General features: G+C 40.1%; 3 protein-coding genes, 1 long non-coding RNA gene and 1 other non-coding gene across 6 annotated transcripts; 2 read left to right on the forward strand and 3 right to left on the reverse strand.

Moving 5' to 3' along the window:
- Nucleotides 1-9,283: 9,283 nt before the first annotated feature.
- Nucleotides 9,284-64,498, reverse strand: msraa (methionine sulfoxide reductase Aa). 2 transcript variants are annotated; one of them, XM_084952293.1, is made up of 6 exons: nt 64,281-64,498; nt 41,923-41,991; nt 39,986-40,105; nt 29,205-29,309; nt 25,765-25,871; nt 9,284-10,069 (listed from the first exon to the last, which is right to left on the reverse strand). In XM_084952293.1, exons 1-6 carry the CDS (start codon nt 64,414-64,416, stop codon nt 9,899-9,901), a joined length of 708 nt encoding a protein of 235 aa, XP_084808419.1. In that variant the 5' UTR covers nt 64,417-64,498; the 3' UTR covers nt 9,284-9,898. The 2 variants fall into 2 exon arrangements, with proteins under 2 accessions (XP_084808419.1, XP_084808418.1); XM_084952292.1 differs by lacking the exon at nt 64,281-64,498 and adding an exon at nt 60,411-61,039.
- Nucleotides 64,499-69,347: 4,849 nt separating this feature from the next.
- Nucleotides 69,348-75,326, forward strand: LOC146372085 (uncharacterized). The gene is made up of 2 exons (XR_014802764.1): nt 69,348-69,981; nt 71,257-75,326. It is a non-coding gene; the product is annotated as an uncharacterized LOC146372085 (long non-coding RNA).
- Nucleotides 75,327-79,963: 4,637 nt separating this feature from the next.
- On the forward strand, nt 79,964-82,132 carry LOC146372086 (nuclear factor 7, ovary-like). The gene has a single exon (XM_084953093.1). It carries the CDS (start codon nt 80,409-80,411, stop codon nt 81,792-81,794), a length of 1,386 nt encoding a protein of 461 aa, XP_084809219.1. The 5' UTR covers nt 79,964-80,408; the 3' UTR covers nt 81,795-82,132.
- Nucleotides 82,133-82,178: 46 nt separating this feature from the next.
- On the reverse strand, nt 82,179-136,484 carry ift172 (intraflagellar transport 172). Its single transcript, XM_084953092.1, has 48 exons — nt 136,308-136,484; nt 135,575-135,718; nt 135,002-135,114; nt 134,868-134,907; nt 133,944-134,009; nt 133,397-133,476; nt 132,961-133,048; nt 131,517-131,731; nt 131,306-131,429; nt 130,917-131,012; nt 129,909-130,070; nt 129,376-129,429; nt 129,043-129,146; nt 128,000-128,085; nt 126,358-126,470; nt 122,672-122,839; nt 120,964-121,100; nt 118,624-118,731; nt 117,457-117,541; nt 116,954-117,046; nt 115,864-115,941; nt 114,830-115,078; nt 113,341-113,419; nt 113,076-113,196; nt 112,438-112,582; nt 108,569-108,658; nt 108,310-108,407; nt 107,980-108,115; nt 106,330-106,446; nt 105,738-105,880; nt 105,145-105,238; nt 104,710-104,774; nt 103,347-103,527; nt 101,666-101,775; nt 98,425-98,554; nt 94,494-94,592; nt 94,250-94,359; nt 93,969-94,032; nt 93,410-93,496; nt 91,845-91,961; nt 90,661-90,771; nt 90,424-90,543; nt 89,205-89,300; nt 87,346-87,405; nt 87,049-87,147; nt 86,219-86,372; nt 85,055-85,146; nt 82,179-83,662 (listed from the first exon to the last, which is right to left on the reverse strand). Exons 1-48 carry the CDS (start codon nt 136,344-136,346, stop codon nt 83,573-83,575), a joined length of 5,250 nt encoding a protein of 1,749 aa, XP_084809218.1. The 5' UTR covers nt 136,347-136,484; the 3' UTR covers nt 82,179-83,572.
- Nucleotides 136,485-136,873: 389 nt separating this feature from the next.
- trnaa-ugc (transfer RNA alanine (anticodon UGC)) lies at nt 136,874-136,945 on the reverse strand. The gene has a single exon. It is a non-coding gene; the product is annotated as a tRNA-Ala (tRNA).
- Between the last annotated feature and the right edge of the window lie 7,234 nt (nt 136,946-144,179).

Raw genomic sequence — 144,179 nt, forward strand, 5'->3', positions numbered from 1 at the left:
GAAATTCACAGGAAAGTTTTTGCTTCCTCCCGGGACAACATTGTGTGGGAATGAGAACCTCAGGTACCGGAACACCTTTTGTTCCTCCTTGAATTAAATCTCAATCACAGAAAATGCGGCGCTCCGACATAAAACTTATACTATTAGTTCATCCTTTTCACTCTGTACCACTGCTCCTCATCAGGCTGTGTGAAGCACAGTAAACAATTCAGTCAAGGCCTTGAGCCATAAACAGACATCACGCACTGACATTGTTTTCATAACCAAACTGTTTTAGACCTTGTTCCTTAAATCTACATAAATGCCCTCTGGGTGACATAAAACGCATTTAACCAATAAGTAATCAATGGCTTCTTATAACAAATTCTGTATTTTGATGTTTGTGTGCAGCATTTTGCATATCAGCATAAGCATTTGTTAGCAAAGCATTCTTCATTGCATCAGCGTGTGTGTGTGTGCGTCACTCCTCATTGCACAAGCGTGTGCATGCGTATGTGTGTGGATCACTTCTCAGTGAATCAGCATTTCGATTTAGGTATGTCTGTCATTTCTCACTCAATCAACGAGTGCACATGTGTTCAGGTGTGTGTTTCACGTCAAGCTGAATCAGTGTGTGTGTAGACGTGTGTGTGTGTGTTCATCACTTTCCTGTTCTGGTGCTTTGGGTAAACCACGGCCTGAAGCGTGCCCTGGGGTCCTGCCCTCCTCCTCTTCAGTCTGTTTGCGACCATTGCTGCTGCTGCTGTTCAAAGTTCAGTCCGTCCTGGTTCTAACCCCCATTGGGGCAGTCCTTTCTCCAGTGTCCATGCTCACTGCAGGTGAAACCTGCATCTTCTTCTGTGTTTTGTCCGTTCTGAGGTGCCTTTTGAACTCAGTTGCTCCTCCTGAAGCTGTCTGGGAATTTTCCCCCGTGTAGTGAAACCGGCCTTAGGTTTAGCGCTTTCCGTCTCCGCTGCATGAGATCCTTTCCTGCAGCACTGTTGACATTTTCAGGTTGTTGTTGTGGGTCCAGCTGCTGCAGCAGCAGCACGTCAAAGATGGTAGAGGGGAGAGCAGGAGTCCAGGTCAGCCTCGGCTTTCAGGGCCGGCAAAGCAGCCTGTAATTAAACATAAAGAGAAAAAACAAAAAACAAAACAAAAACAGACGAACAGGAAAATGATGTTGTTTTGGCTGTGTTACAAAGAGAGGGGAGAAACACCGGGCCAGGCCCTGTGTCAGCCTTCTCTCCCCTTTTCTTTTGTTTTTTTCTCACGATATAATCAACTCATAGCCCACCAAGTTGACAGTACAACACAGGTAGATATTTAAATTCTTAAGATCATGTTTAAACTCACAAAAGAGAATTTTCCTTCCTTCAGTAACTCACTTGTGTTGTTCAATCAGCAGAAAACCCTCACAATTTGACTCTTAACCACTAAATTTGTTGTTTCATCACTGGTTGGTCATACCAGTCTCTTTCTTTTCTTTCTTCTTTGAAGTTAAGTTATTGTCCTGCAACCCAGAGAGTTTATTTGTTAGCAGTGGATAAACTTCACCATTTAACAACAGGTGTATTTTAAGTTTCCCTTCTTTAACTTTGCTGAAAAATCTTCACGTGTTCATGAGTGAAAGCTGCTCTTCATTGCGTGTGTGTGCATTTGTAGGCAGGTTAATTTTATGTGTGTTCAGTAGAGCTGCAGATCCAGCAAAGTCTCTCTCTGCCTTAGCTTTTTTTTTTTTTCAAACAAGGAGTTTCCTTAAAAGGAGCCTTTCTCTCACATTTCTCTGCTTGTGTGTGTTTTTGTTTCACCGTTTATTGCGATGCTCCGGACGCCTTCCCAACCTCCACAAGTCCATTGGCCCCAAATTTCAACCCAATTTTATGTGTTACAGCTTCTCTTAGGTTCTCCTCTAATTCCCTCCTCGCTGCTGTCGGTTCCACAGCTGCTGATTCTTGCTGATTGTGGTTCCCATTACTATCATTTAGCTTCGGCCGCTGTGCTTGTGGTGGGCGGTTGGTCCAGGTCCGTAGCCACCTGTATTAACACACTAAGAGATCTATTTAATATCATTTTCATCACTGTTAAATAAACAAGCAGGCAACACGCCCAGCTTTACAGCGCAAACTGCCTGCCAGTCTCACAACACATTCCTCTCTCTGCTTCTCAATAATTCTCCACTCTCGCTTTATTTCTCCATTCTCTACGTCAGATTTAAAACCCAACATATTTCACACCACTACTCACCTCTTACTGCTTTGACTCCTCTTTTTTCTTTAAACCACAGAGAATGTCACCCAATTAAGCCCGTCTATCTCTATGTGACTCCAAATTACACTCTTTTCTCTCTTTCTTATTTAAGTTTACACACTCGTCAGGGGACAGGCACAAAGCAATCAACAATTTCTACCACTGAAATGAGTAATTCAACCTTTTTTACCTAATATAGAACTCAACCTTTGATGTCAAAATATCCTCTCGTTCGATTCCAGAATAAATGTAAACCCGTGATTACACAGCGGTTTCAGTGTTATTCTGTAGCTAATGCGGGAGCCCTCAGTTCCCAAGTCGCCACCTCAGCTAACCAAACGCCATTGGACCGGCCTGTGCGTCCACAGACAGGGGGGTTGCCACACCATGAACAAAATCAATTTCCACAGGCCCACTGTCACCATGTTCATATTTCACACACTGAAGCACACAGAGCATGTCTCACACACAGAAACCTCTGAGCTCAACTTGAAAATTACAGTTTCTTGCCACAAAAGCCAGTCATAGACAAAGTTAAATATGGAATTTAATGTGGGCTGCAACTCTAGTCTCAACGTAGAATGTTTTTAGTTTCTTGCTAGAGCCAGTTCCTATGTCACACTGGAATTCAGCCTCAACTTATGATGCTAGTATCTCGCGCCAAAAACCAGACACCGACAAAATTTAATGTGAAAATACACGTAACTCAGCGAACAGATTAATTTAGAATTTGGTACATTTGTAGTTCTATTTTGAAATGCATTACTGGCTATGCCATTGGCTGACATGTTTTTTTTTGTTGTTTTTTTTTTTAAAGGGAGATGTTTTATTGTTTGCATATAGTGGCAGGGGGGCGGGTATGATTACAGAATTGGAGGTGTGTCATTATTTCTCCAGAACGTGTGGCAACAAAGGAAATGGTGGCTCACGCGTCGGAGAGTTGGAGCGTTGGGAGTTGGAAGTTTTTTTCAAAGTGTGCAGCATAGTTGTTGTAGTTAGTGTGGGTTTGGGTGTAAGGTGTGTTTGGTTGGTGGTTTGGTGTATGAGTGAGCTAAGTAGGAGAGCCGGCCGAAGGCCTGTACAGGTCCGGTAATGGTCTCCTGCAGACTTCTTCTCATAGACCAGGGTTGGCACAGTTGGAGGGCGGAAGCAGTGAGTGGAATAGTATGGATGGTAGTGAAGAGGAAGAGATTGGCGGTCAGGGTGAAGAGAATGAGTGGGAAAAAGTTGGAAAGGGGGGAAGAGGCGCAGAGCTAGTGAAAGGAAGAGGAAAAAGAGAAGTGAGGGTAGTACGGAAGGAACTGATAGTGAAGGTAATGAAGAGGGAACGAGTCCAAGTATGAATGTAATTGTCAGGTTTGAGGAAGAGGGTGTGAAGAAAATAGATCCACTTAAGCTAACAAGAGCACTTAAGGCACAAGTTGGGGAAATCAAATATGCTAAGATACTCAGAGATAGAAATTTACTCTTTGGTTGTAACACAGAAGTGCAGATGGAAAAAGCACGGAAACTTGTGGGGGTGTGCAAAGTCAAAGTGAAGAATACTGTAAGAGTAGGGGAAAAGGGCAAAAGGGCAAAAGTCAGAAGTACAATAAGAAGAACAAAGAGAACATACTGTAGAGATTTCTGCAATACAGTTCGTAGGAATACTCAAATAGGGGACGTGTGTGGGATGATGAGGGGAAATGGGGGGAGACAGAAAAGAATGGAGTTATTCAATACTTGATAAGAATAATCAAGTAGCTGTAACTGATAGGGAAAAAGCTGATTTCTTGGCAAGTACTTTTGTTGATATACATAGTGGGAGAAATTTATCAGAGGAAAGTAAATGAGGAAGAGAGGGGACTAAAGGAAGAAATCTTGAAGCTTTAGGGAGGAAGGAGAGTACTGAAGATGTAATGAGTTGTCCCTTTTCTATTGGAGAACTGAAAAGAGCTCTGGGTAGTACCAGGAATAATGCTCCAGCGAAGGATGAGGTAAGTTATGTTATGTTGAAACATCTAAGTGACAAAGCGTTGAACATGTGCTTATTAGTTGCAGGAAGTATCTATGTCACAGGAGGGTGATGAGGTGGTGGAATGGAACTGTGGTTAATCAGTTAAGTCATGGTGAAGGGAAAGGGGCGGTTCTTCGTTTTTTGAGAAATACTGGTCTCATCAAGAGGATCTCAGGATTCGGAAGTGAAGTAAGAATAAAAGCCAGGAGATGGCAGTAGTGCAACATCTTTGGATCTAAGCTGCCGTTAAACATGAAAGAAGAAGAAGCGGTTTAAGAAGATGTTCTTTATAAGAGTAAGAACAGAATGTTACAGTAGAGTCATACATGGTGCTATCAGCAGATGAGGTGGAGGAAAGCCCAACATTAAGGAAAGAAGATGACAGCACAGACGAGGACACCAAAGCTTCCGAGGAGCATCAGAAGGGTCAAAAGGAAGGTAAGCTAGTCTCAAGTTGTGGGATCTGTTTTTCAACTGTCATACAGGACACCGGCCTCTGACCTTTCTTTCCATGGCCTCGGCAGATTGAGACAGCCTCTCCGTTTTAGTGATCTCCAGATCATTTGTGACTCTGGTGGACCTCCCAATCTTGAATAATCATTATCAACTTATTGTATACTATATATACTATAACTGGGAGCCAGTAACATCAAATCTGAGATTACCTGAATCATGGCATCAGCACAGCAGGACTCTCACAGGTTACACAAATGGAGCTTGACATAGAGGTCTCAGACCGCAACAAAGGACAAAAATTAATTTGGGGCTGGCCTAAATTTACTAGGCCACCTGTCAGAAAACATAATGTCCTGCAGACGTAGGAGGCAAAATTGGATCTTAACAAAAAGTGAGCCATTTTATTGCAGCTGAATGAAGATACAAAACAAAGGCAAAAGGACGTCAAGACAACTAACCAAACTGAGTGAAACTAAACACTGAACACATGGAGCATGATGCAAGATACATAAGAAACATGAAAGACCTGGACCATGGAGGGAGACAGACAATTTACAAAATTCATGGATAATAACAATAATTACATTTTAGCATTCACATTTTAATTTTGATTAAAGACTTTGTGCATACTGATGGATTAACCATTACAGAAACATAAACAATGATTATGCTCATTTGAATATTGAAAATTTTGGGCAGCTGTGGCATAAACTTTACACTGGCTGGTGTTAGTAAATTTGTAAAACACCATGCATGTTTCACATCAAATATTATATTAATGCACATTAAATGCTCTTGCTCTTAATCTCGGGCTCTCTTCCACACCTGTCTTCCTTCTCTCACCCCAACGGGTCGTGACAGATGGCCCCGCCCCTCCCTGAGCCTGTTTCTGCTGGAGGTTTCTTCCTGTTAAATGGCAGGTTTTTCCTCCCCACTGACACCAAAGTGCTTGCTCATGGTGGGGTCATATGAGTGTTGGGTTTTTCTCTGTATGTATTATTGTAGGGTCTACTTTACAATATAAAGCACCTTGAGGCGACTGTTGTTGTGATTTGGTGCTGTATAAATAAAATCTAATTGAACTGAATTTAATTGAATTGTGCTTATCATAGACCTGAAACAGTTTATTTTTTTATGGACTGCTTATTATGGACAATGGACTGCTTATGGATTATGGATTATGGACGGCTTACTCTTCCTTAACTTTATAAATTATTTGATTTAAAAGAAAGGACACGTGAGACATTGTTTTCTAATTCTTCATTCAATACAATAAATCATCTATAATTGCATTTTTTCATTGTATTTGCCATGTTGTACGCATATGGTAGGAGGAAGGAGCACAATAAAAATCACCATAACTCACCTAATTTATAACTAATTTTCAAATAATTTGTTTTGATATTTATCTCTGATGTCATATTCTGATTTACTGGCTTTTGATCTCATCCTATTAAAAAAAAAAAGTCTGGATAAATCTCCTGTGATCTTTTATATGAAGTTTCTGTCAAATTGGACCAAATATGGGGTTTGACCGCTGTGCTTGATTCGTGTGCTACACTGAACACGCCACAGGATGACAGCATAGTCCAACAACCTAACCAGGAACATATTCTGTGGCAGAGTGTGAGCAATGGCGATTATATAAATGAAAATGATGTGTGCCAGTTCATGTAGAATATGAGATAATAATATGCTTTTTTCCCCTGTGAGATTTGAGTCACTATCAAGTCACTCACTGGATATATATATATATATATATGTCCAATCTCCAATGTTGGTCAATAATAGTATGTCTAATATTAGTGAAAGTCTTACAGTTCACTTAGGGTCACATGGCTATCTCAGGTACCATGGGGCAGGGTAAACCCTGGATAGGTGTCTATCACAGCCTTTCACTACTACCATGGAATCAATTAACCTAAAATTAAGGAACAGCCAGTGTAAGGCACAGGGAGAAGATGCAAAGTATTTTTAAAAACGCCCCACCCTGGATTCAAGACATTACCTTCCTGCCGTGAGGCAACAGTGCTTACTACTGTATCAATGTAGCAACCCAGTTAAGAAAGCCAGCTTAAAAAATTGCAGTAAGTGCACAGACCAGGAGCAGAATGGGTTAAATGCTGTAGGTCTCCAGAAACGTCTGTGGCTATCATTTCTCACATCCTGGAGATCTGAATGTTACCAAATAATTTTAAGAAACATATTCCTCATAATTACAAGAAAGTATGTCCAATTTTTAAAATAAAGGTTAATTGCTTCTTGAAAGCAAACATGATACTTTGAGTTTGTTCTTCATCAAAAAGAAACAAAGCTTTTCTTTAAAACAGTAATACGTTTAGCAGGTGATGCATTTTGTTTTGATTGGCTTTTTAAAGGTGAATATATTAACCAATCAGATTAAAAAACAAGCTCTTTCAGTAGTTTTTAAACACCTCTGAGAATCTTTTTAAAAAATCTTTGATAAGAATTGAAGGCATACGCATGAATACACATTTTAGGTCTTACTGGACCTAATTAAACATGGTGCACATTTGAACAAAATTTCATATGATAAACTCCTCCATTCCAAAAATAGTGGTCAGATTTGGCTTTAAAAGCCGGTCGAGCTGTGGTCCTGAAGCACCATGGAGGTGATCCAACACAGCACAGATCCTCAGAGGTGGCGCTCTGCCATTTCCAAAGAGACTCATCTCTTCCATCTCTTTTGCTTTGTGATGGTGATGCCAAGTTTTGGAGGGCCTGGCACCAAAATGCATCCTCCTCCTCCTGCTGGTGTGTGTGTGTGTGTCTGTGTCCAAGCTTTACCATCAAAACACACACATTCACTGTACAAACACAAATGGTTGGAGATTAACAGTGATGACAGACGAGTCACGGTTTGCAACATCGCTTCAAGCAAAGATCAGAGTAAGGAGGTCATCCATAATGCCAAACCCGAAACACAGCAGTCACAAGCCAAACAAAAGAGCAAACCAAAGTGTTCCAATGCATTTAAAAGCATGATATCTGCTGTTTGTCTCTTATAGGTTGCTGCACATTTAAGTGAGAATTTGTTTTTTTGTTTTTTTAATTAAACTAAGGTCAGGCACTCGTGGTGAAAAAAATCCTCCAATCTGTGTGAACCTGTAACATTAAACACTGTCTTTGTTTCTCTCTTTCTTTTTGCAGAATCCATCAAAGTGACTGGACAATACATCTGGTTTTGATAAGGTTCTAAAATGATTTAATTGCAACCTCAGATAGCAACACATATTGCAGCCGGACTTGTATAACAAAAATTTAGACAAAATGCAAAAGCATTGTAAAAATGGTAAGTACTGTACACCCCATCATTCACCTTTAGCAGGAATTAAGTAATCATGTCCTGAATGACTTTATCAGTCCCTCACATCCTTGTGGACACATTTTGGTCTATGATTCTTTACAGTGCTTTAATGCGTTGATGCTTACAAGCATTAATTTATGCACAACACTCTAAAGGTTCTGATATAGAATTTCAATCAGTTTGAGGTCTGGACTTTAAGTGGGTCATTGCAACACCTTGATTCTTTTCTTTTTCAGTCATTCTGTTATAAATCTGTCAGTGTTTTTGGAATCACTGTCCTCTTCCATGGCCTACTTTCAACTTAGTTTTGGCTAGCAGACATATTTGACTCTAGAATACTTTGGTATACTGAGGACTTCATGTAGCACTCAGTGACTGCAAGGTGCACAGATCCTGTGGCAGCAAAACAAGCCCAAATCACCAGCCCTTCCTTCACCACTGCGCTTGTGACAGTTGGTGTGAGGTGTTTGTGTTGGTATGCTGTGTTTGGTGGCACTGCGCATTATGGCCAAACATCTCCAATTTGTTTCCAAAGGACAAAGTCTTGTCGTTTGTTCAGATTCAGCTTTGGAAACCTAAACTATGTTGCTGTATTTTTATTTTTTTGAGAAGGAAGAGACTTTCTGATAGCAGCTCTTCCAAACAAGCCATACTAGTTCAGCGTCCTTCTCATTTTACTGTCATGAACTTTAACATTTAACTGAGACTCAGAGTTTGCTGAGATGTAGCTCTTGGGTTTCTCTGACCTCAACTCCTGACAAGAATGGCAACTATCTTGAATGTTTTACACGTACAGTATGAATAATCTTTCTCACTGCAGAATGGTCGACTAAATTGTTTGAAAATGACCTTATACCGTAACCCTTCTCAGACTGATGGTTAGCAACAGTCGCTTCTCTAAGGTCACTGACGTCCATCCTCTGTGGCATTGTGTTAACACACAACTGAATCCTCCAGACCAGCAAACTGTCAAAGCTTTGGCTTTTATAGAGGTGCTCACAATTAGCAGCAAATACTTACACTGTTAGCTTCTATGGAAGCAACAAAGTGTATTTAGTTTTTCACACGCTCCTGTATTCTTGGGTTAATTTCTGTTAAATAAAAGATGACACTCTGTAATATGTTATGTGTTGTTCAGATCTGTTAAGTTTCTTTCAGCTGTGGAATGGTGAGATTTCTTTACCTGTAAAGAATTACTCTTATCTTAAAAAAAAAAAAGCATGTGTAGTATACACACGGGGCAGTGTAAAAGTCATAAAACACAAAAGACGCAGCAAGTTCTCAAGCTGTTTTATTCATTTTAGTCTTTAGACAGCAGCCCACTCTTAAATATGTTTTTAAAGGAACTTAAGCAACAAACGTATAATTTTCCCAAAGCAGTTGCAAATTATAAGAGCTGATTAAACAAACTACTACAGTGAAAAAGCACTCCACACACTAACAATTCTTAATGCTGTGCAGGATTTCACTGCTCTCTGACCAGATTTCATTTTAAACACCACCTTTTCAGGATGCATGAAATTACTCAGCATTTCATCATCGATTATGTGTCGCAGAACTTTTTTTGGACTACACCTTTTTTAAAAGATTTTTTTAAAAGACTGTGAAGAGTCTTTACTGGCTTTCAAAGTTTATGTTGTGTCAGAGGGTGACATCTGGCAGTTACTGATCCTTAAAAAAAAACTGAGCTGAAGCTCCAAATTTTTTGAGCATCGGATAAATGTGGACTATAATCCGATGTAAAAAAAGTCCATAAAATATGTCAAATGGTAGGAATTTAACCATCTGAAACACAAAACTTTTTGCATTAGTGAATATTCTCTTTCAAATCGATCCACTGCGGCATCCTTGCAGACAGATCGGAGATATTTCTCGCTGTTTTTGGCTGTCTAGGCCTTCAACTTGATTCCTATCGGACACGCGACACCTGTGCCTCCCAGTCCACAGTATCCATCGGGGTTTTTGCTCAGGTACTGTTGATGGTACTCCTCAGCATAGTAGAACTGCTTGGCCTCAGCAATTTCTGTGGTGATGGAACCGTGACCTGCCTGTGTTAGTACCTAAAAGACAGAGGAAAAAAAGAAAAGAAAAAAGAAAAAAATCACAAATTACTGGACAGGTCATTATGAAATGAAAAACATGAATATATGAGCAGTCCAAGGCTAATCCACATCCTGCACAAACTGATGTGCAGTTTGTGATCGTTTCTTGAAAACAGCAAAGTGATCTCTGCCAGTTTTCTTTCTTTTTTTTAAAAAAAAATTATCTTAAGTTGATTTGTATTTTTGATGATATGACAATAAATGTAGTATTTAGCCACAGTTGTGTAAAATCTTTCGAAAAATGACTGGATTCAGATCTAGCCTGACCCCAAAATTAAACACCGCTAAGTTGTGGAACCACTTGTACAACTGAGTGGTTTCCAAATCTTCCACCTTGAGGCAGGTCCACACATGCTTTTATCTCACCCAAACACTTACTTTAAATCATTACTTTTTGGTTAATTTATTTTAAATAGTATATCTATAAATCATATGTTCTTACTGACACTCCTTCAGACAGACTGGGGATGTTAACTCGGCCTTCAAACTTGGTGCACCCTTTGTTGGGTGGCGTTAAACGACACTAACATGGTACTAGGGGAGCTAAAGAGGCACTTAGAAACCAAAAGTCCTTTCTGAAAGAAACTTTGCCTGCTTCAAAAGAGCAGTGAAGACAAACAACAGGCAGAGAGACGAGGTGATGGACAACATCCTGCAAAGGAAAAAAAAAGTTTGTAATGCTCAAAAGTGCCTTTATCTGACCATGCAAACAAAAAAGCATATCTTTCTAGCTGCTCAAGAGATTATTTTCTGCAGATATGAAAACTTGTGTACTCAGAGACTTTGGTTTGCCCTTTTGTGTGACATGGAAACAAAAAGGTTGAAATTCACTGAAATAATCTCATGTTAGCAGTGCAAATCATATACAGTACATTACCCCAGAGACACAATTCAGTTCAGCAAAAACAGATATGGTGACAATCACACACTGACTCTAATAAATTTGACTGGATTTATAAAATAAGTTAGAGTCATCAGGTTCCTCAAACTCAGGAGGGATGATGCTGAGACTGAGTTTCCCACCATTCATCAATAAAAATATGCTTGTTAGTCTGCACCGAACCAATTTAACTGCAAGAATGATTTGACTTTGAGCAGAACTCATCTTATCAAGGTTGTTTTCTGCAGGTACTTATTTGCATCTTGTCTCTCTCGAATGTGTTTATTCAGCTCCAGGTGGGGCGGTACCTACAAAACAGACAATGCGCTCACACGTATTCAGTGTGTAATCATTTGATGATGACACCCTCTCCTCCTTGTGATAAAAATTACTCAACCAGATGGCGTGTGGGTTAAATAAAAGACAGAGAAACGGTAGGCATGAATACGATGAAACTTTTGCTTCTGATGGAGGGATGTGTGTGTGTTTTTAGCATGTGCACAGACATCATGAGGCTTTTTATTGGATCGCACCCTACAGTAGATGTTGGGAGACATAAATTTGGCAGAACATTTACAGGTTTAGCCTTTTATCTGCAGAGCTGCTGTTATTCTTCCTGACATGAAAGCTGCTAAAAGGAATACAAACCCAGAGCCCCTGTAGCCACTGCACTAGGTTTATGCTAATTAACCTAAATAATCATAAAACAGAGCAATTTTTCATGGTTCAACTCGGGATCTTCACGAAGGCTGGATTTGGTTTATTTATGTCAAACTCCCTCCATGTTTATTTGGTTAAAATTTTATTTGAAAGCCACACGATGAGGTTAATTATTTAAGCACTCAGTGCTTCAGAACATTCTGAGCAGCTACTCCAATGGAAACATACTATAATTCACAGCTTGACTATATGCTCCTTATCCTGTGATTTTATGGCTTATGTGGCTTTTTCTACTTGATAATGTTATAAACACAGTGAAATAAAAACACAAATCTTTTAAAAGACTTGAGTGGAAGGAGTATAGTATTTGCTGTAAGAAAATTAGGAAAATCTGTATTTTCTGACATTCGTAATTAATGATATTCAATGAAAATATGCGACAGTAAAATGTTTTACTCTTGATCATTTTATTGCTAATATAACATCTAGTCCTTTTACTGAATATTATATATCTTATTTAAGCACCATGAGCTTCACAGACATATTGATACTTATTGGAAAATAAAGCACTTTGATTCAACATCATGTAACTACACGCTTCATCTGTGTTTAGTTTGCCGACTGCATCTATCGTCCTTCCCTGCTTTTATTCCCCCATGCAGTGTTTTTGTCATTAGCCAAAGACCCAAAGGCCTCAAAGAGGTGACCTGGACCTGAAGCACAGCAGGGTCCTCCTGCTCTGGTCTGAATGCAGTTTCATTGATACTGGGCAACAGCAAGCAACAGCCAGAGTGTAATGGTACAAGATTGGTTTAAATGATTGGGTCACAGTTCCTGAAAGCCATCATTTTATTCTGATTCAGGTTAGTTTGGGCCTTTAAAACCAGGAATTAGAAAGAAAAAAAAACTCATCCCAAAGAAATTCCCAGTGACATTTGTGTTTGATAAATTGAAGTCTAGCCTTTAACATTTTGTCATGCGTCTCTTTTTATGTGCTTAGATGAGGAGGGTAGGTTTTCATTAGCCTTGACCCTTTACTGCCAAGTGTATTACATTTGCATACATTTTTAACCTCTTAGCTGTAAAAGGCTGGTGGAGTATTGTTGTCACCCGGCTGGTGGGTGGGCAGGAAGTGTGGACACCCAAATTTGTGAATGCAATAACTCAGGAATGAGGTGAAGGGATGTCACCTGGAATTTTCAAATTCATGTGTCCATCTAGTAGGTTGCTGAGGGGTAGCCCTCAGGAATTTATACTGTTAGTACCATACAAACAAGCAATACTGCAGGTAGTAATTAATGGCTATCTCCAAGACCATCTTACAGGGTTCTTCGGGACGATTTTCAAAGCAGCTGCCAGTTTTATATCACTTGGTAGGAGTCCTGTTCCATGTTTTTGAATATGGTTCAGTAAAAAGGTTGTCCATCAACTTGATTTTCATTTTTGGGAAGAAAAAGCAAAACAGGGATAAACTGGCACTCGTGTAGCTCTTTTCTAGGCCACATCAACAGCGAGAATACCAGTATACCCAACAAGCATGTCTTTGGGAGGAATCACCACACAGGCACAGGCAAAGCATGCAAATTCCACACTGAACTTTCCAAATCAGGGTTTAAACTCGGAATCTTCTTGCTGGAAGGCAACAGTACTACTCAGTAGCCCATCATCACACCCAAATGAAAACCAGGTCCAGGTGGTAAGCAGACATTGTGTTGGTATAGCAAAACAAAAGCTTCTACTATTTAATGTACTACGTGGCGGTATATGTATTATAGGTATTAAAATACTTCTCCTTTCAAGTTTCTCCCTGCAGGATGCATTCACGGTGCATTCAATTCCATGAATGCTGGAAAAACCAGCATGCTCACAGACTCTACAGCTTGAGATCTCTCATCACGACCACATGACCTTCAGGTTTGTTTGTGCAAGTGGTCAGAAAGGGATTGGCTTAATTTGAATGTGAAATCAGCCAAATTCAAATCAGGTAAGGTTTATGATTTTATGGACATAGTGTCATGACTTTTTTTTTTATCATATCTCTTATATGAGAGAAAATAAAGAAAAACATAATAGTTCATTTAATAGGTCCTTAAGGACTATTCTTTCTAGCAGCTTCTGTTTGAATGGATATATTGGTGCGCTGACATCTACCAGTCGATTACTTTGATGATATGGCAAATAGGTATAATGTGAAGCCCCTGTTTGGACTGCACTTCCAGTTTGAACACAAAGAACTCTTTTGGGAAATACTAAAAAGTTCTCACTTTATTTTTAGTACAAAAACAATCAAACTAAAGCTGCAATTTCACACATTGGTGCCTCTAATACTTAGTGAGAGGTAATTGTTTGCAAACCATTTTAACTTCATTGACGTCAGCACTCGGCAGTTGTTGAAGAAAATGTCAGCAAACATACCCAGAGGGTTTAAGCAGCTTTTATAGCAAAAGACAAAAAAACTAAACAAAAACAAAGACACAAAAGATGTGACACCGGCAAGTTCTGCTCTTAATGCAGTTTGCTCACTGCTGTTTGATTCATTGCTTCCTGTGAAGATTCCCCACCATGACTGCACTGACACCACAATTTAATTTGAGTAAGAAGGGTGGAGGTATAGCACAGCAGCAGTTAGTCAGAACGGGATTCTCTTTTCTGCTGTAGCTTGTCATTCGTGATTCAGGCTGGTGAGTTGGATTCACAAGTACAGTAGGCAGGTTTATTTTTAGAAGCTTGTAATTATCTTTTGAGTGTTTATAGTTATGTCATATCAAACATAACATAAGATATATAGGGGTGGGATTCACCACACGATATCGACAGATTGTCTCTGACTGTTTGCTGTCTGATGCTCTCCAGTTTATTTTCTTGCTGTGACTTTCTTCTTTTTTACAGCAAGCTAGTTCAGTTTTCTTCACATTACTGTCACTCATGTGATAAGAGCCACCACAAGGAGTCATGACACAGTCACTCTGGTCAGTTAAACTGGTGAGATACAAACTAAAAATATCAGTATTTACTGTGAGTGAATCCAGAGTTTTATGGATAGATTCTACATCAGTATATGCCCCAAAATACGCTTTCATTGACTCCTTTGAAAATCATTTATTTCCCAAGTAATTTGTGATAAAATAACTAGCTGCCTCTCTATCCTGTCATTCATACGAACTCAAACTCCACCATCTTGAACTGCAATAAGCACTGGTAGTCCTTGTTCTGCCCTGCATGAACCAGATCTCCACCTGCTCCCGGTTCTTCCAGTTTGGAGCAGACCTCTAAAGCAGAACAAGGACTACCATTGCCAGATGAAGTCCCAGATGGTGGAGTTGGAGTACATCTGACTGCAGGACGAGAACCTCTCTGGGAGAGCAGCTGAATAAAACTGAGCAATCTGCCCAGTGAACCAGCCAGCAGAGAAAAAAACAGAAAGGAAGTGTTATCAGCATCAGAACTTTCAAAATAAGACTACTAAATGAATCGTGAATGGTGTTATTCTTTCACACAGAAGGGGAAAAAAGACTAAAAGAATAATATTAAGTAAGCTATCAAGTATACTTGGTGGGGAAAGATAGGCTCAAGTAAAACCATATTTTGTCACACCTGTACTTACATATATGGATGCATCAAGCTGCAGATTCGGGAAAGTCTGGTTCTTTTACAGTAACCCCAAATATCCTGATTTTAAATCTCAGCCACATTCAGAAATAAAGGAATCACCTTGAATCAGCAAGTGGAGATCTTGGTTTTGTTATTTTACTTACCGAGTGTGAGATTGTGTCTCGGCACCTACAGTAGAATTACAAACACCAAGTGGATTAAAAGCTCTGGCAGCTATCAGCCTCTCAAACTATGTTTTGTTTCTAACACTGCTTCTGTTCTCCACAGGAACAATGTGCACATCAATATTCATGAGTGACTTGCATTGACCATTGGTTGTGGGAGTGTAGTGGGCGGACTATGTGTGAACATTTTGAAGTTGATTGTGATCTGTAAAGGGAGCTGTGTGCTCAAAGTTCCATAAATTAGATTTTTTTTTTTAGGTTCTGACATTTTTTTCAGGAATTCTTACCATGACTTGGCCGTGAGACATGACTGACTGCTGACCGATCACAGTCTGACGTCTTTCGTGACCTTTGTTAAGTGATTGGGAAAGTGTTGCCAGGACAAATGATTCTGTATATGAATATGCAGAATCTGTAGGCAAGAGGCAAATGTTTTGTTCCAGAAGCTTTAAGGGTTGTGTTTGTAGTGGAAGTACTATTGACCAGTTGCCTTTGAGCAGGCTTTGGTCGACTGCTGGCAAACAATCTGTGTTTAGAGAACAAGACAGATGGCATTTGCCAAAATGCATCTGACAACTATTGGCTATCGAATGACAATGATTTAGCTTTTAATTATTTATCTGCATTTGTAAACAATGACCAGTGGGTGGAAATGGAAATCTTGGCCCAGATATCTGCTGGCTACACCGGAAACTCTGAAAAATTGGCTTCAGCCGAGGGTGACCAGGTGTCCCACTTTATATACAGCATTTTTATTCTTTATCCAACTGCCGAAGGTAAACAAACGCCTCATTAGAAATGTGTGGCTCAAAAAGAGAAGTGTTGATATATGTGGGGATGATGAATGCATCCCTGCTGAAACCCAAACAGAACAGCACGACAAATAACAGATAACAACGTTAACAGTTACTGTGATAGAAAAAGGGATGAACAAATGTAAAAGGACAACACGACCACGTTTACCCTGAGGTTTCATTCATTCTTGAACACGTTAGGAAATTTGCAATCAGATAACTGTTGAATGGAATTGATGCAAAAGACTTTTAAGCATCAAGTTTTAGTAATCCTCCAACATTTTTTTTTTTTTCTTTTTTTTTTTTTCTTTTTTTGTGTCCCGTTTGGATCTTTAGCCATCAGAATTGTTGTCTTAAGGCCAAGAAAGATGCCAAGCGGATTTATTTTACCAAGTGGATCATCATGGCCTTGCCATATTGGTCCATTTGATTGACCTTTATTATAATTATGTATTTATTTTATTTTCGGTTGCTACAAACGGGACAGACGTGACTGGGGGATAGGACAGGGAGAAAGAATGAAAGAAAGAGAGGGAGAGAAAGAAAACCAAAGGGGAGAAGAGACGGTGAGAAGGGGGGGAAGAAAGGAAAAAACAAACAAACAAACAGACAAACAAACAAACAAACAAACAAAACGCCTGGATCACCTGTATGGAGAAAAAAAACAGAAGAGAAAGCAAACAACAAAGAGCAACATAATAAAAACAGCACCATCACAATAAACTAGCTAGCAGTAGATAACAGTAGATACTAAATAATAAACGATATTGTGCAGCACGCAAGATAGACAGCGCACAATGTGCTTTGAGGCAGCAGCCAAGAAAGGTGTAGTCCGCGTCTGTGAACACCCGTGTGTACACCTGTGTGCATACCTGTGTGGATCAGCATGCTTGTATTCCAAAGGTTTCTCCATGTAACGATCTGCTAGGGAGTGTGGGGAGCCATAGCCCCGTCCACCAGGGTATGAAGCAGGTATGGAGGAGATCCAGGCCCCAGATATCCAGAGGCCCCAGAGTACAAGGACCCGAGGAGGACCATCAAAGGGGGGGGGAACCGTGCCACCCTCCTGGGAAGAGCTGAGTAGAGCCCCAAACGAGAGGTCACCCCGCAGCTACGGAGCAGAGGCCAGAGGGGGTTGCAGTGGCGTGCCCGCGGGAATCCTCCAACATTTTACCATAATAAAAATATACTATTTGACAATATCTCAGCCAGCAGCACGGCCCCCCAGAGTGGGCAAGATAAACTACATGAAACAGGAGGAAAACACGGTGGGTGACAGACGGAGCATAATCCCGGCTACTTTCCAGACTTAGTTAAATGGTAACTAAGTCTGGAAAGTTCATTTTTAAGGTGCTTTTCAGAGACATGTAGTCACAAAGCACTGTGCAACAAAACAAACAAACTTCATTAAAGAACCAGAAACAGATACAAGAAAATGAAAACCACCCTGGGTTCCAGTTGGTTCATGTCCTTGCTTTTTGTTGATGTTGTTATATTAATGTTATATATTATTAATTTTGATTTTTGAACTGACACTGTGATACACTACACACTGCAAAACAATTAGCGTTTGTCTTTGGTTTTGTTTATTTGCCTTAATCTGGCATACACACACGTTCACATTTAACTCACATGGTAACAATGGTGCTTATGCCTCTTTTTCTGAGCTGGTGTAAGAGCTGTCATTCATACTCTGCTATGGAGACCAGTTGAAAAGGAGAGTCGCTGTTTGTTGTGCGAAAGCGCGGATCAACTACGGGGTTACAAGACAATCCTCTCGTGTGATCTCTGTGGTGAATTTGAACTGTTTGCGATGCAATCTAATCAATAAGTGTGTATATATTTATGTATGCATATATTTATGTGAAATCTTTTTGTAACCATGGTAACATGGTAACCATGAGTTTCAGCACGTCACAACCAGACAGTCAAAAACAGTCAAAGCTGGAGTCTGCTGTGTCTGAATTCTGCACTCTGAAAAAGGCACCAAACTGCTTTACATCATCTCCCTGGTATTATTATAACCTGTGGTTTATGTGGGGTCAAATAATACTAATAGAGCTCACAGTGAATCATTTCTGTATGAGTTATTTGCAAAACCAAATACATTAGGGGCTTTAAAGTGCAACGAAACCTGAAGCCAATAACCAGATTTTCATTTCTCCACATCAGGTCCTAATGATGCTCGATGACAAACTGTCTAATCAGTGCTACCTGTAAGGCTGTGTGGCTTCATGTTTACCTCTTGCCTGCTTTGTTAAAATTAAAAATGTTTCCACACATGCACTGCAACCCTGAACTATGCAAGACATTTTCTGAAGGCGCTGTATGTCAATCTGAATCATTTTAGAATCACATTGAAAGACTTATGTGTCTCATTACCATGAGCAGAGTAGGAATGTAGTCAGCTGAAATAGTGAGAATTATGGGGGGGAAATGACTTGATCTTTAAGTAAATATAAAATGATAAGATAAGACAAATCTTTATTAACACTGTACAAATTTCAAAAAGCTACTATTTCCAGCACAGTCAATCATCAAACTATCAAAGTGAACATTGACAGATTTATATGTTTATATAATTTTGTGATAACAGACCTTATCAGCTACTGAAGAATGTATGTTAAAAACATCTTCTGGAATTGTCCATCATGTTTTCAACAAATGAGGCAACAGACAGCTGCATTTTTAGACTTTTTACAGGTTTTGATTACAGTAAAACACCTTTCAGTGAATATTAAGGATGCACGGCACCATGAGCTACTTTACAACTTCTGCCAGTTTCAGATGACGAATGACGAAATGAGCATCTGTGGAGAATTTCGAGCAGATAGAAGTCACCATCAACCACCACAACCAGCTGTTTCGGAAGTTTCTGTTGTGGTTTAACTACACTTCAAACATCTGTTTTCGTTTTCATTCGGAAATGGGTGCTATTGAGGGAATTGTAAATATCATAACTGATCAATCAGCATGCATTAGGCAGAATGCTGGTGTTTTATACGCAAAGCTGGCTTCACTGTAAGAAAAACTAAATGGGCATGAGGTTGTTTTATTTCAAATCAGAAACACTTATATTGTGATTATGAAAACTCAAATAAAATATGGGCTGTTTTCTGTAGAAACATGTAAATAATTACTTTAGCCATTTAGCTCCATTTACTCCTACTCATTGAGCACGGGCTCTATAGCCCTATAGCACCCCCTGCTGAACCCCAAATGGGATTAATGGAAGTGTAATGGCTCTCCTAGAATGGCTCTGGTTAGACAAAGCAATCACCATCAGGTAGGATGAGGTCAACATGTCCTGCTTCCTGCACACCTCACGTAAACCATGGACAATATCCTTTTTCCATGTGAGGAAGATTAACCTCATAAAGACCTAAATCTCCTTCTATCATGACTCATTGTGATATGTTCTTTTCATGATCTGCTGGTTGAATTTTTTTAGTCGCTTTTCAAGCCAACTGTGATTATTTAACACGCACACGCACAAAAAAGGCAAGCTTTCATCTGAGATAATAAACACTGGTTACAGGACAAAAATATGCATGCTAACAATAACTCGAGGAGGAAACCTGTAATACCCAAAATGGCTGCATTCTCCATTATGCTGCTGTAGTGGCATCTTTAACTGTGTTTCCTACCTTTGCCAGTGTTTCATTGCATTTGTTTGTGCTGGTCCTGCTGCTGTGTTAGCAGCCTGCTATAAATGCATAATTCACATCCATTAATTTGCATGTCAGAGAAGTAGATTGCTCATTTGGAATGCAAATACCTTGACTGCTCTGGTAAAGCAGGAAAACGTGAACAACACTGATAAGCACCCATGAGACAGAGAGAGGAATGAAAAAAGGTGAAGCTGGCATGTTAAAAGAACTAGAAAGGGATTTCATAGACAAAGAAGAAATGGAAAGAAAAGGAAATAGGAATGGGAAAACAGCTATTCTGTGTTCAGAAGTGGATATATGAATGTTCATGAAAAGAAAATGTAGCCAGAGAGGTGCATCAAGAGAGAAAGAGGTGCCAGAACAATGAGTACAAACTGCTTTAGCACCCATGCTTGCACCCACAGTCCGAGCACACATTATTACATAAAGCGAGCATGCAAGTGTGCGCGGGCACACACACACACACACACACACACACACACACACACACACACACACACACACGCTTACCACTTCCACCTGCCATTTTAGACGCAGTGCACACCCTAATGATGGGTAGGAGGCAAGAAAAGAAAGGGGAGGCTCCTTTCATGCTTTCAACCACCAGCCGCCTGCAAGGTAATTTACTGCAGTGCTGTTGTACCTTACACACACATATATACACACCAAATTCCCCAATCACTCTCTGTGTGAACAATACAATCAAGCCAGGCGGCGAAGCGAAAGTAGTCAATACCCTGACACCAAATTAACCAGACTCTTTCTTCTCTTTTAACCCTCTCATCTCTCTTTATCACCAGTCCTGGCCTAAACTTTATCTCCGCATTGCTCTTCCCTCTACATTTTTTATACTTGCACGTGTAGAATAAGGCAATAAACACTCAGTTTGTGTCTGAAAGGGAAAAGTCCTGGGAAATTCCTCAGTGCTGTGATGCAGTTTGCATTCTCGCTTTGTTTGAAAGAAGAGAGAAAAAGTAGGCGGTTGGCGTGAGCATGCACAGGCACTGTGGATGCAGAGACAAAGACTTTAACGAGATTTTTTTTTTGGTGGGGGGGGCGGCATAAATTCATAAATATTTTAAAGACAGCACTGTGCCATTGCGTGCCAATTTAATGCACAGAGGTAAACACTGGAATACGATGCATCTACTATCTCAAAATGAGGAGGGGGAAAAAGACACAAAATAATTCAAATTTAGCCTGATTTTTGGCAGGGGAATCCTTAAACTTAAAACTGTTGCAGCTTTATGTAAAACATTACATATGGAGGACTGCAGACCCAATACCTAACCTTGTATACGTGTATGTATACGTGTGTGTGCGTTATTTTGCAACTAAAGCGATTTTCGTGGAGGACAGATTTAAGACCCAGATGGTTTGGCATGGAGTCTGTTTGCTATAGGCCAACTGCTTGCACACACACGTGCATGCATGCACAAACACACACACACACACACACACACACACACAGATGGGAGAGGTGGGGTGGCCAATCTGGTGAGAAAAAAAATGAGAGAGGAAACAAAACCTAAAAGAGATTTTTATAGAGGAATCTATCCATCCATCAAATATCTCTGTAATTACTCGACAATGTAAATGGAGGGAGGAAGTAAAAAATAATATAAAAATGCTATTAATAAGACATATTATTAAAACAGGGCTTTTTGAGAGCCTAAGAAATACTTCACATAATGAAATAAAATACAGGAAACAATAACCTGAAACATATATTACAGGGCAGGTGAAGTTTAAGTTTAATATCAACATTGAGCACAGTCTTGGATGTGTAAGGAGTTCTGAAGGAATTGGGGAAAGCCATGATGAAAAGTCACAACAGGTCTTGTGCTTAGTGCTGCAGCAGAGAGAAATTTCCCACCCAGCAAAAGTGTGTCTAAAAAGGACAACTTTGTTAACATCTGGTTCAAACTAAAGGGTGAAAAAACATCGTCTCCCAATGACACATATGAAATATCTGCCTCCTCAACACTTCTGCAAAATCATGTGACAGCCAGCACGACCTAACGCACATTCTTGTTGCTGTGAAGTAACAGTGCTAACCACTGCACCACCATGCCACCTCAGCATCTGAGAACAAGAGCTTTTCAGTGTCACAGAGGCTCAAACAGGTAAGTTCACCATGCAAGACACAGAAACGTAACCCTATGAGAAACATCATTTATATCTATATATATGTAAATGGTGAAAACAAATGTTTTCTTAAAAATATATTCCTGGCTGGGATGTTGTGTGTCTGTCTGATTTTAACCATTTCACAGTCAAATAAAATGTCAATCCAAATTGTTAATTTTTTAAATCCAAAGATGTCTAAAACACATTTACATTTTTGGAAGAAGCGGGTGCTGAGAAAAAGGTCACACAGCAACAGATAAGAAAGAGCTTCTGGACATAAGTGGAGTGCGTAACACATTAATGCCGTGGCAGACGGCTACATTTTGATATATCTGTGTATTAGTGGAAATGTTGGCATCGAGGTTTTTGTTTCCCGCCTTGCCAGGTGGGGGTTGTATTTATTCACACACAAGTTTGCAAACCTATGTTTTTAGCATTTGAAACAAAGAAGTTAGTTCCGCTTGGGAATAAAACAAGGAGACCTCACCATAGTTTTATCTCTTTTAACAAGGACATGCCCATTGTATTAGATCTGCAAATAAAAATGCATCATATACATATTATCTTGAATGCAATTGTGTAATATCGAAGAGGGAGTCACACTAAAACCACAGCCAACTGCATTTTTCTACTGGTTCTGCATCCCTCTGGAATCCATAAAATATTAGGATCTAAAACTTGTGTTTATAACATCTGGCATACAACAAATCTTACATGTGTGAAATATCCATAAGCTGCTCTAGTGATTCTGTTTGACTCGAGTGAATATTTGCAATAATGTGCTAAAAGCCTGCAGGCAAACAATTCACCATCTAAATGTTTGTCACTCACCTACAATGTCTGTCCATTGTTAAAAATGGTGACTCAATTTCCACAAAATAAATAAATAAAAAGTGGGCTGGCTGGGTCTTCAGCCCATAATAAGATTTTTTTTTCTCTAGTGGAAAACCACTTGACAAAAACTTCATTTCATTTTGTTATGTGCCTCCAGCCTCACTCCAGCAAATGTTTTGATGAAAGTTGAACCATTTTCCACTCATATTTGGATCAATTTGCATCCTGCCCAGTAAAATCCTCATTTAACTGAATCTTTGCAACGACTCTGTTATCTTATTCAACACACACTGACTGTACAGAATGGTAAGGAAATACATAGTGATCACATTTTGATTAATTATTCAAATGGACACAAAAATGTTTTTATTGCACCGTTGTGTAAAAACAACACTAATTTCTGCTTTTGAAAAACTATACAGCCGGTAAGTTCACTATGTTCCTGAAGCCTTTGTTACTCACCATGTTTATTGTATACATAACTTTGGTGACTGGTTAGTGATTTCAATGTGTCCTTGGTTAACCTCGCTGGCCATAAAGCCAAAGCATTTCCAAACAACTGATGACGATCTGCTTTGAGGGACAAGCTCGCCGCCTCTTGTCGTTCCAGACATTTGAGTTTTGTTGTATATCCGTTGTTTGATGTCGTGTTCCCGATTGCGAAACCTTATGCTGCAGGATGCAGGGAACCACTGTGGTTAACACGTTAGATCTGCAGTCTATTGGCAGAGCATGCATTTTGAATATTGCTCGATCGTGTTCACTTAATTGTGGAAAGCCAAAGTCTTGATCAAGATTCAAATTCAATTAATCGTACGGCCCAAGTGTGCCTGTCTCTTACAGCCCTGTCTCGTCTTGTCCAGCTGCATTTTATCAGCCTGCTACACAAAAATCTAATGTCAGTTATTAATTTATATGCAATTATTTTTTCTTTCTTATAGATCCCGTGTTTTTCAACTAAGTGTCTGAAGATATGTGACAGCAATACTGTCAATTCTGCCCTTTTATCAGCCCTTACAGACATTAAATAGGTTTACTTTACTTTGTTATGACCTCGTATTCCAGCGTTCACCTAATGGGACTCAACTCTTAATATTTAAACTCAGCGCTCTGTGAAACAAAACATTAATTTAAAAGAAAAAAATCTACCAGTTGACAACCTCTTACATTTGTTTTCAGCTCAGCAAGCTTCAACTATTACTCCAGTTAATGCTAGCTAAATGTCCAGTAAATATAACACAAGATACATTTTATGATTATCTTCAACTCAAGATGCTTTTGGGGAAAAGCTGCCTAAGAAAACTGGTACAAACACAATTTCTGACATGAAACAATAAAGACAATGAAATTGGCCTTCTCTGTGTATGGACGGAGCTTAACTTCGGGACAATTTAGTATCATTACATGTCCATTAGTTGATGTTTTTCAGTTGTTATGGTAAGAGCAGGGTTCATCCCCCACCTCTCACCATGTTCCCAATCCACTCTGATGTCTTAGGCTCTCTACTGGGTTGTTGTTAATTAATGCTCCCACATTATTACTTCCCCCTTCTGCTGGACGAGCTGTTTTTGATATTCACGTTACACGCACAAAGCCACAGCATAACCAGAACCATTATGAAACCCCAATGACTGCACTCCATTCAGCCCATTCAAGTGCTTGATTCTGAGACAAATTCTGCTGAGAGAAAAAAAATGGTTTCCGAAAGAAAAGGAAGGGCAAACAGGGTGAAAAAAGGCCTTTAATGAAGACCAGACTACACTAGAATAGAATAGAGTAGAATAAAGTAACCTCTTCTTCGTCAGTTTCCATGGCAACAAGCCCTTTGGTGGGATGGTGGTGGAGAAGCCTCAGCAGGAGCGTTTGAGAGAGGCAGCGTGTGAACATCTTCTGTGTGCGCAGACTTTAAAAGCATATGGAAATATATGGAGAATGCTGCATGTACGCACCGACAGGTCCATTATGTTTCAGTATTCACACACTGTAGTCAAAAGTCTCTGATACAGACGGCAAGAAAGAGGACTGAGAAGCAGAGGGGGATGCTGGTAAATGGAAGTTAGTAACAAGGAGGAAGAAAAAAGAATCCAAATGGAGGACGAGGAGACAAAGGGTGCGCTCACATGGATGCAGGGCTTTACTGGCTTTACATCATATGCTGGAGGGTTTCTTTTAATGAATGCATAAAAAATTGAAATGTTTCTGTTTCTTCATATCTGTGCAGGACTACGAATATAAATGGTTAATCTGACTAGTTTGTGTTGATCTCAGCCACAATCCCGGCAGATCAGCTCATTTCAGTGCAAGCACACACCAGCTGACAACTCATGGCTGATACGCTTCTACACATCCAGTTATCAAATCTCACATATAGCATGTTGCTTAAGCTGTTACTACAGTTATTATGCATCTGCAATCCTCTTTGCAACCCACTTCAACAAACATTCTGACATAATCAGTGTTATAGCCATTGATCTGCTCTGTCTGCCTTTGGCTTTCCGTGGAAGCACATGGAAGGAGAACAAGCTAACAGAGACTTGAGACTTGAGCATTGTGGGCATGAGAAGTAGAGTAGTTTTTATATAGACTTCTTTTTGCAACCAGAGGAGTCACCACCTGCTGACCATAAGACCATTTAAGACTTTTACTTTTAGTTCCAGATATGCTTGAAATAAAGTCTGTTGTTTCACTTTACATATTGGGAAACGGGCCTCTTGTCACTATCTCTATCCCATATTTATGGGATGTCTCTCCGTGCAGCCTTTTTTAATCATTTAGCATATTTGGGTTTTTTTCAAATCCAGAATAAAGGCTTCTGAAATCAGCATATGATGTTTAAAGGCAAAGAGACAAAAACAAGGCATTTAAAATCACCCAGTCATAAAAACAAATGACAGATATATTCGTGTACCTTCTGGTATTGCTCTTTGGAGGCCAGAGCTTCCTCAAGCTGCTGCTTTGTGTAGGTGTAGATGGCAGAGCGGTATGTCGTCCCAATATCGTTCCCCTGACGCATCCCTGCACAAAAACAGACACGCAAAAAAACAGACCAAAAAAATAAATACAAAAATCAAGATTTGACGATTTCAGCTGACGCGAGGTGCCGTTGTCCTCAGTTCTTGGCAGAGGGAACATCACATCATCTGAAAACAACAGCTGACAACATTTCCAAAAATATGACTTGTCTGTCTTGGTGGAACTGAATGCTGTTTTTGACTGATTTGATCATCTCGCCGTGCATCCTTTCATCATTTAACTGTCATCTTGTCAGCCTGTCGACAACCGCGTCTGGTTAACTCAAAGGTTTCTAATGATGGCAATGTGTGTGGGTCAATCTGTGACGCACACGCAGGTGCAGACATTTATGTTCCAATGTGACTGAAGATATTTCATCCACCTACTGACAGCAAATATCATCAGCTTTACCTGCACCTGCGCTGCTGACATTGGCATGCACAACAAATCTAAATCAGTACATTAAATGTGTTTATCAGGAAGTTTTATGGGAAGGGATTGCCTAAACATGTTATGCCTCTCATTCAAAGCAACAGCAGACAAAAAATGACATGTTTCAAACTAATTCAAACTAATGCTGGAGCAGCTTTTTCAGGACCCTGTGGCTCTGAAGGGTCTCGTTTATTTAGACGTGACTCACAGTTGCAGCCAGTACAAAGATAACAGATGCATTCAAAAATATATTATAGAAATTATAGAGTTACAGAAATATAAAGGAACAAGCCTGTATACATGGAAATGTGACTCCTAAAGTGCATTTACATGAGTTATTTTAACATTTAGACCCTTCTGCCAAAACGACAGGATAAAGTTAATAGTAAATAATTAAATGTGATGATCATAACAAAAAAAAACAAGAGGGATGTTAGATTATCAAGGAGGCTGCTGTGTCTCTATAAACAGCAACACTGAGGACCACATAAAGCAAGCATGGAAAAACACCAGCTGCAGCAGCTCCCATTTTTCTCTCAATAAGACGAGGATCATTACAGAATTATGACCTTTTACACGCTTCATTACTTTTCAGTATGCTGACATATTATAATATCTTTTTGTTGTAATCTATGTTAAATAAAATAACATTTAACCTATATGGGAATGAATGAAAACCTGTTTCTGAAAATTGTAATTTTTTTGATACTGTGGGAAGAATTTACACTATTTTGTGGTGGGGTGATAAAAAGGGAGGACAAAAGCACTGAGCTTGCTACACATTATATCTAAAGGAGTTGCAGGGCCATGGAATACATGCCACGAAATTCATGGTGCACGATTTTCTGCTGATATTGTAACAACCGTAATTACAACATAGCACCACTAGGGAACTTCCCTTTATTATAGGAGGGGAGACCCCTAGAGTTGTGCGTGGCCCGAAGCATTACCGACAGCCAATCACATTCATCTCTTCACTGTTGTTGTAATGGACTAACAGACTCCAGGACCTGTATGACCGTAGAGTCGACAGCTATGGATTAGTGGTCTACCTACCTGACTAGCCACTAAGTTATCTGGTTAACTTCCAGACTGCACACCCGCTAGACCTGCTAGCTGCTCCTCCCTCCCCAGATTTCCATTACAATGTTAACACCAGAGTAACCGGAGTTACCGCAGTCAGCAAAGCATTGTCGACTTTTACACACTATGCATCTTAGCACTCGGTGACCCAGCTGGTGGTTCCTAGACGCTTTCATTTTCAGTTGATAGTGGAATATCTAGGAGGGAAGAAATATCCTGAACTGGCTTGGTGCAGCTGTGGCATCCTATTACAGTACCACACATGACCCAATATTTCACAAATGTTTGTAAAGGCAGACTACACGTTTAGGTTCTTGATTTTATACACGTGTGGAAATGGGACCGAAAACAGCTGAATTCAAAGATTAAGATGTGTGCCCCAATTCTTTTGTTCGGTAGTGCAGGGTGATGTCATGTGTTGCAGAACTGAAGTGGTTCTATTGATTTGCTTTGCTTGCACTGAAAAGTCAAGAACAGTTCAAGCATCAGCCAATCACTTTCTTTCTCTTAGCCAAGTCAGTGTCACGGTTGGGGGGTTGGGATCTATCCCAGCTGCCACAGGGCAAGCAGTGGGATACACCCTGGACAGGTTGCCAGTCTGTCTCCGGGCTAACACACAAAATCACCAATTAATCTAACTCCACAAACTATATTTCTTGGGACTTTGTGAGGAAGATAGAGCACCCAGGGAATTCACAGAGAGAACATGCAAACCGGCCCAATGCTGGATTCGAAACCAGGCCCTTGTTGCAGTGAGGCAACAGTGCTAACCACTGCACTACCACAAAGGTAACCAGAACCAGAGATAGCTGCTTCTGCAATTCACCATCAGAAAGAAGGAGAAGCCAATCACTGAAGTGAGTAATCATACTTTACTACATGAAAAGATTAGCACGTGGCAGTGAGCCTGTGTCATGTTATTTGCTCATGTAAGCTTAGTTAGGTTTCATTGTGAGTGATTGGTTGCTGTCTCTATAGTGAAAACCAAGTCCCAAGTTCGGTTAAATGGGAAGGGCATCTGGTGTAAAATCTTTGTCAAATTAAACATGTGGATGATCTTTAATTGGAAACAGACATTTTGAAGATGACACTGACACTGGAGATGAGGAGAAAGACTTTATGAAATAAACTAGTATTCCTACTTTACACTTACTCAGAGGTGAATGTAAAGTAGGTTAAACCAGCTAAATGCAAAAGGGCGGATAATTTTTGGTAATGCAAATGTACTCTGTTACATTTCTCAGGAGGTAGCTGAAAATGTAATATATTATTTATACTAGAAGTAATGTAATGCAATGTAACAAGTTACTTTAAAAAATAACATTAAAACTAAGCTTTAAGAAGTTGGCTAATAGCAGCTAACAGCTGAGCCAAGCCTGAAAAAAGTCTGTAATTTTGAAACAATGAGCCTAAAACATGCTTTTGTTTCAAAAGGCTTTATTAGCAGTTTTTTTTCTGTTGCCATCTTTAAACCAAACACTTTTCTTTCTTTTTTTCCCTTCAGTTTTATCCTCATAATAGTTCCCTAATGGTATTCTAAGATACATACGATGATAGATGATGCTTCCTGTTCTCACTCAGTTTAATAAAATCTTGAATGTATTACAAACTGATATTACTGTTAGTGCTGGTTAATAGAATTTCCTGGTGAAAATCAGAAGAAAATGAAGCATAATGGGAAAAAGGTAAGAAGAAAAATTACACTTTTCAGTATTCACTGCATTAGCCACTTTTTCATTCTGTTTATCAGTTTTTTTTTAAAAAAAAACTCAGTGTTTTCCTTTGGGGCCATAGTAATGAGTTTGTTGGTGAATGATGTACCTTGAGTTGGGTTGTGGCTTTCCCAGAAGACTTTGAGGAGACTGGCAAAGCTGATCTGCTCTGGTTGGAAGACAACTCTGACCACCTCAGCGTGGCCTGTCCTGCCTGCAAAATACAACATTTGTGAGCAGATGAATGATACGGAAAGGTACAGCGTGTTCAACTGATGAATCATTCCCCCTAATTCACTGCTTATGAAAAAACATTTAGATTTTTTTTTCTTTCACATTTTCCACAGCTCCATTAAGAGCTTTTTTTGGTTTGGACTTGGGTTGTTTCATTGCATTGCTCACTGTGAATGGAGGTTAAGATGGCCCCAGTTTGGAACTGAAGCAATGTGATGCTACGGACAAGATCACCCGCAAAATTGTTTTTAGCTTGTATGTAACACATTAAATATTTTCACCATATTGACTTTCCACTAGAAAGCCCTTTCTAATGAGGGATTTAGGAGTCACTGGTCTACATTGATTTGTTGTGCATTACTGAACAAATCCAGCTACTGATGAAAATACAGTGAAATACAGTGAAAAGCTTCAGAATAACAAGTGGACTGCAGTTGATCCAATTTTATTTTAACTGCTGGTTTGCAAGAAAGCTATTACCCATAATCCAGAAGTACTAGCTAAATAAGTACTTAAGTCATGATGAGTACCAAGCGAAATAAACCAGTAAAAGGACCTTGAGTTAAGATTATTTTGTTAACTTCAGCCTGACAGCTCATCACTCTTCACTTGCCATTAACAAACCAGCCTTGAAGGTCTTCTTACTGTTTTCCTTTGGATCCTTTGCTTGCATCACATGGTCTTCATCAGCAGCTGTAAGTGCTGAGCTGTATTTTAGGTACCTCATCCATACTGTCTCTCAATTTGAGCTTAATATTTTAATCTAGACTTCACTGTCATTGACAGAAGAAACACCTTTTCACTGGTTCTGGAGCTTTTAATATCAAGAGTTACTGATCCCTCTAGTAGATGTGAACAAAACAGTCATGACTAAAGGGAAGCTTTTAGAAAATAAGAAAAAGCACACAAGACTTATAACTTACAGTATTTACATAATATATTTTTAATATCCAAAGTTAAGGAGTTCTAAGGTAGATATTTGTATATTTTCTGAATGCCTCCAAAATGATCATATTTTACACCTAAAAAAACGAATTTTTTTTTTCTTAAATACTGGTTCAAAGCTGATTTTAACATTCAACCACTACAAACAATCGCTGTTACAGACAGTCAAACAGCAGCTGGTGCTGGTAATGAGCGTGACCCATTACGTGACACCTCATCTTCCCCCCGTCTCTTATTCTGCCTCCACTCCTATGTCTCTCTCTGTCTTATTACTTTTTTAATATCAGGAGTTATGGATTCCTACGGAAAGATATTGGCGAACAGAGACAAAGCAGCAGTCGATATTAAATTAATGCTTCACCAGGCCAGTCTCACAGGAATTAATTCATCTTGGACAGCACGAGAAATACAGCAGTGGTTGGAACCACAAAAAATAATGCTGCAGCTGTTAGCTTAATAGACATTCAGCTGCAAAATCATCTGATAATCTATCATTAATTCAGAATGAACCTGCAATGACCTGAAATATTATTTTTCTCTTATTTTTGTTAAACTAAATGAATGAATTTCTTAAGACTCCTTTGCACCTGCATAAACAGCCTTTACTGGTAACTGGTGTTTGATGGCAGTGGAACAATTACATAACATCATTTTATAAATTCCATACATGTAATAAGCAGTTGCATGCTTTTACAGATCAAGCAGACATTAGGCAACATTTACATTCATTATAATGTTTACTGACAAGTAAGAAGGTTATGTGATTACTTCAGTTTGTTTTTTGAATTACTCCAAAGGTTATGAATGGATTTGCATTAAAATTTTATCGGAGGCGGGGCCTGGCCCAGCTTTGAAAGATTTCACTTTTGGATTTAATCTGACTCAGGATACTCTGGATTTTTCTTCTTTTTTTTTTAGGCAAAAACTGATCCAGCTCCATATATTCTTCTGGTTTAGGGCGTCAAAACTCTGGAGTTAAGGCCTAGAAACAGGCCCCAAAACAGGCACAAAGACATGAAGGGAAAACAAATAGTCTTCCAGTTAAGGAAAGGGGAGGACAGGACTATATAATGAGACGCAGGGGGTCACAATCAAGTCAAGCCAGAGTCTTGAGCAGACACAAAAAATCAGGAGTTCCAGTGAAGTTACGAGGGGGGGGACATAGGAAGGGAAGCACAAGAAGACTGGAGACACAAGAAGGCTGGAGACATGGGAAAAAAATCTGGAAAAATCAAAACAGGAACAAAAACTCAACAATAAGCAGGCATTGTGGGAGCAACGGAAGAAAAGTTTTTTGTTTCGGAATGGAACAAAAAACAGGAGCACAAAGAATGTAAAACAAAATGTGCACAAAACACTGGCGCACAGGGAGCAGTTCATCAATAATTCAGGGGACCGACCCGGAGGACGGCAACACAGGAGTCCAAAACAGTTTGGTTCCGGAAGTCGACCGTGCGGACGGCAACGGTGGCGACGCGGAAACAGTTCAGGGGGCCGACCGTGCGGACGGCAACAGCGGCGACGACGACAGAGCTGATCCGGAGGCCGACTGTGCGGACGGTGGCAACGGCAGCGAAGGAGACGATAGAGCTGGTCCGGAGGCCGCCCACGACGGCGATGACGTCCGGCTAGAGGCCCAGAAAGTGGCCGGCGATGCTGAGGTGCTGGACGTACCTTGGACGGCGGTGTAACAACCGCAGGACCAGGCGAGGCAGAAGCAGAGGCCGGACCAGGGTGGCTGTAGCTCAGGTGGTAGAGCAGGTCATCTACTGATCGAAAGGTTCGATTCCTGGCTTCCCCTAGTCTACATGCCAAATATCCTTGGGCAAGATACTAACCCCAAATTGCTCTCCGATGCATCCATCGGGGTATGTGTGTGTGAATGTTACTCAGAAAGCACCTAGAAAAATGTGCTTGTGCGAATGGGTGTGAATGGGTGAATGCACAAGTTGTGTAAAGCGCTTTGAGTGCTCAGAAGAGTAGAAAAGCGCTATATAAGAACCAGTCCATTTACCATTTACCAGTCAGAAGCAGAGGCTGGACCAGGCGAGGCAGAAGCAGAGGCCGGACAAGGCTCACCGAAGCCAAAGCAGAGGCCGGACCAGGCGACGCCGAAGCCGAAGCAGAGGCCGGACCAGGCGACGCCGAAGCCGAAGCAGAGGCCGGACCAGGCGACGCCGAAGCAGCTGCGGCTGGTGACACTGCAGGTGACGGTTGAACGGGCCCCTCGGACCCTCCAGCAAAGACGAGGAAGGGCTGGCCGGGCTCACCAGAACCCCCAGCGGACAAGGTAGCTGATGACAGAACCAATGGCTGAGCTACAAGGAGAGGGGACACTGAAGATGGAATTATGGGTAGCGGGGATAAGGGCTGTGCTGCGGGCAGCAGTGACGATTGTGGTGGAAGAGAAGCAGGTGGTAGTGTGGATGATGGAGCTAAGGGCGACTGAGTGGCAGACCGAACGGATGACTGAAGTGATGGTAGAGGTGAAAATGGAGCTTGTGGTGGAGATAACGACTGTGCTAGCGGGGACACAGAAGACTGTGCTAGCGGGGACACAGGAGACGGAGATAGCGGGGACACAGGAGACGGAGATAGCGGGGACACGGGAGACGGAGCTGCTAAGTGAGCTTCAGGCTGGGCAGCTAAGTGAGCTTCAGGCTGGGCAGCTAAGTGAGCTTCAGGCTGGGCAGCTAAGTGAGCTTCACTTTGGGCTAGAGCAGTCTCAGGAAAAACAGTCTTGGAGGTATTTATTTCCTGCTCTGAATAAGCCAAGAAACAGTCAATAGTCACAAGCTGAGTGGATTCTGTTGTCTCCAGGGTCCAGATTCAGCTGAAATTACAAACTCAGCTTCTGGGGAAGCCTCGGAGAGCGTAGCAGTCTCAGGAATTGCCATAGAATCTGTCTTTGTGGGCGCAAACCTAGAGCTCTCTTTCGCAGTGCTCGTTATTTTGTCTTCAGGCTCAACGGAAACACACAAATTTTTAACCCCCGGGGGCCTGGAAAATGCAGCTTTTGGAAAAACAGTCTCTGGATTAATAATCTCTGATTTAACATAATCTGACCTAGCAGACACAGAGTTAATTAGGCTCAGATGGAACAGAATTACCACAGTTCTTTGCATTGTTATGGCAGGAGGAGCATGAGGAGAACAGTCTTTTAGATCACCCAAATGGGAAATTTTGGTTTCAAAGGAAACAGTCTTTTTCTTCTCAGCCATAACATAATCAGACCTTGGGCCTTCAGACCCAGTAAACTGTTCAGTATCACTTACACTCATCAAAGGCGTTTGCTCTGGTGAAGTCCTGGGTTCCGTCCGTGGCAGTTTTCGCTGCCTGCGCTGCCGCCGCTTCCCCCTGGAAATGGGAGCGGAGATAGTGGTGGTTGCCGGTAATGGCAGAGAGGTAGAATCTGACTCCTCCTCTGCCTCTTTTCTCGCAGAGAAAAGAGGCAGGTGAGCGGTGGTCAGAGCTGGACGTGGATGGTGAAGAATTCCACGGCAGTGGCGTGGAAACCCCTTTGCGCTTTAATGCCCGCTGCTGCATTGCAGAGAGCTCCATCTGCTGCTGCAGCGGTGGTGGCTTCGGCGCTGAATACCGGGAGCGGGCAAGAATGGCTAACTCTCAGGCTTGCAGTACCTCCCGGGCCTCGCGCACCATGTTTATTGAGTCCATAAATTCTCTGAGTTGACCAAAGTGGGGGTTCCTCTCGAGGATGGCTTCAATGGCTTTGATTCCTACTGTCACGGCACGGACATCATCAGTGTGGGAAATCCGCTCTATCAGACCTTGGATGCGGGCCAAATCAATTTCCCGGGCGGAGCTTGCTGAGTCCATGTCTGGTCGCGTCGTTCTGTCATGAAGCACTGTGTGGCAGGCAGGAGTTGGACCCAAAATGCAGGACTCAGACACAAGGGATGAACTCAAAACCACAGCTTTAATTGCTGGCACGGGAAAACGAGTATACAACGCAAACTAAACTAAACTGGGAAATAACAAACTAACACACAGGGAGATCCACACAGCATGAGGGACGACGCGACACTGAGTCAGAGAAACACAGGGTTTAAATACACTGGGAAGTAACGAGGGGAATGAGACACAGGAGGGCACAGCTGGCGAGACAAGGAAGCAAAGCAGGACACATTCACATAAGACATGGACCTTCAAAGTAAAACAAGAAATACACAGAGACACAGACCAGAGGTGGAGAGAAAAGCACAGAGAAGCATGAGGGAGAGCACAGACATGACGGGCTGGGAAAACATGTAATGTAACACAAGGAGGGGAAGCTCAATAAACTAAGCAACTTAGGACCGATAAATTAACTCCAAGAATAACAAATGAACTTGACATGAAACAGGAACACAGGAAAACTAAGAACGCTGGGTCGAATGACCCAGGATCCTGACATAAACCTTCTGTTTGTGGGAGGTAGACAGTCAAGGGGGAGGTAAAGATGATTGTTTCACACAGGATGAACTCCTCAATGAAAGATAAATAAGGACTACTTTGAAGTGTAAATTATACAAAACTACTCCAGCAGAATCCAGGAATAATAAAAAGAGAAATGAACACAGCAGCTGCCATTTAAAGACACAAAGACAGTGGACCTCCAGCAATTTTTGGACATTACTTAACAGTACCGCTGAGACATCACACATTTATGTCTCCTTTTTTTTGTTGTTCACTTAAGCACAGAATAAGAGAGAGACCGACTAAACAGAAAAGGTGACTGAAAGAATAAATCTGTGTGGGTATTTTACCAAATTGGAACTATGGTGTTATAAGCCCACTGGGACTGCACAGCTAGACTTGACGAGCACTTCCCCCGAGTGTCAGCTGTTTTATTCAGTGTGTGACAACATAAGAAAAATAAAAAACAATTAAAAGAAATGATATATCATGTTTACTTTGTATAATTACAGCAGTGGCAGCACTGATAACCCCCAAGATAAAGAAGACACTATTTTGGCTGCTCTCTCATTCGCAAGGGGTTGATATTCAGCTGCTTTATTCAGGTGATGAATGCTGAGCTTGTATGATGTCAGCCGTCAGAGTTCTATGGTTAAACCCTTCTCATCGAAATTTCTGCACAGAATGCAGAAACACTCTCACAAGATGATTCACGTTTTTTCACCTACTGCTCCCTAGCAGCAACTTCTTTAAAGGCTTTAAAAGCCAGAAAAGTCCAGAAACCAATGATGATGTCACAGTGGATGGCTATATCCATGCCTTACACATATATATATAAAAAAAATTCCCCGCTCGCCCTTGCAGGCGGGGAATCCTTCAAGCTCGGGTCCTCTACCAGAGGCCTGGGAGATTGAGGGTCCTGCGTAGTATCTTAGCTGTTCCTAGGACTGCGCTCTTCTGGACAGAGATCTCCGATGTTGTTCCCGGGATCTGCTGGAGTCACTCGCCTAGCTTGGGAGTCACTGCACCTAGTGCTCCGATTACCACTGGGACCACCGTCACCTTCACCCTCCACATCTTCTCGAGCTCTTCTCTGAGCCCTTGGTATTTCTCGAGCTTCTCGTGTTCCTTCTTCCTGATGTTGCTGACATTTGGAACCGCTACATCGATCACTACGGCCGTCTTCTTCTGTTTGTCTACCACCACTATGTCCGGTTGGTTAGCCACCACCATTTTGTCCGTCTGTATCTGGAAGTCCCACAGGATCTTAGCTCGGTCATTCTCTACCACCCTTGGGGGCGTCTCCCATTTTGACCTCGGGACTTCCAGGTTATACTCAGCACAGATGTTTCTGTACACTATGCCGGACACTTGGTTATGGCGTTCCATGTATGCCCTGTCTGCTAGCATCTTGCACCCTGCTGTTATGTGCTGGATTGTCTCAGGGGCACCTGGGGTCTTGCCTGGTGTGATAGACCCCAGCCTCTATGGATCTTGTGCTCAGAGCTTGTTACTGTGCTGCCATGATTAGTGCCTCTGTGCTGTCTAATATTAGATTACATTACATTACGATATATATATATATATATATATATATATATATATATATGTATACATATATACTACTGCTCCATTCTTGTAACAAACTGACTACAAGAAACATGTAAATTAAAAATATGCTTATAATCAGCCTTTTAAATCAAGTGTTATTTCAATATTACTTCACAAATTTGAATGTGATCCATCTACATAATAAGACAGCCCTGTGTAAAAGTCAGAGTCACCAGTCATCTCTTTACATTTTGATAGTAGAACAGGAAATAGTTGCAGCGATTTATTGAGTCATCTGCAAACACAGTATATAAGGCAAAAGCACAGTTTATACAATTTTAACAAGCTTGAAAGTCATTTTTTGTGTAATCACCTTTTAATTCTTCAACATAGCCTGAACTTTCTTAAGAAAGCTTTCCTGCAATTTCTTTAAGGAGTCTCCAGGAAGCGTTGTCCAGGTTTCTTGAAGGACATTCAAAGCTCTTCTTTGGATGTTGGCTACCTTTTGTTCTGTTCTCTGTCAAGATGATCCCACACTTCTTCAATCATGTTGTTTGCATTGGCACTGTGTTTGGGACCCTGAGCCATGCCGGTCAGATCCTTTCCAGATGGAATTGCATGGCGGATCAAAATCTAACAGTGTTTTTCAGCATTCATAATTTCATCAACTTTGCCAATATCCCCAACACCACTGGTTGAAGTACAGCCTCAAACCATGACAGACCCTCCACCATGTTTTACAGATGGCTGCAGACACTCACTGTTGTACCTCTCTCCTGACCTCCTCCACACAAACTGACAACGATTTGAACCACAAACTTCAAATTTGGATTCCTCACTCCATCAGACCTATTGGCACTGATTTTCAGTCCAGTGTAGTTTGGCATACCTCAGCCTTTTCTTCCTGTTTCCTTTCCTTAGGAAAAGCTTCTTGACAGCCACTGTTCCACTGAGGCCATTTCCGACGAGGCTTCAGTGAACAGCAGCTGGATCAACTAAAGTTTCAGCTGCAACTCTCTCAACTCTCAGATACTGTTCATCTGCTGAGGATAAGTTTTTAACACCTGCCACATCATCTTTTGTCCTCCACTTATCCAGTTTCCTCTTTTTGTTTTTAATGACGCACTGCACAACATGGTGAATAGCTCTTTGGGAATCACCTTGTTGGTCCTAAAATAGTATTTCATGTCTGTTTCATTGGTTCAACTAAACAAAATGTAAACAAAGTATGTACTTTTGCAACAGGCTGCAGGTAACAGTGTCTAAATATACCATCTAAATTTGGATATTTGTAAAGTTGTTATGTGCTGACACATCACAACACTGGTGCCTTTTTTACTACTAGAATGAAAGAAATGGGGGTGGATGAAGATTTTTGCCCAGTACTATATAAGAAAAGCCTGGAGGAGGAGCTAAATGATTCACTTTAACAACTGATTAAATTCCTTTTTAAATACCATAATTTTAATTATCGCGGTGTCTTTATAATATTCCGGGTTTATGTACAATTAAAAAATTAAATCCATCCATTCCTGATTAACTGCGACAAATAAGCTGCAGGCACAAGAACTCATCTTCACGGCAGTTTTTACAGCTTCAAACGGTAAAAATAAACACACATTCCTTTGACCGTGTATGAAGATGGCTTCAAACTCAAATAATGACGAGCACACAGTGGAGTGAGAGAGTCAGAAACAAAGACAGCAAATGAGAAAAATAATGAAGTGTGTGGGAGTGTTTTTACATCTATACTAACTCAGGTGCTCTATCTTTAAAAAAAAGAGAAAAATATGCTAATATAATCATCACATTTTGAACCTACGCAGATCTGACTGTAAATATTTAACCAACAATGAATATTCAGATCAATCTTTTTTTTTTCCCCCTCCGGTTGTGTGTGTCTCTTGAAGATGTGACGGTGTGTGGAGCACTTCATTTAGCCAAGTGCCCTCTTTTAATAGTCTGCCAAGATACCGTGCTAATTAAAACACACATCCAGCAGTTCAAACCAGGTTCGCGGTAGGTGTTTTTGTTTCAGAAACAGTGAGAGCAGTTAGTTAATGCCAGTTTAGGATTGTCACTGTGCTGCATTTGAATATGAAAGGTGAATTTTAATAAAAACTCACAAGATGTGCCTCTGCTTGAAAGTGTATCATCAAAAGTATTCAGCATACAGATAAGATATCACTCTATAACATGAATAAATGTAAAATAGCTGTCAGTCTGCTTACAATTAAAGAAGAAGGACATAAATGAGCTGAAACGTGAAGCCAAATGTCTCAAAAGTATCCCAGAGTTTTTTTTAACTATGACTCCAAGTCCAGAAACACAAACAGACCTCTGGGTTTAGCCTGTGCTGACAGATAAATCATGCTACCAAACTGTATACTCATGCGTGTCAGAGGTATCAATGTGCTGTTTTCCCTTTGACCTGCCGATCAGTCTCTGATATTTTTCATATGATTAAATTAGCCCTCATGCGCCTCCCCAGAAATGTAGCATGGTCACGATGCAGACTGCAGCTGTGAATGGTTACTGATGTGCACAACCCCTCTGTAGAACATAATGCGATCCATTATGGGATGTTATTCTATCTAGATTCCACATAATGCTAATGTAATTTGCCAGTGTAATCTGCCATCGCCTTGTTTTCATACCTCTGCTATTCTGTGCATGAACTCCGTCTCTTGTCTGCACTGCAATAATTAAAGTACTCATTTTGCGCCATCTCAAAAATGATCTTCTCCGTTTCACTCCTAGTTTTCTGAAGTAAGAGAATCAAGTCAGCAGCATGGAAACCCCGCTACAAATTTGTGTTTTGGAGGTGTAATTACAGAGCCATGTCCTGTCTTAGATAAAATGAAATAAACTGCAATTCAGCTTCGCTCGGATTTTATTTGTGCAAAAGAAATCTGTGTCCAGTAACCTGGAGAATTTTGTTTCAAGACTTGTTTGAAGGCGATAGAGGGTCCAGTAGGCGCTGCAGAAGGAAATGTAAAAGCTATTAAATGGTAGTCATTTTATTATAGACATAAATTGAATTTCCCATTAAAGAAAAGTTAGAAATTATAGTTCAGTCAGAACCCCTGTAGTTAGAAGTTGCCTGTTATTTCCTTCTGCAGTCATTTTTATATTTGTCGTCATTGACTTCATTCTGGGATCTTCCAATGCATTTACGAAAAAATTGCCTGAACTTACACCATCAAATCTCCAGCCGGGCCTCCTTTTTGCTGCTATGTTTATAATCACTATAAATAAAAGGGTACTTTCTATTCAAATGCTGCTCTCACATTTTTTTTCCAGAAACTCAAAAGCCGACTGCTCTCTTTCATTTTTGTGTCTTTAACACGCTGCACACACAGACAGCATGAAAAACACCAACTTATCAATTAATCATCTAAACTTTTCTGCACCATATCGATGCGACTGTTTGACAGAATAAAACCAAGTTAAAAAATAAAAGAGACAGATGGTGATGCAGATCTAATAATGGATTCACTCTCTACTGGCCGACTGAGAGGTCTGGACACACATCACACACAGATACACACACACACACACACACACAAACACAGCTCCTCCTCAGAGTGGTCAGGCATGAATAGCAGCCACATCCATGCCCCAGTATAATAGGGCCTGTGGGAAATGATTCACTCTTCTGTTTATGTGTGTCTTGTTTTCCACAATTTATTGAGTCACAGTAGAAAACACATGATTATGTGTGTGTTGGTAAGCAGAGGGTACCTGTGCAAACTTCCTTGTAGGTGGGGTTAGATGTGTAACCCCCAGAATAGCCCACTTGGGTAGAATAAACTCCTTTTTGCCTCCAAAACTTCCTCTCTGCACCCCAGAAGCAGCCCATACCTTCGAGGGGAAAAAATAAATAAATAAATAAATAAAACAAATAAAACAAATAACAGCAGTCTTTAACAACCAATCCAATTTAACAAGACAGTAAAGACCAGGTCACACCATGCATCACATCTGTGGGAGTATTTACTGAGTTGAGTCCCTCATTACCTTCTGTTGGCAGAGAAAACTCACAAAGAGTCAGATGTTTGACTTTGAGGTGAGCATTTACATGAAGAATAAAGGCAGACAAATACAGAAAATGAGATGCCGTTTGACTGGGAGTCGAGTTTGTACGGTGGATGGTAAATTACTTATTTTCTTCTTTCTACATTTGTTTCTTTTAATTGTTTTTTCATGTGTCATGTTAATACGGTTGGAGATCCATTTAGTGTAGTCAATAGAAAATCATAAATCTCATGACATGTGGATTTGATAGGAACTGTTTGCGTGCTTTAGACCAAACTGTGGATGATGAACACAAACAAAAAGAAATACAGAAATCAAAAATAAACTGCAGGTTACATGCATAACCCCAGTTCTCAGACTTTTATAGTAAACCAAATTTACAGAGTCTTATATCCACAGCTAAAAACTACAAACTTTATTTTACTTGCATAACTCCAGTTTTCAGATTAGCATGATAAGATGTCTCACTATGGTAGAGAAACGGACAAAAGTGAGGGGTGAAAAACAGCTTTTTTCCTGAATGTGGAAAGAAAGACACATTCAAGTAACTTTGAATATGGCATGATTGTATGTGCCTTAGTATTTCAAAAATTGCAACTAGGATTTTACCCCACAACCATCTCCAGGGTTTACAGAGAATGAGCTGAAAATAGGAGAATACCTAGAAAATATCCGTTCAGTTCTCTAGATAAGAATATCTTGTTGATGCCAGAGATCAGAGGAGAATAGTCAGATTGCTTTGAGCTGATCGAAGGGAACGGTAAGTACAATAATCCAGTAGGATCTGGTGGAACCATCATCATGGATTTGTGGCCAACAAATCTACAGAAATTGTGTAACGTGATCGTGTCAATATGGATCAAATGAGGAAAACTTCCAGCTCCTTGTTGAATCTGTGCAATGAAGCAAATCTGGTATTAGCAACATAAAACAGTATAATTTATATATGTATGCATGTGTTTTTATTTTTATTTGCAATGCTAATTTTGTACGCTAACCTTATACGTTTTGTCTTATTCTGGAAGGTGAATTACACAAATTATAAGAGAAGAGAAGCAGTGTGTTTGCAGCTATAGGTCTAAAAACAGCAGTGCAAAAAGAATAACTACAAAAATTGAATCTGGTGTTATATATCTAACTTAAATTTCACAGATATATCCAGGAATGGTAAGGATGCAGCAACTAACCCCGTGATGAAATATATTCAGATTAAAAATGCAAAAATCTGGGCGTAACATACAAGCCTATGGCTGTGAGTTTTAAAAGCAAGCCTGGTTCATAACTGGAGTTTATTTTTCAGCATGTTTTCAATTAATTTTCAGTATTACATTGGGTGACTAGTCTAATATTACATGTAGAGAAGAAGTAGGTAGCTAATGCTTCATTTATGCTTAAGTTCATGTGAGTCAACGTGACCATCAATAGGAAGCCCTCCACTTTCTGTTTGTATGTGTACACGACTATATTTTCCCCTTTTTGTGGCTTGTGCATGTACAATAAATACTGAAGTTAACAAGGCAGGAAAGACTGAAACTGAAATCACTGAAATTACAATTACAATAAGCTGCAATGCAGGTTTTAGGTCATATCAGCATTTAAGCTAAACTGCATCAATTTCCTTGTATGTGTTTGGAGACACTTACCAAACATGGCCATCTCTGTTCCCTCTGGAAAAGGTGGAACAGTCCTGTTTCCGTTCACATCGTGTTTTTCTGCAGGAGCAAGTGACAAAGAAAGAGAAGGTATGAGAATTAAAAGATATGAACCAAACGGCTGAAGACCGGCTCTATTCTCTGCTTCAGTTATGTTGTTATCTGCAGTGTGGTCATTGTTTACAGACACTGAGAGGATTTATTCATTAGATTTGCACCACTGGTACATGTTTCCCAACATGTTAATGTCTTCCCGAATCCAGTATAGGAGGGAGCAAAGACCACTCTGCGTATGCCAAATCAGACTTTATCTGTAAATGTAATTAATATTCATGCCAGTATCATTTTAAAATAGCTGTTAAACAGTTTTTATTGTAGCCAGCTATCATCAGGGAATTTCTTTCCAAACGTACAGCACAATTTCAATAAAAAACATGCTTTTAACAAGACTGCACCACCAAAATACACAAGATGTAGTACACACACACACACACACACACACACACACACTGAGTGACCCACTTAGACAGTGGCGAACAGATCTACATAATTTCATAGCAGCTGCATTCACTCCAATCAGCACAGAGCCAGAGGTGCACAAGGACCCATTTGAGGCCACCCAGCCACCTGGCTGGGCTAACACACATTAGCATTAGCATGCTGGAGGCTGCATGTGTGTGTGTGTGTGTGTACAGATGGCTTGCTGTACAATGCTGTGGGGGAGGGAGATGGATTAAATTAAATGTGATGATGGAGGAGAATGAGAATAAACGTAACATCTGGATCCCCCCTTCTTACACCCTCCCCCGTTTTCACAAAAACACGCAAACATACATGCACACATACACACACACAGACACACACACAGTCTTCACGCGTGATCGCATAATTGACATGAGGGGCAGCATGCCTATAGACAAAAGCAGCCAGATGGACTGCCAACCAATCAGCAATGCGTGCGCACACACATCAGAAAATGATTTTTGATTATCAGTTTTTACATTTTGCACTTGGTGTTCTCAGATTTTTATTTTTATTTTTTTCATTTTGTACAAACACAAAAAGACACACTTTATCACAGTCTGAGCGAATGAGTCGTCCTTGTTTATCTGATTACATGAGCAGCTTTTCATCCTGTGTCAGCCCGACAAAAATCTTCAGACACTTTCTCATCTTCCTCTGGATTCTGGGGGAGGAAGGTTTGGAGCTGCAGCCATCTCCTGCCCTGACTGGGAGTTTGGAAATGACTGCACCTCCTTGCCTTTACTCCCTTTACAATCCTACTGTTAGATTAGTATCCCATTGCACAATATCCCACAATATCCCTGTTGTTCCTAATGTCCAACTGTGCACAACATTTGCAATTGATACAAGCTGAAAAAGCTGCTGTGTGTACAGTGACATAATTATTTGTTCAAATGTTTAAATATGATGTAAAGTGAATGTATAATAAAGAATAAAGTGAATAATAGGGCTGGGTTATATCATACCGTTCACGGTAATACCGGTATAATGTTGGCCAATGATAAGAAAATGAAATATTGCGATAGAATATGGGTAAAACGCGCATGCGCAGTGCCTTTGTTTTCATACGTACATGGCGAAAAAGGCACGGCGGCGACGGAGAATGAGAAGGGCAAAAGCGGATCGTTGAATGAAACAGATGAACCAGAATTGGTTTGTAAAAATGCTGCAACTTCAGTGGTGTGGAACTGGTTTAGCTTTCGTCCGTCAGATACACAACAAAGCACTATTTTTGGTAGAGCATGCTAGCGGGCCGTCGTTATTACCATGTTTTTTGGTAAATACGGCACACTCAAATCAAACCTGTGTTTACTGACCTTGAAACGATTTTATGTACATGGCGCTCGAAAATCTGTCAAATGTTTTAGTACGACTTTGCTAAGCTACGAACCCGCACCGCTTGATGGATTGTTGGAGCATTGCGGCTATAGTAGGCAGGCGCCTCGTGGAGTGATACGTACTGCGCTTCAACATAATATTACCGTATTGTGTGTGTATAACCTCTTTTTAAGTTTTGTGGATATCATACATGGTTATGCTGAGGATATGTCGGCCAATTTCCACTGGAAATGCCTTTTGGTTAAACTGTCAGCAAGGAATTTGCGCTGTTACATTTTTATACAACTTTAATGTAAAAAACAGCTGCTTGTTTAAGTGAAAATACATTGATGGTTTGTTTTTTTTTGCACTAATAAAATTGTGGAGTTGTAAAGTATTTTGTCTAGTGTCAATTATATCGTCAGTTATATCATTATCACAAATTTTCAAATCTATATCGTGATAAATATTTTTGGTCATAGTGCTGCTCTAGTGAATAAACTATTTTTTTGGACATTTTCTATGTATTTCACAAATCAAATCCAAATTGATCCGATTGAATTACCAACCTTAGAATATTGACAAAAAAAGAATTTTCAAAATTCTTTTTCAAAATTTGAAATATGAAATAGTCAAGCAATCCATAAGATTGCTTGACTATATATATATATTATAGTCACTATAATATATATATATAGTCAAGCAATCTTATGGATTTTCTTGCATATATCCACATTTCTATCCTCTGCTATAGCCACAAGCTGTGGGTAATGACTGCAAGCATAAGCCTGCAGATGCAAGTGGTGAAAATGAGCTTTCTCCGAAGGGTGCCTCGGCTCAGAAAGGGTGAGACGCACAGTCAGTTGGGAAGGGCTCAGAGTAGAACTGCTAAGGTAATTATTAGAGGTGGTTCAGGCTTCTGAATATGATGCGGCCTCGGTGAGGTGTTTCAGACATGAACAACTGGAAGGAGAGCCCAGGACACTCAGCTGACCTGGGACCGCCTCATTTTCCTCACAGTAGACCTGAAGGTGGTAGCTGGGGAGAGGGAGGACTGGGCATGTCTGCGTTGACTTCAACCTCCACCACCCCTAACCCAGATGAGGAGCAGAAAATGAATAAATGGATAGATGGATATCAGGATGGCTCAGAATGGCTCTTTGGGTGTGTCTACAAAGTTATATTACACTACAGTGAAGGCAGCAAGACTGTGTTATATTATCTTCACTAATATCTGTATATTTTTTGTCATTATTGGAAAAATGGATGCTATGCCTGACTTAATAAAAGCCCGATTATCAAAACTGCTTAAAAAATAATTTCCCTTTGGCTCTCACGAAAACCTTTTTGGAAGATGTGTAAATTCCCACTGTGAAGGAAAAACCCTGAATATACAGCATTTTGCCCTGCAGGAACCCAAACGTTGTCGGTTGGCTAATCCACAGTGTAATCCAGTGTGCTGATACTGGGTGCCTTCTTCTGTCTTAATTGGACAGATGCTGAGAGATTTTTCATCTGAGATGCCCCAGTTTCCAGACACCGGAAAACTGGATTTAAACTCTAGAATAAACGCTGGTAACGGAATGATTTTTGGCACAAAACCAAGGGAGTTGAAAGTCATAAAAATCATCACAAATGAAGCTTTAATCCAAAAAGCATCAACCTTCAACAACCTGCAAATCCCTGTGATTTCAAATGGAAATTTAAGATCCTGCACCTTAATACTGGTACACATTCAGCATCCCCTTTCCTCCCCTTTCCTCCCCCTCCCACATTATCCTCTGTGTGTGTGTGTGAGTGAGAGAGAGAGTGTTAGTAATGGCTGCCTTCAGGGACCAGCAAAGGCATGTTCATTACTGGTTACACACAAGCACACACAGATACACGCGCGCGTGTGTGTGTGTGTGTGTATCTAACACGCACACGCATACACACACACAGACACACACAGACACACACACACACACACACACCAAGACACTGAAAGATAAACAATTTAAATGTAAATGTCAGTGGGAAAGACAATAAATCCAGACAGAATACTAATGAGAGTAAAAGCTCAATGTGTGTGTGTGTGTGTGTGCGCGCGTGTGTGTGTGCGTGTGTGTGTGTTTGCGTGTTATAGAAAAAGAAAGATAAAGAAAAAACAAAGCTCTGAAATGTAAACACCTTTCTTAGTAACAGCTGTTGCAAACACACACACACACACACACGCACACACACACACACACACACACACACGCACGCACACACACACACACACACACACACAACCACACATGCACCAGCCCATTTGTTTCTTGAAAGATTTGAACAAGAGCAGATAATAATGTGTACCAATAAGTTTGCAGGATATATTTAAACTCAGATGAGATAGAAAAAAAATCTGTTATTTGTTATAAAATTGCACTACAGCTTTTATAATTTCACTGCACAATATTTGTTGTTTGGCCTGAGCTCTGCAAAAGGACTGACTTGACTTTTCACAAAATCGGTGCAGCAGTTCTGCTCATTTTAAAAAAATGTATTCTGCAGTGACAAATCAATTGCACACTGCTATTTAAGCTGCTTTTTTCCACACATTTCCCAGGCAGGGCTGATTTTTAATGCTCACAAAGTTCATGTTTTAGTTCAAATGACACCCAGATACAGTAACCGCTCACACTTTAAAGTATTTTTGAAATTATGCTCACTGGTTTGCTTTCCTGCTTCTGCATGCTGCACTTCAGAACCTGAAACAAAGCTCCACACCCTACAATTTCCATCAATCCTTACCAATAAAAATAGAGCCAAGTTGCCACCAAGTTCGTCAACAAATTCCTGTTTTTTCATGCCAAAAATATATCCATTCAACTCAGATTGACTTCATATTTTTCCTCTCTTCATCTTTGCCCCACTTGCAGTAGATCCAAGCCACAAATGGGACCTGTCTCCTAGTTTCAAATCCACTGGTACCGACCATCCAAGAAGTTTGTGCTTCAGTTCTCATGGGTGAAGTTGTAGCATTGTTACCAAACACTAATTAGCAGATGTGTGTCTGTGTATCTATTCAGATTAGTCAGCTAAGAAAGACGGCTGTTGTTAGCTGATAAATTACCACTCCATTGTTTCATGCAAATATGTTAATATCTGGCTCAAAAAACTAATATGATAGCAGTCAAAACACAGAGGCTTCAAAATGAGGTTACAGTGGCTACACCCACCTTATATATGTAGAATCTTTAGAAATATAAAGTACCAAAAGAGTAACTACATCAGTTAGTCTATTGTTTTTAATTAAAATAGTTCAGGAACCATAGTTTACCCTACAATACCTGCTCTGAAGCCTTTAAAAATATTTATTATTTCTTTCAATGTAACCTTTATGATCTTGTGAGTTTAGAGCTTTACCACAGCATTTATAATACCGCAATTTATGTTTAAGATATTAATGTGTATAATATTCCCAGTCCCACACAATAATACAAATCATTTGACATGCCAGAATTAAATTCCTCTTCTACTTAGTGCCAGCCGTGCCATTTCAATTCCAGACTTAATATGAAATCATCTCAGAATGCAACAGCGCGAAAAACAAATGAAAAGGAATGAAATCTGGATTGTCCCCCCAACAATGTCCTTTCTAAACTTACAGGATTGCGGGGACACTCAAAGTGAAACATGCTTTCTGATTTAATTGTTGTTTGTGCTGTAGACTGTTTAGAGATGAAGTGCTAAAAACTAAGGCAAGGGACATTCCCCCGTTTCCCCCAGCCAATCGCACCCTGGGCGTATCTGTCGGGACTGAAAAAGAAAACATAATAAGAAACTGCCTTAAGCGTGCATTATTTGTAATGGCTATCAGAGGGCAAGAAAACGTATGGTCCTATGGAAGTCTACAGACTGACCTCAGCAAAGACTTTCCTGCTGGGTTTATGGTCACAGTCAGTAATTTCATACTGAAACACTGAATTCATTTTAATTTTTTCTCAATGTAAGTATCAGAAAGGAGGATTATCCCAGATATGTTCATTGGCTAACCACTTCTGACTGACCAGTCTGACCGCTTGTCACATTCAGTTTCATAACACCAGGACAGTGATGGCTTCAAAACGAGACTTCAAAAACTAGTGGGTGACCTCACAATGGCAATTTTCATACTGTTACTGGAATCAGTATACTGGTGTGTATAATCACAGGTGCGTGCACCAAGGAAGAGCTCATCAATGCTGTGGTGCCCAATATGTGTTCATGTATTGCATTTAAAAAGTCAAGCAACAAGCAGTAGCAGATATATTATGGGACTAAAAACACACAGACTATTTTCATTCTCATGCTTGCCTGACTTTGCGCGCTGATTTAAAGAAGACAAAACAGACTGCAGATTGTTTCTGCTCCGCATCTTGTTTCTGTGTTTATTAAAGACAGTTTCTGACTGTTTGCACTAATATTCTTCTATTTAGTGGTAAAGAGCAGCGAAAGAGGTTAGAAAGCACTTCAGGGCCCTTCACATCAGAGACCCACTTCATTTTAGGTTTGTGTGTGTGTGTGTGTGTGTGTGTGTGTGTGTGTGTGTGTGTGTGTGTGTGTGTGTGACTAACCAGCCTGCCTCCCGGTCTCTTCTCCCGCTCCCTAAATCCTGTCACAATAATAAGCCTGATCTCAGGACAGGCGTTTATCCATGGTGACATCTGTGGCACACACGTTCACACTCTCCATTAGTGCTGCTCTATTTCAGCTCAGGCCTACGTGTGTGTGTGTGAGTGAAGGCAGGCAGAATCAGCCAATCAGCACTCAGTACATTCCAGTTTATCTCCATGGCCTTTCATCACGCCCTTCATCGCTTTTTAATTTTCTGTAGTGCAGCCACAGATAACAAAAGAGAAACTGATAAAATAAGAAAGAAAAGAGTTAAATAAACCGATCAGCACTGAATTTATTGTTGTGTAATGAGGCTATACTGCGTCATTAAAAGATAGTCACCTCAATCCTATGAATCTGCATGATTTCCATCAGCCTATTCTGTAGAAAATGATGTGACTTTCAAGAAATTTCTGCCGATCCGAGATAAACGAGAGGAGAAAATCTCTTACGTCACCCTGCACACAGAGCTGACAAAGTGCTGAGTCAGGCTCTTGCGTCATTGTCTTATATTTTGTAGCTATTTCATCTCCCTTTTTCCTTTACTTGGTTTTCTTTCACTGTTCATCAGCAGCACAATAAAAACCATTATGCTTGCAGGAAGAGCAAACTCCATGTAAACAAAGGATTAAAACTTCCCTTGTGTTAATTGAAAGCACGGGAAAAATTAAGACGCAAAATAACACCCAACAAACTTGTCAGATGTTTGTTGGGTGCAAACTTTTTCCAATCAACCACTCAAATCTGTGAGAAACATCCAGTCAAAGTTCCCAGACTTAAGACTAGTAGCAAACAACAAAGGAAAAAAAACTTCTAATCTATGAGATACAGACGTGGAGGTAAAATAGTTCAAGAAGATTCTTGACTCGATGCTGCCTAAAGCTGAGAAGTTGAATTCTCTCAGGATCTTACTGAGGGATCCTGGGATGAAAAGGTGGAGCATGAGTTGGACTTGTTAAAAGAGCTATGCCAAAATCACAGTGTGGGTAACACAGCACAGTTCTCAATTTTAGTAGTTGCCATTAATGGTTAAACAAGCGGAAAGCAGTAAGTAAACAGTAAAGTGCCAAAAACTCTAATGGCCACTTGAGGCTGGCTCCAACAGAGAATCAATCCCAAATCACATGTTAAAATGTCCAAATTAACAGGAAAAACAAACATGTTTACTAGGGGTGCAACGATACACAAAATTCACGGTTCGGTTCGATACTTTGGTGTCACGGTTCGATATTTTTTCGATACAAAAAAATGTTCATGCTTTTTTAATTTGTCATTTATTAAAATTATAAATATATATTTTAACTCAAAAGTACAGTTTTTAAATTTAATGTTGCTGAAACAATACAGTAATAAAACAATTTATCTATCTGATTGAGAAATCACTCATCTTTGGAAAAGAGAGTTTATTACAGAGAAATGTCTCTTTCCAAAATAAAAGCTATACTATACGCTTCTTCTGGGCTATATTCTCAGCAACATATTAAACATATCAGGTCCCCATAAGGAGAATCATGTGCTAACGGCTGTCTAAATGACTCGGGTAAAGTTTGTAGCATGCCTGCTTGTTGTTTTTGTCTGCTTCCACTTGTCTTTGCACTAGGATGATGTCGGGGTAAATGTGCAGTCATATTCATTGTGTTCCCACTAGTGCTGTCAGCGTTAATCTGAAATGACGTTAACACCACAACACGGCAAATCTCCATTAACGAGCTACCGCGGATTGCCCCGTGCGTGGGGCTGGACGGCGTCAACACATTAAGAGCAAACTGCGCTAACGCAGTAGTTCCCACCCATGTAATTGAGCATTGCGTGGCACATCCGACATACTGTTTTACTTTTGTCCATGACGCGCTTACCTTCAGGGTCATACTTCTCATGAAGAACAAAATAGTTCCAAAGGCCAGATCTGAATGAGGGTGGGGGAGGTTCAATTTGCCATGTTGCAACGAGCTTAGCTTCTGTCTTGCTAGCTTGCGCTGCGCTCAGTGGATCTGCGCTTGACAGTGCAACCTAGGCGGAGTAGTCGAACGCAGATCCTCTGAGCTCTCAACACAGATAGCATGGTCAGAAGAAAAGTTGATAAAATAAATTAAAAATTTTGTATTGTTCGATACATATGTGTACCGAACCGAAAGCACTGTATCGAACGGTTCAATATCGATACGAGTATCGTTGCACCCCTAATGTTTACAGCCTGATACAAAATAGTTTTGGTTTATAAGGGTAGTTTTACTCTCCATAACAACTGAATGTTCTTTTAGAACTCGTCCATGTGAATGGTAGAGTTAGGGGCGTGGCTTCTCTGACTAACAGGTATGCAGATGCAGGCAGCTGGAGCCAATCAGCATCTGCTGGGCCTCACCTCTGCTAATCCAAGTACATCAACTGGACCTTTGCCATGGAGCATGTAATTATCTGACATCTTCCTATGTGTGCCTATCTACCGTATTTTTCGGACGATAAGGCACCCTGGATTATAAGGCGCACTGTCGATGAACGGGTCTGTTTTCATACATATGGCGCACCGGATTATAAGGCGCATTAAGCAAAACAAAACAGTCAGATAAGTCACACTTTACTCAACTCATTCTTCTTGCTTCCTCCACTTCGGTACCATTGATTCATTAATGCTGAATTCTCTCGTAGCTGCTCTATTCCCATGTTGTTGCAGTACATTAATGACTAACCTCGTATTGTGGATGGATTATCTCAGTTGTTCTCCTGGCTGAAGTTTTGGTCCGTTTACAGCATCCTGCCATGCGACTGCAATTGTTCCTAACCACTGGGAATCACGTTAACTTTTATCGAGTGGAAAAAAGTTAGCATTCATTCTCCAGCTTTACTGTGTTTATGTATACGTAGCACATCATTATATTGCCCAGGGGTCGGCAACCTGCGGCTCCGGAGCCGCATGCGGCTCTTTAGTCCTTGTAGTGCGGCTCTGCGTGGTTTGGGAAAATAAATTAGAAGTATTTAGCTGAAGTGTATTTTATTTATGTTAGTTTTTTTTAAACTTGTAGTTCTAAATTGGAAGATTGTTGTGATATTGAAATATTAAAAAAAAATTATATTCTATTATTTTTTTCACTCAAAATAAGCGTCACACTCGCGGAAGCCGGTGTACCCGCCGAAACGCCGTGCATTTATCAAGACTTTCAACCCCAGGTAGGCCAATTATGGATCTTCGGATCCACATTATGTCAGCAGCTATTTTCAACCGTGAACTATGTTAAAAACAAACACCGCTCACGCCTCACAGATGACAGCTTACAGTCCTGCGTAAAGATGAAAGTGACTTCGTACAGCCCCGATTTGCAGACGCTGTGCGCAGAGGTTCAGGAGCAGAAGTCCCATTGTAAACACGGCAGACCCAACGATGTTTGCATGAACATGCTTTTCAGCATCTCTTTATTGACCACTTTTCACACATGGTTGCTGTACGCATACAGCCGGCTGTAGCTTTTCAGCTCACAGCCCGAAACATACCAACACAACAGCATAGAGAGCACAGACGTTAAGGCGGCGAGGCGTGATTGCAGGTGCCGCTCAGGTGCGTCCGCCTCCCCTGCAGCGGCGCTGCAGACCACGCCAGGTCTGGTCAGGTAAAATACATATTTAGGCAGAATTCTGCAAATATCTATCTTTCTTTTTTTAGCAGCATAGTGCTTTTTTTCCAATTATTTTTTAAAAGTCAGGTCAAGGCTCCAAAAGCCCAAAGGCGATATAAGGGTGGCAGCTCACAACAGTTTTTGTTTGCTACATGGATCATTTTAGTTCAGCTGGGTGTCTTTCCTTTTGTTATATTTCAAAATGTGTTAATTACATAAATAAAATGTAATTTTCTCTGTAGCATTTCATGGGTTTCATAAGCAACACACCTTAGTTGTTCACAAAAAGCATAAAGGTAAAAAACAATATATACAGTGTTATCTTCATTTTAGATGTCAAAAAGTATTTGCGGCTCCCAGTGTTTTCTTTTGCGTGGAAACCGGGTCCAAATGGCTCTTTGGGTGTTAAAGGTTGCTGACCCCTGAGCTTGCCCAACTTCAGTAACCCTGCAAAAGTACCAAAGTCACTGATGTTTGGTTTTCTGTCTTCATTTATGTTGGAAGTGGTGGCAGAGCTGTATGTTTTAATTTTATCACAAATCACTCAGTCAGAACATGCTATATCATGCTTAGGTAACTAGCGAAACTAGCGAGCTAACTTCCTGCTAACTTCTAACTCCATTAAATTTAATAAATCCTGTTTTCATGGATGCCCGGATGTTAAACTTAATTGTTACACTTGGTAAAGAGCGGAAAATACGGTACTAGTCCCATGAGCCAGTCCAACAGTTTATATGTATCAAGAAAGTGATTCCCAAAGTGCAAAGTGCATAGTCTCAGTGTCTAAAAAAAATCTATGTACACTGGACAAGTGGAGCACAAAAGAAGAGGTGGCAGGCCTACAAAAATCTACCTACGGCAGATGAATGGTATCTCAAAATAATGTGACGAGACATGGCCTTCACTGGATCCATCTACTGTTCGTGAAGCCTCATCAGAAATGGCCTCCATGGAAGGGTGGCTGTTAAGAAGCCATTCTTAAGGAAAGGAAGAAAAGGCTGATGTGTGCCAAATTACACAAGTGGACAGATGTTTCAATGAATATCTGCATCAATGTCTGATTTTCTGCGCAAAATATAAAGAAATTAGGGGTAATTCAACACTTTAGACATTACTATATGTACAAAAATTCCCACATATGTTTGTGGTTCTACAGAAAAAGTCTAAAGATCACTAAAGTATGTCTTCTTCCATTTTAACCTGTCTGAAGAGTGTCTATGCAAAATGTCATGGTAGAAACTTCCAATTACTGCAGTTATTAGCATTTGTCATGTGGCCTTCTTTTTTGTATTTCCTCCAAAATTACTTTTCTCTTTAAAAATGCTGCTGTTTAAGAAATGATTAGTATCTATATCAGTAAAATTGTAGCTAGAAATATTGATATCGTATCAAATTGAAAAAAAATTGGTATCGCCCATCTCCATGAAGAACCCCGCCTCCTCCCCCCTGGAGCTCCCGACTTGACAGTGATAAATGAAGCACTGCAGCTAATGTCTAGCTTGGGGAGATTGGTGAGTCTACACACACACACACACACACACACACACAGAGAGAGAGAGAGAGAGAGAGAGAGAGAAAAGATTGCTTCTACTGCACTGCAATTAAATCTACAAAGTAACCTCCCCCCACCCTCGCCTCCTCTGATTGCCTGGTTTCTTCATCTTCCTCCTGCTCCCCCTTCCTTGCATCCTCTCTTTACCTCTCCCTCCTTTGCCCATATCTCTCTTTCCATTTATTTCTCCCTGCTAAAGGATTTCTCTCTCCCAATCTATCCGAGCCCCTCAATCAGCTGCTCTGATTGCCGTCATCATTTTTTATTACCGCCCATCATTACAAGCATCAGCGTTACCGTTATTGTTCTGTGGCTCGCAGACATACTGGACATGACAAGGAACCTGTACACTCACTTATTTTTAACACAAGGTTGTTGGAGTCCCCTGTGTATAATGGGGAAATATTACATTTTAGAGGGTAGAGTTTCCCCAGAAGATTATGTAGGCATTGAATTTGTCACGGTCCCAGGTTACAGTGTTGTGTTTATTGAGTTTTGGGTTCCTGTTTTGATTTGTTACTCATTCTTCTCTTTCTAATGTTCTCATTTTCTGGGTTCCTATGTGTCTTGCCTCTCTCTGTCTTCTCTGTGTGTCTGCTTGTTTATCCGCATGTGCTCTCCCATGTCTGTCGTCTTTATTAGTGTTGATCTTCATGCATCAGTTTAGTTTTTTCTCTACGTGACTTCCTGTCTTGTTTTTCTGGGCCTCGCTCTAGTTTCACTTCCTGTTATTTCCTTCAGTCGGGATTACCTGCTCCACAATTCCTAATTTTATTTGTGTTTGTTTGCCTTTACCTCGTACTGATGCCAGCTGTGTTCTATGGTTTAGTAAGCCCCTATGTATATAATATAGATTACATAGTGTTTTCCCTGCATCCTGTGTAAAGCCATCTGATTATGTTCTCTTTTCTCCTGGTTACTTCTGCTACTGGTGTCCCATTTTTGGGATTTTGGTTACAAGTTTCCCTTCTGAAGTTTAACACTGCTATCAGCTTTTTGTTTGTTTTGTCTGGACGAGTTCTCAATTCCCCCAAACCCAAGAGAACCAGCAATAAAGCAAATGTTTCGCTTGAAAAATTACAAATCAAGCTTCATATGGAGCAAGTCTAACTGATGTTTCTAAATTTTCAAACCTGATGTGCAAATTAAAAATATCACAAGCTGATCTGATGTATCGATATCAAAAGTACAGCAATCCAAATTCTGACACTTTCTTTGTTGTATTTTTCTTTTATTTCAGGTGCTTAAAATGCTGCTTTCCTTTATTAACCAATGTTTCATTTATTACTTTAGTTATTTTATTACCATTAATAAATATTCAGGTTTTAACCAACATTTAACGGGGCTTGGCAATTAATTTAATTCTCATTTCAATTACAAATTTGCCTTCTTTGTTAAAACAAGATAATGGAGGGAAAAAATAATTATTATGCTGCATTTTGATTTGCAATAATTCCTTCATTTCACCTTTCAGCACATCTTTTTTTTTCTTTTCTTTTACTGCTCCAAAAAGGTCGGCACTGACTCTCCACTGGACTGTGGCAGGTTTGGCTCAGTTCAGATTTATTTATGTGGTTCGTTTTTTTAGTTGATTTGTATTTAAAATTAAACGGCATCCACTAAATGAAAATGATGTCTTATAAATCCACCACTTTTTCCAAAGTCTGAGTGACTGCGTTAAAATAACGTTTGGTTAGAAATGTTTGATTAATGCCATAATAGCCTTATTATTTGAATAACTGCAGGGTTTCTGTTAAAGTGGTCACCATAAATGTTTATGGTTTATAATGTGACAGTTATTCAGTTCAATTAAGTTAATTTGCATTAATTTTTTTCTTTAATTGCAACACCATAAACTAGAAATGGTCTTCGGAAGTTTCTCTATTCGAGGTTCAAAAACAGTTAAAACTTCACATCTATAAGGACAAAACAAGCATGTCCATCTTTACATATATGGATCAAAAGTGGTAATGTAATTGTAAAAAAAAAGAAGAGTTTAATGCTGTTAATTGCACAAAATTAAATGTATGTGGTATATGCCAAACACACAACTCAATCAGCCCCAGCAAAACAATTTCTACACCTGAAGGTCTGTTTTCTGTTTTGCACTAATCTTCTTCTTCTTCTAGCCTCTGAATCAGTGGATTGACAGCTATGAGTGTAGTTAGAGCGGGGGTGTGGGTTAATAAGCCTCCACAGGGCTCATATATGCGCGTGTGCACCTTCCTGACGGTTCGACTCGATCGATCGCTCAGAGCCATTAGTCTAGAGACAGTGTATGGTGCAGGGAAACTTGACGCACTTTGCACTGGTGGAGTGCTTAGTCTTTTCCAGACATCTTTATGTCATAGTAATGGCTCTTTGCATTCATACATGCTTTAAGTACATGCTTTGGAGAATTTTGACTGCTGGTTAGAGCAATAATACTAACATGTAGCACACAAAATTAGGCTTTAAATTATACTTTTTACTACAAGATGTAAAAAAGCTTGATTTAAATCAATACATTTATGATATACAGATATACCCTGACACAAGCCTGAATTGGATAAACAAAATAAGATGGATGGATGCTGATGATGTAGTGCATACATATTTTATCTTATAAAAAGTTATTTTATTTAATACTAAAACTATTCCTACACTACTGTAAGTACAGGCTGGGTTAAAGCTTTAGTATATCTTCATTTACTGATAAAAGATTGGTGTGTCTACTGCACAAAAGGGGATGTTTTGGGGGTGGCTAGGATGGGAATGAGGGACAGCTCAGGTTGAGCAGTTTAGAGACAAAGTTAGAGAGGCAAGGCTGAGATGGTTTGGACATGTGCAGAGGAGGGATAGTGGATACGTTGGACAAGGATACTGAACATGGAGTTGTCAGGCAGGAGAAAAAGAGGAAGACCTCGAGGGAGGTTCACAGATGTAGTGAAAGAAGACATGCAGTGTGTTGGTGTGACGGAGGAGGATGCTAGGGACAGGGTGAGACAGAGGCAGATGTGCTGCTGTGGCAGCCCCAGAATAAACAGCTGAAAGAAGAAGAAGATTTATTCGTAAACATAAGCTGCCGTGGTGATCCACAAACAAAATTTTAATGGAGATGGTTACTGTAAGAGGCATCTTCTTAGCTACATCTATATCTGCATCTTATATCAGTGGAAGGCCAAAAACATATGACATGAAAAAAATCCCGGATAACTAACAGTGTGCAAAGCTAAACAGAGTTCTAGTCTCACAACAAGCCGACATCAGCTCATGATTTCTACATATGGTCATCTGTTACAACATCAAGTTGAGTCAAATTGAATCAAATTGAATCGATTTGTTTTTATATCAGCACATAAACCAACAGCAGGTGTTAGCCAAAGTGTTGTGCAGCTAAAAAACTAAAAGAATAATTAAATAATAAGGAACATTTTTAAAAATGCTGGGATGGGAAAACCACAAATAAAACAACATAATAACTCTAGGTTAAAAGTCAAAGATGGGTGTCTATTCTACAAATGTACCATTCCCACAGAGCGCAGGAGTACTATTCACAAACTCCTCAGCAGGCTTCCATAACTTGGCAAATCAGAAGAAAATGGGCTTTTATGGAGGTGGGTCTTAAAGAGACGAGAGGTAGAATGGCCTGTTTATGACAGATAATGAAATTATAGGCTGGATAAAAGGGCAGTAAAAGTCTTTTTTTTAAATCCTACAACAACAAACAAGCAAATGAGCAATAAAAACTGACAGTGATACATTTTTACAACATTTCAACTATCTTTTGTTTTAAAGATAAAAAAGACAAAAGACATTACTAAACTATAAATACAGGTACTCACAATGCCAGCAAACGCTAACTTGTGTCAAATGAGGGGCTGCATTCGGCTTACAGAGAGTGGTGTGAAGAAACAAATTTACAATTGTGATATCTGCTATTCAAAGCCTCATTAGCACAATATCACATCAGACATTTACATCACACTCAAAAAAAATCCCTGGAAACATTTGCTGTCAGAATTATTGTTATAGCAAGTTGCAATAATAATTATTTACACCTACAAGCACACCTGGTAATTAAAAGACATCGACACACCAGCTGCTGTGTGTCTGAACACATCTGCATTAATCTGACATTAAATTCTTCATTAGTCTTTTTGTTACTATTTTCCATCTGTGCGTAGGTGGCGAGAGCGGAGCTAAGACATCTGAGATGAGTCAGGTAGGAGTAGTAATGTCCAGATAACACCATTAAAAAATATTTAGCTCTAGACTTCTGACCCCAAACACGAACCCTCCCAGTAGGGATTCGCTTTTTGGACAACATATTGCAGGGCTAAGGTTACTAGTGAAGGTAGAGCAGATAAAGAGCGGATAAACTGAAAAAGTTGAGGAAAAGTTAATTAAAATAAATGCAAATATCAACTAGATTGATTAACCTCTAGACACTAGCTGTAAAGAAAAAACAAAGCCAATGCAGTGCCAAACAGTGCAGTTCCTCAAACGGCCTCACGGGCCTGTCTAAAACTCCCACATTAAAACGCTTCATAACTTCACAGCATTAAAAAGCATGTTTACAGACTGGTACAAAAATGTTTTGGTCTCTATGAATAATTTTCCCCTTCATAAAAACTGTACAGGCTTCCTTTTGATTTATTAATTTTTTGAGGGATCTTATTGATCTAGGCTCCAAAAACTTGGCTTCAGGCAAAACTCCAATGTTTTCCATGTTTTATATGAAAGTATATGTACCTTTATAGTAGAAAGGTACATATACCTTTCTACTTAAAAAAAATATCTGGCAGTCCCCCCCGCCAGATATTTTTTTTAAGTACATGGATCTTATGTATGTTTAAGAATTGTTTGGTGTTTATCATAAATGTTGTGTTCAGCATGTAAGAATTTCAAATCATACGTGTGGTCAAAGTTTGGAAATATTCACAAATGTGCACGCTACTATGACAATTACAGTTTAATGTTGCTATTATATGTAGACAAGTTGTTAGTTTCAGTCGGAGCCAACAGCTCTGGCCTCTATGGACAGTATCCCCAACAACTCTCATTCACTCATCAGCCTAATAATTTCTCAGTTATAACCCAATGAGCATATCTGGGATAATCCTCCTTTCTAAATCTAAAGTTGTGTCCACGCTGGATGCAATTTGCTCGTTGCACATCACTTTGAAACTGATGGCTGGTGGATTTTCCAGGCACTGGGCCATGTCAATCACAGGTACCCTTCACTCTCATTGGAAGTCATTTAAATCCCTTGCCTGGAAGTTTAGAAAAGTTTATCTAAGATTCCTGCCTTCATAATGTTAAAAGTGGTTATGCCACCCATAGTCACTCAAAGTCGCAGGATACCCTTGAATTTCTGTCATCTCTGGTTGTCACATTGCTGCAATGTTCTGCTTTAGAATGTCAAAATTCTAATTTAAGGTGCTGGCATGTTGGCTTTATTTTCTATGGGTCCAGATCATTCAGTTAGTTTATGGGGAATGGAATTTCCCTGTTTTTCTGTCTGTGTTGATCATGCACAGGTATGGCTGCTAACTGAGCTTCCTGATAAATGAGCACTTTCATTGAGATTTCTTAAATTATAAATTATTAAACCGTTTTATTTATCTGCAAGTATTTTATTTGCCATGTGCATTGCGACAAATGAATAACTGATCAGCATAATAAGCTGCCTCTTAGGCAAGTTTTCCGTGGATGAACTCTACTTCCACGGTCATTGACTGCAGCTGTGCACATAAATGAACCTGTTCTGGGCAGCTGGATGACGAACGCTAGCTGAAGTCCAAAATGGTGAAACTGGAGAACTTCCAACACTGCAGGATGAGATTGTCTCTGATGGGAACAACAACTGATGGGAAATGAAACATGGCGTGGCAGGAAGCGCTGGGTAAGCAAGTTAGGAACAGTTAAACTTTCAAAATAAGAGTGAGGGGATTGCCAAATTTGTCATTTGTAAATCAAACACAGATGGTGCCATTCTTTCTAAGGGAGAAAGAAAAAATGCGAAATACACCTGTAGGGCCACACCTTTCAAAGTCTGTATGTAGATGAATGCAGATTAATGTGCAGATTTTACATTATTATATACATCTAAAACTTGGCAGATTTAAATAGCTGCAATTGGTAACTGTATTAATTGAGACCCATCTTTCTAAAGAAAATACCTGCAACCATCACTTTTTCTGGCCCTTTATGCTGAACCTTAGAAAGTCTGAGAGTTTAGGTGAAACAAACCACTAGTTAAAAACGACAAAGGAAATTTCTGAAAATTTAAAAATCATTATAAATTATTTCAGTCAATGTTTAAGCTAACATTCCAAACAGTCCCAGGCTCCAGCTCGACAAATGTCACAATTTGATACTTTTCTTAGTCCTCTATCATAATAAAGCAAATATCTTTGACTTTTGACTTTTTAAAGTATTCTTGAAAAAAAAAAAAGGTTTCCATGACTTTTATCACTATTGCACTTTTGAACAAAGTCCCATAAGTATTCAAGTACTTATTTGAACCCATTATTTCTGATCCCACTAGTAGGCACACCTGGTCAGACATGTTAACATGATTAAAAATAAAGTTATAGTCCTACTTAACATTGTAAATACATAGTTCTGTGTAAAGTCTGATTGGATTCACTGTTAACCATGCAAAAGCCAACCAAAAGATCTTGGTGGGTATTTTGGTCTTTTTCTTAGGCTTCTGGCCCTGTTTGGCCTGCTTTGTTTCCTCAAGCTTGATCATCAAACACATACCTGGCTGCTCTTTGTGTTTCTACTCCCTTAAGCATGAAACCTCTTCCCCCAAACAATTACTATTGGTCTATGAAGTTTCAAAGCCCAAAAAGCATTGATACACAAACCTCTTGCGCTGCGCACAGATGGCCTTCCTCTGGCTACTACGAGAGTCTCTGAAGTCCAGTATCCGGCCTTGTCCAGTTCACAGATGCAGTTTAGCGCTCCAAGAAATACGAATGCTTTATAAACTACTTTTTTAGCATTAAAATCACAGGTCGACCTTTTGCACATTGTAGTCACGCTACACTTTGTCTCCAAAACCTAATCGCGTCCAATTGGTCCAATGCGGAATTTCGTTTAAATAGAGAAAAGGGCTTGTTTGTTTCTGATTTCCATTGACCTCAAAGACGCTTCAGTCCGTTGAAAATACTTTTTCTCTCCCGTCTTTTTGAAGCCGATGCAAAGCTTGTCCCCATCCACCACCACCACCACCTTCACCACCACCATGCCTGGACGTTTCTTGATTTCCTCTGGCGCTGCATCTCTGAGCCAGACAGACAAAGGAAGGGAAGTCCTGCCAAGTCTCTCGACTGCAGGCATGGCTTTTTCCTTTCCTCTCTGCTCCCTCGCTCTTTCTTCGGCTCTCTCTCGATTGTGGCAGTGTTCCCGAGGAGCCTTGGCGATGCTCCAGCATGTCTGCCACTCCGTCTGAACCTTCCCATCCTACCCTCCATCCCGATCGTCCTTTCGCTGTGGACCCCCGCCCCGCTAACCCCTCCACTCCCACATCCTCCTTCCCCAGTCCAACCCCCTCCAGCCTAACCAAAACATTAAACACACTCCAAAAAACAAAACAAAAATTTACATTCAACTCATTTATAATCAGTCAAATATTTGATTCTGCATCTTTTTCTTTCTCTTCAACCCTTAAACCAAAACTCACTCAATATTCCGAAAAACTGTTGTCACCCAACAACCTTTACACTTACCACTAAAAGGAAGTGACCGCGTGTGTCTCTGACTGTGTGTGTGAGTATATGTGTATCTCAGGTCTTTTGTTTAGTGCCAGTGCAGATCTATTCATCATGTGCCAAGACTCTGTGCCCTCACTTGTAGTGAAGAGGGGGCAGGTTGGTGCCAAGTGCCCTGACTGCCAGCTTAGTGCTGCCGTCGGTCTGTTTATGCTCACAGAAAGCTCTCTATCTCACAAACACACACACACACACACACACACACACACACACACACACACACGTATAAGCACAGTTTTCTTTGAGCCATTTACAAGCAGGAGTGGCAAATATATTTGTAAAGAGGGAACTAAATAAACAGATGTATGGAATATTAAAAGCAAGTGCTGATATGTATAAAAATTAAGCTGATATTATCTGATGCTTAATCGGAATATATCTCCCCTTAATATCCTCAAAGTATAGTTGAGCAACATTATTGTCTTATGGTTTATTGTATGAAATATTAAAACGTTTTAAAATTCTACAACATTATTCGGAGGAAATTGTGACATAAAATGCACCTTTTTTTATATACATGAAAATGTAACATTCTGTTACATGATATCTAATTTTGCTGTAATTCTATAAAATTATACCTGAATTTTACATACACTACATACATTATTTAAATAGTTTTCTTAGATAAACCTTGTCAGTAGCAGGTTTGACCCCCTTTTCCTTCAGAACTGCCTTAATTCGCCATGTCAAAGATTCAGCAAGGTGCTGGAAAAATTCCTCAGAGATTCTGGTCCATCATGACATCACAGCATCACACTGTTGCTGCAGATTTGTCAACAGGACATCCATGATATGAACAGCCTTTTCTACCACATCGCAAAGGTGTTCTATTGAATTGGCATAGCATGTTATCCTTCTGGAAACAAGCATCAGAAGATGGTACATTGTGGTCATAAAGGTGTGGACACAGTCAGCTACAATACTCAGCTAATTGATACAAAGGGGCCAAAAGTGTGCACAACGCTATCATACAGTACCACCGTCAACAGCCTGAACCAAGGCTTTCACATAGTTTACGACAATTTCTGACCCTACCATCTGAATTTTGCAGCAGAAATGGAGACTCATCAGACAAGCCAACGTTTTTACAATCTTCTATTGTCCAACTTTGGTGAGCTTGTACTAACTGCAGCCTTAGCATCCTGTTGCTGTAGCGCTTGTGTTTCAAGGTTCAACATCTTCTGTTTACATAGATCAGGGGTGTCCAACTCCAGGACCCAAGGACCGGTGTCCTGCAGGTTTTAGATGTATCCTTGATCCAACACAGGTGATCTAAAACCTGCAGGACACCGGCCTTTGAGGCCTGGAGTTGGACACTCCTGACAGGAATATTCTTCTGCATATCTTTGATGTAACTAGTAGTTATTTGATTTACTCTTGGCTTACTATCAGCTTGACCCAGTTTGGCCATTTTCTGACCGTTCTCTGTAAACTCTGCAGGCGGTTATGTAGGAAAATCCCAGCAGATCAGCAATTTCTGAAATACTCTGGTGCCTGATAGGATCAGGCGCCCACAACATCGGCACATTCAAAATCACTCAAATCTCATTTTCACCAACAATATGTAACTATCAAAGGGATTCCCAACATTTCTAACTTAATCATTTTTAAACATGCAAATATCAGAAAATATTTTGAGAATTAAATTGATTATACTGATGCTAACAAGTTATCCAAGTTAAGTTGTACCCCAGCTCTTGCAAAATGACAGCTGAAACAGGCAAATGCACCCACAACACTGAATTTGGGCAAATGGTTGGAAAAATTGATGGATGGGTGAGTTTTATAACACAATGGATTCAAACTTAAACCAAATATATTGCATAATGTTTAACTGCTGGAAAAATCTACTGCTGCAACTATCAGAATGCAGTTTTGCTACAAACTGAATGCAATGTTTGGTTAGTCACTAATAAAGCATCATATTTTATATGTACTGTACTTAAAGTTTGAGGAGCTGTTATCAGTTTAAGCAGTGGTTTATAATCTTTGGACCTTGTCAGATTAAAAATCACTATTTACTTTTGATCCCTTTTAATCTTTCACATATCTGTGGGGCATTTCCACTCTAACTTTTTCAGAATTCAGAATTCAGAGAAAACAAATATCTAATTCTTTGTAAAATATAAACAATCGGAGGATAAATTTACAATATGTAAAATTATGACACTTTTTCCATTTTATTCACTTTCTATTGGTCGTATCTATCTTTAGATTTATCTACCGATGCTTAACTAATCATTAACCAGGTAAAGGCACAGCAAGCTGCAACTGTTAAATTGTTTACTTTACAAACAATAACTTCACAATGTAATAATAAATCAAGCTTTTTTTTTCCTGGCTCAAAATGGGCCTATGAAGCATGACTCTGCACATAAGCATGGTTTACCCACATACAGTAAAAGTGTTATAAAGCAATATAAAGATATCTTTTGTGATTTCTGCCCATAATTACATGAAAATCTCGATTTTTCCATCACAAGGGAAAATTCTCACACATATTTTTCCTTTTTTAAATTTTACTTCTAATACTTCAGCATTTAAGTTGCCTTATTAGGTGCTGAAATTTAACCTGTGACTAAATATGTTTACATTCATACATTGGTATTAAATAAGTGAATACTTATTTACAGACCTCTACATTTGCGGATATTCGTTTTTTCCTCTACCACTGTTAAGAGACTGGGACGCGCATGCGCAGTAACAGCATACTTTAACTGGGTAGTAGCAGGTGTAGCATCGGATAAATTTGTGATTGTTTAACTTAATTACATTCTTATAACTGAAGCTGCTTTCTTCGTGAATGGATGGAAACACCTGGGAAGTTACCCACAGACCATTGTAACATTAAACAAACCAGCAAACAGCTCGTTTCATTTCGCTACATAATGCGGATATGTAGTAAAGTTATATCACAGGGCTAACTTAAGCTAGCCTGCTGAAGCTAACCGGGTCCACTCTTACCGGAGACTTTCATACTCTCAGTCCGGCCGGGCAACGCTGTCTCTGGGGTCGGCATCTGTGCTTTGGAGGCCATATCTCCCATCCGAATGTTGACAAAGTGACGCCAAACGAAAAGGATCCTGGATGGAGAGACCATTGACCCTCAGCACCTCCCGCACCCTGCTGCTGCTCTAGCTAGCCTTACCTAACAGACACATGGGTTTGCGTAACTGTAAGTGTCGCCCGTTACACAATGATGACTGTAAACAAAACACATTTTGAAAATGTTTTATTGCACACTTACAACATAACATAGTGCATTTCCTCATTGAAGACAAAGTACACATTTTGCCACACACGATGCAGAAAGTGAAAGTTAACTAGAAAAGTTTTTCATTGTTTTTATTTGTATTTTCTTGTAAGTAACTGGGACCACAATAAAGACGAATTCACCTGCTGGGTTTGTTTTTCATTTCGTCTTGTTTCTGTGAACACTGATGAGCTGTATATTCACCAGTGGCTAAGTTAACATAAAAATTCCTATTATTTTGAATGGAGTTCAGTCGTAGTCTCTCAGATGTGAGCTAGTTTGTAGTTTTATATGACTGGTGCTCCGTCGCTGTTAAATACTAATATGAGAGATTTATGTATAAAGCTGGGGAATTCTTGTGTCACAGGAGCCAATCCACAAAAGTGTAACAAAACAACTTTAATAAAGAAGAACCACTGAAAAAATAAACACAACATGACAAAAATAGCTCAGCAAGTTTAAAGAAAATGGTACAATCAGAGATTATTTAATAAAAGTTCAAATATAATACAATAAGTGGCTTAAGTAAAAACAAATGCATTGAGACAGCCTCCACACTGAGCTGTTAGCTGTTATTTACTGATTCCACTCAGTTAAACTGGCCATCTGTCATTTTACCTAAACCTCTGTGTCAGTTTGAACTCATCAACACCAAACTGTTGAAAGAAACATTTGTCTTTCACACCATTAAAAGCAATGTTACTTAAGTCTGTTTGGAGTTTGAGTTCCCTGTGGGTTTCAAAGATCTTTCTTTTTCTTCTTCTTTCAGCTGTTTCCTTTAGTCACTACAGCTGATCATCTCAGTCCATCTCACCCTGTTCCTACCTCCTCCTCTGTCACACCAATTCTCTGCATGTCCTCCTTCACTACATCCATCAATCTCCCCTGTGGTTTTCCTCCTTCCTGGAAGCTTCATAATCAACTTCCTTTGGCAAATATATCCACAATGCCTTGTCTCCAAAACGTCTCAGCCTTGCATCTCTAACGTTGTGTCTAAACTGCTCAACCTGAGCTGTTCCTCTGGTGTACTTATTTCTTTGTTGTTGTTTTGGCCTTGGAGACCCTGATGTCTGTTTGGTTCTGTATATTTTTTCTAGCTAACTTTAATACTGTACATTAATTAAATAAATGCTTTGTTGCTCATTCAGCAAGCTGATTCTAAGACTTGTGGTTTGTCCTCCCTAGACTTTTAGGTGAGGGGCAGTTGCACCCTATGGCAGGTACCCCTCTTATGGGACAGATGGGATAGACCTCAGGTCCCCTTCATCGCCATGGTGGACAAATGGTTTAGAAAACTAAGAGACACATGATCAAATATGACTTATTTAATACATCTACATAAATACCATGACCCTGAAATTTACCTGAAGCTGTTCATAATGTAGATTTATGTCTACAGTAGACTAGAAGACTTTAAAATGACTTTTACAAAACTAATGTCTGACACTGTCTCATATCCAAAGGCAATCTGTCATAAGTCAGGGTTTTTAGTTATAGACTGTAAAGGCTTCTTTAAACCCGTCAAAGCTTTTTGCAGACAGACTATGTCAACATTAACTGCCCTTTAAACAACAGCATCTCATTTGTACATTTGTCAAATAAGAATTAAGCTCTGTCTCAAATTATGCATTTTAATACTTTTCTCACTGTTTTGTGAGCATAAGTGTTCACACTATTACAAAAGCACATACAACTACACAAACCCCAGTGGTGTACTCAGGAGGGTCAGAAAGTAGTCAGTAGAAACACTTTTGTTCTATGTTATAATCACAAAGCACCTGAGGCAGTAAAGTTTTTCTCAGCTATTCAGGGACAGTTTTTTCATGCCAGTTAAATTACAACATACATTAATATGTATATATAACGTACACTAAGACAGCACTCTGAACTTTGTGCCAATGCTTTGGGGAAAAGGGTCCTTTCTTTACAAAGCTAGATCCTGTGTGACGTTCACCCTCCACCTTTGAAGAACTCCACGAAAACCATGTTTATTGCCCAGTGCTGCACCTCCTGAGCATGAATGGTAGCGCATTTCTGCAGAAGCCAGAGGCTGATTAACAGGCCTGGTTTGGGGACTACATCATCATAGAGCCACATTTAAAATGTAGCTTTGGGTGTCCACATCCTTTAGGGCACAAAGGCTAATTGTATTGTTAGTTAAAACTATCTGGATTAAATTAACAGTTTATGTTGAGGTGGAAGGGGGCTCATTTCACCCTGTGTGTTTGGTGACGCAGTGGTCCTCAGAGGAGGACGGAGCATCCATGAGTGGTGTACTCATTATATATTGAACATTTCAAAGACTGTGGATCTTACACTGTTACTGCTAATATGATATTATTTCCCATCATGTCGTCGCCATTATAAGAAGAAAAACTGCTGATCAGTAAGGCAGAGGCAGCTTTTGTCACTGCTGGCCTAAAAAGAAAAGACGGTGCAGAAAGTGGACACGGCATGGAAAGAAAGGAGAGGGGGCACTTATTGGTTACTGGCAGTGGTAACGGGATTGAACTTCACTGGTTTTTATTAAAAGCTTGCCCTAAAAGAGCTCCAGCTGAGTTTTGTAACCATTTTACACTAAAGAAACAATGTGACAGGGGCGCCAAAACATTAGAAAAATACAGCCATTAAAACGAACATGCACACAATATTAAAATGGATAAGTTTTATTCCATACCTCGAAAAATGAAAGCAGAATATGAAAGATAAACAATGAAAATTGTAATTACAGGGAGTTAAACACCAAGTTGTCTTCACACGGGTATAATGGTTTGAATTATGAAAGTAAACTGTAAATATTTGACATTTTAATAAAAATCCAAACAGCAGAACAGTTTAATGTAAGCTGTGAACACTTCAGCCCTGACAAGAAATGAAAAGTAAATATTAAATGATCACAAACATTACACAACGAATTAAAACAAAAAAATGTTCAAGAAAACGATTCAGCTGTATTACTAGGATGGTTCAAATAAGGTTGTAGGGATTTGTTGAAGAAAATCTGGCTCTGTGAGATGGAAGATAATGATTATTTCATAGTCGGCAGCTATAATGGTGCAGTCAAATGAGCACCGAACAGCCTCCATCAGTCAACTGGTTCCCAGTACACTAGGTGGTGGTGGGGGGATGGATGGAAAGGGGACAGATGATGAGCCATATGGAAGAACCCAGGAGGAACGCTGCTAATGCTGGAAAAAATGTTAATTTCAGTGTCTCATTGTTCGTGTATGAAGGTGGGAATCATCAATAATTCAGATGGCAGGTGCACAGTTTTAGTTTTCACTGGAGAAGAAGACTTTTCTAAATGTACACTTCTCTGTTAACTCTTTCCACCTCTTGGCTTCTTTATATTAGAACCAAGCAATGCAGCATTTCTCCAAACATTTCTGAACATCTACTGATTGAAGCACATTAAATGAAAATGCCACCTGGTGCAACTATGAGTGAAAATAATGTGCTGCATTTCAGCTAAAGTTAGTAGATATATTGAGTGGTTCAGGTGGGGGCAAAGAAGGCAGGGGCCCATTCGTACTCGAACTTTGCCCTGTCTGACTTTTTGAGGCAGGGATCGTGGCTGAATTTGTTTGAACATAAAGGGGGAAAAAAGTTGTGCCAGTCTTCATGATGGCAGCACTGACAAAACTCAACCACAGAGACAAAAATCAATACTTTATCTGTTTAATGCAAACCCAATTAAACTGCTTTCTCATCCATAAAGAGCCTGTCATCTAATTTAACTCGTTTCCAAAAATGCTTAAAAGAGGTTTTGGTGGTTTTTTATCCCTGTTGTTCCAATCACTTTAGGCTGGAGCCACAGAATTGAGTCTCAGATGCTCAGTATCTTTTATTTATACTCAGGAAAGGGAAGAATAAAGGGGGAAATTCTGAACATTTGTGAATAACGGTGTTTATGTAGCCTCTAAAGAAAATTTGAGCACCAAAAATGAGAAAATTGTAACCAGCAGCTCTACAATCACCTTATTTATGTGCATCTCAGCTGGAAGGCCATTCAAAATTCTACCAAAAATCTCGTCATCAAACAGGTATATAATTATAAATGTCAACCTATTTCTTGAATGGTTTGGTAAATATGATGTTAATTACATACACAACCATGATGTCAACATATCTCCTCTAATATGAATGTATTAATCCTATAATTTCCTTTGGGATTAATAAAGTATTCTGATTCTGATTCTGAAAATGTAAAAATAAAAGCCTTGACTAACTAATTTAACAAATAAAACAAAATAAACTAAATTATTACGGCTTTATTTCCCATTATTCTACATGATAATCACAAAGCACTTTTATTTATTTATTTATTTTTTACAAGACTACACTTTGTGGCATGGCTTTGGGGTGAGCACTTTACACATTCAGCGTGGCACCTTTTCATTTTTCTAAGCTATATCCGGTTTGGTTGCTTCATCCTGCACCTTTGTTGAACTCCATGCAACCCGTCGTTATTGCTTATTTCAAGTACAATAAGCAAATCTCTGTAGACGAGTTTATAAATTCACAGCAAGCCTGAAAACACGAGAGCAGAGGCTGATGAATGCGCCTGGTTTGGGGATTACATCATCATTTAAAATGTAGCTTTGGGTGTCCGTATACTAGCACAGAGGCTAGCTGCATTGTTCCTTGAAGCCATTTGGATTAAATTAATGACAGTTTATGGTCAGATGGAGTGGGGCTTGTTTCACTCGGTGTGTTTGGTGAGGCAGATGCTTTCACTCCCCCCCCCCCCCCCCCCCCCCCCCCCTCCTTTCTTAGAGGAGGACGGGGCGGATGAAAAGCGGAGGGAGGACGGAGCTGGAAGCTGAAACTGAGGATGTAAAAACCCGGCTTCATCTGACTCCCTCTCTTTCAGAGGACCACCCCCTCCCCTATCCTCTCTCCATCTGACTGCGCCCAACTTCTCTCCCTCCATCCTGCCGTACAGCTACACGGACTGCACCCAGCACGCACAAAACCTGATTTTGATGGGTTCGGGATATTTGCTTGACTCTTGTACTCTTTATGGGTCTGGACTATTTGTACTTTAAAGAGTGTTCTCTGGAAAGAGAAAGAGAGAGAGAGAGAGAAATACCGCCTATTCAGCTCGTGTGCAGAAGAAGGACGGTCCGACCTCCGCATCCCTCGCAACATCCCTCCGCTTCCTCCGCATCCTCAGCATCCCATCCCTGGGAGGACCTCCAGAGAAGAGGACCGCGGACCAAGCCGCAAATAAAGCCGGTTTTCATCGTTCTCTCACCGGCCACACAGAGCCTCAAGAGTCGGTGTGTTTAATGGAGGTCTGGGCTGCCTTTTTATTTATTTATTTTTAAACATCAAACAATAAGAACGTGCTCGGTAATGGCAAAAGAAATAGATACCTGCGCCATTTATCCTGCACCCTGCCGCTGAAAGGTATTGTTGTTGTTCGGTGTTACACACTTTTATAGCACATTTGTTCGTTTTAAAGCTAAGGTATTATAGGCGTTGTGTGTGTGTGTGTGTGTGTGTGTGTGTGTGTGTGTGTGTGTGTGTGTGTGTGTGTAAAAACCCTTTCATCTGCGCTTTGCTCCTGCGAAAGCCGCAGTGTGCTGTCGTGCTCTGCGGAACTTCTCTTTTTTTCTGTTTCTGTTGCGAAAAAAAGAGCCAAATTCTGCATTCACGCCCAAATCCATCCACAAATACTGCACCAGATGTAATATTTAACTCTGGCAGGCCGTGGTGTTTTCTGGTAAATTTGATGCTGTAATTGGAAAAACGCAAAAACGGAAATCTTTATTGTGTTTTACTGTCTGTTAAACCAGTTTTTACAGACTGTAATTTGACCTATTCGGTGCCTGCAGTCGTGTATTGGTTAAAAATGTTCAATATAAGCTCTAGCACACACGCACGCACGCACACACGCCCGACCCCCACAAAGGCAACCATCCACCCCCTCCCTCCTCTCTGCAGTTTTAGCCTACATGAGCTATCTGGGTCATTAGCATTTCAGCGGTTAATGAGGCTGCAGATGGGTCCTCCTCTCTGCCGGAGAGCCGCTGAGCAGCACAGATGATGCTGATGCTGCCGCTTTTCATCTGCACAAATCAAAAGAAGAGGCTACATGTCCTGATGCCCCCCTGCCCCCCTCCTCTTTTTTTCTGTTTAGCTGACAGGATGGTGTACTCATGTGGGATGAGAAGTAAAATTGCAGCAGCAGCTTCCTCCCCTGCAGCTGTGTCACTAATGCAGTGCTGTATAAGAACGTACATTATGGCTGCTGCTGCTGCCGGATAATGGAGGATGATGCTTTAATGGTCCGCAGTGCTGCCGTGTTTTTAATGATTTAAAACTGCACATCTCTGCAATACTTTTTACACATATACTGTATTATTTTAGATTTTTTTATTTTTTATTTTTGGCCTCTTCCAAATGCATTTTCCCCTCCAGTCTTCCAGTATGCCATTATTGGTTTCCACTCATCCGGGGGTATGAAAATCAATTTGCAGAGATTTTTACACTTGCTCCATGCAGTCAATCAATTTCAGTGAGCACCATGTCTGCGTTTAATGCAGCTGAAGATGCATTACTGTTGCATGCAGCGCAACTAAAAAGCAAAAAAAAGGGTGAAGAAAAAAAACAGAGGGAGGTCACATGATGTTAAAAAAAATCATTTTACATTGAACAAATGTTAATCTTTTTTTTTTTCAGGCCTCCAGAAATCCTTCAGATGACACTTTTTGTGGAACTTCTGCCAAATTAAGCCAATGAAATGACAATACCAGTAGAGATGACATTATTTCAAGTATGCTAGAAGCCAAAAGAGGAGATTGAAGCGATTAATATTCAAATGATTTGGATGGATTTTGACATCATTTTTAGTCACAGGGCTAAAATCGGCAAACTGTCCATATACACAGCGGATAAACTGATTGTCACTGAACCACTTCTAACACTGCACCCATTTACATCTCAGGGAAAAGAAAGATATGCACACACAGTCACATTTACGCCTATGCATGGACCACTACAGGGTCCTCCTGAGCTGCCTCTCTGTGTGTGGACTGCAGGAGGAGACAAAGCACTGCAGAGGAGCAGAGCCGAATAAAAAAAAAACCTTGCCGTTATTGTAACGAACCACTCTTTTGCTTTAACAATAATGTATTATAACACTGTCAATAGATTGCATTCACAATATCTAGTACAATCAGCACCAATATCATCATAAATGTTGCTGTCAGTGTAATTTGATCAGCTGTATTCAATTTGTAAGGCAGTTTTAGCAGCATGCGGAGGCATGATAAATAATCAGTGCAGTCATAGTCAATATAACCCAACGGTGACAATAAAGCGTTCACTATATTGATATTTAATACATTTATAGCCCACTGAGTGTCATGGGAGATTTACAAGCTCAATATATTGAAATTTGTTTATCTGTTTATAGAAATACATTAAAGAGGAACTCCCTCAGCGCTTGATAACTTGGCAGCAATTTTATTTTCTGGAGTGCTGCTGTTGCAGAAAAACTACTGAGACAGATAAGGACGGGAATAAAGTGGAAGTGACTCAGTCAAGCTGGACAGAGAAAGCTCTAGTAGGGTAAAGTAGGACAGAGCAGTGCTGGGGAAAAAAAGAAAAGAAAAACAGTGGTAAAAATGGACTCACTGGAAACGTTAAAGCGAGGTGCACAAGACCACAGCTGCATTGAAAAAAAAGCAATAAATGTATGAAAACTGTACAGAATCACAATGTTGTGAGTCAGATGAGAACAAAGGGGAATAAGAGAAATATGGGTTGTCACTCCTCGTGTTCACAGCGGACCTTGATTTAAATGTCCATACAATTAAGGCACGCGGTGAATGCCAAGAGAGCAACCAAATATCAGCCATTACAAACACTTATTTGAGTGTTCATGTCATGCAAAGATGTAAAGATGCATTTCCAGTTTCCAGTTTCTCTAACATGGCTGTCTTGACGGTAGACTGGGTAAGACGTTGCAGTACCACCACGGACCACTAGTGCACATATATAAAGCTTATATCTATATATATGTATATATATATATAGATATATATACATATATATCTATGTATATATATACATATATATATATATAGATAGATAGATATAGATATAGATATATGTAAAATACTTTTTTTGTTCCTTTATTATTTTTTATTAAAAATTATTAGATATAAGATTGTCCTCACATTTTTCTTTCATGCCGTTACAACCCTATCCATATTTAAGACTTAACTATGACAGCGCCTTCTAGTGTCTGAATTACATGAGCTTATATTTAGTCTGTGTGTAGTATTATAGCGCCAGTATTAGGAGGAGGTTGGGGTGGATGGATAGGTCTAGGGTTCTGCTTTTGTTCTCCTAAACCTGAATCAAAAGATTTGAAATAAGTGCTTTTTGCCTTTAATCTCAATTGGAAATCAGAGAAACTGGAGTAGAAATAAGTAGAGAGTAATATTAATTGATTTTCCTGTCAAATTAAATGATTAAATACAGTTTAGCATAAAGTGCTATCATTTCCAGGCTCTTGTAGGTGTCTAATGCCACATATTGCAAATGTTTTCAAAAGTCATATTTGTAGCTAGCTGAGTTGTGCCAATTGGGGTTAAATATCAGCATACTCACATGTGCCAAATTTGGAGTAGTATTATATGTGCAGATTTGGCCCAGTTTAGACTGAGAAATGACATTTATTTCTACTGGCTGGCAGAATTAGGACCATTTCAACCATGGGGAGCTGCAGGAAGGGACTAATATTTTGTAACTGAATGCCAACCACCAGTGAGCATTCAAAGAATCAGTATATACAGAGATTGGTCCAGAGATTGTGCCCAATTAAATGCTCACTAATAATGAACTTCAAGATCAAACTAGTCAGTAGTTTTATTTACAAAGGCCTAAATCCAACCAGATTATTTCTATCCTCAACTTCAGGTAAAGGAAAAATCCTCAAAAACTAATTAAATGAACGAGATAACGCTGAAAGACGCCAGATAAACACTTAAAAATGTCTCGTTAACATCAGCAGAACACATCAGTTCATTCTGCTTTCATTACCATCGCTGCTCTGTTGCGTCTCGCTTACATCAGCCTCCTAAATCCTAAGAAATCCGCTATAATTTGTAGTCTTTGAGACTTTGAAAGCTGTCTGACATGCAGGTCTAGTTAATGTCCTCACTGAAAGATCTGATTAATTATGTTCTAAAATGAGATTAGATTTAAATGAGATTGGAAGCACTGATTTGAAAAAAATGGAAAAGGGTGTGAGCAGCCGGGTTAATACCCACCACTAATTAATGCCCTGTGTTTACAGATTAAAATTCAAAATGGAATTAAAAGTATGGACAAAGCGGGTCTGCTGGAGGCTTTAATAATGTATGCTTCACTCACATGCATGTCTATAACATGTAACATGTAATATTAATAAGAACCAAGTGCAGCTACGGTGTTCCTGTGCTTCCTGTTAATTTCCTGTCAGCCTGTATGAATCCACCCTGGCATGCTTTGCTTCAGTGCTGCAGGATTGTGATTAAAGTAACTGTGTTTCACATGGGTCTCAGTTGTTATGGTTCTGACATGCAGACAAGGCCAATAAATACTATACAAGAGGATAAAGCCTTCTGATATTGGATGGAAAACAGCAGCAGAGCAACTGCAAGTAATGCAAATAGGAAGAGATTTTTAGGCTTAAAATCTTTCATAGAAAAAGGATATTTTTGGACTTCAGCACAAAAAAACTGACTCCCAGCGCCTCCAGGCTTTGTTCCCAGTATAATTAATGCTTGTTTGTATAATTATTGCTGTCCAATAAGCACTTTTTGCTCTGTGTGAAATAAGAGAATACATTACACGGATGTAGGTGAAGATTTTCTGATTCACAGTAGAGACAAGGATAGCAGCAGGACAGGAAGTCTCCCGAGTTATCACTTACTAATGCATTGTCCCCAAACACAGAGTGTATCGATCAAGGATGTATAGTTCGTCTGCTGGGAACGGAGGTCGTACACTGGATATTTACTGTATGCTGTTCTGAACATGCACAGAGAGTGAATTTAATCACTCTGGTGCATCTTAATGTATTTTCTTCAGACTGTGAATTTTGCAAATAAATTGATTTCAGCTTGTTAAATTATTTAAAGAACCACGTTTTTGTTTTTTTTCTGTCCCATACAGCTACTTTACTTATACTGGAAATTTGCTTAACTCTGGGCTTTTCTTAGATGAGCTAAAATATCTGTAAAAAACAAACAAACAAAACCTTCTCCTTTTTCAGAAACTGCCATGTACATGGGAAAATACGGACGCATGGATTGTGAGTGTTATATGGGCACATATTAGATCTTGGGTTTGACAGCTGAAAGATGAAACAGATGATTAATGTACACGCACTGCAGAATAAGACACCATGATTGCATTATAGTTTATCCTCTGGCTGAATTCTTTTTATCCCAGTATTTTTTTTTCTTATTTGATTAAATAAAAGTAACCAAATCAATGTGATGCAGTTTCCCTCCACCCTTATTCACAGTTTTTTCACTTTTCTGCTATAGACGTGTTTTATTTGTTGGCTGCGGTATAATTTTGCAAGATTTATATACTCGGCTCAACTGTTCAAGCACTGTGGTTAAATAATTTCAAAGCAGTCAGTGTTATGTGTCTGTGCGTGCTGTTTGTCTATTGTATGTTCTCAGGGCCATAATGATACCCAAGAGTGTCTTATGAAGATGCTAAACAATAAAATACAATTTAAAAAATGACCTTGTTGTTGTCTTTATTCTTTTTGTTTCATTTTTTATATATTTAATGAGAACCTACCTTAACTTCTGTTACACAGTTTTAGTTGTGGATCTCCATATTAAATGGCAAAATCTTCATATAATGATGTATGGACTTCCTGTGAGCCAAAAGGTCAGGCTTCAAACTCCTCTAAATGCTCTATTGATTTTATTTTATTATTTGAGAACAGTGAGACGCCCTAATATTGTCATATTAGCTAGTTATATAGCATAGAAGCCCCACCCACCTGCAGGCTAAATCTTGTGTTTGTGAAGGGCAGTGACTTCAAAGAAAGCTGGATTAAAAAGAAGGTGGTCTTAAAGGGAGAGGAGCTAAAAAGAACTGAGGGCTCGCACAAGCCAGAACAGGTCTTCTTCTTCTCCTCCAATCCATGTCCAAGTGTCCTTTGGCAAGATACTGAAGTCCAAATGGGTCCCAGTACATCCATCATAGAGTGAACATGCAGTAATAGAAAGCTCTTAATGGTGTGTAGAATAAAGCACTTTGAATGCTCAAAGTAGAAACATTTTATAAGTACCAATCCAAATACCAAGACCCAGTAAAGGATGAATAAGTTTGAACCAAAGCTACTCCAAAACAAAAAATATGGAGCTCAGTAGGTTGATTTGAGCTACATTAAAAAAGAAAACACACACACACACACACACACACACACACACACACACACACACACACACACACAAACACAAAACCACATAAACCTTTGGATGATTTTAACATATGCACAGTAAACCTTTGTGAAAGAATCTTAAGAATAGACTGTTTTTTCCAGTTTTGAGCTGATATTTATATGAACTAAACTAAATTAAACTAGAGACTCATGTTGAGGTCTAACTACTGATTTATACAATGTTTACAGAGAACAGCAGAAACAAACTGGTGTTTTTGTAATCACCACCCAGAAGAACTCATCAGAAACGTAACCTCAGAAAGATGAACAAATCTTTCTGCTTTTACAGCTCTGAGCTGCTTTTCAGTCTTCTCACAATAAAAACGAATAAAAGAGGCTGAGAAACACAGGACTCATTGTTAAAACCCTTTCTCAAGTGTGATCCTAATAAGCCGAACCAGAATGATCCTGTTTCCTGAAGAGCCGAAGATCTTTCTAAAGATCCTTTAAAAGAGGAAGACAAGCAGCTGGTTTAAGTCAAGACTCCCCGTAATGAAATGTCACTGTCTGTAGGTGATAATAGTTGAATGTATAAGGTGTATAAGGTGTTGAATGTACAGTGGGATGCAAACGTTTGGGCAACCTTGTTAATAGTCATTATTTTCCTGTATAAATCGTTGGTTGTTACAATAAAAAACGTCAGTTAAATATATCATATAGGAGACACACACAGTGATATTTGAGAAGTGAAATGAAGTTGATTGGATTTACAGAAAGTGTGCAATAATTGTTTAAACAAAATCAGGCAGGTGCATAAATTTGGGCACTGTTGTCATTTTATTGATTCCAAAACCTTTAGAACTAATTATTGGAACTCAAATTGACTTGGTAAGCTCAGTGACCCCTGACCTACATACACAGGTGAATCCAATAATGAGAAAGAGTATTTAAGGGGGTCAATTGTAAGTTTCCCTCCTCTTTTAATATTCTCTGAAGAGTAGCAACATGGGGTCTCAAAACAACTCTCAAATGACCTGAAGACAAAGATTGTCACCATCATGGTTTAGGGGAAGGACACAGAAAGTTGTCTCAGAGATGTAAGCTGTCTGTTTCCACTGTTAGGAACATATTGAGAAAATAGAAGACCACAGGCTCAGTTCAAGTTAAGGCTCGAAGTGGCAGACCAAGAAAAATCTCAGATAGACAGAAGCGACGAATGGTGAGAACAGTCAGAGTCAAACCACAGACCAGCACCAAAGACCTACAACATCATCTTGCAGCAGATGGAGTCGCTGTGCATTGTTCTAACATTCGGCGCACTACACAAGGAGATGCTGTATGTGAGAGTAATGCAGAGGAAGCCTTTTCTCCGCCCACAGCACAAACAGAGCCGCTAAAGCACATTTGGACAAGCCAGATTCATTCTGGAATAAGGTGCTGTGGACTGATGAAACTAAAATTGAGTTATTTGGGCATAACAAGGGGCGTTATGCATGGAGGAAAAAGCACACAGCATTCCAAGAAAAACACCTGCTTCCTACAGTAAAATATGGTGGTGGTTTCATCATGCTGTGGGGCTGTGTGGCCAGTGCAGGGACTGGGAATCTTGTCAAAGTTGAGGGACACATGGATTCCACTCAGCATCAGCAGATTCTGGAGACCAATGTCCAGGAATCAGTGACAAAGCTGAAGCTGCGCCGGGGCTGGATCTTTCAACAAGACAACAACCCGAAACACTGCTCAAAATCCACTAAGGCATTCATGGAGAGGAACAAGTACAACGTTCTGGAACGGCCATCTCAGCCCAGACCTGAATATTATTGAACACCTGTGGTGTGAGTTAAAGAGAACTGTCCATGCTCGGAAGCCATCAAACCTGAATCAACTAGAGATGTTTTGTAAAGAGGAATGGTCCAAAATACCTTCAACCACAATCCAGACTCTCATTGGAACCTACAGGAAGCGCTTAGAGGCTGTGATTTCTGCAAAAGGCGGATCTAATAAATATTGATTTCATTTATTTTTTTGTGGTGCAAAATTTATGCACCTGCCTGATTTTGTTTAAACAATTATTGCACACTTTCTGTAAATCCAATAAACTTCATTTCACTTCTCAAATATCACTGTGTGTGTCTCCTATATGATATATTTAACTGACGTTTTTTATTGTAACAACCAACGATTTATACAGGAAAATAATGAGTATTAACAAGGTTGCCCAAACTTTTTCATCCCACTACATAAGGGCTTGATAATCATGGTATGAACATGGTAAAAAAACCATCTGTATACTGTACATCTGTATTTGCATATTGTGCTAGGATTTATTTGTTTGTTGTTAAAGGTTTAACACCAAGCTTGGATTTCCAGACTGAACTCAGCTGGAACTCATGAAACCTAAATTTGAAGTCCCAGAAAGTTGATTCTGCTGATCCTGGACAGGAGGAACGCTGTTTTGAGCGGGAGGTCAGGGAGGCCATTTACGTGAAAAGGGAAAGACCATCTCTGAATCGAGGAGGGGGCCTAAGGGTACATCTTTCACCATCTTAAAATGCTGTGATTGCAGCCATTCCCCAACTCTCTGTGAATGGTACTCATTGATCAATTGTGATTGATCAGTGGTTGTTGATCAATGGTAATGACAGTTTGAATATTAATGATCAAAAAACTGACCTCACAGCCCATTGTTCATCAATGGTGCTAGTTTCAGTCATTATACACATGTACTGTTTGTAAGGTTGGGCAAATCTGCAGTCATTGAGGCTGAAGAAGTCACTTGGATTTGGGATTTCTTGGTGCATGCTCAAACATAAGGAAATTCATATTTCTGCTGCAATGTTTCAAAATTATGAAAAAGAGTGTTTATATAAGAAATAACTAACTTCAGAAGAAGAGTGCAGTAAAAGAGAAGGTCTAAAACCAACAGTATGTGCCACCGTTTCTGTCATTTCCTCGTCTGTTTTGTAATCCCCGAACCTTTCCCAACTGGTGTCAATCATCCAGGTGCTCAACTGTTTGTATGTACTCCACAGTTTCTTTTTGCTCCCTGTCTGACTGCAGTGGTCTCTATTTAGTACTCTTTGTGTTGCCACTGTTTCTAGTTTTTGTTCTCTTAGTCTCAGTTGCCTTCCTTGCGTGCAAAATGGCAAAAACTGCAATTTGTCTAGCGGCTACTTAAGGACTTAAGGTTGGCTCCAAAAATAAGGCAGTCTCCACAGACTCTTGTGTTAAAATGGTTAACTTTACAGCATCAAAAAACATGTTTAGAAGCTTATAAAAAAATGAAATTCGAGTGTTTTATTAGACTGTTACTTGGCGCTAATTAGCAGATATGTGTGTCTGTGCATCCATATGGTATATGAAGACAGCTTGCTAATTAAGCCTGACAGTTAGCTGATAATGTATTGCAATAAGTGCAGGATAAAATGCTCACGGTTGTATTTTCAAAACTGTAGTCTTCAAATTTTTGTGCAACTTCTATGAATATTTTACTATTCCTGTCAGTGCACCACAGTCCTGTAGGCCTGCTTCACACTATGGTTAGAAAAGGATGGGCATGGTCAGCAATAACATACTGCAATAAGCTTTCACATTTAAATAATGCTTTATTGGTAACAAGCCCCAAGAAAATATTCCACACATCCTTACACCACCACCAGCATCCTGAACCTTTAATCCGAGATAGGTAGGATGGATCCATGCTTTCATGCTGTTCACACTAAATTCTGACCGTCTGACTGTTACGTTTGTTGTGGTTTTGTTGTGGTTTTAAACTGAAGTGCATTGAAATGGAATTAAAATTGAAATAAATTTCCCAACTATGTCTGCACATATAGATTTTGTACTACAGAATTAGCATTTAGCACTATAGTTAGTGGATAGTGCTACACTGAGCATTTAAAAGAAATAAAATTATTATTATAAATAAATATTTTATTTATTCTTAAACTAAACCAAACCCCTGGTTCAAAAAACCTTTCTTACTCCTCATGATCTGTAACCGGTGGCGTTAACCTTTAAAACACTAAAAACACACTCTTGAGCTTAATGTATTTAGTTTCTGACTGGCAAAGAGATCCAAGATCAGTCTGCCAGCATGAGTCAGCGTGCCCTGAAGGAAAATGGCAGTATCCATCAAACCAATTACGCTAACACAGAGGAATGAAATACACCCCTGGTTTATTACAGCTGAGCATTTAGAGGAAAACCACTGAGAAAGCACCTCCCATTCTCTGACTCACTCAAGTTATTATGTTTCCACTGGAAGGAGACGCACCAGACATAACCTGCATCTGAGTGGAGTGGTGGCACAGGGAGCCAAACTGGAATACTGCAGCCCGAGTGAAATCACGACGGGAAGTATTGCTATAGAATTAAGCGAAACACTTTTGGCAACCTGCTTGTTGTGTTTTTGGCTTCACTCAGAGAGAAAATGGCCTCCGGATCAGAGGCCAACCTCCACTGTCCCGTGTGCTGTGATATCTTTAGAGATCCAGTTCTTCTTTCCTGTAGCCACAGCTTCTGTAAAGTCTGCCTCCGGAGATGGTGGAGAAGGAAAGAAGCACTCGAGTGTCCTGTTTGTAAGCGCATATCTGGGAAGAAACACCCACCTTGCAACTTGGCACTGAAGAATCTGTGTGAGGCCTTTTTACTGGAGAGTGATCAGAAGTCTGAGGCTCTGTGCCGCCTGCACTCAGAGAAACTCAAACTTTTCTGTTTGGACCACCAGGAACCAGTGTGCCTAATCTGCAGAGACTCCGAAAATCACGCAGATCATAAGTTCAGACCCGTTGATGAAGCTGCACGTGATCACAGAGACGAGCTTCAAAAACACCTGAGGCCTTTACAGGAGAAGCTGAAGCTCTTGAAACAAACTAAAGGAAACTACACCCAAACAACAGAACATGTTAAAGTCCAGGCTGAAGACACAAAGAAGCAGATTAAGAAGCAGTTCAAGAGGCTTCACAAGTTTCTAGAAGAGGAAGAGAAAGCCAGGATCGCTGCTGTGAGTGCAGAAGAAAGGCGGAAGCGTGAGGTGCTGAAGGAGAAGGTGGACGTTCTGAGAAGAGAGATAGCAGCTCTTTCGCAAATTATCAGAGCAACAGAGGAAGAGCTGAGAGCTGAAGACACCTTCTTCTTAAACAACTACAAGGCTACAGCAGAACAGGTCCAGGAGCATCCCCTGATGGGTGATCCAGAGCTTCTTCTAGGAGTTTTGCTGGACCAGGCCAAACACCTGGGCAATCTGACCTTCAACATCTTGAACAAGATGGCAGAGGCCAGCTCGTATACTCCTGTGATTCTGGATCCAAACACTGCCCACCCAAGACTCAACCTGTCTGAAGATCTGAGTGGTGTTAAACAGGGACGGACAGTAGAGTGTCCCAACAACCCGGAGAGATTTGACAGCTTCTGCATCACCCTCGGCTCTCAGGGATTTAACTCAGGGCTTCACAGCTGGGAAGTTGAACTTGGACACAGTTCACACTGGATCCTGGGCGTGGCACCAGAGTCAGTCAAAAGGAAAGGACATTTAGGCTCGCACTCTGGGTTATGGACAATGGAGTTTTGTAAAGGTAAATACAAAGCATCCTCACCATCAAATTCAGTCTCTGTTCTTTCAGTGAGGAATAGGATCAAGAAGATCAGAGTTTGTTTGGACTGTGACACAGGGGTGCTGAGTTTCTCTGATCTCGACAGTCTCATATACTCCAACTCATGTACCTCCACCGAGGCCCTGTTCCCAGTTATAGGCACGAGTGATAAACGCCTATTAAAGATACTACCTGAAACAATATTACTAAATAATACCTGTTAGATTCCAACAGAGAGGATAATGACCTATTGGTTTGTGGACTAGTATTTTAAAGCCTTTAGTATTGCGGTCAGATACGGTCAAAATATCCATATTTGGATGATGGTGGAGTACCAAGTTATCAGCTAAAGCTAGTTAGCTTGGTTAGGTTTTGGACAATGACATATATTTTCTAGTTTTGCCTCTGCACACCACCACAGTGGCTTTTACATCTAAAGAAATCAACATCAACTATGCTTCAGTTGATGCTGTTTTTTTCTTTCTAAAATGCTAAAATTGCTAAATTTACATCTTAATGGCTTAACATAAAGCTGAATGTGGTTCCACTCATTACAGTCACAAAGAAGCATGAAGCAGGATATGATGAATGCTTAGAAAACCACTGAACATTTTTATATTGCAACTTTATTAAACAAAGTATATTCCATATTGAACACTCAGTAAAAGCTTTGCCAAACATTACAGTCCTAAACCACCGCCACAGCATCATAGTGTCAGGTTATTAAGTATTGTAATATCTGCTGCAGGGGAAAGCCTCCACAGACGGAAACCTGAGACAAAGTCCTTCTGATGATGAGAAAATACATAGAAACAACTAGATGGATGATATGTGTTTCCATGGTGACTGCACCTTGGGATAAACTGACCAGTCAGAGGATAAAATAAATAACAAAAATGAAACATCTTGGAAAAAACAAAAGCAAACAGCATCACTTCATCCCGATGCATCGTATTCCTTGGTGCTTTAGAGCTCTGATGTTGAGTTTGTTTTGATTCTGCACCGCTCTCAGTAGAGCACCAAACAAGGATTAATCCGCCGCTGAAATTATTCCCCAACAAAGTTTATTCATTTTTAACTTAAACTACAGCACAAGAGCTGTTTCAGGAAATCACTTTTTTGTGTGTTTTTGCTCAGGAACTAAAAGGGCTTGTGGTTGGGGCCAACACACACTGAGCATATGAACAGGTTTTTGTTTTTTCTTCTGTGTTTTGAGACTTCAAAGAAGAGCACTGTCTATTTTTTTGTTGTTAGCTGTTTTATGAAACATTTTCGAGCTCCTTACTGATTTTCTGAGGTTGCTTCAGAAATATGTGAACCTGAATTCTAATAAATACTTACGAGTTTTTATCTTGTGCTTTTGCTCTGACAGTGGTCAAATTCTAAGACTAGTAATGTTAGAAAAATGCTTATTGACTCTTGTCAGCCTGGTATCTTACTCTAATGACCAGAAACTAGGAGAAACTGCTAAATCAGCTCAAAGTGCTACATTTCTCAGTCATTTCAATTTTCTAACAGGCTGCTAGCTGATGAATGAGAAATGAAATCAGAAAAATGAATCAGAAATGAATCAGAAAAAAGCACTAAATATATTTCTTGAATTCTTAAATTGTCAACTGTTAAGGTTCAAAGTCATGTATATGTACTTTTATTATCATGTTACCAATTTACAGTTTAACATACAACGGTTTAACATATAACATGTAACACATAACATTTAACAGTTTAACTATACTTTTAAGGTGCCTTTTAAAGAAGAAAATCATGAACTGGTTTAAACTGAAATGAAAGGATTGTGTATTCTCCTCTGGGCTTAGAAACTACTTTTAAAGTAAAAAAAAATGATAAAGTTCTGGGGACAATAAAAAAGTTGGTTTCCTGTGAAATGTTTGAATTTGCAGAAAGAAAAGATGAGGAAGAATAGAAGGAAGAGCAGGTGTTTTAAAGTGTGTAAGAGAGTAATAAAAAAAAAAGGCACAGGGCAGAGCTGCAGGTCGTTCTATCAGCGGAAGGAGAATCCGGACGCCGGCAGGCCGCCACACCACTGCCTGATGAACTCGAGGACGTCCTGACACTCTGGACTGTGAGTGGTCTGTGGGGAGATGGAGGAGAGAAACACAAACAACAGCCCATCAGGAAACACACGTGAGAAGGGAGGTAAGGATGCTATGTATATTCATCTGCTGATTCAAACTCAAATAAGCACCACTGTTTTCATTTCTCTCAATGTGATGAACTAATTCAGTATTGTAAGACTCAGGAAGGTTAGGCCTCAGTTTCATGCTTTGCCAGTTGTGAACCACCAGTCGCAGGGGAAAATTGTGTATTCCCAAGTCAGTTAATGAGTAGTTGCTAGCAGTTGCTAAGTGAACTCAATCGCTAAAGCCCCATTCAGCCAGACCTGGTCTCTAGCTGGTGGCCAGTGGCCCCAAGTAACCACTGATTGCTATGATAAAGTATGTATTCTGCGACCAATTGGCGAGTGGTTGCTGGCAGTCACTATCATGTAACTAGTCACAAAGATGTATATGGTGCTGCACTGAAATTCTCTTTCAAATTGCTTTGGCTGTTAGCTGCTTGCCATGTTGACTTGTATTATATCAGTAATCAGTATTTACCTGCCAAGTGTTAGTGAAACTGTGAAAAACGCAATGTAAATGGGAAATGAAGAACATTCGTCTTCAAAGTAAAAGTTGCACCATTCAAAATATGTTGCTTGCAGGTAAGGTAGAACTTTTATTTTGAAGGCACATGTCTGTTTCCATTTTATGCTGTACTTTTTCCAATTTGGAGAGTAAACGGCGAGCGTTTGCAGATAACTCTGTCTCCTATGCAAACTATGCTAGCAACCATACCAATCTCAAATAGGTCTCTGGTTTAGCGCCTTCTTAGTGACCGATTTTACCTAGCAACTAGCCAGCAGCCTCCAGCAACTGCCTAATGACTGGTGGTGGTGCCCAGCCAATCTTATTTTTTGCAGAACATCTTGAAGTAACACAAACATGATATTATCAACAGTAAAATATGATTTAGAGTTATAAGAAGCCAAGAAGTGTTGAGCTCTAACTCATGCACCATTATTTTTTTCTAGTTATAATGAATCCAATAAATTACAAACCAACATTAGCATTTTCACTAAAGATCAGCGTTGTTTCAAAGAGAGTTGAACCTGAAAGAAATGTTTTCTTCATGCCTTTGTTTTGAAAAAAAAGAAAGAAAAGAAAAGTTTTGAGTACTGCTCCATGATGGGAGTTCCTTTCTCTCTCATCCAATGGGTAAGTTTTAGGAGTTTTGGAAGTTTTGAGTTCCTCAAAAAACTAATCAAAACTCCTCAAAACCTTGAATGACACTGCATTTAATTACAATCCCTGTGGAGTCAAATACACTCCTGAGGTTTTTCATTCAGAAAGATCTGTTTGTGTTGTTTTTATATGCACGGAAATTTTTCAGCTTACAAAAACACAGTTTCTCTGTTTGATCTCACCTTCGTGGCCATGAGGAATTTGTTCCAGTCTTCCTTGTTGGCTGCTTTCCCCGCAGCAGAGAACTCGATTTTATTCCTCAGCACGGGGTAGCCTGAAAGCAGGAACACCACAGAGCGAGGCTACACGCTGTGTATGACTGCACAATCACGCAGCAAACTGGAGAATCAACACTTACAGCAAGGCCACAGCATGTTTTGTGTATGATAGCGTTCTATTATACAGTAGCTATCATTTCATATTAAAATTTAAGAAAGAAAATCGTTGAATGGTCCATTAGGTTTTAAATGAAGGTTCTTGAAGTGGACCTATTATACATTTCTTTCTCTGTCACATATATACTGTTTTATTGCTGGATTAATATTACACAAGGCCACAGTTTCATGTCAGTGTTGTTCACAGTGAGAGAGGATATGCTGATCAAACCTTCTGTTTGTGACAGGTAGCCAATCAAAAGGATGTTGGCTTTAAGGTTGTGGAACTAGAAAAAAGGTGAATTGAGCGGCTGCACTAAGGTTCAGTATAAGATATATAAGAGAATAACAAAAAGCTTCGCTAGTAGAGACCAAGAGTAAAAACATGAAGATAGAAATGAGCAAAATAGGTCTCCCTTAAATACAGATTACCTTCTTCAAATAACACAGAGGTGAAAATTAAACATTTATTTGAGAACAAATCCATCTTAAATCTCCAAAACACCTCAAACAACAGCTCAACACTTTCCTGAATTTAGATTTCATTACATCAACATGCTCACGTTAAAGCGTGTGTGAAATCTCGTGCATTGCAAAGTGGATTAGAATTCAAAATCCCCAATGACACCATACTTTATCTTTTTAGTAAATTAGATGTTGTGTAAATGTCAGCACTGTATGCAAACATCATGGGTGTGAGAAGAAAGTTTAACAATAGGTAAACTATAAAAGCTCCAAATAACAGAGAACATGTTGCAACTTTATGGTAATTACACAATTTTTTATTAAATTATTTCATGTTTTCCACAAAATAAATGATGAAACTTTTCTTCTTGCTTTTTGCTTTTCTCTATTGCATCACATCAGTTTGCAGTTTTTTTCCCCTCTGATCTCTTTTCAATCTTTGAATTTAACAAAACTTTGATAAGTCTTGGACATGCTTGAGTGTTTCTGTGTGTGTGTGTGTCTAACCGGTGAGGACGCAGGGCAGCGAGCGAAGGCCGGTGTTGGTGGCCACCAGCGAGGCTTCGTATGTGTTCCTCTCATCATGTGGCAGAACCTGCTCGAGCCGATGGTCCATGGATACCATAAGCACCCAGTCGCGGATCTGGTCCCGCTGGGCAACCTGTAACACACACGCTGTTTTCAGACAGCTTTTCTAAACATTGCTCATTGCAACTGAGCTGCATGTCAGGTTGAGTTTGATTTTTTATATAAAAAAAATACAGTTTGTGTGATGACGGCCTGCAGTGATATGAGTTTCCTACACAGAAACTCAGTGACTGTGTCATAAACAGGAATAGGTTGAGCTTGTTCAGGCAAAAGAAGACTTTTGGACAAAGTAATCTTAAATGGGCTGTTATATAGTTACTATTATTCTTTTCAATTTCTCTAACCCCAACTCCTAAACCCCCCCCAAATTTTGGTCATCATATTTAAGAAGCTATAACCAAGATAATAAAAATAACTAATAAAAACAAGCTTTAATGTGACCTATAAACAGTGAAGTAAGACTGTGAAGTATGATTTTTGTTAAGAGGGCCTGATTTGGCCCACAGGCCACCTGTTTGCCTGCCGATACTTTCTAATTTGCAGCTACAGCGACCCTGCAGCTTAAGACTGGGTGCTTAAATGGAGCGATCTGTCATCTGTGCTCATTTGTAAAGAATATCACAGAGGAATGTGACACTAACTGCACCAGATCTGATTTGTAGCACATCACCAATATTGTCTTCATCTATCAGTCTGACCGCAGCGCATCCGGTGGGATATGTGTTTGGTGGGCGGTGATGATGTCTTACTGTGACGCAGAGTTTGGTGGGAACTGGAACCTCAAAGGGAATGTCGGTGTCTAGGAAGTCCGTGTGGTCCAGAGTGTCCAGAGTCCCCTCGTCAATGCCCTGGACAACAAAATCAGCCAATCACAAATGAAAAGATTACATTTTAAAGTCCTAAAAAATATAAAAAGTTTCTTAGGCAAACTTCCTGTTTTGCACATTAAAACTTCAGATGGTGTAATGGTGTTATAATGGGATTTTGCTGGTATTCACGGAATACATAACAGAAAGGTCACAAATAAAGATTTCTACAATACGTACATCGCACAGATCCAGGAAGTGGTTGAGAAAGATGAAGGCCATGTTTTCCCAGCCAATAGCCTGCCAGAATTAAAAACATAACACGTAGAATCAACACTAGACCGAGAGTATCTGCTCCTTCAAAAAGATTATCCTCTAATGGCCAATCACCAATAGAGCAGAATTAAAGGCTTGTAAGTAGTCATGGACTACCTGAAGTATACAATGCATTTTTTAAATGTACAGGGTGGGCCATTTATATGGATACACCGTAATAAAATGGGAATGGTTGGTGATATTAAAGTCCTGTTTGTGGCACATTAGTATATGTGAGGGGACAAACTCCTCAAGATGGGTGGTGACCATGGTGGCCATTTAGAAGTCGGCCTTCTTGGATACAACTTTTGTTTTTTCAATAGGAAGAGGGCCATGTGACACATCAAACTTATTGGTAATGTCACAAGAAAAACAATGGTGTGCTTGGTTTCAACGTAACGTTATTCTTTCATGAGTTTCAAGTTTCTCTTTGTTCACAGCCATTAACATGTCGAAGAGGTTAACACGTGAGGAGCGGATCGAAATTGTGTTGATATCTGGTGAATGCAGTAACCGGGTTAAAGCAGCAGATTTCAGTGCAAGACACCCTACAAGACCACCCATCTCCCATGCTACAGTTAGCAAACTGCTCGCTAAGTTTTGTGAAACTGGTTCAGTGTTGGATTTGCCAAAATGTGGACACAAGAAAACTGTCACTAATGAAGAAACATCAGTGGCTGTCCTAGCTTCATTCAGCAAGAGCCCACAGTGTAGCACTCGCCGCATGTCACTGGAGAGTGGCATTAGTCGAACATCCCTTTGGCGGATATTAGCTACTCACAAATGGCACCCTTACAAACTCCAGCTACTGCAGCATCTCAACGAGGATGACCCAGATCGGCGCACAGAATTTGCAGAATGGGCAAAACAAAAATTGGAACAGGACCCTCAGTTCAAGCAGAAGATTTTGTTCAGTGATGAGGCAAACTTTTATGTGAATGGTGAAGTTAACAAACAAAACCACCGCTATTGGTCTGACACTAACCCACATTGGATGGATCCCTCCAAGACTGTTGGAACAACAAAAGTGATGGTTTGGTGTGGTATATGGGGTACAACGATAGTGGGTCCATTCTTCATCAATGGAAACCTCAAGGCCACTGGATATTTGAAATTGCTACATGATGATGTGTTTCCCTCTTTATGCACTGAAGCTGGCACGTTCCCTGAGTTTTTCCAGCAAGATGGTGCACCACCACATTATGGGTGCCAGGTCCGAGCATTCCTAGATGAACAGTTTCCTGGAAAGTGGATTGGTCGTCGTGGGCCAGTTGAATGGCCTCCAAGGTCTCTCAATCTGACCCCCTTAGACTTTTATCTTTGGGGTCATCTGAAGGCAATTGTCTATGCGAGATGTGCAGCACCTGAAACTACGGATACTGGATGCCTGTGCTGGCATTTCTCCTGCGGTGTTGCTATCAGTGTGTGAAGAGTTGGAGAAGAGGGTTGCATTGACAATCCAACACAATGGGCAGCACATTGAACACATTTTATAAGTGGTCAGAAACTTGTAAATAACTCATGAAAGAATAAAGTTACGTTGAAACCAAGCACACCATTGTTTTTCTTGCCATTTTATTACGGTGTATCCATATGAATGGCCCACCCTGTACTTCAATCATTGAATATCTGGGAATATTACCAACTTTGTGGAGAAAACTCATTGAATTTTGTGGTCTAGGAGGAACATTTTAGACTATGAACATGCACCTGAAACTAAAAAAAACATCAGCACTACCAAAGCAGAACAGCTGCACCTCATCCTCTCTAATTGGTGGACTCACCTTGCAGGCCAGGCCCGCCTCATAGAAAGCCTTGTCCGCAGGAACAAGCTCAGTGTGACGCAGCAGAGACACGGAGAGCTTGGTTGCTATACTGATCTGAAAATGCACAGCAGAAGAAGAGAACACTTAAAAAACCCCAAAGTAAAGCTTCCTACATATCATCATCAGTTACCTAGCAGAGGTTTAGATTTGTACCATGACATGGTCTTTTTTTGTCTTGTTCCCTGTTATAATTTAACTGATATTCATACTCGTGTTTCTAAGTGTTCACATTTTTCTAGAGTCTCCTCCTGTTTCGTCTATCTGTTTCTTTGTCTTCCACTGTTTTCACTTCCTGTTTTATTTTGGTAATTACCTCTTTGTGCATCCTTCCTGTGCTTTTTTAAGACTGCCTGGCCAAGTCTCAACTATGTTCACCTGTGCACATTGAGCTCTGTGTATTTTTAGTTTCTTTTTGTTTGTCCACTTGGTGACTCCCCTCATGGATTCCTGTTTAGCCTAGGTCGGACTATCATCACTGAAGTCTTCTATAATGTCCTGTGGTGTCTGGTTCCTGGTGACATTGTCTTCTTTCCCAAAATGAAAGGCAGAGATCGAGTATACATCACAGATGGTAATGTGCAGGTGGTCAGAAAGAGGCTTACAGGAGGACATCTAAAAATAGAAGAAGCAGTACTGGAAGCATCCAAGGTGCACCAGGAGATGACCTCGGGACCAAAATGAAATCTGGTCACGTTTTTATTTTTCTGAGCAAAGACACAGAACTTTTTTCTTGCAATACATACATGCTCTAAAAACACTAAATAATTTGAACAATTTGAAGACAAATTTTGTCTAAAACTAATCAGAAATCAAGTGACCTTTTGTGAGGGAAACATGGCTGTAGGAGTTCGTTTCGATTATATTTTACGATGATTTGTGCGGACAGAAATAAACCAGCGAATAGCGCGGAAGGAGGTGGCAGGCAAATGTTGCCTTGCTGGTCACATTTTCTGCAGTTCACATGGTGGATCCACCCACAATACAAGGTGTTTTCACATCCGTCAATTCTCTAACCCAACATCATCTATGCTGTTACCACAAGACTCCAGGCTTCACAGTGCTTTGTTCTATTATTGAATTCTCACCAATTATGAGCAACTTTTACAAAGTCATTTTCAAAGATGTCCTCATTCTTAAATATTCTGTATTTAGGCAGGTGCTGTTTGCGTTTTCATACCAGCTGCTCGACTCCTTTAGCAGCAGATCTTGTGGCGTAGTAGTGAGAGATTAGCAGCATCTGTTCAAAATCTTCATGAGCCGGAGTGTTTGCCTCGGTTGATTTGGACATGTTCTCACACTGAAATCACAGCAAACAGAAATTAAAAAATTAAAAATTGATGCATTTTATGAGGACAAACTTATTTTCATGTTTTTTAAAATGGATCGATAAAGGCATTTACTAATTTTGATTTACCAGTTGGAAGAAGAAATTGCGGAGGTCGGCGAACATGCGGTAGGACTCTGGTCCATCGGTGTCGGGAAGGTTAATCAGGTCCAGGAACAGGCGTTTGTAGATATTAAAGTTCTGATTGTAAAAAATGGCAAAGCTTGTAAAAAATAATAAGCAAGAGATGTCTCTTTTTAATCATGTTGTTAAGGCTGTAATAGAAATCAAAATATCTTTTTTTAAAAATAAAATACAGCTGCCTTTTCACAGTCAGTTTGCTTTTTATTTGTGTAAATATAATTTCGTAAAGTCACTGATATTATTGTCTATTGAAATAATCTGGAACTGACTGACTCAAGAGCCATAAAAATATGTAAACCAGGGCTCCAAGCTCTTAAGGTAACATAGAGTTTTGTTGTAAATACCGCTTTATAGCAAACAAAAATACTGGCAGTGCCACCTGCTACCCCTCAGCCTTCTAATAGATACACCTATGGTTTAATTAGAAAATCTTGGGTAATTTTCAGAAAACCTGATGTCTGACCTTTACTTTCAAACTCGTCTGAGATTTTGCACCTATGCTGTCAATTTGAAAATCCTATATCGTCTCATTCTCAAGCTATTGCATTCACAAACTTAGGTGTCCACGCCACCTGCCTGCATAGCAGGGTGACAACAATACGGCTGAGGGGTAAAAACTGGAGAAGAAATTGGTTTATTATGCTTAAGAAACACTAGCTATTTGGCTTTTGTGGCGCTAATTGAGACTCACACTGTACATATAACAACAAAGTCGACAATCTTGGCAATCAATGCAATCGTGTCGACACTGAACTGCATAAAAACATGTGGGTTGTTTGAAACTATGCAAACATCCCCATCGTGCCAAAATCTTGCACAAAATACACCACACCCCAATCTGTTTGTGGTCTCTCTATGCTTACTTTATCTTTTCTTTGCCTAACTGGCCACAGCAGAGAGGCAAAGCGTGAAATGGACATGGTGGACTGGCATGTCTATAACACATTTTGCTGTGATTCTTGGTTGGAATATTCATATAATTTCACCTTCTACGAAGACTACAAAACTAAGAGTAGATATTCTACATTAAAGAGGGAAACTTGGGTTATCAGGCAGTGAAAGAAGGATAATGTACCTTTAGGGTACCCACTAGGTGGGAATGGAATTAGCTATAAGAAGTGTGTGTGTACCTGAGGGTTTGGTGGTACTCCGTGCTGTATGTAGAGCTGAACAGCCTTTGGAGCTTCCTTATCCTTAATGAGATGTGTTGCGTACAGAGCAATGTACTTATGGAGGATCTGAAAGGTCTGACAAAACACAACACAAAAATTATGAAGCCTGACAGAAAAAATGAGGTCAATGAGGCCTGTTAACGAGCAAACAAGACCAAAAAGCACGAGAAAAAAAAAAAAGTGTTGCCTCAGCAGAAATAATTGTCCATGAGCGCCCGAATATGCTTCATCTTGTGTGACAGAAATGCCCATGCAGGCCTTATTTGTCTGAATATTGCCACAGTGCGGGGATGAGTTTAGCTAGTTCATAAAAAAAACTGCACATTAAGGCCCACTGGAGGGAAACATAAATCAACATAAACTACTTAGCTGCTGCAAAGTTGCTTTTCTGTCTGATATCACCAGGGTTGAATCAGGGGGGACTTCGGATGGGACAGAACCCCCACCCAAAACAAGAACCACCCCCTCAGTGCCGAAAAGTGTTCGATTAATGTCTCAAATTAACTTGTAATACAATTTGAGAAAGCTCCAAAGTGGATCATCTCATTTCCAGACATGGACACTTTGGATTCGGCTCTAAGAAGGATTGGAAGTGCTTTCCTGGAGCCTTGCAGCACATTTTTACTGGAGGTAACAACAAATTACCCTTAGCTGCAGCTAGGACATGGTTAGTCCTCTTTGTTTCTGTTGTGGAAAATCTTAAATAAAATTGCAACCACCAGGTGAGCGTGTCTTTGAAGTGAGGTTTATTAAGGAAAAAGAAAAAAGAAAAAAAAAAAACACTGCAGTGGAGAAAACATTCAGGTCAAACACCAAAATAGTTTTCTGAGGAAGGACGCCCCCCTGAACTCTTTTATACCTTCTCAAACACTCTCAAACAAAGAACATTCCACATCAGATCATATATTCCTATACCTTCAGTCCGGCTCATCCTTGACCTTCTCCCACTCTAAGAAAAGTTACAACCACCGGTCACCGGTCTGACTGTACATGTTGTTTTTGTCCATGCTTTTTCAGCTGGGGCACCTGCTCATCATTATCACCTACCTGCATCATAAAGCTCCAGACCTGAACTCCGCTCAGTGATTGTTTCATCCCCTAGTGTAGTACTGGCATCACTTAACCTCTAGTTTATCAATTGCTCACTGCTTTGTCTAAAACTCTAACACCTTGACCTCACCTGGTTATCTGCTTTTGCTCTAAAACTGCCTGGGATTTTAGCCCGCTGCCTATATGTGTAATACCTTATCAGAATCACCGGATTCCCTGTAGATTTCCCAGCATCATCGCTCCATGGGATGAATGAAAGAGTCATTCATCCCTACTTCCCAACAAATTCGCACAAAGTTCCTGGTTGTTTGAAGTAACGATGAATGACTCTTTCCCCTGTGCCCTGCTTTAGAGTTCACTTGTTTTAGAACTTTAAAACCCTGATTTGAGCACAAGCTGTTTGCTTAACAACCCGAAAAACAAAAGAGGTGACAATATAATATGAACTCTTAATGACATCAAACAAGACATACCTGTTTGGATGCCGTCTCCAGGCACTTCTCCCACTGGCCTCTTTCTGCGTAGATGTCCAGGGCCGCCATGACATCCACTCCCACCAGCTGAACGAACACAGTCATCAAAAATAAAAACAAACAGTTTTTTCAGCTCTAAGAAACACAGCATGAAACTTGAAATTAGACCATTACATTTTCTGTCTTTCTCTGCTCATATTTATCAAATGGCACTGGCAAAGTAAACAACTCGGAGGACATGTAGGGCTCCACAGAGCAGTGAAATGGTGCAGGAAATACAGCAATCACTGTAAAATCATCTCAGTGAAACGTAACAAATTCTTATTCTAGGAGGAACATGCTGCTGTTTACTACAGAAATGGATCAAATGAGAGATATTTATCTCTTTTTGCTTTATATAAACGTTACAAAAAGTTATTTTTCTGGATCAAACAGCTTGGAGTGATTTTGGAAGCTGAATTTTGTCATAATTGGGTCAATATTAGCTTGATAACATGTCAGCTTTTCTTTTTTTTTTATTTGTTTGGTTCAGGGTGTCAGAGTGTATACTTATACTTACAGACTCCACTCTGCCCTGGTTTTTAAGGTGCTCCTTGTACTTCTGGTCCACGTAGTCCTCATACCTGTCAAATATCAGATTCATAAGAAACAGGGCAGAGAGGCACGCATGCTTAATAAAACTGATATGACATTGAAAAAATAACCAGCATGTCTTCGTCTTTCTGTTCGCTTCTTCTATTCTGAGTTTTAATTCAATGTCGGCCCTTGTCTTTGTTGCTGTTCTGCCCGTAATAACTATGATACACTCGAGTGTTTGTGTGTGTTTGTGTGCTCTCAAACCTCGGCTCCAGCTCCTTGGCGACTCTCTTGGCTTTGTTCCACTCCTCACCCTCAATAAAGACATCGATTGCCTCTTTGATGAGGTCCATGTTTAAGTAGAGCTCAGCAGCCTTCAACAAACAAATACAAACAGGACACAGGAAAGGGGCAACCTTATTATAAGAGCATATATATTTGGATTGTGTGTGTGTGTGTGTGTGTGTGTATTGTTTTATTAACTGAATCTACGTGTGTTTTCACTCACGGCGTTGAACTTCCTCAGCTGTGCGAGTCGTGGTCCGACCACCTGGATCACCTCCACAGCTACATCTGCTGTCAGGAACTTGATGGACAGCTCTGCCGCCTGGACATATGCACACAGCGAGTGCACACGCCAAACAGTACAGGACACCCAAAAAGACACAAAAAGGAAAAATCCATTCAAACCATATATAGAAATATAACATTTAGTTTTGTCATTATTTTGTTATTCAAGTCTGCTCAAGACGTTTCTTTTTTTTTTCCTTTTAGGGTTTATTTTTGCAATTATTTCATGAAATAGAATCAAGGTAGGCAACGTGTTTTTGGTATTAATGGGCAACAAATCCATGAAACCCTTTTGATAGATTCTGCATTTCCTTTTCAGCAACCTCTCTGTTTTCTGGTTTGAGAAAATGTAGCTTGGGACAAGAGAGTTTATTCTGGATAGGAAGACAGAAAGAGTGGGTACCATATGAAGATAAAGCCAGTACTGATTTATTTTATCTTCTTCATATGGACTCGGTATTAGTGGTATTTATATAGCACTTTTCTGCACTTACTGAGCACTCAAGGCACCCGACTCCCACTCACACATATACACACATACTGTGATTCATCCTGGTCATGAACACATTCACACGTCATCATGCAGATTGGAGAAGCCCGGGATCGAACCGCTGACTGGACATGCAGCTGAACGTCTGTTTCCGCTCCACTGCCATGAGGATAGACACAGAAAACCTTTACCACTTCCACAATATTCATTATGGACTTAAGCTATTTCCTATTTAACTACTATAGTTTTCTGTTGTTTTGTATCTGTTCTGTGGTATTGATTTTAATGAACTACATTTTTTAAAATGTTGTGGGTGCTGTAGCACAATATTTTCCCAACTTTTTCGATAAAAAATATTTATTGTGTCTTATTTTTCCTACTTCAAGTGTATTTTATTCTAATTTTTTGCATTTTATTCTCAGTCACACATACGTTTAGTATCTGTGTGTACACCGAGACATAATGTACAAATTTTTTTCTCTCCTTACAATATGTGTCTTTGGCATTTTTGATATTCTGTACAGCAAAAATATTATAAAACCAAATTTTAACAAAGTAGCAGTTGTTTCATAACCTTTTCAGGACACAGTTAAGAAAGTAGGTGGGGCTATTAATAATAATGAATTGCATTTATATAGCGCTTTTCAAGACCCTCAAAGCGCTTTACAATTCCACTATTCATTCACTCTCACATTCACACACTGGTGGAGGTAAGCTACAGTTGTAGTCACAGCTGCCCTGGGGCAGACTGACAGAGGCGAGGCTGCCATATCGCGCCATCGGCCCCTCTGGCCATCACCAGTAGGTGGTAGGTGAAGTGTCTTGCCCAAGGACACAACGGCCAAGACAGACAGAGCTGGGGATCGAACCGGCGACCTTCCGGTTACAAGATGAGTTTCCCAACCCCCTGAACCACGGTCGCCCCCAAATTGATGTTATTCCACCAGTTTCTGAGCCACCGCAGTGTAAGAAATGGTACATATTTAAAAACGGCCTCTTATTACCACTGCTGTTTTGCCCTACCAGTACTGACACTGATGATGTCATACTTCGAGGGAGAAAGAGTTCAACTTCTTAGCTCATGACATTAAAAAGATATTAACAGAGATCTTTGCAATGGTGATAATATAAAATTGTCATGATCTGTCATCTCAAAAAGCAATATAATGTCACCGTAATCATTATATAATCCATTTGATTCTGGTTGTGGGGATAGTTGGTGATACATGAACTGACTTTGCTGTTTGTGCCTTGAAGAAAAAGTCTTTAATTCTTCTAATGCAATATTTCCAATACGACTGTACCTTGTGTTTCTATCTATTTTCATTCATAGTTAACTAGTTAATTTATAAATATATTATATAAATAGCAGAAAATAACTGTCCACATTTCATTTTCTCAGGTTTAAACAGAGAGTCCACAGTAATCTAATTTAAAAAGAAACAAAACACCATAAAGCAGGAAAAGTTCACATTTGAGGAACTAAAAACAGTTTCAGATTGAAAAACTAAACAGCTGTAAACGAGACTGCAGAATTCTTTTAGCTGTAATTATAATGCTTTTTTTTTTTTAATTATTGTCCCTTTTAAACAACATCTGTGTAATCTCTGATTTAGCACTTCTACATTTAAATAGACTAGAATCAGCTACTTCTGTGAGGCATTTGGCATGTTTGATAGCACTCACTTTCACCTATTAAATATAACGTGTCTTAAAAAAACAGATAATTGGAATAAAGGTCATTATGAAGCGCACTACAGGAAGGAATCAAAAATTCAAAACTTAAATCAGTGTATCGCCTGACTCATCTGTAATGCAGGTGCAGCATTTTCTGACCTAATGAAACTCACTTGGGAAAAAAAACTATCTATTGATCTCTGTGATCTCTTCAAGACTGCTTCTTTACAATCACGGAGATTGACCATTCCCATTTCAAATAATCTGACCTCTGCACTTTAATCAATAACATGCAGTATGTGCTGCGTATCTTCATGCTCACAGCAGAAATCACCTATTGATGTTGGTGACCTTTCGCCCTCCTCCACCTTTAGTGGTACTCTTGACTACAATTAAACATCTATTCTGTCCTTCACCCACTACAGAGCTTAAAGTAAAAGTGAAAAGTAATTACTGATGCTGTCTAAATATAAGATCTACAGTACGCCCATTAAAGGTCATGGTGGGAAGTTTTCTTTTATTTCTGGACTATTTTTGCAGAACCAGAGAATAAGTTACTGAATAATTTCCTTCTTTAGGGAAATAAACACTGTTTGAAATGGTTATAAATCACTGTCTGTAGTTTTTATGTCATGAAAGCACAAACAGTACAGCGATGCCAAAGATAAAACGAACACTCCAGGGAAAGCGGCTCAAAGGAAGACAGAGAAAACTATGAAGAGTGGACAGACCTTTGCAGAGACCTCAACCCTCGGCCGCAGCCTTGAAGCCAAACTGTCAACTTACTACCGATTGTGATTTATTTTAATGCAGTGCTAAATTCCTTTTAAGATTTGACACAATGTAAGTAGATATTTTCGGCAGGTTGACAAATCGAGTTAATACTGTTAATCTAGCTGAAAAGGGGATTCTCACATTCTGAGCTGCAGTAATGTTTTAATTTATGGCATTTCAAAATATATATAAGGTTTCCGTGTGCATCTAGGACAAAGATCTGAAAATAATTCATTTATCCTTTAGATGGTTTCGACCTTTTGGAGTGTTTGTGGTGTAAAAATAAATTTTGTGAATAATATGTAACTGCAAAAGCTTGTGATGACTGTTGTACTAGAAGGTTAAATCTCCCACTCACTATCTTAACCCCTTATGTCTAGTGTATCATATTTGTGTAGATTTTTTGTGAGTTTTTGAGACTTCTACACCAGCAGTGGGATTCCCCCCCGATAAATCCAAAATAAATTACACAATACATCCATCCATCCATCGATTTTCTTCCGCTTATCTGGCGATAGGTCGTGGGGGCAGCAGCGTAAGTAGAGAAGCCCAGACCTCCCTCTCTCTAGCCACCTTCTCTAGCTTCTCCAGGGGAACACTAAGGCGTTCCCAGGCTAGCCGTGAGATAGTGTTTCCAGCCTGTACTGGGTCTGCCCCAGGGTCTCCTCACAATGTATAAAATATGTTTTTAATTCTATAAGACATTTTAATCTATATTCAGGGTAAGATCTTTTTAAATATGCCTAGGTTAAAGGCTAACTTTTGTTTTTTAAACCTGCCTCTCTAATAAACCCATAACAGACTTAAAAGCTCTTCTTTATTCAGTAGCAACTACACGTGTAAAAAACTTACTATTAATTTCATATTGTTAAAAAGAACTAATGATCATGTGAATTAACAGTTCTATGCAGTTGTTTTTCCTTTTTACCTTCATCCAACACTTTTCCATCAGCGCCGTGTTTGAGTCATCCTTAACCTTCAAGTAATACTCCACGGCCCGGGAATATTCACCCGACTGCTCCCACTCTCTCGCCTGCTCCAAGAAGCCCTCCACACCCCTGAAACCACAAACAAACACACAGACTCACATAAACAGGCACAAAAAAGTCCCCTTCACATGATGCTCATTTTAAATCTTTTCCAAATCCGTAATAAAAGCAAACTCACACTTGCTGTTACTTCTTCATGAACCAACAGGCAATAAACTCTTTTTTTTAAATTAAAAAAATATTAAACATTTCACAATAGCTTTATTTAATTTCTATGTTATTTTACCAGTTCATAACAATCATGGCATAAAATAGTTAATGCTATAATAATAACCACCATTACTAAATGGTAAATTGACAGTTAATTGTGTCAATGCTAGGGTTCCCTTACAGTCGATTTACTCCGTACAACACATATAGTATGGGATATCCCGCCCCCGTTTGTCCTGGCTGAAGAAATCTCTATTCACACCTTTAAGGCAGATGGCCTCAGACAACATGCATAGGGCCCTGCCTACACATATAACCCCTGCCATCACAATCAGCCCTCAGTTCTAACTAGGGCTGGGTATCGTCACTGATTTCTAGAATCGATTCGATTTGAATCTGGAAAATTTTGCCTCAGACAGTCAGAAATATTATAATTCAGATCAGTACATTTACATATTTTTGTATCTATAAAAAGGAAGCTGACACTTTCCAGACTTTATCAAAGGTGTAAGCGTCACAGCAGATGCCTTTGTGTCAAAGTAGCTGAAGATAAAACACAGAAAAACATGAAGGTGATTTTCCTGGCTTGGGATTTTATAAAAAAATATTCTGCAGTACATCAAAAACGAAAGAAAACCATTAATCAACTTATGAACATTACCTCTGAAGTTACAGCGGTTTTAGTAGAGACACAGCTAAGCGTTTTGCATTTTGTATAATTTTAAAAAGTTTAAATTTGTTCAGAAGCCTATTGAACGGCAGAAATTAGGTTTTCTTTTCGGAAGTAAAAGGACAAAAAAAAAAAAACAGCGGCCGACTGCGCTGTAAACAACGGTAGACTTGTGCGTAACAAGCAAGCGAATAATGCAGAAAACATATTTTTAGACGGGAAACTGTTCTTGAAGTATACAGAGAGAGAGAGAGAGAGAGAGAGAGAGCTGTGCATGAAGTGTGATTTTATTGTGGTGGAAGCAAAACAGCAAAAGTAAGAGGGAGTCCTTGACGATGTTTATGTGAAGCTTAGTTTGGATCTTCTTTTGCAGCTGGTTCGGTCAATATTGTTTGGAGAGAGATAAAACTAACAGCTTTAGAATCAGCGCAAAAAGGGCGTAAACACAAAGCGCGGACCCGCCGAAACATCAGAATCAGCGAGCTGTCGGCTTTCAGCCCCGACCGTGTCCGTGCTGTCGGGTAAGAAAGGCGACATCTCACTGATCCAGATCAGCGGGTCCGCGCTTTGTGTTTACGTCTTTGTGCAGAAGCCGTGTACCTTCTCTCATTTACTGTTTTAAATGTTTGGTGGTTGTCAAAATTTTGTGACGTTTCACCTGAGATTCTGGAATTTTGGGCAAAATGCATTTATAGAAAAAAATCGATTCAGGATTTTAATGAATCGATATCACGTTATCCAAGCCAGAATCGATTTTAATCGATGAATCGATTATTAAAACCGCACACTTTTTTTTCCCGGTTCAATCGTTTGGACGTTACAGCCCCATCGGTGGCTCATGCTGTCCTTTCAGCTGGGTCTACCACACACTAAGGTGGTGGTGGTCCAACTCCAGTTTGATGGATACTCTGCAGGGCGTGTATATATGTCCCATACTATATGTGTTGAACCATGTGAATCGACTGAAAGGGAACGAACAGTTATGTGTATAACTTTTGTTCCCTGAAGGAGAGGAACGAGTTACAACACAAGGTTGCCTCACTGCGCAGCTTGGCTCGACGAAGAGCGGCTATCGAACTGAGAGAAGAGGCTGAGAGAAGGGGGTATATGTGCAGGCGGGGCCATACACATATCATCACAGGTAATCAGCCTTAAAGGCGTGAATAGAGGTTTCTTCAGCCAGGACATGCTGGAAAGCAATATCCCATTCTATATGTGTGTGTGCCTTATTCCTCAACTTCATGGAACAGAAATTATACACATAACTGTTCATTTTGTGTTGTTTTAGAATTTTGGATTTTTGGGTTAATATATCAGAGTTTTGGTTTATCTTTAGTTGTTTTTGTTTTTTTTACAGTATGTTGCAAGTTTCAGTGCTTGATAAACGACCGAGTCTGGTTCCTGTTTGGATTTCTTTGTCATTCCTGTAATGAGTTTTCTGTAGTATTAAGTTTAGTTTTTTCTTTAATTTTCTTTTCTTTTCTTATCAGCTCGTTTCTCACTACTTCCCTCTCTATCGTGCAGTATTAGTTCCTTTGCCCTCCTCTGCCCTGTTAGTCTTCAGTGAATCCATGTTTTTCTCTGTCTGGAATGTACTCTACATTTTCGTATTATCCACAGCCTTTTCATCTCAATCACTTAATATATTTACTTGTCCTGTTAATAATCGGTCTTTGTCATTAGCTTCCATTTCATTAGAAATTAGAGATTAGAACTGTGTTCATCCTCTACAAGCTGCAGTTCCATCACAGCTTTGCAGATGGATGCCCGTGGGAGACGAGAAGCTTTGCACTTATCTGAAGCCTGAGCTGTAAAGTCTGCAAGAATAATTCAGTGTTTTCTCTCTTCAAACCCTCTTTTTCATCCGTTTCCATTGGTAACTTTTGATGTTTCCTCCCACAAGTCATTAAAGCGGGAGAAACGATGGGAGGAGGGTATGAGCTGCATGCTGCTGGTTTGCTGTCTAATGAGCTGTTCCTCATCGGGAGTTGAAATTTGGGAGTACACGTGAGGTGTTTTTTAAAAAAAGAGTAAAAAAAGCATCAAACTGATTCGTTGTGCATAGATGCATTTCTGGTAATGTTCAAAATATGTTAAAAAATGTCCCACAAATAATCACGAGTCAAGTTGAAAGGCTTTTGACTTCAAATGTTGTAACTAGATATAGCTTCAGTGACGGTTTTGGGTTTTCTTTAGTAGGACTGTGCTTCATCTTTTACTCTGCCATGTTAGACCTAAAATATTTGAACACCACAAGAAATGAAGGTCAGTGGTTACTTATTTTATGGGCTTAATCTCACCTGAGTCCTTTCTTGGAGGCCTCCCTCTCATACTCCTCTTGGAGCATGGAGAGTTTATTGGGGATATACTCTTTACAGATACGTATGGCATCACTCCACATGTCTGCATCCTGAATTTAAAACAGACACGAAATAAATTAAATAACTGACTATCAGGCAGATTGTCAACATCTGAAAAATGAAAAATGAATCCTGCAATTTTAGACATTTTTCACTAAATTGCAAAAAATTCTACAAATACTTTCTTGTCTTTTTTCTGAGACAAGTGAGGCTTGTGGAGCTAACTTAGCCAAAAACTACAAAAAATATCTCCTAACTTCCTCTACTCTTGAATGTCTTAGACAAAGTAATTCTCCATCAAGACTTCTGAGTTTCAGTCAGGTTTCAGGCCAACCACAGAACAGAGTCAGCCCTGCCAAAGTATACAATGATCTGCTCCTGTAGGTGACTCTGGGAACTGTGCAATCTTCAGTGCTGCATTTAAAACCATTGACCACAACAACCTCCTACAACGCATGCACTTCAGTGCTGGTATCAGTAGCAGATGACTACACTGGTTCACCTTATACCTAAAAAATAGGTCTTCTCCTACATTACTGGAAACTATTCTTGTTCAACAGTAACAATTTCCTGTGGGGTACCTCAGGGCTCCATTTTAGGTCCCGTCCCATTCTCTCTACACATGCTTACTTGGGGTCAAATAATCAGTAAACATAATATAATTTTTCGCTCCTAAGCTGACAACATGGAACTATATCTCCCCCTCAATCCCAACAAGTCCAGGCTGAATAGCATCATCAAATGCCTTGTGGACATTAAGAACTGGATGGCACAAAACTTCCTTCAGCTGAATGAGGATAAAACAGAAATTTTCTATTTTGGCTCTGCCAATTCCTTTGTAAGTTTTTCTGATCAACTTGGAAATCTGTCCACTTATGTAAACCCTTAGGCCAAAACTCTTAGTGTGATATATGACTCTGGGTTTAGGTTTAACAAGCAAATTAACTCAGTGGCTAAAACAGCTTTTTTCATCTCTGTTCCATATCAAAAGTTAGGTTTTCCTTTCTGTGAGAGATTGCAAAATTGTGTTCATGTTCGCATTTTCTCTTGTCTGGTGCTGGTAGGCTGTCCACAGGTATCTAAAAGAGAGGTCATATTACACATGTTTTAGCATCTCTGCACTGGATGCCAGTGAGGGTCTGAATCAGTTTCAAGATACTCCTGTTTGTATACAAGCCATTCATGGTTTGTCTCCTTAATACATCTATGACCTCTTACACCCCTATTAATCTTCCATGTCCCTCCAGTCAGCTGATCGGAATGCTTCTGACTGTCCCTAGCGCTAGATTTAACCTCAGAGGAGACTGGGCCTTCTGTGTGTTTGCCCCCAAACTGTGGAACAACTTTTCCCTCACATTCAAATCTGCTCCCTCCATTCGATCCTTTAAAACTAGACTTTTTACTCACTGACATTTGAGTGTGTCATTGGTCTTTGTATTTCCTGTGCTGTTTTCGGCCATGATTCTGTTTATCACCCACTAATATCTATTTGTTTCTTATTTCTTTCTTTATTTCTATTCCCTTGTCTTTTTAGCCACTCTATGTTTTCCACAGCACTTTGGGTAGTGTTTTTTTTTTTTTTTAAAAATGTGCTTTATAAATAAATTTGAGGTGGAGTTACCTTGTAGTATTTAACAGCTAGTTCAGGTCTCTGTGCTTGGAGCAGGAAGGCCTCAGCCTTCTTGAAATCATTCTCTTTAAAGCAGAACTTGGCTTGGCCAACCAGAACCTCAGACAGGCTCTCTGGATCGTGGCCCTCAGCCACCCGCTGTGCATTGGCCCAGTCCTGGTTGTGGACATACCTGGAACAGTTCACACACAAATACACACAGGAAATAAAATCCAAAAATAATCTGTTTTAAGATTAACGGAAAAGATTTTTTAAATGTTTTTCATCAAGTACCAGAAAGGGGACTTTGAATAAGTTCAGTTTCATAGAAATTTACTCAAAGCTGTGGCTATCTGGGAGGCTGGACATTAATTTCAAGACATATCTGCTTTCAGTGGCTTAGGGAAGTAATGGCACTTCTCAAACTTAAACCTCAAATCTCTACACACTTTTGTGAACCGTTAAAACTGCTTTTACCTCTCTGACGACGAAGTCATAACCCTACCCCAATCCTATAAAATTAAAAAAATTAATTATTTTTGATGTGTCTGTTAGAATCACTATTCTCCTTCTTCCATGCCTGCTATCCTTGAAAGAGAAATTAAAAACAAAGATGATATTTTCTTTGCCTAGGGTTCGTGTTAACATTAGTGTTAGCATTGGGGTTGTCACTGATCACGGGTTACTCTCCATCATTCATGAATACTCACACACTCCCCAATTTGAATATTACCTAAAATTACTTAAGCATGTACACACAAGAATCATTGCTGCGCAGTGCTGTGTGGCTGGCTGTGGTGCAACTTCACTATGTCTATTTTTAGAAAGCTATACATAATTAGTATTTCTACAGCTGATTGCTATGCAGGCTGTTTCCTCAGTTAACTTTCTGCTAACACTTTAGATTAGACTTTAATTATCTTGCTATAAACATGCTTATTAGTAGCCTGTTTACTCTTTATTAGTCATTGCAAACCACTTACTAATGACTTGGGCTGCATGGTCCTATTATACCCTTATCAGACATTTAATTAAGAGCTAATTAATGGGTAATATATGTAGCGTAATTTAAAGTATTACCAACCTATCAAATGATTTTGATGAGGCTTGGTTGTTTAGTTCAATTATGGAAGAAAGAACCCCTTAAAAGAGATATGTGATTAGTGAAACTAATCACATTTGGACTTTTTTAATGACATGAGAAAGTTAAAAAATTGAAGTATTCAAATAATTATATTAACCAAAATTGTCCTTAAACATTAAGCTTCAAACTGAGCCTGAAACTGATATAAATCTGCTCCTCACTGATGCTGATCAGCTGGCAGTAATGATGGGCTCAAAGTGTGAGCACAACATCATCACCTCCAATACTCACATCAACACAGCTTCTTTGGGTTTTCCTGCTTTGATGAACTCTACCTCGGCTTCAGTGAACTTCCCCTGTAAGATGAAACCATGAAAAAATTCAGGATTAACACGACTTAATGTGCGCAGCATGCAGTGAGTTCAAGATTCTCAGTAACAGAAATTACGAACAATAACTCAGTGAGTTAGTTCACAGAAACAGCAGCAACAGGTTTATTGTTATTCTCATATGAGCTGACTATGCTGGGCAATAAAAAGAAAAAAAAAATCACATATTGATGTGCTTGGTCTGGTTAAATAAAGAAGACAGAGAATAAATTTGGCATGAAGCAGTTTTGTAGGAGGAAAACTGAAAAGTCTTCATGTGGGTAGTTGTAGCAACTTTTTTGAAAGTGTATAGAAAGAGCAGAAAACTGACTGTGTGGTAAAACTGTGATGGATTTACCTCATCTTCCAGGTACAGTGCATGTTTGAGGTGGATCTCAGGAATCTTCTCCTTACATGCAAGGCGGGCCAAGTCAAAGGCAAAGTCAAATGAGCTGGAGAGAACACAAAGACAGTCTCTATTTATGTCACATATAAGAGATCTGGCACTCAAAGGACTTTGAGTAGAAATCTATGAGATAAGTGTGTATGCATGTGTAAACCTCTAATTGATATCATAGTAAGTAATTAGAAATGTGGATTTGACTGAGGATACATGCACGTTTTGTCCCTGTGACCACAAAAGTCAAATATATAGCTTTCTCCCCATTAATTTATACACGGTCTGGGAATTAAAAGCACAAATAACTTTCAAAGATGGTTACTAAGTGACCTTGCTCATTTCCTTTTTAGGAAGGAAACAATTGATCACGTTTTACCGTTAGGATTTCCTTTCAGACAGTACAACAGATAAAAGATTCTGAATGAGTGTCAAACTTGTTTTAAAGCTCTGCAAAAGGTTTATCATATTTTAAGCAAATAAAATGAAACTCAGTATGTGAGTAAATTGAACTTAAATAATTATTTGGGTCTTTGTGTTGTGATAATGCTCACAATTTATTTGAAGCAGACTTGATGGCGTACTCCAGCAGGCCAAACTTGTTTAGCAGCTTAACAGCTGCCTCTCCTCCCAGACTCCGGGCCCACAGGTAGGCCACCTGCTTCTGCGCATCAGCACCTCCGTGGCTTTTTGCCACCTGACGAACACACAAACACATTAAAAAAAATCATTACACCAGGCCTTCACTCCTGTGGCTCCCTAACCCCGTTACAACACATAATCCCAGGGAGAAACATTTGAAAGAAGCTATAAAGCTGTGGTGCATTCCCAACGTAACTACAGCAATAAACAGAGAGCCACACACCTGTAACAATGCTGTGGACATGAAACCCAGTAACAACAAGTTAAGCCATCCTATTCTGTATTTAGCATCAGGAATAAACATTATAATATATGCAATCTACAGTATATGCTTTAACCTAAAACAATTACAACAACAGATAACAGCTGATATAAGCAGAGTGTGAGGTGTAAACATTTGCTGCGTGGGACGAGGTTCTAGACTTTACTGCTCTCTGCCATATCTTATAAATGTAATGAGATTAAACACAAGTGAACAAAACAAAACAAATGTGGCGTTTGTACCCTGTACGCATCCTCCCACATATCATTGACACTGTACATGTGGACCGCAGCCTTCCACTCTTCAGCCTCCATGAAGTGGTATTCCGCCTCCGAGAACCTCGATTCAGCCTCCAGCTCCTGCAAACAGCACATTTATCATCACCGTCACTTACCATAACTTATGTATCACATACCGGCAGGCTCAACCATACCACACAGCCCATTAAGGGTCGCTGAATTAGAGCTAGAATAGAATGTAGAGGAAGAATTAATGCCCCAAAGTTTGTGACACTGTGAAAAAAAAAAAGTTGCTAAAATTAGAAAATTGGGACCTGAACAGATTCAGTAATGAAAAAGAAATCTAGAGCTCAGAGACTCAGTTTGAAAGCGATTATGTCGGGACATGATTAAAAGACTTTAAAATTTGTCGAGTATGGTCTGAGTCTGTACAGTGACCTGTTGAACTTCACAATTCAGGAAATGTTGAATAAATTATTGTTTGAGTTTAAACTGCTGCAAGGCATTTCTCCCAAGACAGCTGGACAGCTACAAACATTAGAAACAGAGAGTGGTCTCAGACACAGACCTCCCAATAAAAACCTCACACGGCTCTAGAACTGCAGCAATTTCTGAGCCCGTGAGAGCTCTTCTGACGAGAAGCCCCAACCAGTCGTGCCTGCGTAAATGCTGAGCTGTGAAGTAATAACATGAACCAAAGCGCAACCCTTCTCTCACTTTTTAACTGGTTTCAGATGAGCAGGAAGAATCTGAAGACATTATTTTTGTTGCTCACATTCTTGGAGTTATGTTCCTCATCTCCAAGTAATTAAACAAGAAAAATAGGCAGATGAACTGCCACAAAAAAACCTTTGCTTTACAGTATAAACACTGTCACTGCAGTTTAAGCATCCTATTTATCTTTCATAGCGCAGAAAGAGAGAACAAATTATACCTGTCTTAAAGTCCTGCATTAGTGCTCTGGTACTTTCAGTGTATGAACCAGTACAATAAGCAGAAAAAAGGCAGCTTTTAGTTTCTGTGCTCTAACTGTTGGAGTAACTGAGAGCAGCTAGAAGTAAAGCTACCACTTCACCCAGGATTTTAAATAAGCAAGGTTTATAGACAGTGTTTATGTGACTGTATTTAGTTATTCTGTTGCATTATTTTATTTTATTTGACTGTTTTATTACATAAGATTTTTGTTTACTTTATTTACTACTTTTATTTGATTCATTTCTATTTAGTGTGCTCATATTATTCAGTCTGTTCAACATTATTTTATGTTATCTTATTAAACTATTCCTTATTTCTGTCATTTATTCATATGGTGACAAAGTTGGATGCTCATATAGACGAATACCAACATTGTAGTTCCTCTAGCAGCCACTTGAAGCTGGCTCGAAAAGCTTAAAGAGGAAATAAGCATGTTTACAGTCTGGTACAAAACAAAGGTTTTAGCATGCATCCATTTGCAAATCTATAGATGCATGAGGCAATTTGCAAATATGTGTGAAGAGAGTTGTTTTACACAGTTAGCCCGCCCATCCCCCGAACTCAGGCTCGGTTCGGGTCACAGTGAGATCTATTTGATTGTAAGATGTTAAATCTGTAGGGCTTAACTCTAGGAGTAAAAACACCGTCGTTAGATTATCACTGCAGTGTGGTGTGTACCTTGGCTAGGTGGACATGGGTCTCAGTCAGCAGGTCAGGGTGATGTTTGGCTACCAAACGAATGACATCGTCAAACATCCGGTTCTTCTTGTACATGGTGATGGCAAGGTCAGGCTGCTTCACTGTAGCAAACAGCCTGCATGTGTAAAAGGGGAAAGAGGGCTTTTTAAAACACTTCAGGTCTAAAATACTACGCCCAGACTTTTTCTCCTGCTGTTTTCAAGGTCAGAGATTAACTCAAATGGTGTCATGGTAGTGTGTCTCCCACCAGCTCGACTCCAGCAGACAATGACGTGACAAATTCGTGTAAATATGGAGATTTGTATTTACCTCTCGGCCTCCTTGAACTTCCCATCTCTCTCCAGCTCCTGAGCTCTGCTGATGTACAGAGCCATAACCTCCTCCTCCGTCATACACTTCACTGCCAGCTTTATAAGAAAAAGAATATTAAAAACACGGCCTTAAATATTACATTTCTTAATTAATCCCACATTAGATTCTTAAATATCTATTCCAGGGAGATTTTCTTTAAAAGGACTCTAGAAAACACAGAATATTTAAAACCATGCTGTAATGTGTCCGTGCTGACCTTGTGAGCCTCCTCCCAATGCCCTGCTGTGGTGTACATCTCTACGGCATCTTTAATGTGACCTCCTTTCACAAACAGCTGTTCTGCCATCTACAGGTCAATAAAAAATAACAAAACACACAGAAAATACAGAATGTCACATTTAAAAAAATTATATATTACATTACTAATACAGAGCCCATTCTGAGAGTTTAATCCAGGTTATTTTTGCAGCTGAAATCTGCATATTCCCCCCTAACCTAATCATAAAGTTACCATTTTCAAAATGGGACAGCTTTAAGGATACTCTCATTGAATATATGTGTGTGGGCATGCCTGCCAGTGCAAAACAAGCAGATTGTGGGTTCAGCTAAACAACATGAGTGATATATTAAAGTCATCTGTCACAAAGGCAATAATAAAATCTTGCCCAGCTATCTTGGTAAGAAACTGTTTGAGGTTTAGCGAATCACAGTAATGAAATTTTCTAAGTTAGAACTTTTTTCCTGTTTAAGGATAAAACTTGGTTTTAGGTGATTATATTAGAGTGTTAACTAGCCATCCAGAGCCTGTCGGAGAAAAAGCAATGGGCGCAGAGTAGATCACTTCCAGCGTGGATGCCCCTTTAAGGTTAGGGCATGGAGCTTACTGATGTTGGCTTATTTTCGGGATAAGAGGCTTTGGAGTACATTAATGTCAATCACAAAGAAACCTGTGTGTGTGAGTCCCCTCCCCCTACACACAGAGTGGATCAGGCAGCAGTTACTACAAATGTTTATATTCCTCTCTGTATTTAATTATTAGTTATTATTAATCACCGGCTCTCTTCCACAGCGTGTCTTTGTCCCGTCTATCTCACCTCCAAAGCGGCAGATGAGCTTGCTCATACGGAGTCATATGATTGTTGTGGTTTTCTCTGTATTATTCTGGGGTCTTTACCTTACAGTATAAAGCACCTTGAGGCAACTGTTATTGTGATTTGGTGCTATATAAATAAAATTGAATTGCATTTAAAAAAATGTCGGGGGAACACTAGTAACAGAGAAAGCATGTAGCCAAAATATGTGAAACTCTCATCTAAATGACCTAAAACTTAGCAGCGCACTTTGTTTGGGTTCTCTGCAATAAGACCACCAAGTCGGAACCAGACTGAGACAGATGGTATATGACATGTTTGTATTTATTTGTTTTGTTGCATCTCTGCATGTTTTTGTTTATTATATAGTTTTATGTGATCTGTCCAGGGACTGTGGATGTGAATTAGGAGTATAGATAAAATCTGCCGTGTTTACATCTCATATTTTCTCACCCTGCTGTCCATTAACGTGCACTGCCCCTGTTAAATAAAGACAAGACTGGAAACTTTGAATGAATACATCAAACTATGAAAAAACTAAACTTAATTTTAATTCAGATTGCAGAGGCCTTACTCTCATTGTTCATACCTGAGGCGGTGAGAATAAAAGTGATATATGAAGAGACTTGCACAGAGTTCACCACACTCCAAAGGCTGCTTATTTATCTGCACTAGCTAAGGATATGCAATTTGTGAAACCAAATTCTAATTATACTTATTCTGGTGGTAGACTTTTTCAATGTTGCAACTCGTGAGTTTGGTTGTAAACAAATACTGATCTAGAAAGGCTCGTGTAGGACTGTACCATTACATGAAACACGTAATTACAACAGTGTAATATCACACCTACTGAATAACACTGGTTTTTTTTTTTTGTTGTTGTTGTAAACTCTGCTGCTGGTTGCCAGTTTATGTTGTGTCCGGTGATCTGACTCTTAACACACAGTAGAGACTAAGAGAGTGAATGAAGCAATTAAAATTTTATAGCATTTTAAAAATTATAATATATAATACCATAAAGATCAGTGTTATTTCTTGCCCTGTTGTGTAACAGTTAATGAAAAAAATCCCGCTACTTTACAGTGAACTGACTTTTGCTACATAAAGCCAGATACTCATAGAATCAATCTGTAATAAAAGTCGCTTCAGTACAACAAACAGATGAGCTGGTTGTTTGCCATTCTGATTAAAAAGTGTTTAGTCACTGTTTTTCCAGGATACTTTCTCTATAGCTACAGCAGGTGCGTGCGCTTCATTGTTTATAGCTTGCACTGAATTTCACTTTCCTGCAACAACTACCCCCCAACTTGGAGAGCAAAGAGCTTGTTATCTTAATTACTTTCTGTGAATATGCCCATGGAGCAATCTGACTGAAATAGGCTGCTATTTTCAGAGCCTGGCAGTCTGTGGAGGCCGTTTGGCTCAGCTGAGCTCATCAGAATAAGCACAGCACACTGCGCTTCGCCACCATCATCTCGCTTCCTTTTCTTTGTATTCGTACCAGATTGCTCTCGTTATCGTTTTCTTTTCAACAGTCGTGTTTTTTGTGGTATTGGGGCAACTTTTAAAAGTATTGTTACAACTACCAAACTTGTCCTTATTGCCAAAGCACCCTGGAGCAAACATGGGTTACAGTGTCCACAGAGACTGCAGTAAAGTGAAAACTGGCCACCGTGCATGTGTGTGGGTGTGTGTATGTGTCCACATGAGATGAGTGGAAATTACCTGCCAGTGGCAAAATGTCACAGCCTCCTTCATTTAGCCAAGCCTGTACAGTATTTTTATGAGGTACATATATAACACAAGTGAAAGTGTAACACTGAGTCAGTTCAAAGTATGTAACCAGCACAAATATTTAAAAATGCAGTTTCCCGTTTACACGCATTTGAAACGATCTGTAGTCGTGTTTTGCTTTCTTTTTCTTCCACTGTTCACCAGTTTCTTACTTTGCCATCTGTCTACTGCTGTGTAGAGCAGATTGATCTTTTTCAGTTAAAACACCTTGCCAGTGCTATCCCCTGAGCAAAACCTTGTTGAAAAGACATTGAAAAGATGACTTTTCCAGACGTCTGAACAATGTTGATATTTGGTTGTAAAGTGAAAGGTGAACATGTTTCACGTTTTAGCCAACTTTTCCTGGCAGTTCTGCTGTTATCCTAGAGGCGCTCTGGAGGAGATGCCGGGGTTTCAGAGCTGGAGCTTAATGGAGAGCTGTGAGGAGGAAATATGAACTGTGTGTTCAGCTATCATCGCGGAGAATGTGAGATTTTTGGATAATCAGATGGGCGAGTTTTGCTGTCTTTTAGTTCCAGTGAATGGAACTCAATGTTTCAGCATAACAAGATATTTGGAAAATTTCATGCTCCCAGATTTTGGGAAACAGTTTGGGGATGCCTACTTCCTGTTTCAACATGACTGTGCACCCCTGCACAAATCAAGGTACCTAAAGACATGGACGAACGTGTTTGTCATGGAAGAACTTGACTGGCCTGAATGGTTTCCTGTCCTCAACCCAAGAGAAACACCTTTGGGATGAATTGGACACAAGACTGTAAACCAGGCCTTCTTGCCAAACATCAGTAAGTGACCTCACAAATGTATTTATGGAAGAAAGGTCAAAAAGTCCCTTAAACACACTTCTAAACTTAATGAAAAGTCTTCCCAGAGGAGGTGGAGTTGTTATAGCTGCAAAGGGTGGGCTGACATCTTATTGAACCCTATGGATTAAGAATGGGATGTGTGAAAGCAGACAAGCATGTAAGTGCTACCGTCTCATATTATGCATAAAAAATACATTTAAACCTCAGTTCATCATTTATATCACGAAAATAATAGTTTATATCAGACATTTTTAAAAAGTTATATTTACATCTTACCCTTAAACATTCCCACAATTTAATAAAAGTCCAACATATAATCTATTATACAATAAAGACAAAAACTTGAAAACATGTTGTGGCTATACCTTCACCTGTTTTTGTTTTTCATTTAGGTTTTCCTCTTTACCTCCTACCTCACTCCTCCTGTCTCTCACCTCATAGTCCTGCATGGAGGCATAGTGTTGAGCTATCTTCACATAGTATTTTGCTGATGACGAATCCTCCTGTAACTCCAGGATGTGGACTGCTTTCTTCCACTGGCGAGCTGCGATGGCTGCCTCGATCGCTTTAAGAGAACAGCTGCATGGAAGACAATATGAACACGTTACTGTGCTTGTGCACCCTTAATTGTTCAGATAGCAAGAGTTAGCATTAAAATGCAGATTGTGTTGGTAATACTAGTTGCATTTTTAAACTATTCTGCAGAGAGAGAACTTATAGTTAGCTTATAGCTATCTGAAATAGTGCCTGAAACTTTACTAACTGTATTTAAAAGTAGTATTTTTAACGTCTTTGTTTCTGTAGAGACTTGTAGCCAAGTCAAAATTCAGTTTCAGAAGCTTCTTTAAGTTCTTTCTGAGCTCTGACTACCTGTCTTATTTGGGATTTTGGGGCATTGGTATAGCGATTTTTTAAAATCTCATCTCTCCATTATCCTGGTGATGATTTTAAAGAATTGTTGGCCATCACTGTTGGACTGTTTTTCATGTGTCATCTTTCTGCCTCTCCATCTGTCCTTATCTTTGTCTCTCCAGTCCTCTCCCTCCATCCATCCCTCATCTACTCTACGTACCCTGCTTCAATGAAGTGGTTGATGGCAGCGTCCATCTGTTTCTGCTGGACGAGGTAGTCTCCCCAGGACTCCTCCAGTTTCACCACCTCAGCGGGGAAGGTTATGCGAGCCAGCTCTACCGCTACAGGAAACAGGAAGGAGAAACTTTCTTACCAGAAAAGTTACAATTGACTTGATTTAGCTTAAACCTACCATCTACAATTGTACAAAACATTGTAGAAGTTATCAAATGGTATATGCAGTCTTAGCTACCTAACTGTTTTACCTTTCCTGAAGGCACCTCCTTTACAGTAGCACTCCAGCGCTCTCTGGTTGTTCCTGATCTTCTCATACAGATCTCCTGCCTGGTCAGAAGAGATGACATACATTTTTCTGTCAATTGTCTTTCAACTTAGGGTCATGTGGGGCTGAAGCATATCCCAGCTGTCAATCGACGAGAGATCTGGACAAGGCCATCAACTCCAGCAGCCAATTATCAGTTAAGCTGACATTCATGTCACTGGTCTGTGAAGCCAGAGCACCTGGAAAGGACCCAGGAAGGCACAGGGAGTATTTGCTACTTATAATCAGGAGGTTTGAACTCTGTGACTCTGCTAACTGCCACACCACTATGAAAATCAAATATTTCAAATATTTATATCAGATATTTATAATTGTTTCAAAATTTGACCTTATAGCCAGTAACATATTGAAACAATGGTGTGGCTGTCAGCCATTTGTGACGGGCAGCCAATCAGAAGACAGCTGTCTAAAAGAAAGAGAGCTGAAACAGCTTGATTGTGACAGTGCGTGAAGTGTGGGGCTATATCACGGCCCATTACAAGATGAATTGTAAAGTTACTTTAGTAGAGTTCAGTAATGAAAACATGGAATGTCAAATGAGAATAATGTTTGTTGGTGTAATTAGAAAAAAGATGTTCCGATGTTCTTGGAACAGTGACTACTATCACTTTTAAATGTCTTTAGAAAGTATGTTTTCTTATTGTGGATTTAAACACAGGACGCCGGTATCGATATACTCCTGGCCAGTAACTGTGAATTTGGCTGAGGCTGTGTGAACCAAAGCTGCCAATTACACCGTGCTACATTTTAATTAGTTACCTCAGTTTTTTTGTTTGTTTTAATGGACTGAGTGGGAACATTTTGTCCCTGTATTTCTCTGCTGCTAGGTATTTCATGATTCAAACAACATGATACCTGAATCAGATATTTGTTCCAGCTAAATATTTTCTTGTGTTTCTCCATCTGTGACTATCCTCAATTAAACATGTTCAACTCTTTCAACCTATAATTATCCTTACTTTTAAAAGGATACACACATTTCAAATGCTAACTCAGTGGGTTTTCGAACAATAAAATGCAATGGAGAATAGTGGCTCTTTGTAAAATACAGAGAAGTTTTATTTTAGCTACTGCAAGTTAAATTGTAATCACCAACTTCTATATCTAATTCCAGACACCGAAACTGATTAGAACACAAAATATCAGGTTACAAAATTTGCTTTGAGGATCCAGTCTCCTTTTCCAAGCCTCTTTCCCACCTGTTACATAAACACAGATGGCTAGAGGAAAAGAAGTGAGCTTTTAGACAACAAAATAAAGAAAAAGCACACAGAGAAAAAACAGGCAGATGGAGGGAGACAGAGTTCAAAACTGAAAATAACAAAGAACACTTGTTCCGGCATTGAAGCTGAGGCGAGGAGAGATGGGCTCAGAGAAGCGGGAAACACAGGAGGAAGAAATGATCCACTCACTCTCTCGTAAAACTCTCCCTTGATGAGACTGGCAGCAATGCGGTCGACGGTCTCGCTGCTGTGGGTGATCTCCGACTGGCTCATGGCGAGGCGAGCGGCCTTAGCTGGCAGCCCTGCTTTCAGGTAGAGGTTTACGGCACCCTGGAAGTCTCCCTCGCTCTCCCTCACCTCGCCGGCCCTGTCTTCCTGACCCGTCTCCATCAGCCACCGGTAACGGTTTACACACAAGGTGTCGAGCTCTGGGTAGCCCTGCAGTTATTTTGCGTTTAGAGTTCAATCAAACAGTTATCCTGTCCACAGATAACTAACCAACAACACTGTCTTGTGGTTTGACAGCAGGTGTATATTGTAGTTTGGTAATCCAAATTCTCTGAGAGGTAATGAGACTCCTGCCCCTGCTGTGGGTTCTGTTTTCAGAAAATGAAGCTCATATGGACACTCGCTGTTCACCCACAAGCCTTTTCAGATTTGATAAAGTGAGTATTATAAAATAGTGTATGCAGGGAATAGATCTAAGCAAGACAAAGGCATAAATGGGCTAAATTATTTTGTTTTTAGAAATGCCATTTTAAGCAATTAAGAAGCCTGTGCTTGTCATATGAGAAGGCTGTCTGTTTACACATTTTGGGTTTTTCCCCTGTCTTTTCCGATTTAAACTTACTGTAGCTTTATATACTTTATTAAGCAATAAAGCAAATAATTTCCTTTCTTTTCTGTCTCTTGGGGAATGCATTAGATAGGGCATCAACCCTTAAAATCCCCCATAATATAAAATGTAATAAATATATAATAAATATATAAATATAATATGTGGAGCTACCCACTGTGCTGACCTTTCCCGAATAAAGAGGCAGTAAAAAACTAGCTTTTGGCTTTTATTCTGTAATATAAATATGATAAATAAATATTTAAAATGTGCTGAAATCAAAGTAATCAATATAAATATGCTACCTTGAGCTGATTTGCGACCACGTAAAATGACTTGATCAAATATTATCAGTAATTGCGTGTGATTCAATTCCCTTTTTTTTTACCTTGGCTTCAGCTACAGCAATGCAGTCATCCCACATGTGGAGCTCTTGGTACATCTCTATGGCTTCTTCGATGGCATTCTGCACAGCAAAAACAAAACAAAACAAACAAAAGCCAAACGTTGGACTTGATTCTCCAAAAATCTAGCATTAAGGATGCAGAGCTGGGTTTATTTATTCAGTTCATTTTGTTCAAGACTTTACCAATCTCAAGTGTTTGGTAAAAGACTCCAATGACTTGCCACTGCAGCCCTCACAGGGATTTGTTGGTTACCATCTTGTAAGGTAAACAATACTTTTAGCAGTGAAAGCATCTCTGTGTTGCTTGTCCTTCCCATTCTTACATGGGGAAGAAATTATAAATCTCTAGTTTGTGGCTGCTTGTTGCTCCTAAGCCTTATTTTACTGTGTTGAATCCCTCTTATAGCAGGTGACAGCATTTATGTGTGCTCTGCATTGTTCACTGTCATCACAAGTGAAACTGAGCTGTTTATGTTCAAGTTGGAGCTAATAAATTGTGAAGGGTTACTTTAACTGAAGGAGAGGAGACTTCAGAACACACTGAGTCTATACAAGTATCATCAGAGCTATGAAAGCAAGAAAACGTGTGTGTGTCTACAGGGACACAGTACTACCGACTACATTAACATTATATAGCAAGCTAGAAACAGTTAGTCTGTTAATATTTTGAGCTTTATATTAAAGTGGTCTATTTTTTGCTAATCTGTAGAATGAACATATTTGACTAAAAATGTCAGTTTACCTGCAGATAGAGTTCCTCATAATATGGAGCAATAGTTCCTGGATTTTCTTTAAGGTATTACTCCTCTGTTACTAATATGTTGTGCTTAACCACAAATATTAATACAAGATGTTACTGTGGTGCTGTTTACTTAAATTTCTGTGATGGTGCACATCAGGCTGTGCTGTAGACATGATGCAGTAATATAAATCAAGCATAAATACACATTTAAAAGCTTAATAGCTCTGTGAATTTTGGGGTGTTCTGTTTGTTGTAAAATCTGAAAAGGAATTCATTCTACATATTACATATTCAATCTTATTTCTAACGCTCATTTTTTTTGCAGCCCACCTGCTCTGTGTAGTGCATCTCAGCCAGTTTAAAATTCTTGTCCAGCATGGCCACGCGTGCTTGGACTTGATAAAATGATGCCCCATCTTCTCCCTAATAAAGAGACAAAGAGATTAAAACATACAAAAGCCAGGGGGCACTTTTGAGCTTTGCTGAGAGAAAAAGGAAGCTACAGCAAAACTTTTCAAGAATTGCAAAGCTGCATTTTTTTATAAGGACCACTCACAGAGATTCAGCTAAAACGAATTTCATTAATATCAACTCCAGCAGAGACTTGCTGTACAATGAATGCTGGATTTCCAGTTCCATCATAAGACACATTTTTAAGAGAAGCGTTGAATTATTCAGGTTTCGTTGCATAAAAATGTCAAATAGCGTATTGCATTTCATTGGAGAATACTAATAATTAGCCAATTAGCCAGAAATATTATTGCCACCCTTAAAGCTCTTTATCTGCTATATTTGTGATCAGTGCGTTGGGCCTTTGCTGAGATAAAACACACCGTTTCCTGTGAAACTTTGTCTACGATCTCGTTTGTTTGGCGCAGGAAGTGGAGGGTTGAGACATCACCCAGTGCAGCAAAACACCTACAAAATAAAAGGGAGAGAAAACCATAGAGGAACTAAGCAATTAAGCAGCAGATGGTGACAGAGAAAGTCAAACAGAAACAGAAATAAAGAGAAATATATTCAGTTTAGTGGAGGAAGAAGGCATTTCTGGTCAGTGAAAACGTGTTCACTTAATGAACTGAGATAAATTAAAGCTCTTTCTCTAATTAGCCTTTAGATTCAGTGTGAGAAGCTGAGAAATACACAGGCACATCTTAGCATTTGGCCACTTTATTACCAACTCTCTGTGAACAGTTGCATCAGATTAATGAACAAGTCATGAAAGAAAAAAAGTTTAAAAACTCCTACTGTCTGACTCTTTTTTTTCTGCTTCCCTCTCTCATTAACATCACTTCCCTCCCTCATTAACATTACCCACTCCAGACAAAACAGTTTCTTTCCCCGATTTCATGATTTATGCAATTCAAGACGATGCCTAACGAACAGCATATGCATTATTAATGACAGGGAATTCAAATTTGAAAGGTTTCTCAAAACAGAGAGAACTAAAGATGGAGAGAGAGGAATAAAATGATAGAAAATTAAAAACTGTCTTTGATGATAAATGAAGTTGGAGGGGGGGGGCTCTGGCAGAAACACAGCCATCGGCCGTGCGTGTGCAGAGGGTATACTTCTATTATGTTGTGGGGACATTTATCTGGTTATAAAATAATATTTCAAGGAACTATCTGATTATCTTTAAGGTACAAAAATCAAGCTGTATAAGCTGAATCTGTATATTTTAGATAAAAGAATTGGTCAGAGGAGTACAGGTTATAGTAAATGTCCAGGAAATGAATGTAAGTCAATGTAATGTCCTCTGAAGTGATGAAAAACAACTGCCCGGGTGTGCGCAAGTGTGTCCAAGAGTGTATTTCTTCATTCCAGGTGATGAAGGTGCCCTTGTTGCCTCTTTCCTCTTTCTTTCTCTCCAGCCCCAGAGATAAGTCTCACTTGCAATGACGACTGATACTGAATGTAATTATTCCGGAGACAAGAACATTACTTTGAAAGGGCTTTGTGTGTGGCTGTGTGTGCGTGCGCATTTGTGTCGTGCTGACCTTTCTGCGATGTGCAGCTGGCAAGCCTCTAGAGCCAGCTTGCTGAGTGTCTTCCACATGGCTTCAGTCTCTGGTGACATCTCCAGAGTCTCAAGGAAGGCTGTGGCTCTGGAAAATACACGCACATGCACAAGTAGAGCTGAGCCAGGTGGCGAGACAGAACATAAAGCAAGTATTCTGTGCTGCAGATACTGACCACAAATGGTGTGTAAAGATAAGGAGCGGCAGAAGAGCTGCAAATATCGAGGAAACTGTGTTACAGCAGCCACTCCCAAATTTAAGTCTGAATTGGAAAATCTTCTACAGTCTTTTCATCACTTTTAAATGTGCTTTAATTCAGTTTAGTCTAAGTTTTTATTTTGTTTTTTAGTCAGACTTGTTGGATACTGGACCGTAAGACAGATAAAGTAAAAAAAATAAATAAATTAGCCTAATTTGGCTGATGCAAATGTCCGAATGGAAAAAACAAGGAACTCCAAAGTAAGGATGAAGAGAAGGTTAGTGAACATGAAACAAAAACATTAAACTGATACAGGAAGATGGCATTATAGATACACACGAGGGGGACTGGTGATTAGACACAGGTGACCCAAAAAAAACGTCTTTTCATAAATCTGGATCAAGTTGGTTCCTGAATGTCCCAAATAAAGCCATAAAGAAGATGTTTTGTATTACTGTATGAAGTAAATCAATGAATAAAACCTATGCATGGTCCAGTGTTTCACTATAGCATGCTCTACAAAAACATAAAGCAAGTCACAATGGACCGTGAGATGTTCTGATCTAATAAAGTCTGCTGAGGAGATCAGTGGACATGTTAGAAAGATTATTACTGGTATGACCTGAAAAGATGCTGAACTTCTTCAATGTGACAGCTGCTAAAGAGGGAGCAGGGCTATCTTCTTAATCTAATTCAATCACATTCACCAACATTAGTAAAATAGAATTTAGAAGACTTATTTGACAGATTAGCGGATTAGAAAGATCATGATTTATGAGAATAATGAGAAGAATAACAAATAGCTCCCCAGAAGGCACAAAGCTGTAAAATTACTTTACAAAATAATTGCAATAACACAGTGATCTTTTAACTCAGATCATGAGTGGATGAAATAAAATGCCTGGTTTCCATATTCAGTGGTACTTGTCCCATTGTAAAGTATAATTTTTGCTTTACGTGATTCATAGCTTAAAAATAAAATCTGTACTTATCATATCTATTAGCTCACCCTATGTTCATCTAATGTCTGAAAAACAGAGGTTTAAGCTCCGCCCCCTTTAAGACAACCTTCTACTTATTGGCTACCCCGCACAAACAGAAAGCTATCTTCTCTCACTGATTTAATACAGAGACAAGTGTATATAAAATGTCAGGAAGAAAGGACTTAAAACAGTATGAAACCTAAACTTATTGGCTAATGGCGATTACTGGTACATTATGGCCCTGCTAATATGGACATTCACCACTATAACCGGAGATAACAGAGTATTTAAAAGAACCAAGAAGATTCCCATAAGACCACAGAGAGTGCAATTAAACTTTTCTGTCTCTTATTACCCAAAATTATGCCAACCTAAACTTCACAGCATTGTGCTGAAAAACCTGATAATGTAACCTTGACTGGAATAATCAAAATAAAACAATTGATTCCCTAAATTTATTTACATTATGCCTCTTCCAGAAGCTTTTCTACTGTAGGTGACTTTAGTGACATTGTCAGCAAAGGCCTGACGGTGCTCAGCGGAGGACCAAATGACCTCCTCCACACACAATTCCATGTCAAAACAATACTATATTCAGTTAATAGTTGTAAACTGTTTCTCAAAATATATGAGTGTCAAAAATATAGTCATGATTTTTCAATTCCTTATTGGGTAGTTTGAGCTTAAAAAAAATTTAATTCCAGACTTTGTATGACAATTTCTTCCTATGAAAGAAGAGCATTAAACATATAAGCAACCAAATTCCTCCTAAAGACTCCCAAAGTGCTAGAGGAAGGAGCTGAGTTGATGCTCCTCCTGAATAAGAGAGGTCAGTTATAATTATTTACTCCATCTGATGAGGTGGCTTCACACGAGCATCCTTTCGGAGGTGATCAAATCACAACACACTGAAGGGAAGGATTATATCTCCCAGCTGGCCTGGGAGTGCTGAGGAAATACTCGAGAAGAGCTGGAGGAAGCTGCTGGATAAAAGGACATCTGGCCTGTTCTGCTCACCCCGCTGTCACTGCGCCTCTGACCCAGAAAAGTGACGGGTGCAAGGAAGGACGGACGGATGTTCACGCTGCATCGTCATTTTGATAGGCTGTATGGTTTTATTTAGTGGGCTGTACTCACCTGTTATAATCTCCATCATCAACAGCCGTACCAAACTCAATGAGGCCTTCGTCGAGTGTGTATGTCACCATGTTGACGCCCTCTGTCACAATCACATCCGTCTTGCCATCGGCTCTTTTGAGATCCACAATGTCTCCCTGACAAAGAAAGGAGATACATATTATACGTAGGTATGAAACCTCCGCGCTGTGTTAATAAAGTGGAAAACGTGTTTTTCGTGCTACTGCATTTATTAGACAGTTTAAGCACAGTAAAGCACAACTTTTACTTTGATCTCTAACTCAAAATCTCTGTTTCGATTTTGTATTCCTCCTTTTCAAGTTTCACTACAAATTAGTAGTTAGTTGGTAAGTGTCTGCAGAGAAATACGACATCTTCCATGCAAACTATGGGGGAACGTGGCAATTTACTAATGACCAAAACAATCAGAAGGAGGATTTTGGTGAGTATTTCTTTTTGGCAGCTGTTTTGCAACATCCAGCAATCACATGGTTACCAGGCCACAGAAGCTACATGTCAAGAATCACCAGTCTTAAAAACACACACACACACACAAAAATGTTGGTAAATTTGCCCATAAAGCAATGCTTAAAAAGCTTGTTTCTCTCTGGTAATTATAGCTGCAGTATGCATGGACACAGGTTTACAACATCACAGCTTCATCAGTGGGTCAGTCCAGTCGACCACCATAATCAACTTCCACCCTCCAAATTCACATTATGGATGCTTTTAGCCAAGAAAAACAATGAGTACACTTAAATATACTTGCATAATTATAATGAAAGTTTTTGTTAAACCTTTATTTAACAAGATAAGAATGTCTTTCTTTTTGCCAAGCAGGTTTTTTTTCTAGAAACCAGAGTGCATAAAGAAAACTTTCACAAGCTCGTGGAGAACAGAAGTACACACAGATTGGCCTTGGAACAAACATGATGGGCGTATGTTTCCCAGTTTGGCTCTTCAGAAGTTTTCAAACCTAATTTTGAGCATTTACGCTTTTGTTTTTCACATATTATTAGATAAAGGCATCAAAATAACTTTCCACATATATGGCTGGATGTATCACCAAGATAGCTGCTGAGTAGCAAAGTATATCGGAAATATTCAATTTCAAAATTCAATTTATTTTAAGTCAGTTTTAGTTATATTGCACCCCTTCACAACTACAGTCATCTCAAGGCACTTTGGTACCCAATAAAATGGTGATTATTAATGAGGATTTCCACTAAACACTATGAAATCAAATATTTTTAAAGGAATTATGACCAGCTCATAACAGCAGCAATTCTTTGTCCATTACTACCCCCTGCTATTGTCTACAAAATAAAAATGTCTTGCACAAAGCTCAGTGCACTTTGCAAAAACATAAATCAGCCACACAAGAGGCTGCTGCGATGGTTTTTATTATTAATGAGAACAGCAGCAAGTGTTAACGCAAGCAACTTTCAAAACCCTGCGCACGCCAGGGGCGACTAACTGCCTCAGGACAGCGGCACAAAAAGCTGGTTCTCTGTTAAGGCTTTGCCAGCAACACAAAAAGGCTTGAGAACAGTAAAAATACAAAAACATGCAGCTTCAGTATAAACACTGTGGAGATATTAAAAATAAAAAGGTTTATCAAAACAAGCCAACCAGGGCAGATGCAGAGCCTCCAGTTAACGATGCCGACCATACTTAAATCACACTTACAAGGAAAACAAAAGCTCACCTTGACAGGGAACATGGTGACGGTCTCTGGGCTGCCGATGCTGTACCAGATGCAGAGGTTTCCCCGGTTTTGGGAGACCACCACATCGCTGCCAGGCACCCACTGGACGTAAGAGCAGAAACTCAGCAATGTGGTCTTCACGCCAGCCTGTATGTCGTACAGATGGAGCTGCAGAGGACAGAGAAAGATAGAAAGATATAGAAATTCCTATTTTCATCATCAGGAAATGGTTTCAAGTCCAGCAGTAAAGGCAAAGTCCAGCAAGTGTCACTGTACATAAGAATGGATTTCTCCAATTTCAGCTGTGACCATTAAATTTAAAGTTCGTAAATATAGAGTCCAGAGAGTTAATCTGGTTTATCTTCGCATAAAATAAAAAAAAATAGGTTCTATACAAAGGTAACAAAACCACTTTACAGTCCATCAAAGCTCATTTGTATCCACAATAATATTATATTTTTATTATATACTGTATAATTTAAATGTTTCATAGGAAGTTTATGCTGACAGTACTTTGCACCAGATTATCTTTTGCTATCTTTAAAATAGTCATTTCAAGAGTATTCAGAGCATCATCATCAGTGTGTGAATGGGTGAATGACTGAATGTAGTGTAAAGCGCTTTGGGGTCCTCAGGGACTAAGTAAAGCGCTATACAAATACAGGTCATTTAGCATTTTACCATCATGGATCACCACTTAAAGTCAGACTAAGTTGAATTTAATTTGATTTATTTTATTTGAATCATTGATTTATTTTTTTGCACCTGCATTTGTTGGTTTAGTTTACTTATAACCTCATTAGCTCAGGAATGTAAGTTCCAGGCCCACTGCACAGCAGACCCACACTCCTTCCACCTGTTTGTTGCCTTTGGCCATGTCTCCATACCTTATTTTATTTTATTTCTTGAACTTCTGTAGGTACACTGACTCTTGGTTGTGACATCCTCTTTATATCCAGTCTCTGGAATAAGCCAAGCCTTTATGTTTTCTTTGTTGTGGCAAAAATATGTAACTAGTACTTGGATTTTGGGGGTGCATCTTCTAGTGTTAGGTCCATAATTTGCTGGACCTTTCGGCACATTGGGTGTCAACCGTCCTAAAAATGTTTGTAAAAACTCCTTAAATTAAAGCTGAAAGTATGCACTTCAAACACATCTTAATAGTCTTGTTTAAAACCCACTGGTTTACACAACAGTTTTTGCTTCTTTTTATTCCATCCATCTGTGTTCTCTTCCACTTATTCTTGTCTAGGGCGGGAGGCAGGGTACACCCTGGACAGGTCGCCAATGTGCCACAGGGCTAACACATAGAGACAAACAACCATTTACACCTATGGGCAAATTAGAGTTACCAATTAATGTAACCCCACTAACTGCATGTCTTTGGACTGTGGGAGGAAGCCAGAGTACCCAGAAAGAACCCAAGCAAACATGGGGGGAACATGCCAACTACTGACAGCAAGACCCAAGCTTGATGGTGGATCTGAACTCAGGACTATCTACCATGCCACCATGCTTTTTAATTCTTTCTTTTGAAATATACTACCTAAAATATCATGCTGACCATCATGAGAAAATGTGATAGATTAGATTGCATTTTCCTTTTCATCTTCCTTTTAGACCACCCTTCTTCTAATTGGCTGCTACTGGAAACCAAATGTTTGAATAGCAGGTAGAAGGGACCCCCAGCTCTGTGTGCCTGCATTGAGAGCAGTCTAGCCTAAAGCCTATTTACTTGGCCCACTCCCTTCTTTCTTTGAAAATGTAACCATGTTTGACATTCCACATACACTTTATGGCTTTATTATTACTTACATCCTTTATAGTATAATTTGTTGCCGCTGTAACATCTCAGGATTAACATTTAAGGTTTTCGATATATGACAGCAGAACACTTAAAGTAAAGATTCTATAGGAAGCATTTTGCTAGCAACCTGTTCTTGTAGGTTGAGGTTTACATTAGCATAGTTAAACTCATTTGGCTTGAACAAAGTTGATTAACATCCAGCAGCTCCACGTGAAAACTCCCACTGCAATAATCTGTTCCACTGTGCACTTGATGAGAATGTAGATTCTATAAGCTACAGAGACTCCCGCAGCACTTAATGTGCATGTGTGAGTATGTCAGACCGCCCGCTGATGTAATCAGCTTCCTTAATGCCCTCCCCACACCCACCACCAGTAATTTTAATAATGCTTTGTCTATAGTCTCACCCGGGTGCTCAGCTTGCCAACTTTAAAATGCAATGAGGACAAGCAGCCTGTTGATAAGGTCATCTGAAAGCAAGGAGCAATTAAAGAAATATTTTATGACTCTTTACTGTTGAAAAAAAAAAATGGGAAAATGAAATTTCTCCCAGATTGTGGAGTATACGGAATTGCAGTTGGGAAACCACCATTAGTGCTGTAATAAAGGTAAAAGTTAATAACCACTGCAGATCAGATGAATTAACATTTACAGTAAACCTGGGCATAAAAAACGTTTCACTGAAAAAAATCTGCACACGAGCCACAAAGCTTTTCAGTGATTGCAGAGATTTTTTTCCTGGCACTAATTACCGTCAAACTTTTCTATTCTTCTACTTCTTCTTCAAGTCATTGATGGTCATAAATATTTTACAATCTCTTTCGCTAAAGTTCATTTTGCATATACTAAAAGGAAACTTGTACACTAGATTTGTAAAACTGAATTATGTGTCACAGCAAGTCGCACTGGAGGAAAAAGTTAGACTCCACAGAGGGATTCTCAATTACCTGAGTTCTCCTTGTCTTTGCCCCAAGGCTTAAACATCAAACTTTTTTTTTACCCCAAGGCAACAACTGACAGCAACTCGCTGCTGCTCTCATCCTCCACACAAGGCCTCTGTGAATCTCAGCAACCTCTTACATATAACCAGAGGAAAAGGAATACTGTTTTTTAAATGGGGTCTATGACAGCAAAATTAATGTATTCCCACTTATATGACATAAGACGTAACTAAAAGAAAAAAATTAGTTTTGTGCAAAAAAAAAAAAAAAAAGGCTTTTAAATAGGGACAGTTCAACGTCATGAAGAATTAACATTTAAAGGCCTAGTTTGCTTTTACTCCATCCAGATTATTATATACAGTACGAGATGTCTGCCTTCCCTGGAACATATCTGTACCAATTAGAGCTCAACTTGTGAATTTCTTAATACAATAATCTTTCCCAGACATTAAACATCATTATAAAAGCAGATTAAATGTTCACGCTACACCAGAAAGCACTTTCCAATTTTCCTCTAGTCTTATTGTTTTATTCTTTTGTTGATTAATCTTACTCCTTCGGGACTCAAAAAACAGCGGGACAAGTGGGAACCGTGTCATTTAAAGGGATCAAAAGCCAAAAAAAGAAAAGTTGGTAACCTCTGATTTAAACCCTATAGCTAAAATTTCATGCTTTTCATGGTTAATTTATGGCACCCCCTGGTGGCAAAGACAGTTTCACATTTATCTTGACTGTCAGTCAGAAAGGCTGGATGACCAAAATGGTTCAAAACAGAGCCACAGCGCCTGTTTTGGATGATGGACATGGCCATAACTAAAGAAATGCCCCTAGCATTGACAGCCTTTTCTACTTTCCTCATCACACTGTCTATCATTTGCCCCCTCGCTCTCTTTTTGCCTCTGGGTCTCTATCTCATTGTGCCGAGGTTTTATTCTTACCCGCAGCTTCTTGTCCCTGAACAGCAGTTTGCACCCGGTTTCATTGAGCTCCAGCCAGTCAATTTTGGAGTTGTGGCTGATGGTTCCCAGATTGTAGCCTCCGGCCAAGTCCACTGAGGGGAGAAATAAACCGACAGATTAACTGAGTCAGACTGCCAGTGTCTAGCTAACGCTGGCCTTTTATTCAAGATCACAAATCAGCTAGTTCTTTTATAACTTTCCATAATTCTATCAGGCAGAGCCTGAGCTGTTTCTCTGCTCTCAAAATGTACCTGCTTTGGGATCCAGCTGATATTAGTGTGCTGATGTGAGGCCTATACAGTCTTTTTAATTAAAATGGGGGTTATTGTCCACACTGAGCTAACTGACTTTATACTGCAGTTATTGTAGGTATATTACTTTAGGAGTTTAATATTATGGTAAGTAATCATATGGGCTGGCTGAGTTCCTATATGCTATGACTTGGTCAAATACTACCAGTTTTCACTGAGTTGTATTTGGAACAAAAAGGTGGAATTATCCTCTTTGAGGCACAGGTACCTGTGTATGGGCCTCAGTAAAGTGAAGTTCAGTTACACAATGATTTCATTTAAGCTTGTTTGCTTTCCTCTTGTGAAGCGTCTCTGCAACCTGTTGTTACCCGTAACACCCTCCTCTGCGTAGCTCTGGGGAGACATTTACTTTTGCGCATAATATATGTACAATATGACTGAAAATGTCAAAAGCAACAATCTAGATCCAATTAACAAGTATGACTTTAATGTCTTATTTATAAATGCTATTAATATATGTTATATGCTCCCCTCAATGACCAGAGGCAGACTTTCATTATGAAGAACATGGCCTTATAACTTCATTTTTAGTCAGCCCATCATACACCATGCTGTCTAGTAGGCCTCTATAATATATTCACCCGCTGCTTAGAATAGTCCCTGAAAAATCGACTGTTTAGTCCCGTTTACATAATATTAGCCTAAAACACTTTTATAAGCACATTTATAAGATAAAACTTTATTGAGGATGTTTTATGTTTTCAGTACAAACCACAAGCCTTCAAGGTGTGGGCCAAAGACAAATATTGATTATTTCATGGGAAAATGTAATTCATTTATGAGAACATGAATTACCTTTATGTTTGACTATTACAACTAAGGGTGTACTCACAATATGCAATCTGTACCATGCTGAGCACATCTGACACCCAAAGTTTCTTTAACTGCAACCTGGCCACTGAAAGACTCAAGCACAGTATTCCAATACTTCCTCAACGACAGCCTCCATTAAAATCTCTGTGGTAAATAATTAATAAATATAAAGGGAATGTGAGAGAACAGCCTGCCATAGCTCACAAAAATGGTCCAATTAAGCCACAAACACATGAAGCCGTGTGTGCTTTTGAAAGAGACAGACAGTGAGCACAAGAGGGAGGAGCTAACATGCTGAGACTAACTGGGGTGTGTTCAGTCACTGAGCGCAGCGTGAGCTCAGGTCATCGGGGGAGTGGGGAGGGACTATGCCTACTGCGAAAGCACCCTGAGTGTTAAATCCTTTTCTGAACCTGGACAGTCACATTTTGAATAGACACAATTACAGTCTCACTTTCTCTCTCTCTCTCTCTCACACACACAGGTTTTTTTCTTACCAATAGCAATAGTCTTTATGTCAATCAGATAAGCGAGCTTCTTGTTGTCTTCAACTCCTTTCTGCTTCCTCTCATTTAGTCGGACACTAGACACACACACACACACACACACACACACACACACACACACACACACACACACACACACACTTGGTTTAAATGACATGACTGCATTCAGCGAGATATAGTTTTATCAAGTAATAACCCAGCATTAGTGCAGCGTAACTGGCTTCAGCTGCTCTTCATTATGTTAAATCCCAGGATGAACCTGGTCATGAATTTGTCATGCTGCAGTGTCCAGCCGGAGGCGAGCAGCAGCCAGAGTATCCGACAGCCATCAGTCACAGAAAGGCTGACAGCGCTGACACTTCTGACAGCTCTGAATACATTAACATAGATGTGTGCTGACTAGTTGGTTTAGCCTCACTGACTCCTGCGGACTCCTTACTGTAATGATGCAGAGGATTTCTCCAAAACTCAATACCGCCATCTAATGGTCATGGCTGAAAGCACTTATGAGAAAGCATCAGGGTTAATGTACCTTATGTATATAAATTTGTCATTTTTAGATTTGTTCAAGACAGGGAAAAAATTGTATTTCTCTTTAGTTTTTCAGTATATTACAAATGCTGTCTTCAAAAAGATAATGCATGTTTGAATAACCCAAAATATTCCTGTTTGGAGGTGAGATATTGATTTCATTGCCAATATGCAAAACTATCATTCATTGCAGGTTCAGGCTATTACTAAGATGCTATTTTTGGACAATTTTGTAAATGGATGATGAAAGATGTGCTCATGACACTGCTGCTGAATCGTTTTTGTTGCAGGGCACGGTGACATAAATGTATGTAATTGCCTGAAATCTCTCCTAGTGTGACTTTTAATCAGAATTATACAGTTGCAACCCCCATCAGCAGATCACTAATACTGCATGCGTGGGACTGTTTCACATCTGTTCCTTAGAACCAAACAAACCGGTTGAGATGCTCGAGTGTTACTCAACATACTGCTTCTGCATAATTATGAGGAACGGAGCCAACCTGATGAGGTGGGGGTTCATAAATTCCGTGCGGACTGATCCCAGAATCTCGTTGCTGCTGTACTCCACCAAGCTCAACTCCCCGGCATTAAATATCATGCACACCTGAAAACAGAAACAAGAAAAGGGCTGTGAATACAGCAGAGTGAAGAATGTAGTTTTATGGACAACATGACAGGACCTGATATATAACCTCCTTCGCCGAGGTAATTATATTTACTAAACACTAGGCCTTTGTGCTCCTTGGCAAGCCTATAAATAGTGATTTGGGGTTTTTTTTAATAAGAAAACAAAAATATTCTGCACAGTGTCTAAATGGTTAGTGTGTACTCACTGTTTCATTTTCAAAGAAGAACTTTTCATTTCCCCCAGAGCCAGTCCAAGGCACCTGGGAGAGGACAGAGAAAGCAGAATTAACTTTAATACAAATATTACAACAATACTGCGAACATAACACAATTACACAGTGTGAAGAGCACATTTACCGTGAGAATGTGACATTAATGTTTGTGAACCACACACTCTTATTGCACCATAATGATGTGATTAACTGATTACTCATGTTTAGTTGTTAAGTATATGTGACAGAGAACAAAAATTGACAGTTTATGACCAAAAAAATGTAACAGCATGTCAGCTTGCATATTCTCTAGGATGGGGTTGCACGCCTATAAATGTTGGGTCTCTCTAGCCCATTGAACTAAAAGACCTTTTATTAAATGCAGAGACCTAACTTCAAAGCCTTCACCTGAATTTTTGGTCACAATGTTTCCCTTCTCCTATATTATTCCCTTCCAAAAGTACCACTCCTGTTACTTCTTTGTTTTATGGTATATTCTTTTATGGTATAATACTTGAGGGTCCAACCTCGCTTAATTTATTTGTCAGGAGATCTCCCAGCAGGAGAGTATCTGATGTGTGAGCCATCAGGTAGCGATCTTTCCCCATGATCTTCACTTCTTCTATCTCATAACCGTAATAGGACTTCAGGACAACCCGAGTTCCTGTGGAGAGGTTCTTTACTATCACCTAGAATTAAAAGAAACAAAACAAAACATATTCCATCTTTACTTACGGTTTTGAAATCCAGTAACAATCGATTCACACATGGATATTTGATACTTTCAACCTGTTAATCCTGTTAAAACGACAGTCAGTTCAGTGTGGTGGTCGTTCCAAGCAGCAAAGTTAATCGCAAGAGACTCCTTCTTGTGTGTGTTCATAATGTGTGTATTTATTGTATAGTTTTAATTACTACTTTGCTTCTGCAAATTAGTGTGGCCTACAAGTAATGTGGTATGCAGCACAGACTCATGCTTATTCCTATAAAAATAAAAATATTAAATTAAAAACATGGCTTTTTTTTAAAGATATTTTCTTAGAATTAGCAATTAGTGTTGTTTTTCCCTATTTTCTAAGGGTAACATTATAAACAACAACAAATGATCTATGGGAAATAATAAAAAAAAGGCAGATATATTCATGTTTGATGGCTTAAAAATAATGAAAAACAAACAAGATGTGTATTTCCAGCATGGCTTTTTTTCCAGACTACTGTAAACATAATTTTCTGCTACATTTAATTTGTCAATTAAGAAGAAAATCAGATAAACAAAAAGGCTGGATGATTGTTTTCGGAGCTCATCTCTTTCTTAATCATACAGGGCTGCTTGTTGCACCTGAATTCATTAAGTCTGCATTACTGCTCTCACAAAATCAACGGGGCTGTTTTCACATCGTCTGTTAATTAGCAGAAGAAGGAGAGCAAAGAGACGTCTGAAATTGCCTATTTGGTTGTCTGTTTGTCTAATTTAGTGAAATTACAAACACTGTGGTTCAGCACTGATGATTTTCTTGTTGCCTGGCTGTTCCTACCTGGCTCAGGCCAACGTAGGTCACCTCATACTTGTTCTTGTAGATGGTTCTTCGCAGGCAGCAGTCAAACAGCTCCACTCCCCCGCACAGTGTTCCCTGTTGAGACACAATCAACAATTAAACACCTAAAAAACGCAATTTACATTTTCTAATCTGTTTTTTTGGTCATTTTCAGATGGTAGCAGCACAGAAATTAATAGTTATTGTAGAACATACATGCTTTCAGAGTCATAATAAACTGTTGGAGTCAAGAATTGGTGAAAAAAATGGAGACCAAAAGGCATCTTAACACAATGTTGAACTTAAAGTCACACTGCAGGTTAAAATAACTTTTTTTTTAACTTTTATTTAAGCAGACAGTCACAGAATGTGTTAGATCAAGTATTTACAGCGCAGAGGCGTGATCCGTCTTTCTTCCAGGCCAAGCTGGTGATTGTGTAGAGGTTGGAAATTTCTTTAGGTTTGGCTTCATCCCACATTCCTCTCCTCGGAGCCCAATTAAACACCCGCAACCTGGACAAACATCACAAAGGAAAAACAAACTTAGCAGAAACATCATGATAAACTTTCACTTTAACTGTAAAGCTGCCACACACCGACCGGTCAAAGCTGCCAAACACCACAGATTCCCCACTGGGGCTGGCAACAGCCACGGTGAACTCCTTCTCTGTTCGGTCGCGGCTGTAGTCGAAGGTCTGCAGGATGTGTCCCTCTCTGCTGTAGGCCACCACCTTCTTGTCACAGCCCCCCACCATGATGCTGTTTGCACCCCAGGCTAGAGCGTAGGGTGGGCACGAGTGTGTCAGAAGCTTACCCTGTGGCAAGTAAACAAATGTGTGAGAAGATATGTGTTGAATGGTGTAACTTTTAAAATAGGAATAAAAAATGCGTGAAGGCAAACAATCTGTAGCTGTGTTCACTCATGCACTAAAGACCTGAACTTTTCCAGACATGCTGGAGGTGCAGTCACATTAAAAATTAAATCTTTTCTAACCCTCCGGCTCATTAATACACACTCTGTGTGACGTCTGATTGCATCAATACGAGAACAGTGCAGGTAATAGTCTGGTAAATTTAAAGCATGTAAGTGGTCATCCTGTTTCCTGCCTCCTGTGTGCTGTATGTAGGCAATACTTCATCTAGACTGAACGTGCCATGGTTCTTGTTATATCTGTGTCTGTCAGCAGGTTTATTCTTTTAAGTCTTTCTGGTACTTTCTCTGTTTGTTTTTTTCTTTTAGTTACTTCCTATTTTACTTAGTTTTAGTTTTTTTCTTTCTTCTTTTGCTTCTTTCCCTCCTTCATCATCAGGAGTCTCTTATTTGTGCCTCCTCTTCTTCTACTTCCACTAGTCGGTGACCTGAAATTCAGTCTGATGTTTACCATGCTGCAAAATCTCTCAATTCCCAAAATGCATCTAGAGAAGAGAGGATAACAGAGGAGGCTTGTTGGAATTGCTGGAGGATACACAGGTGTATCCTTCAGGGAAGTGTTTTCATCTTAAGTGTATAAAAGAGGTGTGACACACAGCTGGAATATACAGACCAAGATCATTTAAATGCTTGTTGCACGCATCTCTGATGGGACTAAGACGTGAGCAGAGGCGTTGATGATGTGCAATTTGGGAAATGAGAAAGGGGAATTATTTGCCCCACGCTCATTAGTTCACGTGTTTGACTGTTTCCACTTGTGCCTAGGGTTGATGCGTGTGCATAGATTATCCTGTATTTCTCCTTTTCTTGGGTGTTTCCCAGTTTGCCTCATTATGCTCTGTGTTTTTTCTGTTTCATTCACTTTAAGACTTGATGTTCTTGGTTTTTGTTTTCTGTTTTTTTTTTATCACTCCTTAAAGGCCTGTTTTTTAATTCATTCTGTGTGACTCCTGCTCCTCATGACAAAGCAGAATTTTTCCTGTAGTGAGAATGCGTCTGAAAATGATCATTTCCATCAGTGAAAAGAACAACTTTGTACAATGTCTTAACCTGATTTCCCAACATTTTCTGGATTTCATGTGTGAAAAAACAGCTCCTGTAGGTGAATCGTACCTGTGATTCCCCTGAGCCTTCATCATCAAAGAAGTACCGCACAACTGTCCCATCAGCATGACCCGATATGATCCCTTTACCAGAGACACTGACACAGAGCAGAGATCTTAAAAATGACACGCAGTGCCCGCAGAACAAATGCAGCAAAGCAGACAATTATTTCACAAGCTATACACATGGGAAATAGCTCATAACTTTAATAAGGTCAGCCCACACTTCACGCTGGGACCCTTGTACAACTTTTTGGTAAAAAGAAAAAAAATCTTTTTGGTTTTGATTTTATGGTATTTATACAAAGAAATCCTAATCATAAAAGCAGTTTCTGCACAGTAGTTCCTATTTTCAAGTTTATCAGCCCATCTTCAGACTTAATACATATATATGTATATATGTGTGTGTGTGTGTATGTGTGTGTAAAGATATTTTAAGCACTCACTTTGATGCCAGTGAGACAACCCAGGATTCTGTGGCATAGATGGTTGAAGATTTGTTTGTCTGAGTGTTGGCAAGCCGAATCTGTAAAAAAACATCAGAGAACTTATTCATTAACATCAATACATTTCCTTAAAATATCCAAGTACACTGCGGCTGGATTTAGAGAGCAATACAAAGACTTAACATCCCAGCTGGAAAAGGCTGTGAAAATATTTCACATTTACTCCATAAAGATAAAGTAATACCGATTTTTCCCCAAGAGGTTTTAATACATCTAAATTATGTTCTATAAATTCACTGATGCATATATTTCTTTTTACTAACATCTTTGTATTTGTATGTGTGGGTACATTTCTAAATGAATTATTTATGATTCTGACAGTTTTTGAACTCTACAGAAAAAAGCTTTGACAAAGAAATCAGACCATGTGGAACTAAAATGTCTAAAAAAATCTAAAGGATACAACTGTTATTCTACTACACCCATATATAATTCCTGATACTTTAACTTAATATTAAAATAAACATATGAAATATCCAAGACATACCTTGCCTTCAACTAATCCGTAGACAATAGCATTCTCTGCAGGCCAAAGAAGGCATGTCACAGCACTCTGCAATAAAGATAACACAACCATGTTGTTGCAGGTGATGACACAAAGTTGAAAGACAGCTGAAAAATGTAATGTCATGTTTGTAAGGAAAACAAAATTTATCACCCAATTAAAAACTAATACCAGAATAGATTCATCAACAGCTAAGCCCTGCAAAGTGTATTCACTTTGAACTCTACAAAAAAAAGCTTTGACAACTGAATCAGACCACGTGGAACTAAAATGTCACAAAAGTTTAAAGAACGCAACTATTAGTCTACTACAATTATACACATATGTAGAAAACAGAACATATCTGATCTTTTTTTTAAATTTTATATGTCTAAATGATTTATAATAATATATTTCAGTCCTCATTTGTTATCCATGTCTTTGTTTTATGTAGTAGTAGATCGTAGTAGGTGCTCATATTAAACATGTTCAAAGTTTGAAAAAATAAAATGACCACAGTGTGTGTGCAAATAATCCCTGTGAGCCAAAAACTCAGGCTTTAGATTACTATTAACTCTCAGATTCAACAGCACAGAGACTCCATCGACATGCCCTTCAAACCTTTTGTTTGCATGCAGCAGCCAATTAAACACAGCTGGCATAAAGAGAGGAACTAAAACTACTTGCTTCAGATGTGAGATTATCTGAGACAGGTGGACTAAATGATGATTAGTGTGAACTTTAAACTAAGCAAAGCTACACTGTGCAAAAGTATAAAACCATATGCTGAAAATGAGTTTAATAGATTCCTTTTATGGAAAGAAAAGTTTCAAGTTTTGACAAAAAGTTTTGACAAAAAGCATAGTCACTGCCACTTTTAGCGTGCTCCTCAAGGCAATAACAATGCATTAAATCACGTTTTCTTACCGTCTGAACAAATTTATTGCAGATGACTTTCTTGTCCCCCCTAGGAGAGACGAGAAAACTGATTAAAACTTCTGCTTCGAATTGTACCAAAATATAAACTAATGAGAAAAATGGAACTAAGCAGAGGTAATTACCAGTCCTCTCCGATTCTGTAGACAAAGATGATATTGTCGGATTGGCCGATGGCAATTTTCGTGGAATCTGGTGAGAAGGCCATGTCATTTACAACATAGCTCTGCTTTCCATACTGAGAAAATAATACATATGAGTAATTATTATTATAGAAAAGCACTCCAACATAATAACACACCAACAAACCCACAATGCTCCTGACCTATAGAAATCATCATGGGGGCCCCGCATGGTAAAACTGTAGGACCTGCTTTGGCAAACACACAGGGAGGCCCCACAGTGCAGGGCCCAGATGTGCCCTACATTTCAGCCCACAGTGAGCTACCAACAGTTTGGGTTTGCCCATAGTGGCCTCACATGGGCCCCAAGAGGATATGTTTGCTGGATAGATACCCAGTTGAGTTCAAAATAAATGGGTGTTGTCACAATGGCTACACCCATCTTTTATATACAGTCTGTGATTCCAGCGACACATTTGGTTAATGGCAAGTAATTCATCATAATTTCTTTACATTATATACAGCACCTCCTTTCATACACACATGCAGCTCAAAGGACAACGGGATTTGTCTCACCTTGGCGTCCACAGGTTTTGTAGAAAACTTGTCCCTGCTCTCTCCATGCTCATCATACAGCAACACCACCCTGTCCACAGTGCAAACAGCGAACTTGATGTTGTTTGGTGCCCATGCCATGCAGGTAACTTTGGCAGCAAACTCCTGTCAAAGCAGGTAAACAAATCAGTCCTAAAGCACTTGTTTTATAGACTTGCTCTTATATGATGTCCTTCGAATGATTGTGTATCTGTTACACGTGTCTTTATGCTTCTACTCTAAATGAAAATCAGTGTTTCTCTCTGTTTTATCTTGTGTTTGGCCCTGATTTCTGTTTTTCTATAAAATCATGTTTTAACTGTCTGACTAACTGTTGTCTATTTTGGCCAGTAGAGATACTCTTCCTTATGAGCGACAGTTAGATGTTAAATTTGATCAGACACGATAGATTTAGGTGTTTTAAAATCCAGTTTAGCACGTGCAGACTTTTGGCCATGTATTAATCATAAGGACGCCGCGTTTATGTGCTAGCAAGCCTGGCTAGTTAAGTGCAAAAATCCGCTTTCAATAACAGTTCAGCGTGGGTCAGTAAAATCAAATTCATGCAAAAAATAAATAAATATATCACAAAACTGGTGCGCAGTTTCAGCTTTCTAGTATAAACATTATTATCTGGCTTCCAGAACCAGTTATTGGTAGCTAACTCTCGCTGGCTTCCTAGCACCAGTAACCATTAGCTAACTCGTCAACTTACCCGGGAGGTTAAAAGTGTCTTGAGATACTTCAGTTGCATTCTGAGGGAAGCTAGTACACAGAATGGTATTATTATTGCTGGAATATTCCTCAGATTTTGGTCATTTTGCTAGCGAGCCAGGGCTAGCGCAGAGGAGGTTGGAAGTAAACTAACTGATCTCCTTAGTTACCGCTGGGGCGGGACTTGCGGTGCGTTCAAAACAATAGGGAATGTGAATGTTCTCGGACAGTTTGTCAGCTCTCGCGCTTTTGTTTCTGCAAAAGGATGCCATTAAATACTTAAAACAATTTTAACCCGGTAGAGTCATTCCAGGTTACGCCACAGGCCGTGAACAGAACTGCTTCGATTATGTGATTTCTATCCGTTTATTCTGTTTACTCTCTAAAGATGCTACGATTTCCGTCATTATATATCAGCCGTCAAATGACAGAATTCCCGGAGCTAAACCATGTCCACGTTTAGTAAGGGAACAGTTCAGTTTAGTTGTGATATTTAAATAGTCACATTTTAGGTTAAGATTAAACAGTTTTGAGGAATTTTCCCCCAAAAAAGAAAAGAAAAAAATATGGAGATGCCGGGGATTGAACCCGGGGCCTCATACATGCAAAGCATGCGCTCTACCACTGAGCTACATCCCCTTCCGTAAAGAAGCCACGAATGTAGTATATTTATTCGCTTACATCTGCACTATACCCACACTTGCTAACTGTTTCTTCACTATATCATACTTGTTTAAAAAAATCACTTCAATTCCTCATATATTATGTACATTGCTTAAACTTTCTTCATGTATACCAAACCGTTGAATAAAAATATTAAAGTTAAATAAATGTAAATTTATGAATAAGTCTGGATTGTAGCCCCCACAAACTCAGCCTGCCAGATTACGCACTTGTGAAATTTTCTGTTAACATCACTTTAGATTTATCTTCTACTTTTCATAATCTCTATATATTATTAGCCATTTAAATGGTGAATACACACATTTTACGTCAATATCAAAATTATAAGAGTTGTAAGAACGTTTTTTCCTGGGTAGAGAACAAAATGTTAAATTGCCGCTGCGGATACGCCCCTCTAGCGTGGTGACGTGGAGGTCACGTGGAGGTGTTAATTTTCCAAAGTGTACCAAGGTGTACCGGAAATCAGCGAAACCCTCACGTGTATGACGAGATGTTGCCAATTTTATTTGTCGCACAAAATCATAGACAAACACATGTAAATGTTTACTAAAATTTAGGATGCATATTGGCTCTAAAACAAAGTAACTCTAAATTATTGATTCATGTAAACAATTTACTTATTTTCATGACAATATGCATTTTGTTGACTTCTAAAGATAAGAATTTATATACTCTGAATACTTGGCATTGGAACCAACTATTGAAATTATTAAGTTAAAGTATAAAAACTTTTCAAACACCTTCCTCTTATCCCATACTTCTCCAGATTCCACAGTAATTGTGTCAATTTTGTATTGAGGCAAAAACCTTTCATTAGGTTAATAGAAACACTAACACTTATATTGTAAGGTAAATACCGTACAATAATAGCGCCTACATTTTCCTAAATCGTGTTCTTTTTAAGGCATAGAGATATATTTTTTTTCATTAATATTTTTGTAACATTTTTTAAAGTTGAAAGTCCTCTGGTGTTTGGGCGATCAGATCCCAGCAAACTAAACAGGGCACGAATGAATGTTGGACAATGTGGGTATGTCAGTAATGATAAGTGTTAGTGTAATTTATGGGGTTTATTTATTTAAATTATTATTTAATAAATCTAACTTGGGAAAAATATTGCAAACAGCCTAGTCTCAAATTCTACTTTATTTTAATGTATCTCCAAAAGTTGATTCTGTTCATCTGGACGTAGCGTTTTGTGGGAGAAACGTTTCGTCACTCATGCAAGTGACTTCTTCAGTCTCAGCTGACTGCAGGTTTCCCCAATCTTATAAACAGTAAATTTGCATAATGACTGAAACCAGCCCACTGAAGGAACAGTGGGCTGGGAGGTCAGTTCCTTAATCATAATTATGCAAATTCTCATGACCGTTGATCAACAACCACTGACCAAAACCCACTGATCAAAGACCACAGATCAATGGCCATGAGTACCATTCACAGAGAGCTGGGGAATGGCTGCAATCACAGCATTGTAAGATGGCGAAAGATGTACCCTTAGGCCCCCTCCTCGATTCAGAGATGGTCTTTCCCTTTTCACGTAAATGGCCTCCTTCACTCCGCGCTCAAACCAGCGTTCCTCTCTGTCCAGGATGTGTACATCCTCATCATTGAAAGAGTGTCCACTGGCCTGTAGGTGTAAATAGACTGCAGAGTCCTGGCCTGACGAGGTAGCTCTTCTGTGTTGTGCCGTCCGCTTCGCCAGAGGTTGTTTGGTTTCCCCGATGTATAAATCCTGGCAATCCTCCTGGCACTTAACAGCGTACACTATGTTACTCTGTTTGTGTCGGGGGACCCGATCCTTGGGGTGGACCAATTTTTGGCGCAGCGTGTTTCGGGGTTTAAAAGCCACAGAGACCTGGTGTTTAGAAAAAATGCGTCTCAACTGCTCTGATACTCCTGACACATATGGGATCACTACAGGTTTTTGCTTGGGCAGCGGTTGTCCTTCTCTCCTGGATTAGCTGGAGCTTTCTTTAGGTGCCTTTCCCGCTTTGACAGAAGTCCAGCTGGGATAACTTAAGGTTATGTATATAACCCCGGTTCTCTGAGTAGCATGAGTGAGTGTCTCACTATGGGGAACGCCTCCTGCGTGACCTCATCAGAAGCTCAAATACCATTACGCCAGCCCTTACAGGCTGGCTAGGTGACGCCCATGTCAGGAGGGGCCAGTGCCTCCCTATATAATAGGCTGACATAGCGTCAGACGTCATTCAAAACAAGCCCACCTCTTCCTCGCTTCCATAGCAAGGAGGGCGGTCTGGTGAGACACTCACTCATGCTACTCAGAGAACCGGGGTTATATACATAACCTTAAGTTCTCTTTCATAGCATTCGTTTCGTGTCTCACTATGGGAGAAATACTGACTCCCGGATTGCCAGACATGCCTGTTAAGAAGACAACTGTCCCCAACAGCACTTCACAGGGGAGAGGCCCCCACCCGGGAAGAACCTGCACTGAGGACTGAATGTGCTAGGTTAGGTGCTGTCACATCTAACCTGTAAAACCTAGCAAATGTATGAGGTGAGGTCCAGCATGCAGCTGCACACACCTCCTGAATAGAAACTCCCCTAAAGAGAGCCCATGAGGTTGCCAGACCTCTAGTGGAATGCGCACGTAAGCCAGCAGGGGGCTGAAGGCCCCTGCTAGTATAGGCCAGGGCAATTGCTCCCACTATCCAATGGGAGAGGCGCTGTTTAGACACAGGCTTTCCCATATGTGGCTTAGCCCAGGACACGAACAGCTGGTCACTTTGTCTGACACTCTGGGTACGGTCCATGTAAATGCGTAGAGCACGGACTGGACACAAGGTATGCAGTCGCTGTTGCTCCTCTGAGGAGAAAGGCGGTGGGCAAAAGGCCGGCAGTTCTATAGGGGAACATGTGCCGACAACCTTCGGGACAAAGGCAGGGTTGAGCCGCATACTGACCCTCGTATTATCCGAGGAGAACCGAATGCATGACTGATGCACTGAGAGAGCGTGGATCTCTCCCACACGTTTAGCAGAAGCTAAAGCAATTAATAGAGCTGTCTTCAAGGACAGAAATTTTAACTCAACCTGTTCCAGGGGTTCAAATGGGCAACAGGAGAGGGCAGCCAATACTGTGGGAAGGTCCCACGACGGAGCCAACGGCCTAGACGTAGGCAATCTACGCCGTGCACCCTTCATGAAACGGCATATTAAGGGATGCTGGCCAACAGTCTTTCCCTCAAAACCAATATGGCAGGCTGAAATTGCTGCCAAATACACCTTGATGGTGGAGAAGGCTTTACCCTTATCAATCAGGGCCTGAAGAAATGACAGAATCACAGCCACAGAGCACTGAAAAGGGATGGCCTGTGATTCTGCGCACCAGCTTTCAAACACACGCCACTTGTGCTCATATAGCGTCCTAGTAGACGATGCTCTAGAACACTGAATAGTGTCGATAACACTATGAGGGAGCCCCACCGTGTTCAGGTTAAACCATTCACGGGCCAAGCCCATAGAGCTAGCCTCTCTGGGTGGGGGTGGAATATTTCCCCCTGTGCCTGAGACAGGAGGTCTCTGCGTAGTGGTAACGGCCAAGGTGGGCCGCACAGCTGCTGAAAAATCTCCGCCAGCCAGTGCTTCCCTGGCCAGTGCGGGGCTATCAGGATCATATAGTGACTTCCCTCCCTCACTCTGGCCAGAGTTGGAGAAATGAGGGCCACTGGGGGAAAAGCATAGAGGAGGGTTCTCGGCCACTCGTGAGCTAGAGCATCCACCCCGAGTGGAGCTCTCTGATCGCGCAGTGAGTAAAACAGGGGACACTGAGCATTCTCCCTGGATGCATAAACGTCCACGGTCGCCTGACCGAATCGCAGCCAGATCTGCTTCACCACCTCTGGGTGAAGCTTCCAGTCCCCATACAGCGGGTTGCCCCTGGAGAGAAGATCTGCTCCAAAGTTCAAGATCCCCGGCACGTGAGTCGCTCTCAGTGAGAGCAGGTGGACACTGCTCCAGATTATCAGTCTGTGTGCCAGTGTGTGTAACTTGGGGGACCCCAGACCCCCCTGTCTGTTGATGTAGGCCACAACGGTGGAATTGTCCGACCTCACTAAAACATGATGACCTCTCAGCCAAGGGAGAAAGTGTTTTAGCGACAGGTGAACCGCCAGCAGTTCCAGACAGTTTATGTGGGTGGAGCGCATGTGAGGGCCCCATTCCCCATTCACTGTTCTGCCCTCGTGGGTGGCCCCCCAGCCCGAAAGAGAGGCATCTGTGGAAATCACTTTCCTGGCTGAAACTGCCCCCAAGGCAACACCCTGAGACAAGAAACCTGGCCTCTTCCACTCGCGGAGAGCGAGTGAACAGTCTGCAGAGACTCTCACGCGACGGTGGCCGTCTCGGTGAGGGTCCAGTCCCCGCGAGCCCACCCAGCGCTGAAAGCCTCTCATGTGCAGGCGTCCCAGTGTTATCGCCACTAGAGAAGAGGCCATCAGACCGAGCAGCCTCTGGCACTGTTTGAGGGTCACTGTGTTGCCTCTGCGAAACAGTGCTAGGGATGACTGTATGGCCGCTGTTCTCTCCGGGGACAGAAAAGCCCTCACCCGGAAGGAGTCTAGGCTGAGCCCTATGAAAGTAATACATTGAGTTGGCGTCAATGTGCTCTTTTCCACGTTTATCTGGAAACCCAAACTCTCCAGATGGTGTATGAGAGCATTTGTGTGACAAGTCGCTCCCTGGCGGGTTGGGGCTGCCACCAGCCAATCGTCGATGTATGTGGCCACCCGAATGCCCTTTTTCCTGAGCGGGGCCACTGCTGCCTCGGTGCATTTCACAAACACCCTTGGGCTCAGTGAGAGACCAAAAGGCAGGACTACAAACTCGTATGCTATCCCCTGGAAAGCAAATCTCAGATACTTTCGGTGTGGGGGATATATGGGGATGTGGAAATAAGCATCCCTCAGGTCGATTGATGTGAACCAGTCGCCCGCTCGTACAAACCGTAGCAGCGAGGCATGCGTCAACATCCTGAACTTGTATGTCCTTAAATGCCGGTTCAGGGCACGGAGATCCAGAATGGCTCTCATACCCCTCCCCCCTTTCTTTGGCACAAGGAAATACCTTGAATAAAATCCGCTGTGCATTTCCTCGGGAGGGACAACTCTTATAGCTCCTTTGTCTCTCAAGGTGGAAATTTCCTCCAGGAGAAAACTGGCAGACTCGCCCAGAGCACGAGAGTAAACGATTTCTTTGAAATGTGGTGGAGCGACACTGAATTGCAGCCTGTAGCCCTTTTCCAATGTCCTCAGCACCCATGCTGACTGAGTGCAGGTGGCCCAGCTCTTCATGTGGAGAGACAGAGCGCTCACTGGCCACTCCACCGAATATGGCGTTTTGGCGCCCCTTTGTGGTCGCAGCGCGAAACATACGTGTCCCGTCACCTCTGTCACAGGTGAGCGAGGTGACGGGCTCATCTGCATCATCACAGCCGTGGAAACGCGAGTCTCCACGGGCTGCGTTATGGCAGACGGTGCTCTGTTTTTCAGCATGTTTGATTTTTTCATGTGTTTTGCAACACTCGACAGCGCCCTCGGCAAACTGCCTGGATGCGCGTGTCGGGGCTTTTTTAATACAGAATGCATGAGAGAAGTGCTTGTGAAACAACACTGCGAACTTTGGCTCTCTTTCCCTCCGGTGGGTCCGGTGACAGGAACGCCGGCCCGAGTTATGCACTCTGTGTGGAACATGTCCCGTTGAACTTGCTCTGGAACGGAGCTGGGAGGCGGCAGGGTGGCCCATGAAGGGGGGAAACTGGGTTCGCTCCCGCCTAGAGGAGAGGCTGTCAGGCCGGCCGCTTCTTCCTCCTCACGATCGCGGCAGCGGGGGGAGGAGGAGGGGCCGCTTGAGGTCTGGCCTGGGGAGACTGCTTCCGAGTCCATGGATTCTTAGGGGCCCCGGCAGCCTGGGGGGCTGCCTGCGTCTTAGGCACTTTGGGAATCCTGAAAGCGGGGACCGGGCGAGACGCTGCCTGCGCGAATGACTGGCGCGGTGCTGCTGGGGTGGCGTGCTGGGCCCTCCTCGGCAGGCAGAGTTTCAGAGCCTCATCATCTCTCCTTTTCTCCTCACATCTCTTCTGCATGGATGTAACAGCCGCACCGAAGAGACCGTGAGGGACGACAGGGGTGTCGAGGAGTTCCTCTTTCTCCTTGGTCGTCAGGTTGGTGAGCCCGAGCCAGCGTGCTCGCTCCTGAAGAACCATGAGGCCCATGGCTCTCCCAGTAGCCTGTATGGCTACCTTGTGGAGGCGGAGGACGTGGTCAGTTATAACGCAGATTTCTTCCCACACTGTGGTATCTGGTTTAGCTGTCATGTCCTCTTCTAGCTCAGCTTGGTAGGCCATTAGCATAGAAGAGGCGTTGTGGGCTCTTACTGACAGAGCCGCTGCCTTGTAGCACTTATCTGTAAGGCTAGACTGGAAGCGGTCTGTTTTGGAGGGGAGAGATGGAGCCGATGAGGACAGAGACGTCTTCGGGTGAAGATGGCTCGCCACCAACGGCTCCACTTGTGGCATCTGGCGGAGGCCGATAGACTCCATCCCCTCACAATCCAGCAGGGAGCTCCCCACGATGGGGTGTTTCTCGCTGTAAGGTTTTGCTTTCCACGTCACCGCTATCTCATCGAGTAGCTCAGGGAAAACAGGCAACACATGCTTCCCCGTCTTTTTTGCCTTCGGCAATTTCTTACCGTCAAAACGAGACTTTACAACCTCTGTTTGTATGGCGGGCCACGGGATGTTGAGCCTAGCGGCTGCTCGCTTGCACATGTCCTGCATGTCGAGATCCAGGGGAGACGGCGGTGTCGGTTTTTCAACCTCGCCGGTAGCCGAGGGCTTTGCAGCCCAGCTGATGCTAGCCAAGGAGGTGGAATCTTCCTCCTCGCCGTCGTCAGACAGCAGGAGCTCCGAGTCAGCCGACTCATCTCCGTCCTCGTTGGCATCTCCTTCCCAGGTGACTCCAGCATCGGGGGAAAACACACGATCTCCGTGTGCCTCCAGCGACGGGAAAGCGGTCGCGATGGGCTGAGGGTCTGCCTCTGCCCAGCTCGGCCCTGGCGTTGCAGCCAAATCATCGGGCATCTCAGTTTCTCCTTGCGCTGCAGCAGCCTCACACAGCAAAGGGTCGCCACCCGACAGGTTAGCCTGGCGAGCTAGCCTGCGGCGG

Source organism: Perissodus microlepis, chromosome 15, assembly GCF_051167445.1.
Source record: "Perissodus microlepis isolate ML-2025 ecotype Zambia chromosome 15, ASM5116744v1, whole genome shotgun sequence".
NCBI lineage: Eukaryota > Metazoa > Chordata > Actinopteri > Cichliformes > Cichlidae > Perissodus > Perissodus microlepis.

Excerpts from the sequence above, each read along its gene's own strand:
- msraa (XM_084952292.1), bottom strand. The coding sequence starts at position 60,576 with ATGTGCAAAAGGTCGACCTGTGATTTTAATGCTAAAAAAGTAGTTTAT. Across the intron at positions 25,872-29,204 it reads AAGCCACAACCCAACTCAAG|GGATGCGTCAGGGGAACGAT; the intron begins GTACATCATTCA and ends GTTTTTGTGCAG. Across the intron at positions 10,070-25,764 it reads CCAAAGAGCAATACCAGAAG|GTACTAACACAGGCAGGTCA; the intron begins GTACACGAATAT and ends TCTGTCTTTTAG.
- LOC146372086 (XM_084953093.1), top strand. The coding sequence starts at position 80,409 with ATGGCCTCCGGATCAGAGGCCAACCTCCACTGTCCCGTGTGCTGTGAT.
- ift172 (XM_084953092.1), bottom strand. The coding sequence starts at position 136,346 with ATGCAACTGAAGTATCTCAAGACACTTTTAACCTCCCGG. Across the intron at positions 122,840-126,357 it reads TCAGGGACAAGAAGCTGCGG|CTCCATCTGTACGACATACA; the intron begins GTAAGAATAAAA and ends TGTCCTCTGCAG. Across the intron at positions 105,881-106,329 it reads TGTGGGAGGATGCGTACAGG|GTGGCAAAAAGCCACGGAGG; the intron begins GTACAAACGCCA and ends TGTGTTCGTCAG.